The following is a 144179-nucleotide window of genomic DNA, read 5'->3' on the forward strand; positions in this document are numbered from 1 at the left end:
TACAGATTCGCCACTCACGGTGCATTTCCGGTTTCCAACGAGGCGATTTTGGTTGCAGTTCCACCCTCTTTCCACGTGGGGCGCTCAATTTTGGAGACCAGAATGAATGGAGTCCTATGGAGCTATACGCCCTAGCGTGCCCTTATCTCAAGATATAATTTTTTCTCTAGTAATTCGAATGTTGTGTTCGAAAGAGGATGTTTAGAAAATACCCATGGCTGAGTTTTAGATTTTTAGAGCCACTCATTTGCTTAAAAAAAGGATTTTAAGTGTATATGACGTCATACATAGCTTACGACCGGAGATGCCGCTTTACGGCAACAATCCTGCTTGTTGTTGGTCCACAGCCTATCTAGTATTATAGAATCTGCGGTTGGTCTCAAAGGTAGCAGTGTTTTCAAGGAAGAGCTGTAGTAAGAGAGAATCTGTGGTAACATAAGCGGAAAAAGTCCATCTTAATTCTGTTGTCGCTTGGTATGGAGGCAGCCGTCAAGCGGTGCCTCTGGTCGTAATTCATTCTTTCGCCGGTCGACCAGCTGTCATTAGCACAATGCTAGCGCGTTGTGGACAACAAGAAGCCAACCTGTAAGAAATCAAAGGGATATATGTACTCGTTCAGTAGATTTTTGACTTGAAACCCATGTTGAGCTCTCAGAAACTACATTCAAATCTGAGCGCTCTTGAGGAGACTTAGGTGAAACTGACCATTTGTAGCATCTAGCTCTATTGGGCCCCATTCATTCTGGTCTCCACCGACACCCCCAGTGGAATTCTGGTGGAACTGCAGCCAAAAAGCCGGTACAATGGTATGGAAGCAAATCGTGATCAAAATTCAAATTCAAATGCATTATCAGAAATGCTTTTTCATTTTAAGAATGTGGCTGCATTATTTGACTCATAAATAAAATTACTAATCAATCATCCTATTGCATTTCAATTTTCTTCAAGACTGCACATTCTATGCCATAATCAAAAAGAAAACAAAGCGGACATTGCTTTTTCGTTTTCGTGGTCTGCATGCAAAATACTGCCCACAATTCGATAACGAAAAAGCAATCTGAGCGGCGCAGGAGAGTGACGTCACGATTTTGGATTTACGAATGATTTATGATTTCATCGACAATACCCAGACTTGATTGACTGATTGGCTCTCTTCAGCTTTTCTGGAAGAACATGTAGTCCTGTCCTTTTCTGGCTAAAATGAAGAAGCATAATATTAAAATATATAAAAATACATACACACACACACAGGGATAAGTATTTCACCCCACCCTGTTATTGATAATATTTCAATTTATGAATGCTAATAGCCTTATGATGATACACCTACTCTTATTAGGTGAACCTGTAAGCCCAAGATTGAGGGAATAACACCAACTCTCAGTCGGACAATCTGTGGGGTGGGTATGAGACATGAGGTAAATACTTTTGTTAGGATGAAAGAATTACATGTGAATAATACAGGCATAATAAACGTCATTAATAAACCTGTGTAAAATCTGATGGTTAATGTTATAACAGTAATATTTGCATTATTTCAAAAGTTGCATTCTTGTGTTAGTTGTAATCTAAGCCTGTGTTATGGAATATATGATTTATGAAGTCTCCGTTGGCCTAATAGCCATGTGAACAGAGGTGTTATGCAGAGAAGTGCATTCCCATTCACGGAGCGCGTGTAAACCATTTCAGGTGTGGATCATTACATTTATCCAAAAAAAATAATATTGAGCTGACAATGGTGTTTCATTCGTGCATCTTTTTTTCACATCTCTTCATGTAAATTAATAATACGTGTACAATTATGATAATCCGACAATTGTAGAGTTTAGAGTATTCCTATTCCTAATTATTTTTATATTATTGGACATATATTCAAAAGTAAGGGCCGTGACTAATACTTTTGTAGTCAACACGAAAGACGGTTGGATACATTTTCTATTAACAATCTCAACTCATTATAGCCCAGATGAAATGATATAAAAATGAACCTGAAACTATGAAATTTGGTTATTTTAATTTTATATACAAATTTGGACTTGTTGAGATTTGCATCCGTTAATTCAATTAGGTAAACAAATTATGATGTAGTTATATCATATCATTCCATCACAGACTCTCCTTAAAGTACGACCAGCAGGGGGTGCACTTCTCGGCATAACACCGGCTATAAACATATCCTAGTTTAACGTTTGCTGGCTACGATTTCACCGGCAGACACAAATACAGTACAATAATATTCTATTGACAAAATGCAACCAATAATAATGTTGAATCCTACCTGTGAAAGGTAATCCCCCGACTCCTGTTCGCAACGTCTGTCTCAGCCTCATTAATGGCTGCGGCCAGAAAGTCATGGCCGGTCGTGGCCGCGGCCTCGGCGCGCAAGCCCTTGCTGCACTAACCTCTGAATCTGTGACGGCAGAGTATGCAGCCAAGCTCTCTGTGACCCGTTCAACCCGGTCACGGGCATCAGAATCGGATATATTGTTTGACTCCACCTGGGCAGCTAACTGTACAGCAAATATGCACACCGCCCCCTACCGTAGCCTACATGATGGGTAGCACGGTCAGCAGGCGTGACGTCACTCTCCTGCGCCGCTCAGATTGCTTTTTCGTTATCGAATTGTGGGCAGTATTTTGCATGCAGACCACGAAAACGAAAAAGCAATGTCCGCTTTGTTTTCTTTTTGATTATGGCATAGAATGTGCAGTCTTGAAGAAAATTGAAATGCAATAGGATGATTGATTAGTAATTTTATTTATGAGTCAAATAATGCAGCCACATTCTTAAAATGAAAAAGCATTTCTGCAAATGCATTTGAATTTTCAACTTTTACATTTCAAATTGAATTTTGGTATCTATTTGCTGAGGCATATTTTGAAAATTAAATCTCAAATGTCTTTGTCCTTTTCATTTGAATTAAGTGAAAGAATGAGCAGTCTTGAAGAAGAAAATTGAAATGCAAATAGGATGATTGATTAGTAATTTTATTTATGAGTCAAATAATGCAGCCACATTCTTAAAATGAAAAAGCATTTCTGATAATGCATTTGAATTTGAATTTTGATCACGATTTGCTTCCATACAATGGGGCTTAATAGTGAGTGGCAAGGCTGTTAGTTATAATGGCTGTGGCCCAACTCCCATTGGGCCGCAGTTACATAATTGTACCGTTGGTGGCGGTAATGCAACATTACGGATGCTAACCGCCAATAAATTACAAGAAGAAGAAGAAGAAGAAGAAGAAGAAGAAGAACTCCCATTGGGTATGGACAGCCAACCTCATCACTTTGCGTAATTTCCTGTCATCGCTGCGTCTATCCTTGTAGTCAGTCGCAACATTTCGGTAAGTCCAAAATCTCTGAAGATAATAAACTATATATGTCAGAGTTTTTAAGAGCCGTAAATAGATCGTAAATGTAGCCTGCAGTTAACTTATTTAAGATCACAGTTATCCGGAAATTATCCGAAGTGACCGTTATTCAAACGTCCTTGACCGGCGGTGCAGCAAACCGGCTGCTGGTCACTGTTAGCTTGGTTGGACTAAGTTTAGTTTAAATAAAACCGAGTAAATGGCAGCTCAGCAGTCCTCTGCCAGTTCAGTTTGAAGGTAAAGTTGACTGTAAATGGGAGTGTCTGCAGATTGAACCTTAGGTGAGACTGTATCGTTGTAGAGGAGACATTACAGAAATGGTTACGTGATTCCGACGGTGTGCTGATTATATGTACCGTGTCGTTGATCGACCTCCGTCGATAGTTCCCATGTGTGACATTGCTTTTTCTGTTAAACAGAATGTATTCTAGAGAAATGTTGGTATACTTTTCCACAAATTAATGATCATTTTAATATGGTGTTCTTCTTTAAACTGAGTGAGTGCTAAAAAAGATACCCCCCCTCAGCTGATTTCAGTCGCTTTTTACAAACAACATACCAAATCCTAAGTCTCAAAGCTGGGTTTAAACGTCTTCAGATCGAAGCAACTTTTGGAATGATCACCTTTTACGCTATAATCTGGAAAAAAGGCCATATCAGAAAAGATTGACAAAAATGTCATATTTGTTTACTGATAACTGTTTTAAAAATTAAATGTATTTTATGAAACATGGATTTTATACTTTTTCAAACTGTTTTAGACAGAGAAAGTCACATGTGTGATAATAACCATATCAGATTTACACATAAACACCCTGCATTCAGTCTACTCTGACAGTAAATGAGTCTTAAACAGTATATTTTCAGTTCTAATCATTTACAACTGAATCAAAGCTCTCATGTAATCAGATTACACGTGTGTAGGGCTGCAGCCCGTAAGAAAAGCCATTAATTCCTTGTCAAGATAAAAAATGTATGAAACAAAAATGCATATAATAAGCCTGTGTTTATTAGGCAGGAAACAGGAAAAATGTGTGTTGCAGGCACACAACTATTTTTATGTCATTACCTTGACATTTAAGTCTGCATAAAGTTGTTTTAAATTTGTGAACACGAATCCATAAAAGGATTGTGAAGAAACTTATGATTGGCTGACCTCAGGTCAAGTCTTTTTGATTGGTTAGTAGTATCACATTCGCTGCCATTAGCTTTATCACTTACTGAGTTTTCATAGAAACATGATCGTGTCACTAACAAATGGAAATGTGTTGAGGGAAAAAATGTAATTATGTATGAACAAAATGGCTACTCTGTTGATGGGGATCAGTGAATCAAAGCAGGCTGTGGCCCTCCGCCACAAATCAAAATGTTTGCTGCACTTCACTTTGGCTTTTCAAATGGCTTATCGGTGTGTGGTTTCAGATCGGAAGACCCGATGGCTGCAACTGTTCGTTTACTTCTCTCCATGTCAAGGCCAGGTAAGATGTCTTCTTTCACTAACTCAGTTGTGTTTTATTTCTTTGCATGTTGGCTAACTTTACAGTGTGGTAGTCCCAGTCATCACAAAGCTGCTGACAGTTTGCTGAGAGTCTTGTTTTTGTGTTGAGCCTCAGTTGGCCTCTGTACTCTCAGCTTCATCTACCCGACACACGGAGGCCTGCTACCATGGGCGTCAGTTTGATTTCAGAAGTGCTGGGGACAATTACCATAAACCTGAGTAAGGTTTGAAAAGTGCTGGGTACAAGCTAGGCCCATTACTTCCGAATTGAGGTTTCATGATAAATAATAGGCATTGCATTAGATGATGCGTATTGACGCAATATTGTCCCCATATTAAAAGTTAAAATCCATCTGCGCGGTCTTGTTTAGGCCGTCGGAAACATCCTGTTCGGTTATTGCACAGCCCTTGACACACCAACAAATCTCAGACAAACCTCGACCAAGCAAGAGCGCATCAGGAGACGTAGCCTGGCTACAAACAGCCCTCGCCCTGACAAAGTTTTCAAACATTGCCAGGCTATGAAACGACGGGCAAGAGTGAACGAGCAGCAACACCTCTGTGAAATAAGTTTTCATTCATTGTCTATCTCGCCTGATATGCATCATAAACACTGACGAATCTGCACCTGCAACACCAGCGACGTCTTTCATCGCTCGTTACACTGTAACAGACTGCAGACCGCCAGCGCAGTGTGTGGGAGCCAGTGACGGACTGGGGTAAAAAAACGGCCCTGGCATTTTGCAACCACAAGCGGCCCCGTAGACCAGCATTTGCCAAAAGCCGCCCCCCACCACACACACACACACACACACACACTTCACCACATGACACATACTGTAAGCATTTATTTACGCGCAATGTCATAAATAGGCAAAGAAGATAGAATGATGAGGCGATTCGCAGTAGTCATTACTTGCAACACACAGACATATAGAAAAATGGTGACAGCGCACCACATCCAAACTCAAGTTTCAAACTAGAAACAACAGGCACCGGGCATCAAACTTGCCTGCACGCACGCACGCACTTACAGACAGACAGTCAGACACACACACACACACACACAATCGTCCACTTGTTTTTTTATGTCCACTTCGCTCCTGCACCCTGTGTTTATATGCAAAAGTCCCTTCTTTAGATCGCTGTCCACTCGAGAGAGACCCAGCTAATACTTCATGACAAGACAGTTATGGTAGTCCAGCTTCTATGCTAACCAGTCCAGATCTAAATACAAAGCAACATGGAGATACTGTAAAATTGTCAACAAGACAAGCCGTTAAATCGAGAACCCATTACCAAGTCATGAAGATAGGAATAAGAACAACTACAACAGCCCTGCCATAGATTACCAGGCAGTTACCACAAGCTAAACAGGTTTACACATCGTGAAAAGTGTGCCTTGTATTACTCTTTAGGTTAGCCAGACTAGCCACAGACTAGCTTATGACAGTAGGCTACACACTGATTTAGAAAAGTGAGTGACAATACAGACAGACCCTACGTGAAGGAGATGAGATGAAATATAAAAAAAAATAGTGCCACGGCGGACACAATGATTAGTGGAAATCCTTCGGCCCCTACCTTGTCTTGTTTGTAGCGTCTGTGCAACACATCTTGTTAATATCCATATTTGTGTAGTTGCTATCCCATTGTGAACGTATTTCTTGGCGATTGCAGAGACAAATCTGTTCAATTTGTCCCTCTTTTTCTCCGCTCCCCCCTTCTGTCGTTTAATACCTCCTCCTGGTCCTCGATTCATTTTTTTAAAATTGTTGTAAGTAATCCATCCGCGACATCTACCGTCCCCGTTTATCTCTTACTTTTACCAACAAGCTACAGAATGTTGAATCTTCTACGTTCTATTTTTTTTTGGTGGGAGCCGGGTAAATGAAATTCCCACAAGGCAGTGCTTTACTCCAGTTGTCTCAAACACATACAAAATATAGATAGATATACATTTCTTTTATTTTAAAATTTTTTACATCGTACGAAGATATATTCAGATAAAATAAAATAATGTAATGTAAATGAACCATAATAAAACACATCATCAAGGTCGCACCGTCAGTGTGTAATGTATAGCGATTTCAGTGGTTTATATAGCGAAAAGGTGCCATTGAAACGTCAGTAAGAAGGAACTTTTTAGGGTGACAAGGAAGCGTGATGAGCGACCGTGACTGCTCAGTCCGTGCCTGGTGGGAGCGGAGCGGATTCAACATAGTTGCTATTCAGCAATGGGGGCTGATCGCAAGCGCATTCATACAAGGAGAGTGAAAGCAGAGCGGATCAAATAGTCTTTGGTTAGGAGAATGCCATGATATAAAATTATAGTTTTTAGCAAAAGCGGCGTTTGCACTTTCTCTACTTTTTGAAAGTGGTGGGGACAAATCTGCTCATCAGACAAAGTGCCGGGGACGCGTCCCCGGCGGAAATGACGCGCCTGCCTGCTACTGATGTGGGCTGCTCTGGACCTGTCACTTTACACCCGGTGTTAGAATACATTTCCATCTGCATCTTGAGTTGTCCAACTTTCCCTCTGTAGTGTCCCTGATAAATGTAATCAGAATAAATCTTATATATCACTTGAAAAAGGCACAGTGGAATATTACATGGTAAGATCCTGCTGAAATGGTCACGTGCACTATACTACTAAATACCTGGTGGTTCCTGCCACAAGTTAGTCTTAACGTGTATCAGTGGGATTTGATACAGAGCCATGATGAGTCATGTTGCGTGGGTTTGGGAAAGCAGTGGTGATATCCAGTGTGGCTGTGTAATCCCATGTCACTGCTCCTGTAAGACCTACAGGATCTCGGGGTGGAATAAATGTCACTGAATGTTAAAAGAGTTGTAAAGAGCTCGTTCATGTCATGATGGGGAGCAGCCAAAAATGAATAAAGGTGAAGGTTTAGAGACCTCCCTACTGATTTAAAGGTAAAGGGTCTCTGTACTGATTTCATCAGAAGAAATAATAGGAAAACATATTCACAGTTGCAGATATTTGGTACACCACCTGATAGTTTGTGAACATTGAAGTTGGAAATGAGTTTGAACACTTAAAGATTAAATTCTGCTCATGCGACTTCATAACTTCTATTTTGGAAAGAAAACCTTTATTTGTGAATGACTCCAATGTAACATTCACGATCATTTTTCATTTCCATTGTTATTTGTTCATCAACTGGATTTAAGCTGAAATGAAGCAGTATTCTTTCTAATTGATGTCCATAAAAAAAATCCTTTAAGGCAACTTATTGTTGAAGATCAATAGTTTATAAAAATCTAAAATATTCCAAAAACTTTCGGGTTCTTACTGACAAACAAAGCAGAACATCATTGGTTGTTTCTCATAACTTGTTTCCTTTTATCAACAGGCACTCTGGTGGGCAGCCACAGGTCCTTCAGTGTGTCCCTCCAAAGGACTGGATTCAGTGAGTACTGCTGCATGTGACATTCATGGAGCCGTTAGTCTGTTTAAAGCGCCGACTCTCAGTCATTAAAGGGATAGTTCGCCTCTTCTGACATGAAGCTGTGTAACATCCCATATCAGCAGCATCATTTCTGAACATCTTCTTACCCCCTGCTGCGTCCTGTGAGCAGAGTTCCAGCCTCGTTTTGGTCCTGATGAAGGTAGTCCGGCTAGTTGGCTGGGGTTTAAAAAATAAAGCGTTTTTTAAAGTTGTTTAACGCATCTAGATGTAAATACCAGGAAATAAAAGCTGACATTCTGAACTCTTGTCTCATACTCATCTTTTGATCTTAAACCCAAATGTCTTCAGTGAACAACAAAAACAAGGGAATTTGCCTTGCTGTTCCAATACTTTTGGAGGGGACTGTATATACCTGAAACCTGAAGGCAAACAAATCAGTAGCGGTACTTTTCCTGACTCTCACTCCTCCCTCAGTAGTGCTCTTGGTCTTTGGAAAGTCTTGAATCACCCTTTACACCTGGGTGGGATTTTAGAAAACACTGGTTCAGTAAACGCTGTTGTCAGCGCCACCTCCTTCCAGCTGAGCGCCCTTCCTTGGATAAGTCCTTTCTGTCCATTGGTGACCTTTTGAAAACTGGAACAGTCTCTATACTAGCATCAGCCAGTCTCAGATCTCTCATCTGTGTTTTCTCAGAGCGCTGCATCCCAACCTCTGAGCGGCACATGCCAGTGAGGCCACATCTCACCTGTGTTGGCTCCCACTTAGTATTCCAGTTGATTTCAGAATCCTCTGGTGTGTTTTTTTAGTGCCTGACGTTAACCTGCTGTAAAGGAAGTTATCTCTCTGTGCTCCTGTTTTGCTCAGCGGAGCCAATCTGGCATTAGAACAGGGGTCCACAAACCTTCCAGCTTCTGACCCACAAAGTAACATTAGCAGAGACTTGTTGCAAATGTTGTTCACAGCAGTTAACACGAGATCATGATGACCAAACAAACAGCTACAAAATGATCTGATTTCTTTGGGACTCCTGTTTTTGTCTTGTCTAGCCGTTATTGGGAAAAGATGCTCTTTGCAATCCTTTTTTATTTGATTTGATATCTTGAGCTGGTCTCCAGACTCTCACTTTGTAGACTGAGATTCCCCACCCTGCTCACTGGCTCATTCTTTTGACTTTTCTTAAAGTTCCCTTTGAGGCTGGTGTTACAGCTCTTTAGCTTTCAGCTCATTGACTGATGTCCGACATGTTCCTTTAGAATCTGCTCCTAGCACCAAACTGCAGCCATACTGAAAGCATTAGCACCAACGTGCTGCTGCCACATGACAGAGTGACCTCCAGCATCTTTGGGAAGAAAATATCGCTCGTTCTGAAGTACAGAAAAGTCTTATGAACTGAAAAACGTTCCTGCACCCCTGAATCTGAAAGGAGGGATTACCTGTAGGGTGTTCATGTTTTGTATTGACATTGTAAATAATCCTGTTCATGTCCACAGAGTATGTGAATGCCCAGGAGATCCCGACAGACATGAAGTCCATCACAGACCGAGCTGCACAGACTCTGCTGTGGACAGAGCTGTTCAGAGGTCAGAGGAGCTCCTACTTTCTCTAAAGCTAAGGTTAAACACACCAAAGGAGAATCCATCCTTGTTCACAGAGCAGCTAATAAAGTCAAGGTTCAGCTCATTTTGAATTTATGGTCCTTTTTTTTTTAAATGTAGCAAGATCAATCAAATAGGACTGTGGCAGTGGTGCACATTGATTTAACATTTTGGATTACTTTTCAGATGATCTGTGTTTTTTCTTCAGTCAAAGCTTCATGGATAAGATGTTCAGGGAGTTTACTGCATTAACGCTGTGTTTTCTTCTCTTGGTGGGATGATTTCTGTCAGGTCTGGGCATGACAATGAGCTACATGTTCAGGGAGCCTGCCACCATCAACTACCCGTTTGAGAAGGGACCCCTGTCGGCGCGCTTCAGAGGAGAGCATGCTCTGCGCAGGTGAGGGGGGCGGCAGGGGCGGCAGTACATGTCACATCAATGTCTCATCAAGTTCTCCCACGTGGCAAGTTGGGCGAGTTAAAAGCACCGAGTCAGATTAGTTTTTTTGTGAAGAACTGTTACACATTTTCACTACTGAAGAGGACTGAGCAGTTCAGAACGGTGACTTTAGGAAAAAGCGAATGCGTGAAATAAAGCTTGCAGTAAATCCCCTTGCCCTGTGAATGTGTCTTTTTGACATATTTGTAACAGCAAGTTATGCTCCTCCCTGAAACACTGCCTGCTGATAAAGTAGCACAGATCATGCACTCTATTGGAATGCCTGAGGTGAAACTTTCATTCAGATCTGTTCCGAACATTTTCAGAAATGGTGCTATCAAAAAAACTAACTAAACAATAGCAGCTGCATACCCTCCGTGGTGGATGTTTCATCCTACACCAGTTAGACTGAAGCTCAGGCCACACAAACCAAAGAAATGATCCAGAACGAGACGTTTTGGTGGGCTTGGTTGAGTTGGATATAAGTGCGTTTAGTTTGCCTCTTGGTGTTAAATCAGCCCAGCTTTAGCTGTGGGACCCACGGCCTCACATCTGACTGTAGAACACTTTGGTATCCAGAGGAGTTGATGGTGGACTCAGTGCCTGCAAGGTGCCCAGGTCCTGTGGCTGCAGAACAAGCCCAGATCATCAGTTGGTATGAGGTGCTTGTACTGATATGCTGAGTGTAAAGGGAGTCAGAGGGAGTCAGAGGGAGTCAGAGGGAGTCAGAGGGAGTCAGAGGGAGTCAGAGGGAGTCAGAGGGAGTCAGAGGGAGTCAGAGGGAGTCAGAGGGAGTCAGAGGGAGTCAGAGGGAGTCAGAGGGAGTCAGGTAAGAACTCTGTAGGTCAGATCCTAACAAAGTCTCTGTAACTATGTTTTAACAGGTACCCCTCAGGAGAGGAGCGCTGCATCGCGTGCAAACTGTGCGAAGCTATCTGCCCCGCTCAGGTACACACACACACACACACACACACACACACACACACACACACACGGGTGTGATTATCTGGCATGAATGTGAGGAAGACTTGGAGTACAGTTGAGTTCCTGACTATTTAGACGGTGACACAATCTCCATAAATATCTGAGCGTTTCATCATGATGGGGTTGAACAGACATGCTCGAGATCTAATGATGGTGTGGGTGTCCGGTAGTGCTGGGCGGTATACCGGTTCACACCGAATACCGGTTTAAATTTCGTTATGATATGAATTTTTAATATACCGCCATACCGGTGTATTTGATTACACAACGGGGGGAACGCTGCGTCGCGCGACATTGTTTGAGACGGGACCCTTTTCAGTGTTGCGCTTCTAAACACGCATGTTTACTGTCTATGGGTGCGAGGTGGTAATAAGCACTTACGTTACGTGAAGGTGAAGGTTCGATTCCGAAATCGAAGCTGCAGAACTAGTAGAACATGCTGACACAGAAGAACTTGTGCCAAAAAAAGGAGCCGTGTCTGTAGTTTGGAAGTTTTTTGGTTTCAAAAAATCCGACGTCGACCAAACAACCATTTTATGCAATTGTTGTCGGGCTACAGTTGTCGCTGGAGGTGGCAACACGAGCAATTTGCTCCATCACCTTAGCTGTAAGCATGTCTTAGAATATCAAGAATGCATGAAGTTAAGGTCAGCACCCGCCACATCAGCAGGTAACACGGGGAAAGCAAAAGAAAAGTCGAGCCAAATGTCACTTCAAGACGCGTTTGCTAGAGGGACTGCCTACGACGTCATATTGATGCAAAAATATAATTATTGCAAGTTGCACTACTTTTTTGTATTGATTTTCATAAAAGATGTTTGAAATTTGCACAGTAAAAGTTCTGTATTTTGAATGCAAATGTGTTTGCATTCCGATTCCTCACTTCATTAGAATCATGAGTAGCACTTCTTTGTAAACAGCATCATTTTGTGGGGCATTATTCTATGACGGTAAAATAGACCATCCTAAGTTAATCTACTGCAGTAATTCTGTTCTCAATCTGTAGAAAATGCTGTGAACACCTAATTATTTATGAAAAAAAAATACCGTGAAACCGTGATACTGTGAAAAAATACCGTGATATGTATTTTTGGTCATACCGCCCAGCACTAGTGTCCGGCTTAGAAATGAGGTTGTGGTGAAAGTGTGGCATTAACTGGAAGCATTACAGACTTCCTGTTCACACTACCTCAGCACTTTACTGATGAGCTGCCTCATTGCTAGGGGTGGAACGGTACAAAAAACTCACGGTTCGGTATGTACCTCGGTACGGAGCCTACGGTTCGGTACATTTTCGGTACAGTGCCGAAGGAGGCGTGTAGCGAGGTTCGAGCACATGTAATAGATATCTGAATCCTGCCTCTTCTACAGTGGAATATGGGCGCATAGCAGATGCGATGTAAATTCCAATTGCTTCAGTAATTTTTTTTTGCTCTGCATGTATTCGTATCCAGGGGTTGTTGTAATACATTTGGGAGACGTAATTGGTCGGGTCTTTTCATGGTTCTATAGAACACATCTGACGGAGGTGTGTGGTGGTCGGTAGCTACGCCCCATGTCATGCTATCACGGCTGAAATGTTTCATCATACCACACAGACAGAACCGGCGCGTGTTTAATAAGTTAAACTTACACGTTGTCTCCTTTGTCTGCGGCGCGCTGCTCTCCTTTCTTCCTTCATGAAATGAAGAAGTATCGCCTGCGCTTAATCCTGACTCTCTGTGAGCTCTTCCAGCCTCGATATTAGACGCCTGATGTGATCGTCCATGATTAATATCACCATCATGCAGACCATGAACACGGTGGCCTCCCCGCTCTCCATATTAGCTTCTTTGTGGTGCTTTTTCTTCTCTCGGGTTTTGTTTTGTTCCGTTTTGGTGTTGAATGTGGCGCTAAACGGCTAACGGCTAACACGTCACTGACGCAGACGGCTGTGCGCGGCGCATCAGTCCCGACTCATGTGGGAATGCAGACTGAAACAGCTCCGCTGGGGAAGGACAGTTATCAGAACGAAATTCGAGTAAGACAGTTCTGATAACTGCGTTCTTATAACTACTCTGTCCGAAAGCGTATATCTCTACGGACAATCAGAGCTTGCATGTGGCAGTGTTTAAATGGGTCCTGAAGGAAACTCTTGCAAAATAACAGTTCCGCGTTCAGAAAACTTCCGTACCGTGTGTATTCTGCGTGGAAATGCGCGTACCGAACCGTGACCCCCGTACCGTGACGGTTCGGTACGAATACATATACCGTGCCGGCCCTACTCATTGCATATGATGCTTGTTTACTTTTTGAAAACTGAAGGAGATCAAGTCTGGGGTCGATAACAGGGATCAGATTCCCGTTCAGCAGCTGTTCATGAACACAGTAAATATTTGGCTGAAAGGGTCCTCACTGCAATCATGAATTGTGCACTTAGTGAGGCTCAACTTGATGTTACAACCGGGAATCATTTGAACCTGCCAGGATCACTGCAGTTGTGTGAAAGCTGTGGATGGAGAGCATGTTTTCTACATGGTAAAAGGAACCCAGACTAACATGACTTGTGGGGACTATTAGACTGGTACTGTTTGTACAGATGTGAGTCCATAGAGGCTACACACTGCTTTCTTCTAAGCATTCATACACCGATGGACGCATTTGTAGGGTTCAGTCTCTTGCTTAGACATGTAACGAACATGGGTGTGGAACCACCAACCTTCCAATTGGTAGGTGCCTGAGCTCGAGCCGGCCCTTTACAAATCCTGATGGTTTGCTTTGTGATAGCACTATAACAGCACCAGTGCAATCAGTCTGTCTCCATCCTTATCCATGCATTTCTCCAGGCAATCACCATTGAAGCAGAGTCCCGTGGTGATGGCAGCAGGAGGACGACTCGCTATGACATCGACATGACCAAGTGCATCTACTGTGGTTTCTGTCAGGAGGCATGTCCTGTGGACGCAATTGTAGAGGTGTGTATATCACGTGCCTGGCAACTAAGCACTCTCTCAAAAGAAAACATCTGCACGTTTCATTGCAGTGACAACGTTTAACGTATTTTCTTTAGTTCCACACTTTACCATTTACTCATTTCTTTTTACTTTAAAACATACCATGATGGGCAATATCTAAGGTCAACTGTTAACCAGAGTCAAAGTCGTCTGCCATGACACGTGCACCATACACGGGTCAAAAGTTTTGACACACCTGCTTATTCCAAGTGAAAGGGTAGCTTTGCCCAATCTTTCTGATTGGTATTACAATATATGTCTGCTTATATTGTGACATATGCCTTGTCCTTGTATACTCTGAACACCAAACAGCAGAATATACACAGTCTGAGTATTCCGCTGTCACACCTGTTCTGTTTTCCTTCTTTCTTCAGGGTCCTAACTTTGAGTTTTCTACTGAAACCCACGAAGAACTGCTCTACAACAAGGAGAAACTGCTTAACAATGGAGACAAGTGGGAGGCTGAGATAGCTGCCAACATACAAGCTGATTACCTGTATCGATAGACCACTCACACACCCCCCCACACACACACACACTTTTGCTACTAGTCAAGAGTTTGGATACGCCTACTCATTTGAGATGTACGTGTCCAAACTTTGGACTGCTAGCGCACCTACAGCATACCGTTAGCATACACACCTTTGCCTCTGGGACACACAAACATGTCAGGTCTGTACATATTCTAAGAAGACAAGCTCAGCTTGGATGGATGATCTTCAGAGTTGGATTTGGGTTTGTTGGTGTATTTAAAAAGAGAACATGATCAAAACATCTCTGAAGTTGAATTCCCTTTTGATATTAAAAATATACTTTATGTTTGTGACTTTTGCCATTTCATTGTTTAGATTGTAGAATGATTAAAATCTTCACCGTCTGTGTGACAAGTGCAACAGGTTTCCACGGTTTGTGAGAAGTTATTCAGTGAGGTAATGTTGGGATGCATGCCATGTGCCGAGTGTCAATTAAGCATCAATTTAGGCTTCAATAAAACATAATGCTTGTATTTAAGACCCTTTGAAATGGTTTGTGACAATCTTCAGTAACAAACAAATGTTAAATGCAGCTGACACGTCATTATTCTGCTCAGAGTGGCTTAAATTGGAAGGATTTGGACAGTTGTGCGGAGAGCAGGTGGCTGACATCAGCTGAGACTGCAGCTCCCAGCCAGCGGCAGCTGCTTGTGTCACACCTCATATTAAATAGTCCACCAGCATTGAACATCGGTGACTAACGACTTTATTGGACTAATATGGCTGCTGTCAGTCAGTGGGCGAAGCAAGGTGTAATTGTTCAGTAGATTAAACAGGGACTTCTCCAGCAGACACTGCATACAAACTGTCAGTGTTGCACATCTGTGTGCATAAATTAGTGTTGGATTGGACTTTTCTGTTCTTCATGCTGTGTTCATACTCATACAAATATAATAAAATTCTGCAAAACATTTGATATACGGAATGGTAAAGTTTCTCTTTAGATCTTGGAATAAGTAGGAAGGTGTTCTTACAATAATTATCTAAAATTTATTAACTGCTTTGAACTTTTATTCAACCGACACAAATACAAAGAACTGATTTTCATTGTTGTCACTGACAAACTTAATTGTAGTTAGGAAATAGAAACAATCTAGAATTTCTTTTATGCAAAAAAAGTTTTTTTTCTTCCAACTTTTCTGGAAATTCTTTAAAATGTGATATCATTTAACATGTAAAAGAGAACTTTTTTCACTTCTTCTGTGCTGGGAGCCTATATTTTGGTGTCAGAAGTCCCTCAGAAAGAGCACTGACACTTTGCTTTAGATTCCGTAGGTCTGAAAGGGCCTCATCCAGTTACTCAGATGGGCCTTCACACCAGCCGCTCAGAATAGAATGATCCAGTCAGACAGCATCTATCCTGTAGTACATCAGTTAGTAGCCTGTCATCGGTTAGTAGACTGTCATCGGTTAGTAGCCTATCATCGGTTAGTAGCCTATCATCGGTTAGTAGCCTGTCATTGGTTAGTAGCCTGTCATCGGTTAGTAGCCTGTCATCAGTTAGTAGCCTGTCATCAGTTAGTTAGTAGCCTATCATCAGTTAGTAGCCTGTCATCGGTTAGTAGCCTGTCATCAGTTAGTTAGTAGCCTATCATCAGTTAGTAGCCTGTCATCGGTTAGTAGCCTGTCATCGGTTAGTAGCCTATCATCGGTTAGTTGGTAGCCTATATCAGTTAGTTAGTAGCCTGTCATCAGTTAGTTAGTAGCCTGTCATCAGTTAGTAGCCTGTCATCGGTTAGTAGCCTGTCATCGGTTAGTAGCCTATCATCGGTTAGTAGCCTGTCATCAGTTAGTAGCCTGTCATCGGTTAGTAGCCTGTCATCGGTTAGTAGCCTATCATCGGTTAGTAGCCTGTCATCGGTTAGTAGCCTATCATCGGTTAGTTGGTAGCCTATATCAGTTAGTTAGTAGCCTGTCATCAGTTAGTAGCCTGTCATCGGTTAGTAGCCTGTCATCGGTTAGTAGCCTATCATCGGTTAGTTGGTAGCCTATATCAGTTAGTTAGTAGCCTGTCATCAGTTAGTTAGTAGCCTGTCATCAGTTAGTAGCCTGTCATCGGTTAGTAGCCTGTCATCGGTTAGTAGCCTATCATCGGTTAGTAGCCTGTCATCAGTTAGTAGCCTGTCATCAGTTAGTTAGTAGCCTATCATCAGTTAGTAGCCTGTCATCGGTTAGTAGCCTGTCATCAGTTAGTAGCCTGTCATCGGTTAGTAGCCTGTCATCGGTTAGTAGCCTATCATCGGTTAGTTGGTAGCCTATATCAGTTAGTTAGTAGCCTGTCATCAGTTAGTTAGTAGCCTATCATCAGTTAGTAGCCTGTCATCGGTTAGTAGCCTGTCATCAGTTAGTAGCCTATCATCGGTTAGTAGCCTGTCATCGGTTAGTAGCCTATCATCGGTTAGTAGCCTGTCATCGGTTAGTAGCCTATCATCGGTTAGTAGCCTGTCATCGGTTAGTAGCCTGTCATCAGTTAGTTGGTAGCCTATATCAGTTAGTTAGTAGCCTGTCATCAGTTAGTTAGTAGCCTATCATCAGTTAGTAGCCTATCATCAGTTAGTAGCCTGTCATCGGTTAGTAGCCTATCATCGGTTAGTAGCCTGTCATCGGTTAGTAGCCTGTCATCAGTTAGTTGGTAGCCTATATCAGTTAGTTAGTAGCCTGTCATCAGTTAGTTAGTAGCCTATCATCAGTTAGTAGCCTGTCATCGGTTAGTAGCCTGTCATCGGTTAGTAGCCTGTCATCAGTTAGTTGGTAGCCTATATCAGTTAGTTAGTAGCCTGTCATCAGTTAGTTGGTAGCCTATATCAGTTAGTTAGTAGTCTGTCATCAGTTAGTTAGTAGCCTATCATTCAAAATTCAAAAATACTTTATTTATCCCAGAGGGAAATTAAATGTTGATGTAGCTCAATTAAATCAAGGAGTTATTATAGATGCTGATGGCTGTGGGCAGGAATGATTTCCTGTAGCGGTCCGTTTTGCATCCAAACTGAAGAAGCCTTTGACTGAAGAGACTCTGTTTTCTGATAACAGTCTCATGGAGAGGATGTTCAGGGTTGTCCATAATTCTCTTGATTTTATGCAATAATCCTTCTTTGCATTATTGTCTCCAGAGGTTCCACAGTCGTCCCCAGAACAGAACCAGCCTTCCTTATCAGGTTGTTGAGTCTTTTTAGGTCCCTGGTTCTGATGCTGCTGCCCCAACAGATGACGCAAGAGGAAATGACACTCTCAACAACAGACTTGTAGAATATCTGCAACATCTTGTTGCAAACCTTGAAGGACCTTAGCTCCCTCAAGAAGTACAGTCTGCTCTGTCCTTTCTTGTAGATGGCTTCACTGTTGTGTCTCCAGTCCAGTCTGTTGTCCACATGAACACCAAGGTATTTATATTCCTCAACCACCTCCACTTCTTCTCCCATGATGGAAACAGGGTTTGATCTGACCCTGTTTCTCCTGAAATCTACAATCATCTCCTTTGTTTTGTTGACATTCAAGATGAGATGATTGTTCCCACACCATGCCACAAAGCGGTCCACCAGCTCTCTGTACTCAGCTTCTTATCCATCTCTGATACACCCGACCACTGCAGAGTCATCTGAATATTTCTGTAGATGACAGGAGTCTGACTTGTACTGGAAGTCTGAAGTGTACAGAGTGAAAAGGAATGGTGAGAGTACAGTCCCCTGTGGTGCTCCTGTGCTGCTGATCACCTGGTTAGACACACAATTCTTCAGTCTGACAAACTGTGGTCTGTTTGTCAGGTAGTCATTAATCCAGGTGATTGTTGAGGCCTCCACCTGAGTCTTCTGGAGTTACAGACGAAGCAGATCAGGCTGGATTGTGTTAAATGCACTGGAGAAATCAAAGAACATGATCCTCACAGTGCTGCCTGCTTTGTCCAGATGACAGTGGGTTTGTTGAAGCAGTTGTATGATAGCGTCTTCAACTCCAACTCCATGGCGATAAGCAAACTGCAGGGGGTCCTGATATGTGCTGGTTTGCTTACACAGGTGGGTCAACAGGAGTCTCTCCAGGACCTTCATGATGTGGGATGTCAGGGCAACAGGTCTGTAGTCATTGATGTCTGAAGGGTGAGTTTTCTTTGGTACCGGAACCAGACAGGATGTCTTCCACAACAGTGGTACCTTCTCTTGGGTCAAGCTAAGGTTGAAAAGGTGTTGCAGAATCCCACAGAGCTGCTCTGCACAGGCCTTCAGGACTCGGGGGCTGACACCATCTGGACCTGCAGCCTTGTTCTGGTTCAGTCTCTCCAACTGCCTCTTCACCTGACTTCTAGAAACAGAAAAGTGGGAGGGGGAGGCAAAGGGGACAGCAGCATCTCCTGATTGGGTTGAAGACAAACTAGTGGAAGCAGAAGAATCCATGACTGAGGTGGAGGTGGAGATGTTACAGGAAAGCTGTGGGTCAGAGGAGGGTGGGATGTCTCTTTGGCTGGGAACATGAGGGGAGGATGGTGAGCTTGTTCCTGAACTGAACCTGTTGAAGAATGTGTTCAGCTCATTTGCTCTGTCCAGACTTCCATCCATCCGATCCTCCTTTTTTTCTTGTTCAATAGTTCCTTTAGCTCACTGGTGATCCAGGGTTTGTTATTAGGGAAGCATCTCACTGTTCTGGTGGGGATGGTGTTGTCCACACAGAAGTTTATATAGTCAGTCACACACTCAGTCATGGCATTAATGTCCTGTCCATGTGGCTTACAAAGAGAAATCCAATCGGTTGCATCAAAACAACCCTGTAAGGCTTCTTCAGCTTCCTGTGACCACTTTCTAACAGTCCTTTTTGTGACAGGTAGTCTCTGGACAAGGGGTTTATATGCTGAACAGAGAAAAACAAGGTTGTGATCTGATTTACCCAGGGGAGGTCTTGATTTGGAAATGTATGAATCCTTGACATTTGTGTAAAACAAATCCAATGTCTTGTTTTCTCTGGTAGAGCAGCTGACAAACTGTTGAAAAGTTGGCAGTGTAGCAGAGAGTGAGGCATGATTAAAATCACCAGATATTGCCACAAAAGAATTGGGGTGTTGTGTCTGTATCTTAGCAACAACGGAACTGATGACATCACATGCAGTGTCGGCAACAGCTGAGGGTGGAATGTAAACAGCCACCAAAACAACACTGGTGAACTCTCTTGGCAAATAATATGGACGAAAACTTACTGCCAATAGTTCAATGTCAGGACTGCAGAGACGACTCTTCACAGTAACATGTCCTGTGTGACACCATCTGTTGTTGACAAGCACTGCCAATCCACCCCCTTTCCTTTTCCTGCTACTCTTTAAATCTCAATCTGCTCGTACAGTCAGGAAGCCCGGCAGAGAGACGCTGGAGTCGGGGATATGATCCTGCAGCCATGTCTCAGTAAAACACATAATGCTACATTCCCGATATTCTTGTTGAGTCCTTGTCAAGGCTAAAAGTTCATCCAACTTGTTAGCTAACGATCTTACATTGCCCATGATGACGGATGGCAGAGATGGTTTGAACTTCTTCTTTCTTTCTCTCCTCTTTGCTCCTGCTCTGCATCCACGACGCCTCCTTTTCAATTCCAGTGGGATTTCTGGCTTCAGTTGTCGAATTATTTCTGCTTTTCCAATGTTATTCAGCTGCTCCCTGTTGTAAACCACCTTGTTGCTATGGTTATGCATCATAACAAAGTGATCATCAGTTAGTTAGTAGCCTATCATCAGTTAGTTAGTAGCCTATCATCAGTTAGTTAGTAGCCTGCCATCAGTTAGTTAGTAGCCTATCATCAGTTAGTTAGTAGCCTGCCATCAGTTAGTTAGTAGCCTATCATCAGTATTTATTTCCTGCATACCTTCATATACTCCCCAATAACAGTTTGGTAAAATGTTATTATTTAGATCCCTGGAGATCGGCATATCTCCATGTAACAGGAGAGAACAGGGCAGAGACAATACAGCCTCTGAATAAGTCTTTATTTCACCAACACTTTACGACCAATGAATGAATGAAGGTGTACTATTGCACTGTTAGTTCAAAAAGTGGAGCGAGTTTTTATCAAATGGCCGCTCCAGTTCCGCTCCGGTTCCGCTCCGGTTCCGCTCCGGTACCGCGCACACCTCGGGCATGCACAAATCCACCCAGCCTACACTTCAAAAAAATGTTCGCTGTGTTACGCAACGAACCCGCTACACGTGCGCCACGGAGTATGTCCCCGGATGGATGCTCCTTCTTTAACATTAGAGCAGCTGGAGCGGTTTCACCGGAGCAGAGTGGAATGGAGCGGAACTGAGCGGAGCGGGTTGACCGGAGCGGAACTGAGCGGAGCGGTGGAGCTCCAGGGATCTAAATATCTTCCGAAGGACGCCGACTTTCACCAACTGTTATCGGTGAGTAGATGAAGGTATTTTATGGCAGAAATAAGGTCCAGGTTTAAAAACCCCTTTAAAAATTTCCCCTTTAATCATTTGGAGGCTGCAGCATCTGGAGGCTGATTGCATCGTGTTTTCAAAGAAGAAAAAGATGCTGATGCGAGTTCTGAACATAGCTCAGACTACATGTCGAAATCACAGTTCCCATAAAATCAGGACTAGAGTTATTCTTCCATCTAATGTGTTCCTGTGTACATTTCTAACATTTTGATGCTTTGCCTTGTGTTACAAAATGTATTATTGGCTGTAAAAGTGAACACAGGACAAAATTACACTATGTTATTTAATCCACGCAGGGCCGGAGTGGGACTCATTTTCAGCCCTGGAGTTTCATGCCTCAGACCGGCCCACTTTAGATCACAAATTATTATTAAAATCATGTCATTATAACCTTACATTTGATATGGAAAACACATTATGACTTAACCAATTAAGATATTTTCAATGGCAAAATATGCAGGTTTATTTCATATTACTTTAATCCTATTCCCTTTCAGTTGTGGGCTTTGGGTATTTACCATCTTACTTTTAATGATAAAAATATAACGGGTCACTACTATAGAAAGTGGTTATATTGGAACTAATGCTTGTTCACACACGCAGTCCCCTCATCACTCCTGGCTCTGCTTCTGACACTAAATCCCATTTTAAAAATGGTCAGAAGCCCAAATCTCCCTTTTTTACAGAGCCTTCTGATCAGTTCAGGTCAGTTTCATTAATGTTGTGCTGAATCATCGAGCGTCTCATGGCACTTTTCATATAGAGCCAGTCTACACCATACTTTTCATTATATTAATTCTAATAATATTCACTCAATCCTGCCTGCCCACTCTGGACCTGTGGGCTCATGGCTGGTGCTCGGTGCTGCGTCTTCTACAAGACAAAGTTTCCCAGCTATGTGGCGTCGCATCATACTATTATTTAAATGATATAACGTCACGTTATGTGCCACAACGTCACGCATTTCATGGAGTTGATAATTATTTCAGTTGAACAGGTTTGCAGGTAGAGTTCAACATATTACCCGTTTCATCGTCCTCATTCGATGTTACAAACCGTGAGCTCATTTTAGTGAAAAAGTTTCCAATATTTGCATATTTGGCTGCGTCTGTTTCCAGAGCTTTCCTCTTTAATTCTAGACTTCTCCGTGCCACACTTGATCTTTCAAACACCACTGACCGAGTGCACTGGCGTGTTCTGACTGGATGCGTCTGCAAAAACAAAACGAATAAATAAAAAGGAGAGCTGCCAGTGGAGGCGGTGCAGGGACAGTAGCAGCATGTAATCAACCCACTGCAATGACTGAACACCGGCCCAAAAAAAAGAAAAAAAGAGAACACTGGCCCAAAAAAAAGAAGAGAACACCGCCCCCCCCCCCCTCCCAAAAAAAAGAAGAGAACACCGGCCCGAAAAAAAGAAGAGAACAGCTGTGGTAACACCTCTGTGGTAACACCGCTGTGGTAACACCGCTGTGGTAACGAGCTGTGGTAACACCGCTGTGGTAACACCGCTGTGGTAACACCGCTGTGGTAACACCGCTGTGGTAACACCGCTGTGGTAAAACCGCTGTGGTAACGAGCTGTGGTAACACCGCTGTGGTAACACCTCTGTGGTAACACCTCTGTGGTAACACCGCTGTGGTAACACCGCTGTGGAAACACCGCTGTGGTAACACCTCTGTGGTAACACCTCTGTGGTAACACTGCTGTGGTAACGAGCTGTGGTAACACCGCTGTGGTAACACCGCTGTGGTAACGAGCTGTGGTAACACCGCTGTGGTAACACCGCTGTGGTAACACCGCTGTGGTAAAACCGCTGTGGTAACACCGCTGTGGTAACGAGCTGTGGTAACACCGCTGTGGTAACACCGCTGTGGTAACACCGCTGTGGTAACACCGCTGTGGTAACACCGCTGTGGTAAAACCGCTGTGGTAACACCTCTGTGGTAACACCGCTGTGGTAACACCGCTGTGGTAACACCGCTGTGGTAACACCGCTGTGGTAACGAGCTGTGGTAACACCGCTGTGGTAACACCGCTGTGGTAACACCGCTGTGGTAACACCGCTGTGGTAACACCTCTGTGGTAACACCGCTGTGGTAACACCGCTGTGGTAACACCGCTGTGGTAACGAGCTGTGGTAACACCGCTGTGGTAACACCTCTGTGGTAACACCGCTGTGGTAACACCGCTGTGGTAACACCTCTGTGGTAACACCTCTGTGGTAAAACCGCTGTGGTAACACCGCTGTGGTAACACCGCTGTGGTAACACCGCTGTGGTAACGAGCTGTGGTAACACCGCTGTGGTAACACCTCTGTGGTAACACCTCTGTGGTAACACCGCTGTGGTAACACCGCTGTGGTAACACCTCTGTGGTAACACCGCTGTGGTAACACCGCTGTGGTAACACCTCTGTGGTAACACCGCTGTGGTAACACCGCTGTGGTAGCGAGCTGTGGTAACACCTCTGTGGTAACACCTCTGTGGTAACACCGCTGTGGTAACACCGCTGTGGAAACACCGCTGTGGAAACACCGCTGTGGAAACACCGCTGTGGAAACACCGCTGTGGTAACACCTCTGTGGTAACGAGCTGTGGTAACACCGCTGTGGTAACGAGCTGTGGTAACACCTCTGTGGTAACACCGCTGTGGTAACGAGCTGTGGTAACACCTCTGTGGTAACACCGCTGTGGTAACGAGCTGTGGTAACGAGCTGTGGTAACACCTCTGTGGTAACGAGCTGTGGTAACGAGCTGTGGTAACACCGCTGTGGTAACACCGCTGTGGTAACACCGCTGTGGTAAAACCGCTGTGGTAACACCGCTGTGGTAACGAGCTGTGGTAACACCGCTGTGGTAACACCTCTGTGGTAACACCGCTGTGGTAACACCGCTGTGGTAACACCGCTGTGGTAAAACCGCTGTGGTAACATCGCTGTGGTAAAACCGCTGTGGTAACACCGCTGTGGTAACACCGCTGTGGTAACACCGCTGTGGTAACGAGCTGTGGTAACACCGCTGTGGTAACACCTCTGTGGTAACACCGCTGTGGTAACACCGCTGTGGTAACACCTCTGTGGTAACACCTCTGTGGTAACACCTCTGTGGTAACACCTCTGTGGTAACACCTCTGTGGTAACACCGCTGTGGTAACACCTCTGTGGTAACACCGCTGTGGTAACACCGCTGTGGTAACACCGCTGTGGTAACACCTCTGTGGTAACACCGCTGTGGTAACACCGCTGTGGTAACACCGCTGTGGTAACACCTCTTTGGTAACACCGCTGTGGTAACACCGCTGTGGTAACACCTCTGTGGTAACACCTCTGTGGTAACACCGCTGTGGTAACACCGCTGTGGTAACACCGCTGTGGTAACACCTCTTTGGTAACACCGCTGTGGTAACACCGCTGTGGTAACGAGCTGTGGTAACGAGCTGTGGTAACACCGCTGTGGTAACACCGCTGTGGTAACGAGCTGTGGTAACACCGCTGTGGTAACACCGCTGTGGTAAAACCTCTGTGGTAACACCTCTGTGGTAACACCGCTGTGGTAACACCGCTGTGGTAACGAGCTGTGGTAACACCTCTGTGGTAACGAGCTGTGGTAACACCGCTGTGGTAACACCTCTGTGGTAACACCTCTGTGGTAACACCGCTGTGGTAACACCGCTGTGGAAACACCGCTGTGGTAACACCGCTGTGGTAACACCTCTGTGGTAACACCTCTGTGGTAACACTGCTGTGGTAACGAGCTGTGGTAACACCTCTGTGGTAACACCGCTGTGGTAACGAGCTGTGGTAACACCTCTGTGGTAACGAGCTGTGGTAACACCGCTGTGGTAACACCGCTGTGGTAACACCGCTGTGGTAACACCGCTGTGGTAACACCGCTGTGGTAACACCGCTGTGGTAACGAGCTGTGGTAACGAGCTGTGGTAACGAGCTGTGGTAACGAGCTGTGGTAACGAGCTGTGGTAACACCGCTGTGGTAACACCGCTGTGGTAACACCGCTGTGGTAACACCGCTGTGGTAACGAGCTGTGGTAACACCGCTGTGGTAACACCGCTGTGGTAACACCGCTGTGGTAACACCGCTGTGGTAACACCGCTGTGGTAACGAGCTGTGGTAACACCGCTGTGGTAACACCGCTGTGGTAACACCGCTGTGGTAAAACCGCAGTGGTAACACCGCTGTGGTAACACCGCTGTGGTAACGAGCTGTGGTAACACCGCTGTGGTAACACCGCTGTGGTAACACCGCTGTGGTAACGAGCTGTGGTAACACCGCTGTGGTAACACCTCTGTGGTAACACCTCTGTGGTAACACCGCTGTGGAAACACCGCTGTGGTAACACCGCTGTGGTAACACCTCTGTGGTAACACTGCTGTGGTAACAAGCTGTGGTAACACCTCTGTGGTAACACCGCTGTGGTAACGAGCTGTGGTAACGAGCTGTGGTAATGAGCTGTGGTAACACCGCTGTGGTAACACCGCTGTGGTAACACCTCTGTGGTAACACCGCTGTGGTAACACCGCTGTGGTAACACCGCTGTGGTAACGAGCTGTGGTAACGAGCTGTGGTAACACCTCTGTGGTAACACCTCTGTGGTAACACCGCTGTGGTAACGAGCTGTGGTAACGAGCTGTGGTAACGAGCTGTGGTAACACCGCTGTGGTAACACCGCTGTGGTAAAACCGCTGTGGTAACACCTCTGTGGTAACACCGCTGTGGTAACACCGCTGTGGTAACACCTCTGTGGTAACGAGCTGTGGTAACACCGCTGTGGTAACACCGCTGTGGTAACGAGCTGTGGTAACACCGCTGTGGTAACACCGCTGTGGTAACACCGCTGTGGTAACACCTCTGTGGTAACGAGCTGTGGTAACACCGCTGTGGTAACACCGCTGTGGTAACACCGCTGTGGTAACGAGCTGTGGTAACACCGCTGTGGTAACACCGCTGTGGTAACACCTCTGTGGTAACACCGCTGTGGTAACACCGCTGTGGTAACACCGCTGTGGTAACACCTCTTTGGTAACACCGCTGTGGTAACACCGCTGTGGTAACACCGCTGTGGTAACACCGCTGTGGTAACGAGCTGTGGTAACGAGCTGTGGTAACACCGCTGTGGTAACACCGCTGTGGTAACACCGCTGTGGTAACGAGCTGTGGTAACACCGCTGTGGTAACACCGCTGTGGTAACACCTCTGTGGTAACACCGCTGTGGTAACACCGCTGTGGTAACGAGCTGTGGTAACACCTCTGTGGTAACGAGCTGTGGTAACACCGCTGTGGTAACACCTCTGTGGTAACACCGCTGTGGTAACACCGCTGTGGTAACACCGCTGTGGTAACACCGCTGTGGTAACACCGCTGTGGTAACACCTCTGTGGTAACACCTCTGTGGTAACACTGCTGTGGTAACGAGCTGTGGTAACACCTCTGTGGTAACACCGCTGTGGTAACGAGCTGTGGTAACACCTCTGTGGTAACGAGCTGTGGTAACACCGCTGTGGTAACACCGCTGTGGTAACACCGCTGTGGTAACACCGCTGTGGTAACACCGCTGTGGTAACGAGCTGTGGTAACGAGCTGTGGTAACGAGCTGTGGTAACACCGCTGTGGTAACACCGCTGTGGTAACACCGCTGTGGTAACACCGCTGTGGTAACGAGCTGTGGTAACGAGCTGTGGTAACGAGCTGTGGTAACACCGCTGTGGTAACACCGCTGTGGTAACACCGCTGTGGTAACGAGCTGTGGTAACACCGCTGTGGTAACACCGCTGTGGTAAAACCGCAGTGGTAACACCGCTGTGGTAAAACCGCTGTGGTAACACCTCTGTGGTAACACCTCTGTGGTAACACCGCTGTGGTAACACCGCTGTGGTAACGAGCTGTGGTAACACCGCTGTGGTAACACCGCTGTGGTAACGAGCTGTGGTAACACCGCTGTGGTAACACCTCTGTGGTAACACCTCTGTGGTAACACCTCTGTGGTAACACCGCTGTGGAAACACCGCTGTGGTAACACCGCTGTGGTAACACCTCTGTGGTAACACTGCTGTGGTAACAAGCTGTGGTAACACCTCTGTGGTAACACCGCTGTGGTAACGAGCTGTGGTAATGAGCTGTGGTAACACCGCTGTGGTAACACCGCTGTGGTAACACCGCTGTGGTAACACCGCTGTGGTAACACCTCTGTGGTAACACCGCTGTGGTAACACCGCTGTGGTAACGAGCTGTGGTAACGAGCTGTGGTAACACCGCTGTGGTAACACCGCTGTGGTAACACCTCTGTGGTAACACCTCTGTGGTAACACCGCTGTGGAAACACCGCTGTGGTAACACCGCTGTGGTAACACCTCTGTGGTAACACTGCTGTGGTAACAAGCTGTGGTAACACCTCTGTGGTAACACCGCTGTGGTAACGAGCTGTGGTAACGAGCTGTGGTAATGAGCTGTGGTAACACCGCTGTGGTAACACCGCTGTGGTAACACCTCTGTGGTAACACCGCTGTGGTAACACCGCTGTGGTAACACCGCTGTGGTAACGAGCTGTGGTAACGAGCTGTGGTAACACCGCTGTGGTAACACCGCTGTGGTAACGAGCTGTGGTAACGAGCTGTGGTAACACCGCTGTGGTAACACCTCTGTGGTAACACCTCTGTGGTAACACCGCTGTGGTAACGAGCTGTGGTAACGAGCTGTGGTAACGAGCTGTGGTAACACCGCTGTGGTAACACCGCTGTGGTAAAACCGCTGTGGTAACACCTCTGTGGTAACACCGCTGTGGTAACACCGCTGTGGTAACACCTCTGTGGTAACGAGCTGTGGTAACACCGCTGTGGTAACACCACTGTGGTAACGAGCTGTGGTAACACCGCTGTGGTAACACCGCTGTGGTAACACCGCTGTGGTAACACCTCTGTGGTAACGAGCTGTGGTAACACCGCTGTGGTAACACCGCTGTGGTAACGAGCTGTGGTAACACCGCTGTGGTAACACCGCTGTGGTAACACCTCTGTGGTAACACCGCTGTGGTAACACCGCTGTGGTAACACCGCTGTGGTAACACCTCTTTGGTAACACCGCTGTGGTAACACCGCTGTGGTAACACCGCTGTGGTAACACCGCTGTGGTAACGAGCTGTGGTAACGAGCTGTGGTAACACCGCTGTGGTAACACCGCTGTGGTAACACCGCTGTGGTAACGAGCTGTGGTAACACCGCTGTGGTAACACCGCTGTGGTAACACCTCTGTGGTAACACCGCTGTGGTAACACCGCTGTGGTAACGAGCTGTGGTAACACCTCTGTGGTAACGAGCTGTGGTAACACCGCTGTGGTAACACCTCTGTGGTAACACCGCTGTGGTAACACCGCTGTGGTAACACCGCTGTGGTAACACCGCTGTGGTAACACCTCTGTGGTAACACCTCTGTGGTAACACTGCTGTGGTAACGAGCTGTGGTAACACCTCTGTGGTAACACCGCTGTGGTAACGAGCTGTGGTAACACCTCTGTGGTAACGAGCTGTGGTAACACCGCTGTGGTAACACCGCTGTGGTAACACCGCTGTGGTAACACCGCTGTGGTAACGAGCTGTGGTAACGAGCTGTGGTAACGAGCTGTGGTAACACCGCTGTGGTAACACCGCTGTGGTAACACCGCTGTGGTAACACCGCTGTGGTAACGAGCTGTGGTAACGAGCTGTGGTAACGAGCTGTGGTAACACCGCTGTGGTAACACCGCTGTGGTAACACCGCTGTGGTAACGAGCTGTGGTAACACCGCTGTGGTAACACCGCTGTGGTAAAACCGCAGTGGTAACACCGCTGTGGTAAAACCGCTGTGGTAACACCTCTGTGGTAACACCTCTGTGGTAACACCGCTGTGGTAACACCGCTGTGGTAACGAGCTGTGGTAACACCGCTGTGGTAACGAGCTGTGGTAACACCGCTGTGGTAACACCTCTGTGGTAACACCTCTGTGGTAACACCTCTGTGGTAACATCGCTGTGGTAAAACCGCTGTGGTAACACCGCTGTGGTAACATCGCTGTGGTAAAACCGCTGTGGTAACACCGCTGTGGTAACACCGCTGTGGTAACACCGCTGTGGTAACACCGCTGTGGTAACACCGCTGTGGTAACGAGCTGTGGTAACGAGCTGTGGTAACACCGCTGTGGTAACACCGCTGTGGTAACACCGCTGTGGTAACGAGCTGTGGTAACACCGCTGTGGTAACACCGCTGTGGTAACACCTCTGTGGTAACACCGCTGTGGTAACACCGCTGTGGTAACGAGCTGTGGTAACACCTCTGTGGTAACGAGCTGTGGTAACACCGCTGTGGTAACACCTCTGTGGTAACACCGCTGTGGTAACACCGCTGTGGTAACACCGCTGTGGTAACACCGCTGTGGTAACACCTCTGTGGTAACACCTCTGTGGTAACACTGCTGTGGTAACGAGCTGTGGTAACACCTCTGTGGTAACACCGCTGTGGTAACGAGCTGTGGTAACACCTCTGTGGTAACGAGCTGTGGTAACACCGCTGTGGTAACACCGCTGTGGTAACACCGCTGTGGTAACACCGCTGTGGTAACGAGCTGTGGTAACGAGCTGTGGTAACGAGCTGTGGTAACACCGCTGTGGTAACACCGCTGTGGTAACACCGCTGTGGTAACACCGCTGTGGTAACGAGCTGTGGTAACGAGCTGTGGTAACGAGCTGTGGTAACACCGCTGTGGTAACACCGCTGTGGTAACACCGCTGTGGTAACGAGCTGTGGTAACACCGCTGTGGTAACACCGCTGTGGTAAAACCGCAGTGGTAACACCGCTGTGGTAAAACCGCTGTGGTAACACCTCTGTGGTAACACCTCTGTGGTAACACCGCTGTGGTAACACCGCTGTGGTAACGAGCTGTGGTAACACCGCTGTGGTAACGAGCTGTGGTAACACCGCTGTGGTAACACCTCTGTGGTAACACCTCTGTGGTAACACCTCTGTGGTAACACCGCTGTGGAAACACCGCTGTGGTAACACCGCTGTGGTAACACCTCTGTGGTAACACTGCTGTGGTAACAAGCTGTGGTAACACCTCTGTGGTAACACCGCTGTGGTAACGAGCTGTGGTAATGAGCTGTGGTAACACCGCTGTGGTAACACCGCTGTGGTAACACCGCTGTGGTAACACCTCTGTGGTAACACCGCTGTGGTAACACCGCTGTGGTAACGAGCTGTGGTAACGAGCTGTGGTAACACCGCTGTGGTAACACCGCTGTGGTAACGAGCTGTGGTAACACCACTGTGGTAACGAGCTGTGGTAACGAGCTGTGGTAACACCGCTGTGGTAACACCTCTGTGGTAACACCTCTGTGGTAACACCGCTGTGGTAACACCGCTGTGGTAACGAGCTGTGGTAACGAGCTGTGGTAACGAGCTGTGGTAACACCGCTGTGGTAACACCGCTGTGGTAAAACCGCTGTGGTAACACCTCTGTGGTAACACCGCTGTGGTAACACCGCTGTGGTAACGAGCTGTGGTAACACCGCTGTGGTAACACCGCTGTGGTAACACCGCTGTGGTAACACCTCTGTGGTAACGAGCTGTGGTAACACCGCTGTGGTAAAACCGCTGTGGTAACATCGCTGTGGTAAAACCGCTGTGGTAACACCGCTGTGGTAACATCGCTGTGGTAACACCGCTGTGGTAACACCGCTGTGGTAAAACCGCTGTGGTAACACCTCTGTGGTAACACCTCTGTGGTAACACCGCTGTGGTAACACCGCTGTGGTAACGAGCTGTGGTAACACCGCTGTGGTAACACCGCTGTGGTAACGAGCTGTGGTAACACCGCTGTGGAAACACCGCTGTGGTAACACCGCTGTGGTAACACCGCTGTGGTAACACCTCTGTGGTAACACTGCTGTGGTAACAAGCTGTGGTAACACCTCTGTGGTAACACCGCTGTGGTAACGAGCTGTGGTAACGAGCTGTGGTAATGAGCTGTGGTAACACCGCTGTGGTAACACCGCTGTGGTAACACCGCTGTGGTAACACCGCTGTGGTAACACCGCTGTGGTAACGAGCTGTGGTAACGAGCTGTGGTAACGAGCTGTGGTAACACCGCTGTGGTAACACCGCTGTGGTAACACCGCTGTGGTAACGAGCTGTGGTAACACCGCTGTGGTAACGAGCTGTGGTAACGAGCTGTGGTAACACCGCTGTGGTAACACCTCTGTGGTAACACCTCTGTGGTAACACCGCTGTGGTAACACCGCTGTGGTAACGAGCTGTGGTAACGAGCTGTGGTAACGAGCTGTGGTAACACCGCTGTGGTAACACCGCTGTGGTAAAACCGCTGTGGTAACACCTCTGTGGTAACACCGCTGTGGTAACACCGCTGTGGTAACACCGCTGTGGTAACACCGCTGTGGTAACGAGCTGTGGTAACACCGCTGTGGTAACACCGCTGTGGTAACACCTCTGTGGTAACACCGCTGTGGTAACACCGCTGTGGTAACGAGCTGTGGTAACACCTCTGTGGTAACGAGCTGTGGTAACACCGCTGTGGTAACACCTCTGTGGTAACACCGCTGTGGTAACACCGCTGTGGTAACACCGCTGTGGTAACACCGCTGTGGTAACACCTCTGTGGTAACACCTCTGTGGTAACACTGCTGTGGTAACGAGCTGTGGTAACACCGCTGTGGTAACACCGCTGTGGTAACGAGCTGTGGTAACACCTCTGTGGTAACGAGCTGTGGTAACACCGCTGTGGTAACACCGCTGTGGTAACACCGCTGTGGTAACACCGCTGTGGTAACACCGCTGTGGTAACGAGCTGTGGTAACGAGCTGTGGTAACGAGCTGTGGTAACACCGCTGTGGTAACACCGCTGTGGTAACACCGCTGTGGTAACACCGCTGTGGTAACGAGCTGTGGTAACGAGCTGTGGTAACGAGCTGTGGTAACACCGCTGTGGTAACACCGCTGTGGTAACACCGCTGTGGTAACGAGCTGTGGTAACACCGCTGTGGTAACACCGCTGTGGTAAAACCGCAGTGGTAACACCGCTGTGGTAAAACCGCTGTGGTAACACCTCTGTGGTAACACCTCTGTGGTAACACCGCTGTGGTAACACCGCTGTGGTAACGAGCTGTGGTAACACCGCTGTGGTAACACCGCTGTGGTAACGAGCTGTGGTAACACCGCTGTGGTAACACCTCTGTGGTAACACCTCTGTGGTAACACCTCTGTGGTAACACCGCTGTGGAAACACCGCTGTGGTAACACCGCTGTGGTAACACCTCTGTGGTAACACTGCTGTGGTAACAAGCTGTGGTAACACCTCTGTGGTAACACCGCTGTGGTAACGAGCTGTGGTAATGAGCTGTGGTAACACCGCTGTGGTAACACCGCTGTGGTAACACCGCTGTGGTAACACCTCTGTGGTAACACCGCTGTGGTAACACCGCTGTGGTAACACCGCTGTGGTAACACCGCTGTGGTAACGAGCTGTGGTAACGAGCTGTGGTAACGAGCTGTGGTAACACCGCTGTGGTAACACCGCTGTGGTAACGAGCTGTGGTAACACCACTGTGGTAACGAGCTGTGGTAACGAGCTGTGGTAACACCGCTGTGGTAACACCTCTGTGGTAACACCTCTGTGGTAACACCGCTGTGGTAACACCGCTGTGGTAACGAGCTGTGGTAACGAGCTGTGGTAACACCGCTGTGGTAACACCGCTGTGGTAAAACCGCTGTGGTAACACCTCTGTGGTAACACCGCTGTGGTAACACCGCTGTGGTAACGAGCTGTGGTAACACCGCTGTGGTAACACCGCTGTGGTAACACCGCTGTGGTAACACCGCTGTGGTAACACCTCTGTGGTAACGAGCTGTGGTAACACCGCTGTGGTAAAACCGCTGTGGTAACATCGCTGTGGTAAAACCGCTGTGGTAACACCGCTGTGGTAACACCGCTGTGGTAAAACCGCTGTGGTAACACCTCTGTGGTAACACCTCTGTGGTAACACCGCTGTGGTAACACCGCTGTGGTAACGAGCTGTGGTAACACCGCTGTGGTAACACCGCTGTGGTAACGAGCTGTGGTAACACCGCTGTGGAAACACCGCTGTGGTAACACCGCTGTGGTAACACCGCTGTGGTAACACCTCTGTGGTAACACTGCTGTGGTAACAAGCTGTGGTAACACCTCTGTGGTAACACCGCTGTGGTAACGAGCTGTGGTAATGAGCTGTGGTAACACCGCTGTGGTAACACCGCTGTGGTAACACCGCTGTGGTAACACCGCTGTGGTAACGAGCTGTGGTAACGAGCTGTGGTAACGAGCTGTGGTAACACCGCTGTGGTAACACCGCTGTGGTAACACCGCTGTGGTAACGAGCTGTGGTAACACCGCTGTGGTAACGAGCTGTGGTAACGAGCTGTGGTAACACCGCTGTGGTAACACCTCTGTGGTAACACCTCTGTGGTAACACCGCTGTGGTAACACCGCTGTGGTAACGAGCTGTGGTAACGAGCTGTGGTAACGAGCTGTGGTAACACCGCTGTGGTAACACCGCTGTGGTAAAACCGCTGTGGTAACACCTCTGTGGTAACACCGCTGTGGTAACACCGCTGTGGTAACACCGCTGTGGTAACACCGCTGTGGTAACGAGCTGTGGTAACACCGCTGTGGTAACACCGCTGTGGTAACACCGCTGTGGTAACACCTCTGTGGTAACGAGCTGTGGTAACACCGCTGTGGTAAAACCGCTGTGGTAACATCGCTGTGGTAAAACCGCTGTGGTAACACCGCTGTGGTAACACCTCTGTGGTAACACCGCTGTGGTAAAACCTCTGTGGTAACACCGCTGTGGTAACACCGCTGTGGTAACACCGCTGTGGTAACACCGCTGTGGTAACACCGCTGTGGTAACACCTCTGTGGTAACACCTCTGTGGTAACACTGCTGTGGTAACGAGCTGTGGTAACACCTCTGTGGTAACACCGCTGTGGTAACGAGCTGTGGTAACACCTCTGTGGTAACGAGCTGTGGTAACACCGCTGTGGTAACACCGCTGTGGTAACACCGCTGTGGTAACACCGCTGTGGTAACGAGCTGTGGTAACGAGCTGTGGTAACGAGCTGTGGTAACACCGCTGTGGTAACACCGCTGTGGTAACACCGCTGTGGTAACACCGCTGTGGTAACGAGCTGTGGTAACGAGCTGTGGTAACGAGCTGTGGTAACACCGCTGTGGTAACACCGCTGTGGTAACACCGCTGTGGTAACGAGCTGTGGTAACACCGCTGTGGTAACACCGCTGTGGTAAAACCGCAGTGGTAACACCGCTGTGGTAAAACCGCTGTGGTAACACCTCTGTGGTAACACCTCTGTGGTAACACCGCTGTGGTAACACCGCTGTGGTAACGAGCTGTGGTAACACCGCTGTGGTAACGAGCTGTGGTAACACCGCTGTGGTAACACCTCTGTGGTAACACCTCTGTGGTAACACCTCTGTGGTAACACCGCTGTGGAAACACCGCTGTGGTAACACCGCTGTGGTAACACCTCTGTGGTAACACTGCTGTGGTAACAAGCTGTGGTAACACCTCTGTGGTAACACCGCTGTGGTAACGAGCTGTGGTAATGAGCTGTGGTAACACCGCTGTGGTAACACCGCTGTGGTAACACCGCTGTGGTAACACCTCTGTGGTAACACCGCTGTGGTAACACCGCTGTGGTAACGAGCTGTGGTAACGAGCTGTGGTAACACCGCTGTGGTAACACCGCTGTGGTAACGAGCTGTGGTAACACCACTGTGGTAACGAGCTGTGGTAACGAGCTGTGGTAACACCGCTGTGGTAACACCTCTGTGGTAACACCTCTGTGGTAACACCGCTGTGGTAACACCGCTGTGGTAACGAGCTGTGGTAACGAGCTGTGGTAACGAGCTGTGGTAACACCGCTGTGGTAACACCGCTGTGGTAAAACCGCTGTGGTAACACCTCTGTGGTAACACCGCTGTGGTAACACCGCTGTGGTAACGAGCTGTGGTAACACCGCTGTGGTAACACCGCTGTGGTAACACCGCTGTGGTAACACCTCTGTGGTAACGAGCTGTGGTAACACCGCTGTGGTAAAACCGCTGTGGTAACATCGCTGTGGTAAAACCGCTGTGGTAACACCGCTGTGGTAACATCGCTGTGGTAACACCGCTGTGGTAACACCGCTGTGGTAAAACCGCTGTGGTAACACCTCTGTGGTAACACCTCTGTGGTAACACCGCTGTGGTAACACCGCTGTGGTAACGAGCTGTGGTAACACCGCTGTGGTAACACCGCTGTGGTAACGAGCTGTGGTAACACCGCTGTGGAAACACCGCTGTGGTAACACCGCTGTGGTAACACCGCTGTGGTAACACCTCTGTGGTAACACTGCTGTGGTAACAAGCTGTGGTAACACCTCTGTGGTAACACCGCTGTGGTAACGAGCTGTGGTAACGAGCTGTGGTAATGAGCTGTGGTAACACCGCTGTGGTAACACCGCTGTGGTAACACCGCTGTGGTAACACCGCTGTGGTAACACCGCTGTGGTAACGAGCTGTGGTAACGAGCTGTGGTAACGAGCTGTGGTAACACCGCTGTGGTAACACCGCTGTGGTAACACCGCTGTGGTAACGAGCTGTGGTAACACCGCTGTGGTAACGAGCTGTGGTAACGAGCTGTGGTAACACCGCTGTGGTAACACCTCTGTGGTAACACCTCTGTGGTAACACCGCTGTGGTAACACCGCTGTGGTAACGAGCTGTGGTAACGAGCTGTGGTAACGAGCTGTGGTAACACCGCTGTGGTAACACCGCTGTGGTAAAACCGCTGTGGTAACACCTCTGTGGTAACACCGCTGTGGTAACACCGCTGTGGTAACACCGCTGTGGTAACACCGCTGTGGTAACGAGCTGTGGTAACACCGCTGTGGTAACACCGCTGTGGTAACACCTCTGTGGTAACACCGCTGTGGTAACACCGCTGTGGTAACGAGCTGTGGTAACACCTCTGTGGTAACGAGCTGTGGTAACACCGCTGTGGTAACACCTCTGTGGTAACACCGCTGTGGTAACACCGCTGTGGTAACACCGCTGTGGTAACACCGCTGTGGTAACACCTCTGTGGTAACACCTCTGTGGTAACACTGCTGTGGTAACGAGCTGTGGTAACACCGCTGTGGTAACACCGCTGTGGTAACGAGCTGTGGTAACACCTCTGTGGTAACGAGCTGTGGTAACACCGCTGTGGTAACACCGCTGTGGTAACACCGCTGTGGTAACACCGCTGTGGTAACACCGCTGTGGTAACGAGCTGTGGTAACGAGCTGTGGTAACGAGCTGTGGTAACACCGCTGTGGTAACACCGCTGTGGTAACACCGCTGTGGTAACACCGCTGTGGTAACGAGCTGTGGTAACGAGCTGTGGTAACGAGCTGTGGTAACACCGCTGTGGTAACACCGCTGTGGTAACACCGCTGTGGTAACGAGCTGTGGTAACACCGCTGTGGTAACACCGCTGTGGTAAAACCGCAGTGGTAACACCGCTGTGGTAAAACCGCTGTGGTAACACCTCTGTGGTAACACCTCTGTGGTAACACCGCTGTGGTAACACCGCTGTGGTAACGAGCTGTGGTAACACCGCTGTGGTAACACCGCTGTGGTAACGAGCTGTGGTAACACCGCTGTGGTAACACCTCTGTGGTAACACCTCTGTGGTAACACCTCTGTGGTAACACCGCTGTGGAAACACCGCTGTGGTAACACCGCTGTGGTAACACCTCTGTGGTAACACTGCTGTGGTAACAAGCTGTGGTAACACCTCTGTGGTAACACCGCTGTGGTAACGAGCTGTGGTAATGAGCTGTGGTAACACCGCTGTGGTAACACCGCTGTGGTAACACCGCTGTGGTAACACCTCTGTGGTAACACCGCTGTGGTAACACCGCTGTGGTAACACCGCTGTGGTAACACCGCTGTGGTAACGAGCTGTGGTAACGAGCTGTGGTAACGAGCTGTGGTAACACCGCTGTGGTAACGAGCTGTGGTAACACCACTGTGGTAACGAGCTGTGGTAACGAGCTGTGGTAACACCGCTGTGGTAACACCTCTGTGGTAACACCTCTGTGGTAACACCGCTGTGGTAACACCGCTGTGGTAACGAGCTGTGGTAACGAGCTGTGGTAACACCGCTGTGGTAACACCGCTGTGGTAAAACCGCTGTGGTAACACCTCTGTGGTAACACCGCTGTGGTAACACCGCTGTGGTAACGAGCTGTGGTAACACCGCTGTGGTAACACCGCTGTGGTAACACCGCTGTGGTAACACCTCTGTGGTAACGAGCTGTGGTAACACCGCTGTGGTAAAACCGCTGTGGTAACATCGCTGTGGTAAAACCGCTGTGGTAACACCGCTGTGGTAACACCGCTGTGGTAAAACCGCTGTGGTAACACCTCTGTGGTAACACCTCTGTGGTAACACCGCTGTGGTAACACCGCTGTGGTAACGAGCTGTGGTAACACCGCTGTGGTAACACCGCTGTGGTAACGAGCTGTGGTAACACCGCTGTGGAAACACCGCTGTGGTAACACCGCTGTGGTAACACCGCTGTGGTAACACCTCTGTGGTAACACTGCTGTGGTAACAAGCTGTGGTAACACCTCTGTGGTAACACCGCTGTGGTAACGAGCTGTGGTAATGAGCTGTGGTAACACCGCTGTGGTAACACCGCTGTGGTAACACCGCTGTGGTAACACCGCTGTGGTAACGAGCTGTGGTAACGAGCTGTGGTAACACCGCTGTGGTAACACCGCTGTGGTAACACCGCTGTGGTAACGAGCTGTGGTAACACCGCTGTGGTAACGAGCTGTGGTAACGAGCTGTGGTAACACCGCTGTGGTAACACCTCTGTGGTAACACCTCTGTGGTAACACCGCTGTGGTAACACCGCTGTGGTAACGAGCTGTGGTAACGAGCTGTGGTAACGAGCTGTGGTAACACCGCTGTGGTAACACCGCTGTGGTAAAACCGCTGTGGTAACACCTCTGTGGTAACACCGCTGTGGTAACACCGCTGTGGTAACACCGCTGTGGTAACACCGCTGTGGTAACGAGCTGTGGTAACACCGCTGTGGTAACACCGCTGTGGTAACACCGCTGTGGTAACACCGCTGTGGTAACGAGCTGTGGTAACGAGCTGTGGTAACACCGCTGTGGTAAAACCGCTGTGGTAACATCGCTGTGGTAAAACCGCTGTGGTAACACCGCTGTGGTAACACCTCTGTGGTAACACCGCTGTGGTAAAACCTCTGTGGTAACACCGCTGTGGTAACACCGCTGTGGTAACACCGCTGTGGTAAAACCGCAGTGGTAACACCTCTGTGGTAACACCTCTGTGGTAACACCTCTGTGGTAACACCGCTGTGGTAACACCGCTGTGGTAACACCGCTGTGGTAACACCGCTGTGGTAACGAGCTGTGGTAACACCGCTGTGGTAACGAGCTGTGGTAACACCGCTGTGGTAACACCTCTGTGGTAACACCTCTGTGGTAACACCGCTGTGGAAACACCGCTGTGGTAACACCGCTGTGGTAACACCTCTGTGGTAACACTGCTGTGGTAACAAGCTGTGGTAACACCTCTGTGGTAACACCGCTGTGGTAACGAGCTGTGGTAATGAGCTGTGGTAACACCGCTGTGGTAACACCGCTGTGGTAACACCTCTGTGGTAACACCGCTGTGGTAACACCGCTGTGGTAACACCGCTGTGGTAACGAGCTGTGGTAACGAGCTGTGGTAACACCGCTGTGGTAACGAGCTGTGGTAACACCGCTGTGGTAACACCTCTGTGGTAACACCTCTGTGGTAACACCGCTGTGGTAACACCGCTGTGGTAACACCTCTGTGGTAACACCTCTGTGGTAACACCGCTGTGGTAACACCGCTGTGGTAACACCGCTGTGGTAACACCTCTTTGGTAACACCGCTGTGGTAACACCTCTGTGGTAACACCGCTGTGGTAACACCGCTGTGGTAACACCTCTGTGGTAACGAGCTGTGGTAACACCGCTGTGGTAAAACCGCTGTGGTAACATCGCTGTGGTAAAACCGCTGTGGTAACACCGCTGTGGTAACACCGCTGTGGTAACACCGCTGTGGTAACGAGCTGTGGTAACACCGCTGTGGTAACACCGCTGTGGTAACACCGCTGTGGTAACACCGCTGTGGTAACGAGCTGTGGTAACGAGCTGTGGTAACACCGCTGTGGTAAAACCGCTGTGGTAACATCGCTGTGGTAAAACCGCTGTGGTAACACCGCTGTGGTAACACCTCTGTGGTAACACCGCTGTGGTAAAACCTCTGTGGTAACACCGCTGTGGTAACACCGCTGTGGTAACACCGCTGTGGTAAAACCGCAGTGGTAACACCTCTGTGGTAACACCTCTGTGGTAACACCTCTGTGGTAACACCGCTGTGGTAACACCGCTGTGGTAACACCGCTGTGGTAACACCGCTGTGGTAACGAGCTGTGGTAACACCGCTGTGGTAACGAGCTGTGGTAACACCGCTGTGGTAACACCTCTGTGGTAACACCTCTGTGGTAACACCGCTGTGGAAACACCGCTGTGGTAACACCGCTGTGGTAACACCTCTGTGGTAACACTGCTGTGGTAACAAGCTGTGGTAACACCTCTGTGGTAACACCGCTGTGGTAACGAGCTGTGGTAATGAGCTGTGGTAACACCGCTGTGGTAACACCGCTGTGGTAACACCTCTGTGGTAACACCGCTGTGGTAACACCGCTGTGGTAACACCGCTGTGGTAACGAGCTGTGGTAACGAGCTGTGGTAACACCGCTGTGGTAACGAGCTGTGGTAACACCGCTGTGGTAACACCTCTGTGGTAACACCTCTGTGGTAACACCGCTGTGGTAACACCGCTGTGGTAACACCTCTGTGGTAACACCTCTGTGGTAACACCGCTGTGGTAACACCGCTGTGGTAACACCGCTGTGGTAACACCTCTTTGGTAACACCGCTGTGGTAACACCTCTGTGGTAACACCGCTGTGGTAACACCGCTGTGGTAACACCTCTGTGGTAACGAGCTGTGGTAACACCGCTGTGGTAAAACCGCTGTGGTAACATCGCTGTGGTAAAACCGCTGTGGTAACACCGCTGTGGTAACATCGCTGTGGTAAAACCGCTGTGGTAACACCGCTGTGGTAACACCGCTGTGGTAACACCGCTGTGGTAACACCGCTGTGGTAACGAGCTGTGGTAACACCGCTGTGGTAACGAGCTGTGGTAACACCGCTGTGGTAACACCGCTGTGGTAAAACCGCTGTGGTAACACCGCTGTGGTAAAACCGCTGTGGTAACACCTCTGTGGTAACACCGCTGTGGTAACACCGCTGTGGTAACGAGCTGTGGTAACGAGCTGTGGTAACACCGCTGTGGTAAAACCGCTGTGGTAACACCGCTGTGGTAACACCGCTGTGGTAACGAGCTGTGGTAACACCTCTGTGGTAACGAGCTGTGGTAACACCGCTGTGGTAACACCTCTGTGGTAACACCTCTGTGGTAACACCTCTGTGGTAACACCGCTGTGGAAACACCGCTGTGGTAACACCGCTGTGGTAACACCTCTGTGGTAACACTGCTGTGGTAACAAGCTGTGGTAACACCTCTGTGGTAACACCGCTGTGGTAACGAGCTGTGGTAACACCGCTGTGGTAACGAGCTGTGGTAATGAGCTGTGGTAACACCTCTGTGGTAACGAGCTGTGGTAACGAGCGGTGTTACCACAGCGGTGGTAACGAGCTGTGGTAACACCGCTGTGGTAACACCGCTGTGGTAACACCGCTGTGGTAACACCGCTGTGGTAACACCGCTGTGGTAACGAGCTGTGGTAACACCGCTGTGGTAAAACCGCTGTGGTAACACCGCTGTGGTAACACCGCTGTGGTAACACCGCTGTGGTAACACCGCTGTGGTAACATCGCTGTGGTAACACCGCTGTGGTAACACCGCTGTGGTAACACCGCTGTGGTAACACCGCTGTGGTAACGAGCTGTGGTAACACCGCTGTGGTAACACCTCTGTGGTAACACCGCTGTGGTAACACCGCTGTGGTAACACCTCTGTGGTAACACCTCTGTGGTAACACCGCTGTGGTAACACCGCTGTGGCAACACCTCTGTGGTAACACCGCTGTGGTAACACCGCTGTGGTAACGAGCTGTGGTAACGAGCTGTGCTAACGAGCTGTGCTAACGAGCTGTGGTAACACCGCTGTGGTAACGAGCTGTGGTAACGAGCTGTGGTAACACCTCTGTGGTAAAACCGCTGTGGTAACACCACTGTGGTAAAACCGCTGTGGTAACACCGCTGTGGTAAAACCGCTGTGGTAACACCGCTGTGGTAACACCGCTGTGGTAACACCGCTGTGGTAACACCGCTGTGGTAACGAGCTGTGGTAACGAGCTGTGGTAACATCGCTGTGGTAAAACCGCTGTGGTAAAACCGCTGTGGTAACACCGCTGTGGTAACACCGCTGTGGTAACACCGCTGTGGTAACGAGCTGTGGTAACGAGCTGTTGTAACACCTCTGTGGTAACGAGCTGTGGTAACGAGCTGTGGTAACACCGCTGTGGCAACGAGCTGTGGTAACACCGCTGTGGTAACACCGCTGTGGTAACGAGCTGTGGTAACACCGCTGTGGTAACACCGCTGTGGTAACACCTCTGTGGTAACACCGCTGTGGTAACACCGCTGTGGTAACACCGCTGTGGTAACACCTCTGTGGTAACACCGCTGTGGTAACACCTCTGTGGTAACACCGCTGTGGTAACACCTCTGTGGTAACACCGCTGTGGTAACACCGCTGTGGTAACGAGCTGTGGTAACGAGCTGTGGTAACACCGCTGTGGTAACACCGCTGTGGTAACACCGCTGTGGTAACACCGCTGTGGTAACACCGCTGTGGTAACACCTCTGTGGTAACACCGCTGTGGTAACGAGCTGTGGTAACACCGCTGTGGTAACACCGCTGTGGTAACGAGCTGTGGTAACGAGCTCGCAGTGGGAATGGGCTATGTTGTTTTGAGGCATGAATTCAGTTTTGTATTTTGTAGTGAAGAGTGAGAGGTGTCATTGGCACGATATAGGCTACTTACATGTAGTTATCATCTTTTCAAGGTGGACATTTAAATTTCCAAATCATTCTGTTTACTTTGACTGATAAAAGGGCACCAAAATGACTTTGTTACAGATTGTGAGTTAAATCTGTGACCATCCAGAGTTTATTTGATGAAGTTGCTGTTAGAAGTCCTAAATACTTCTCAGTTCTGTTCTTAATTTGTTTCTTTCTTTAAAACTAACTGTGGGCACTCAGTGTTTTCCTTCATTTTTGCACATTGAAATTGAAATGATTGGATCCGTACCATTCCATGTCTTTTTGCCTATTTTCCAATTTTCTGTTGAGTTTCGTGAAATTCAACTTAGTAGTTTTTGCCAATTTTTTGTTTAGAACTGGTTATAGCATATTCCTAAACTTATCTTTAAAATATAGTCGAATAACGAGCTGTTAGTCAGTATCAGCAGTAATTGCTACTTCCCCCCCAAGCAGGCAGAGGAAAGCAGAGTGAAACAGCAGTGCAGATCAAGGAACACACACCGGACAGCACAGCAGAGAGAGGACGTGTAGTGTAGCTCGGGCTAGAGAAGCATCACACTGACAAACAGCTGAATCTCTGTAATACAGGATCCTCCAGGATTCTATCAGTGAAGGGTAAGAATCAGAGTAATACAAAATGTCTGTTTCTGTCTCTTACCGTGTTATGCAGCTGCAGTTGTGGACAGTGTGTGCGTGGAAGGGAGAGGGAAAAAAGAGGGCTAAAGAGAGAACTGGATCAGTTTTCCTTCAGGAATTTTGTTCCATGTCATCCCTTCCCTGGATGTGCTTAACAAAGCCTGGATTGCACCTGTGTCTGTAGTGGAACATTTCCATGAGTTTCTGCAGTTTTGCTGCGGTCGGAGAGAAATGCATGTGTGTGACTTTAACAGCGTCAGCGAGCTGTGTCATTGCATCTTGTCAGCGTAGTCCTCCGCCGCAGTCCCCACCCCCTCCCACACACTCTGCTGCCTTCTGCCGCGGCCTCTCTCCCTGTCCCACTCATATCTCCTACTGCATTATTCTGCTTCAGGAGATCAACAATCTTTATTTCAATGTCATTTTCTATTCCACATTATTTCTCCTATGTATTCTTTTTTACTATGTATTAGTTCTGTATGATCTATTTCTATATTATTGTAGCTTTTGTAACTACATGGATGACAGGATTCACACAGGATGTCATGAATGTAGCTGTGGGGAAAATGGGTGTCCTGTGAAAGTCGTTTGCTAATATTTATTGAATTATTTATCTATTTATTATGTTTGATTGTTTGTTTGATATATTTGGATGAATAAACACTTGTTCCTCTTTAAAACAGCTAATAAATGTTCACTGTATCTATGAATGACCCCCCAGGCAAAACTATTCTTATCCCAATCATTTAGTCAACCGGACATCTTCTGATGTGCAAAACCAAGCACACACTTCACTTGCAAAGCCAGTGTAGCTCTTTTAAACATAAATATTGCCATGTGAAAAATAATTTAGTTAGCCTGTCTAATTTGAAAGGTGTTATGCAGGTGTTATTACACTGTCTCATTATTTATTGAACAAAAACTGAGACCAAACACAGGAACAGTGAGTGAAAAACTAAGTGTGTTGTCTGTCCAAAGGACATTGTTCCAGAAGAGGCTTTCTCCTGCAGCCCTTCCACATAAGCCATACTTGTTCAGTCTGTTTCTGACTGTGCTGTCATGACCTTTAACCTTTAACATGCTAACTGAGGCCTGCAGAGTCTGAGATGTAGCTCTTGGCTTTTTGACCTTGGGCTGACCTTTAACCTTTAACATGCTGACTGAGGTCTGCAGAGTCTGAGATGTAGCTCTTGGCTTTTTGACCTTGGGGTGACCTTTAACCTTTAACATGCTAACTGAAAAGTGGGGCGTGCAACACTATTCGGCCCCCTTGCGTTAATACTTTGTAGCGCCGCCTTTTGCTGCAGTTACAGCTGGAAGTGGCTTGGGATACGTCTCTATCAGTTTTGCACATCAGAGACTGAAATTCTTGCCCATTCTTCTTGCTGTACAGCTGGAGCTCAGTGAGGTTGGATGGAGAGCGTTTGTGAACAGCAGTCTTCAGCTCTTTCCACAGATTCTGGATTGGATTCAGGTCTGGACTTTGACTTGGCCATTCCAACACCTGGATACGTTTATTTGTGAACCATTCCATTGTAGATTTGGCTTTATGTTTTGGATCATTGTCTTGTTGGAAGATAAATCTCTGTCCCAGTCTCAGGTCTCTTGCAGACTCCAACAGGTTTTCTTCCAGAATGGTCCTGTATTTGGCCCCATCCATCTTCCCTGCCCCTGCTGACGAAAAGCAGGCCCAAACCATGATGCTGCCACCACCATGTTTGACAGTGGGGATGGTGTGTTCAGGGTGATGAGCTGTGTTGCTTTTACGCCAAACATATCGTTTTGCATTGAGGCCAAACAGTTGGATTTTGGTTTCATCTGACCAGAGCACCTTCTTCCACATGGTGGTCTCCCAGGTGGCTTGTTGCAAACTTTAAACCAGACTTTTTATGGATATCTTTGAGAAATGGCTTTCTTCTTGCCACTCTTCCATAAAGGCCAGATTTGTGCAGTGTACGGCTGATTGTTGTCCTATGGACATACTCTCCCACCTCAGCTGTAGATCTCTGCAGTTCATCCACAGTGATCATGGGCCTCTGGGCTGCATCTCTGATCAGTCTTCTCCTTGTTCCAGATGAAAGTTTAGAGGGACGGCCGGGTCTTGGTAGATTTGCAGTGGTCTGATACTCCTTCCATTTCAATATGATTGCTTGCACAGTGCTCCTTGGGATGTTTAAAGCTTGGGAAATCTTTTTGTATCCAAATCCGGCTTTAAACTTCTCCACCACAGTATCTGAGACCTGCCTGGTGTGTTCCTTGGTCTTCATGATGCTCTCAGCGCTTTGAACAGAACCCTGAGACTATCACAGAGCAGCTGCATTTATACGGAGACTTGATTACACACAGGTGGATTCTGTTTATCATCATCAGTCATTTGGGACAACACTGGATCATTCAGAGATCCTCACTGAACTTCTGGAGTGAGTTTGCTGCACTGAAAGTAAAGGGGCCGAATAATATTGCACGCCCCCCTTTTCAGTTTTTTATTTGTTAAAAAAGTTTTGACACATCCAATAAATTTCATTCCACTTCACGATTGTGTCCCACTTGTTGTTGATTCTTCACAAAAAAATTAAAATGTCATATCTTTATGTTTGAAGCCTGAAATGTGGCAAAAGCATGAAAAGTTCAAGGGGGCCGAATACTTTCGCAAGGCACTGTATATACAATATACTTATTTGTGTGTTTGTGTTTGTATTTTCCAATAGATTGACTCTCATTCTCAGCGCTACTTCAAACTTTTGTTTCAGTAGTCGACTCCTGGGCTCCCAACAACTCCTGGGTTGCCATGGTAATCTTGGCAATGTCCAAGCCAGGCTCTGGTCCCCCATTGCTCTCAATTGGATAAAACGGATAAAGAAAATGGATGCATGAATGTCATGCTAAGACGATCCCAATGCCATTTTAAACATGCATATTCATCTGCTGCAGATCTTTATTTACTCTTTTATTTTGATACATTAGCTTTGCACACTCTTATAGACCACTCAGACAAGTTCAACACAGTTGGAATTCAGTTATTTAAATTAGCAGGCACTGACTGGACTGGTCTAATTACACACTTACATAAGCTTTCCAGTGGAATTGGAATCACTCCGCTGATAAGTCGAGCCAACAGTTGAGCCTAACTGCTTATATATGCTCTCAAGAAGTGGCTAGAGAGTTTTTTTTAGTATTAATGGAGAGACTAGATGGAAAATCAAATTAATAAGATGCAAAGAAAGACCACTGCTGCACCCCTCTTGGTTATCCGATGTCTCAGTTATGCTGTAGAGGGGCATTTTGTTGTTAATATTTGGGTCCACTAATCCATGTAGAAGTAAGCCAATATGATATTTTTTGAGAATTACCTTTATTTCCTGATGAAGTCTGTTTGTCCTGATGAGAGTGATCTCTTTACAGGATGGCAATACACAAGTTCACAGGGCATTAAGGCTTACTGAATAGATATGAATCCTATTCCAGGAGTGACAATGGTCTCTGCCACCATCATCAAACATCAGTTTTAGTTTGATTTTTTCAAAAAAAGCAGAGGCTGGAGTGTAGTGTTGTAAAACAGTGCATCTTCGTATTTGGCTAATTACTATATGTCTTACTTTGCAAGTGAGTATCGTAGTTAATGTGATGAGTCTTATCAGTTATGTAAGAATTGAAGAAGTAAAATTACAGAATAACTATAAAAGAAAATTAAAAAAACGTATTTTTCTGTACTCACAAAATCAAAGAAAAAGTATAAAGACTACAGAGATAGGTATGAAGATGTGAATAAATGAAGTTCCCCATGTTTACCATGTGAAAAATGATTAAATCTATAACCTATGATATCTATAAGAGCAAAATGGTCAAAATCAACTCAAGTAACACTATCATTACAATTATTATAATATATTATAATTACACCAGCTTGTTATTAGGTTCTTGTAGAATGAAGGTGCCATTATTCTATATTGACCAGTAAAAAACTAGAACAGTTCATTCTCATTGTGTCACTGATGAGCCGCCTAAGAGTTTCCTTCCAGCTTTCTGCTTCTTACTTTAGATCTGTATCTTTCAGGGAAGTTGTAATGTTGCAGTCATTTCTAAAGAGTTTTCATGAAAAGAATTTCAAAAAGCAAACTCGTCTCTGTATAAGGAGTCATCTGCCTTTTGCTTGGACTCATCACAGATGACAGGTTTTTGTCTGGCTGATGCAGAAGCTGCTGCTTTACACATGGAAAACAGTCTGTCATGAGAACCAGTTCAGAGCTCAAAAGATACTTTTTCAAGTGAGACATCCCAGCTTTGAAAACAGTTCTAATGGAAGTTGTGCATTCTAGTTCTAAGTATAGATAAATGTTGTTGAATTTACATGTAGTTTGAGCTAATCCAAGCATTGATCTCTGTTTTAGGCACCATGACTGCTGGATGGAGAACAGTAATTCTGATGCTTTTGCTGCTCTGTTGTTGGCAACCTGCCACAGCCAAAGAAGGAAAATCCACAAAGAAGGGAAAGAAAGGAAAGCAAGTCGTCTGTCCATCGTGAGTACATATGTATTGTTCTATTCATATACACTGATGGTAACTAGCACATACATGCTGTACATTCACAAGGACCACAATGGAAACAAGCTCCCCAAGCTTTTTTGTGTTATCCTTTTGACATGTTGTACAAGGTATTCAAGACATATTTATTGACTTATTTGTATACCTTTTTAATGCTTTGTACAATGTCAATAAACAAAATCAATCAATATGGCATACATAATATAGAATTGTACAGATAGAAGATTGGGATGTAACGATCCAAATTCAGTGCTCAAAGTTAATTGTTTTTTCAAATTAATTGGGAAAGGGTCAGCAAAAACTGGACACGTGTAATGCTGAAAAATAAAAAAACACTGTCGTCGAATAATGTTTTGTTGAATGTACAAATGCACATTATAACTCAAGCACAAAGAAAAAAAGCCTATCTGAGATGGGCTGAGGTGAAATGGTCTTTCTAATCAAAGTTCAACATTTTTTGTGAACATCAAGTACTCTTGTGGAGTAAAATGAGTAGTCAGACTCTTTATTTATTAACAATTTATTAACAGGAACAACATAGAAACATATTACATGGCAACATACACAGAATTCTCAACGACAGCAGCTTGTGAGATCCTCTTATACTTCCTGATATCATTCTGTGCATATGTGGTCAAAACCTAATCTCTGTCCATCTCCACTGTGTCGGAGATTCATCATCTTCTGTCATCACCTTGACAGAGAACATTCTGACCCCAAATAATATGTGCTGTGAGCAGTGGCAAGACCCTGCTGCCTCCTACATATCCCCCCTGAAATCACTTATCAGTGATTTAAAAAGCTAAACTAAATTAAAAAAATTACAGACTCCTTTTTCTGAGGTCGTTATGGCACAGCATGATTTCCAAGCAGCTGCTGATTAACTACGACTGCTGCACCATAGACACCACCTCAACATACTGCTCTACAGTGCAGTATTCCAGCAGCACTCCTACAGACAAGGAAAGATTGAAGCGAGTAATTAAAACAACACAGTGAATCACTAGATTGCTTCTTCCAAAGATGGAGGACATCACGCAGTCCTGCTGAACAGATAATGCCTCAGAGATCCCACCCACCATGGACAGTCACTTTTCTCCACTCTCCCCTCAGGCAGAGTGAGGATTATCCGAGGATAAGCACACACAGACTGAGAAACAGCTCCTTCCCTCAGTGGGCCGCCTTCTCAAATCATAGGTTTTTAGAAAATATGCAAGATATTTTGGACTCCATTTTATAACTAAGATTATTATTATGACTATTTCTTTTTAATTATATTCTTAGAACATTTAGAGATTTTAAAAATACATTCACGAGTATTATATTGTTCTATTTTTATTTTTTTTTAATAATTGGAATGCTGCAGTTATGGAATGTTGCAGAAAACAAACTAACTGAAGCATCTCTGCAGTACACTTGTAAAGCCAGTCCATTAACACCAGGCAGGTGATCAGCTACTGGGATTGCCACCTATCTGCCTTTCCTCTTTCCGAGGCTCCACTGTTCCCAGGCTCCAATGGTCAAAGTGCTGCTCCCCATGTTTCCAAAATCCTGCACAGCCCCCCCAGGTGTCCTGCCCATCATCATATTGCCAACTTTACGTCTGGGTAATTCTCCTGAGGATACATGTATATCTGCTAGTCCTGAAGGCAGAGATGGGACCAAGTCACACATGTGCAAGTCTCAAGTCTTAGCTTTCAAGTCTCAAGTAAGTCCCAAGTCATTTTTTCTTGGGCAAGTCAAGTCAAGTGAAGTCCTGTAACAGGTCAAGTCAAGTCCAAGTCAAGTCACCTTATTATTGCAATTTTACCCGCAGAATCTGATCTTAATAAAGTGAAAAGACAAGATATAAGTAACTTTCAGTAAACATCATTGTCCAATGTGTCCAACCTGTTTAAAAAATATGACAATAATTTGGATTTGCATTGTAATTACTGGTCATCAGTAAAATACATAATGGAATCAAACAAAACAAAAATGACTTCATAAAATAATTTATTGATGGCTTTCAATCTAAACAGCGTCACTTCTGCCTCACTTCTGCCACTAGTTTAGTATTTTATTTGCCTAACAAAAAAAAATAAGGCAAACAAAAATCTTCTGAAAGAAAAAACATACTACAGTATAGAGCATCAGAAACATCTGTATGTTTGATCTGTATCATCTTGAGACACCAGAGCTCTAAACACACAACAAAAAACAGATTATTAGCTTATTGTTCTTAGAAAAATGTCATGTCTGTGGGTTTTTGCCACATTTTTAGTTTCTGTTTAAGTTCTTAGTTTTACCATGTTTTAGTTGTTCATGTCTTAGTTTTGTTAAGTTTTAGCATTAGGTCTTGTTTTTAGTTTTTGCCATGCTATGCCACCTCAGTCTTTCTCCTGCCCTGCCATCAGCTTCACTTCCCTCACCTGTGTTTTCCCCATCAGCTGCACACAATAACCCTCCACAGTATTTAGTTTCCAGATTTCCCCATGCACGGGGTCAGATCCTTGCACATTTATGCCACGTCTTCATGCCGAACCAAGCTAAGTGTTTTCATCTGACCAAACATGGACGCGGCGGACTTCGAGGCGTTCTGGGAGCTGGCCGGTAAACTCTGGAGCTGCTCGGCACGGGACAGCAGCTCTTGGTCAAGGTGTCTAATGAACTTGTAGCATATACGTTAGTAAAATATGTATTGTATTAATAACGTATGGCTGATATGTATACACAGGCTAGTATCAGAAGGTTAGATTCTACTCTAGGAGAGAGGAGACGAGACTGGAGATAGGTTGCAAATAAAAAGGTACCATGTATTGAGACAAGACAAAACAACATTAAACATTTAGAATAATTGCATAAATGAATGAAATGGCCATTCGGGATAGACAATCAGTTCACTAGACAAAACAAGATCCAACGTATAATTGCCAATAAATAATGGTGTAAATGTTCAACAAACATGTGGCTGTGGCGTGAAACCACATGCCAAAAAGTCCAGCCTTTGCACAGCTCTGAATGAGCAAAACTGTTCATACAAGCCCCAAAATCCAAGGGAAGGGTTCGTGAGGGAAGTGTGTGTTTGTGTGTTGGGGCTGTAGAACGGAGTGTAAGGTGTGAAAGGGGACAAGTTTGCTGCAAGAGCCTCCTACCAGCCCATGGAGGTAGGTGCAAGTCTGTTGAGCTCAGAGGCTAGTTCAGGTTTCTTTTAGCTCGCCATCAGGGACCAGGGGGGTGTTCCTAGAAGGTAGCTAAAGTAAGCCAGGCTATAGCCGGTAAGCGTCGCTTGAACTAGCGCCATCTCCCATTTAAGCCTCAAGTCGTTCCTCAAAGATATTTTAGCTGCATCTCGGTGAGGCTAATCCAAGCGAGGCTTACATAGCCTAGCTTAGTGCGAGTGCACGAGCAACGTAAGAAGCCCTGACGAGTGGATGGTGGAAAAACGGAGATCTGTGTGAAAAGGAGAGCGAGACAAACGCTGTTATTTTTTCGGCAGCTGAACAAATAATGCTGATGGAGCTGTATGAGGATTTTAAAAGTGTCATCACCAGAAATGGTAATACAGCTGCGATCAATAAAGCGAAGAAACGGCATGGCAAACAACTGCTGACAGACTAAACGCGTAAGTTATGAAAGTTTCAATTGTTAGACATTTATTTTACTGTCCTCATGTATTTATGCTCTCCTCTTTGTGTTATAATGTGTTTACATAAAGCATGCTGAATTGTCTCTGTATGAGATGTACAGCACACATATACTGGCCCTGCTCAGTTTATTAATAACCCAATAATCGACACGCATCATCATACTTTGTTACTACATTATTGTGAGTGTGTGACCCACATATTAATTTTTCACTGTTACATCTCAACAGGAGCAATCTTAACAGCCAAAAGCGTACCTGGCAGCAAGTGAAGGTAAAGTACAGGAACATATTTCAGAGTGGTAAGTAGCCTTTGAAGAAATGCGTTTGTCCAATAAAGAGAGCACCAAACTAGATATGGAAGAAACTGAAAATAAAAAAGATCAAGCCAGAGATTATGAAACTGGAGAGGGATGTTTGTATAAATTCAGATAAAGGAGAATTTCGTGTTGTGAACTGTATTTAATTCTGTTTTCTCTCCACAGCTTGAGAAACATGTAATAATAATTAAACAATTCAACACAACTTGAACTCAAACTTGTCATTATTGTACGGTTCATGCAAAGTGTTAGAAATGTGTTTATACATTTATATTCACAGTCCAGATAAGTTCAAAGATATCGTGCAGATTTCATGCATAGACACATGAGAACAGAAATGTTTTTAACCTGGATTTAAAAATGTCTCCATTTGGTGAAAGTTTAATCTCCACTGGCAGTTTGTTCCACTTGTTTGCAGCATAACAGCTAAATGCTGCTTCTCCATGTTTAGTCTGGACTCTGGACTGGACCAGCTGACCTGAGTCCTTGGATCTAAGAGCTCTGCTGGCTTTATATTCTCTGAACAGATCACAGACTGTAAACCATCAGCAGGCTTTTAAAATCTATTCTGTGACTGACTGGAAGCCAGAGTAAAGATTTTAAAACTGCTGTGATGTGTTCAGATCTCTTAGTCCGGGTTAAAACTCCAGCAGCAGCGTTCTGGATGAGCTGCAGATGTTTAACGCTCTTTTTGGGGGACTCAACGAAGAAAAGACTTGAGCCTGAAAAGTTGTCCACAAGACAAAATGTATAAAATATGAAGTATACTATTAATTTAAGATGGCTCTGTCAGAAGTCAGCCATGGTGCCTGAGAACTTTAAGCAATGAACCTGTATTTAATTGGATAAAGGTCATTTCTATCCGTGCCCTTGTTGTAGCATGTGCATGTGCATGTGCATGCACTTGTTCCTGGATCAGGACATGGCGTGAGGAGGTACGGCCAGCATGCATAGCCTCTGTACCCAAGCAGGACACCACTGAACTCTCCTGCAGAATAAGAGAAATGTTGGATGGATATACATGTGTTAAGACTTGGCAATTTGATGCAATATGTGCCTTATATGGCTATCTATAATAAAGTATGACGAGCACTTTAAATTCCTTAAGATGACCTCTACACTTGACCTCTCATTAGATTACCAAAATTCTGCCTATGCTACACCTTACTTCAAAAGTACACTCCTTCGGGTCAGTAAAATTCTCACGCCTTGTGCAAACCTCTGTGCCAGTGAGGATGCTCGTAAGATCCTAGAATCATGAACTGATCCCGGCCATTTAGCCTCAATGTTGGAAATGAAATGACCTCCATCACAGATCATCTGTATGCACGGAGGATAGGAGTCAATGATGAGCTTTCACAGGGCATAAATGTAACATTGCTCAGCGTTACTCAAAGGGGTTGATGTGGTATTTTTCAAAATGAGAAATCCAGTTCAGAGTCTATGGACAATTATCCCCAAGTGTACCTGAACATTTAGGATATGGAAAAATGTTCGGTTTACATAGTCAGCCTCCACGGGTCCAGCAGGGGCCTGGACAATGTTTAAATTCAGACTGAAAACAGTTCTATTTAGATGTGCATATGACACCTGAAAGTATTTTATTTGTTAGGTATTGATTAGTTTTAATGAATACCATGTTCTCTCTCATTTAATTTCATGCTCAATACGTGTGTATAGTTGCGTTTCTTTAGTTGCACTGGCACCGTCTGATTGATTTTTCGAGACAGTGAAAGTGGTGATATGATAACCACAGTTTTTGCTTCGTTTTTTAGACAAGACATGAGTTGCGGGAGCGCAGAATTCTTGGTGAATATTTCTTTCCGGAGTCCGTTTCAGCCGGTCGGACATTTTTTGAGTTGCAGCTAAGCTAAGCTTCAACTTTAGCCTGCCCGGGAGCAGGCTAGTTCAGCAGCATAAGTTACCATGGTTACTCAGCGGGCGTTCAAATAAGCCACCTTTATGGAACGGAACTCTCGCTAAATTTAGCCAGAAGTAGCGAAATAAGCCAGGCTTTCCGCTAAGCCAGCTTCTAGGAATACCCCCCTGATCTGTATAATAGAAACAGGACCACTCAATACAAATTGTCTGTCTATATATAAATTACAATAATAAATAACTTGTAATCTATCATAATCAATCCATGTGTACACAAAATAAAGTTAGTCAATATGCAAGTCATAATGTAATAAATAATTTATAAATTACTATTGCACATAAGATTCTGCATCAAATTAAGACATTGACTAAATGCTTAATAAAATAATTTACAGTCAATTAGAAAGTGCATAGTGCTAATACACATTCAATTGAGAATGAGGAGTTGTCGTCATAGTACAGAGCCTATCCGCCATGTTGGCAGAATGCTAGCGAGAAAACGCCATTCTCTCCGTTCGTTTACATTGTACGCGTGTGTTTTTAAATCAGTAAGTTTAAACAGTGCGGAATTGCAAGAACATGCCTGGAAATCACTGCTGTGTGAAGAACTGTTCCAGTAGCTCACACAATACGTTTGGGAAACACAGGAACAACGAAATACATTTTTTTTCGGTTTCCTAAATGGATGCAGCATCAGGGAGAGCAGGCGTCTGACCTGACGAGGAGACGCCGGGTTGCCTGGCTGGCTGGACCTTACTTTCGATTGCACCCCTCCGTCGATGAGAGTGTGTTCTCTGCATTTTCACTCGGGTACGTTATCTAAAAATCTCTTTATGTTGTTGTCTCTTAAAGCTACGAAGTTACTTTATGTTGTTGCAAACCCTGAAGTGCACCTGACGTTGCTGCCTAGCGAGCTAACTAGCGAACTGTTGCCTCTTCGAAAAAGCTCAATTTGCAAACTGTTGCCTCTTCAAAAATTAATGTTAACTACCCCCTAATGTGGCTAATGTGTTAATGTGTACCCCTTCAGCCCTTTTGTCATACCATGAGCAGCGTTACCCTCTCAGTCTGTATCTTTATTTTGCATGTGTTCTGTGATGGGTTTGCCATTGATTGCATAGATTTTTTTCATAAACTATTTATTCTGTTGTAGGTAAGCCATCATATGAGATGTTGGAGAACCACGCTGACTGGACAAATTCAGATTTTTACATTCAACTGTACCTGTGCACATGCTGCTCAAATGTGAGGGTGAAAACCTAATGCCTTTAGATAAGATTGTCACTGTTTGCTGTGCCTTAACGAACATGTGCAAAAGTGTTGTTTGAGTTCATTCCTCATTGTTCATTACCTTTTAATTTGTTTGAAATAAATGCTTGAAACAACTTGATATGGCTTAACAATGTTTATTAACAGAACAGGAAAAAAGAATAAGGGCGCAAGGTGCAGAATGCAATATACCTCCAGGAAAAGTTAACAGTGCAAAAGAACATGTGTGCATTCAGAATAAAAAGTATAAAAATTTCCAGCATGTAAACATTGACAACAAGCAATAATAAAATAATACTGTTACTAGTGCAAAAGAACAAAGAAACACTATTCAGCACAAGAAGAGCAAAACCATGGCGTGTCAGCGGAGGGTCTGTCCACAAGCCCCACACAACTGAAGTGATACCACTGGACTGGGTAAGTGGAGGCTCACAGAGTCTCTGTGAATGCAGGACCTGTAAAATAAATAAAGTGAAATAAACTAAACAGTAAAAAGCATTTATTTCAAGTTACAGTCTACACTTTAGACACATTGATAATAGTTACTCCTCTGCCTCCTTTAGCGATAATGGTACATGTAACAAATGTAGTCTTTTTGTAGTTTTGTAGGCGAGGTTATCTGAATTGGAAGCTCGGCTCTGCACTGTTGAAAATCAACCGATAGCGAGCCAGGCCCCTTTTGCCAGTGTGGAGCCACCTAGCGTAGCTAGCTCAATTAGCCTCCCCCTAGCAGAACCCGAGCAGCCGGGATTACAAGGTGGCTGGGTGACTGTCAGGAAGAGGCATAGCTCTAAAGTCAAGCCCGTTGTTCACCATCGACCTGTCCACGCTTCAAACAGATTTTCCCCACTCAGCGACACACCCGCTGAGGATAAAACCCTGGTAATTGGCAGCTCCATAGTCAGAAACGTGGCATTAGAGGCACCAGCGGCCATAGTCAAATGCATTCCAGGGGCCAGAGCGGGCGACATAGAATCCTATTTAAAACTGCTGGCTAAGGATAAACGTAAATATGGTAAAATAGTTATTCACGTCGGCGTTAATGACACCCGGTTACGCCAATCGGAGGTCACTAAAATTAATGTTGCATCGGTGTGTAATTTTGCCAAAACAATGTGGGACTCCGTAGTTTTCTCTGGACCCCTGCCAAATCTGACCAGCGATGACATGTTTAGCCGCATGTCGTCCTACAATCGCTGGTTGTCTAGATGGTGTCCAGCAAACAACGTGGGCTACATAGATAATTGGCAATCTTTCTGGAGAAAACCTGGTCTGATGAGGAGAGACGGCATCCATCCCACTTTGGAAGGAGCAGCTCTCATTTCTAGAAATATGGATGAATTTATTTGCCACCCTAAAACATGACAACCCAGGGTTCAGACCAGGATGCAGAGTTGTAGTCTTACACACTTCTCTGCAGCTTCCCACCTGCTGCTACCCACCCAATCAATTAACACAAAAGGAGCAAATCCTCTTGTGCAAAAAAAAAAATTAAAACAAAAACTTTAACTGAACAAAAACATCAAACTATTAAATGTGGTTTGCTGAATATCAGATCTCTCCTTTCCAAGTCTCTGTTAGTGAATGAGTTGATTTGTGATCATCATATTGATATATTTTGTCTTACAGAATCCTGGCTGCAGCAGGAGGATCATGTTAGCATTAATGAAGCAACTTCCTCTGACTGTTTAAATGTTCACGTTCCTGGAACCACAGGCAGAGGAGGAGGAGTGGCAGCTATCTTCAGATCAGGGTTACTCATCAGTCCCAGACCCAAGATTAGTTTGAGCTCTTTTGAATCTCTGATTCTCAGTTTTTCCCACGCAAAGTGGAAATCACAGAAACCTCTTGTGTTTGTTGTTGTGTATCGTCCACCTGGCCCTTATTCTGAGTTTTTGTCTGAATTCTCAGAGTTTTTATCCCAGTTAGTGCTGAGTACAGATAAAGTCATTGTTGTGGGTGACTTTAATATTCATGTAGATGTTGGAAATGACAGCCTGAATATGAACTTTAATTCTATATTAGACTCTATTGGATTTTCTCAGAGTGTACACAGACCGACTCACTGCCTTAATCACACCCTTGATCTTGTTCTGACTTATGGCATTGAGAGTGAACAGTTAACAGTGTTCCCTCTTATCTGACCATTTTCTGATAACCTTTGAGTTTACATTACTTGACTATACAGTTTCTGAGAAGAAATTTACATATAGAAGGTGTCTATCAGAGGATGCTGTAACCAGATTTAAAGAATTAATTCCATCATCCTTTTCTTCACTGCCATGTGCAGATATGACAGAGGACGACTACCTAAACTTTACTCCAGCAACACTTGACTCTCTTGTTGACAGCACTATAGTTTCAATGCGTACAGCACTGGACAATGTTGCCCCTCTGAAAAGGAAGGTAATCAGTCAGAAGAGGCTGGCTCCTTGGTATAATTCACAGCTGCGTGCTTTAAAGCAGACTGCAAGAAAGCTGGAGAGACGGTGGCGTTCCTCTAATTTAGAAGAGTCTCAGTTAGTCTGGAAAGATAGTTTAACAATGTATAAGAAAGCCCTTCGTAAAGCTAGAACTGCTTATTATTCATCATTGATAGAAGAGAATAAGAATAATCCCAGGTTTCTTTTCAGCACTGTAGCCAGTCTGACTAAGAGTCCGAGCTCTGCTGAGCCAGGTATTCCTTTAACTCTCAGCAGTGATGATTTCATGAGCTTCTTTATTAATAAAATTGTTTCTATCAGAGAGAAGATTGATGGAGTCCTTCCCACTATTATCAGTGATGTATCATCAAGTACAGCAGCTTTAGAAGTATCTTTAGAACCTGATTTATATTTAGACGGCTTCTGTCCAGTTGATCTCTCTGAACTAACAACAGCAATAGTCTCTTCTAAACCATCAACTTGTGTTTTAGACCCAATCCCAACCAGACTGTTCAAGGAGGTTTTCCCATTAATTGACACTTCCATATTGGATTTGATCAATTTTTCTTTGTTGACAGGATATGTACCTCAGACTTTTAAGGTTGCTGTAATTAAACCTTTACTTAAAAAACCTACTCTTGATCCAGAAGTGTTGGCTCATTATAGACCTATATCCAATCTCCCTTTTATGTCTAAAGTTCTTGAAAAAATAGTTGCAGCTCAGCTTTGTGATCACTTACACAGAAATAATCTGTTTGAAGAGTTTCAGTCAGGATTCAGAGTGCATCATAGCACAGAAACTGCACTGCTGAAAGTTACCAATGATCTCCTCTTAGCTTCTGATAGCGGACTTGTGTCTGTGCTTGTCCTGTTGGATCTCAGTGCTGCATTTGATACGGTCGATCACAGTATCTTATTACAGAGACTTGAACATGTTATTGGGATTAAAGGAACTGCATTAGGCTGGTTTAAGTCATATTTATCTGATAGATTTCAGTTTGTTCTTGTAAATGAAGAATCTTCCTCACACACCAGAGTAAGTCATGGAGTTCCTCAGGGTTCTGTGCTTGGACCGATTCTTTTCACTTTATACATGCTTCCATTAGGTAACATTATTAGACAGCATGGCATAAATTTCCATTGCTATGCTGATGATACTCAGCTGTACTTATCTATAAAACCAGATGAACCCAATAGGTTGGTCAGACTACAAGCATGTCTTAAAGACATAAAGACCTGGATGACTCAGAACTGTCTGCTTCTAAATTCAGACAAAACTGAAGTCGTTATCTTTGGACCTGAGCATTTCAGGGAGAAATTGTCTAGCTATATAGTTACTCTAGATGGTATTTCCTTGGCTTCTAGTTCTACAGTGAGGAACCTTGGAGTTATTTTTGACCAGAACTTATCATTTGACTCGCATATAAAACAGGTTTCTAGGACTGCCTTCTTTCATCTTCGTAATATTGTTAAAATCAGGAACATCTTGTCTCAGAGTGATGCAGAAAAACTAGTCCATGCATTTGTTACTTCAAGATTGGACTACTGTAATTCTTTATTATTGGGCTGTCCCACATATTCTCTGAAAAGCCTCCAGCTGATCCAAAATGCTGCAGCCAGAGTTCTGATGAGAACTAACAGGAGAGATCATATTTCTCCAGTTTTAGCTTCTCTTCATTGGCTCCCTGTTAAATTCAGAATAGAATTTAAGATTCTTCTCCTTACATATAAAACTCTTAATGACCGAGCTCCATCATATCTTAAAGATCTCATTGTAAGATATTTTCCTAACAGAGCACTTCGTTCCCAAACTGCAGGTTTACTTGAGGTTCCCAGAGTTTCTAAAAGTAGAATGGGAGGCAGAGCCTTCAGTTATCAGGCCCCTCTCTTGTGGAATAAGCTGCCAGTAAATGTCCGGGAAGCAGACACCCTTTCCACTTTTAAGACCAGGCTTAAAACTTTCCTTTTTTATAAAGCTTATAGTTAGGTCTGTTGAATCTGATAGTGTGTCTGCTAGTGTGTCTTGTCCTGCCTCCACCTCTGGCACCCTCTATACTTTCATTACCCCCTACCCGAACCAGGGTTTGCATCCCCACCCCGCTGTGACTGGTGTGCAGTTGGTGAGAGTGAGTTGTATGCCTTTGTTTTTGCTGGTATTTTTAGTGATTATAGGACTGTTTAGGTGAATTTGTCTGCTGTATCTACTAGTGTGTCTTGTCCTGCCTCCACCTCTGGCACCTTTTATACTTTCATTACCCCCTACCCGAACCAGGGTTTGAATCCCATTCCCGCTTATCTTACCTCTTTTATTTCTCCCCCTACCCGAACCAGGGTTTGCATCCCCACCCCGCTGTGACTGGTGTGCAGTTGGTGAGAGGCTGAGGTAGCTTGTGGCTGTAAAAAGATGGTTGTTGTGGTGTGAAGAGCAGATCTATATAGGGAGTATAGGGAATTACTCACTGAGTCTGGTCCTTTATTTATTTATTTATTTATTTTTTCGTTAGCACAAGTTTCTTGTGTTTACCTTGAATAGGGATGGCTCAGGTAATCCTGAAACATCCCATAGTTAAGCTGCTATAGGCCTAGACTGCTGGGGGGCCTCATCTGTCACACCTTTCCTCACTTTACTCTCTTTATGTATATGTAACATTATTGTGGTCATTAACTCGTGTTTCCCTGTTCCAACAGATATCCTTTGAATGGTGTTACAGTGCCGCCGCCGCGGCCCCCCCCCCTTTCTGTCTTCTCAAACCCCAGCTGGTCGAGGCGGATGGCCACCCTTCCTGAGTCTGGTTCTGCCAGAGGTTTCTTCCTGTTAAAAGGGAGTCGTTTCTCTCCACAGTCGCCTCAGGCACGCTCAGGCCGGGAGATTGGACCGAAAAACAAAAAGTTTTCAGTGCAATCTGTTGGTTTTCTTAGCTAGGAAATTGTTTTTGAATTGGCTCTATATGAACGAATTGGGATTATTTTATGAATTATGATTATTATTAATTAATTGAATTCCAATTGGCTTGAATTGGACTTACTATCTAAGTGCCTTGAGATGACATTTGTTGTATTTGGCGCTATATAAATAAAAATGAATTGAATTGAATAATGGCTGTAATCTAACCAGGACATGTACACCTGCCATACTGTTTACTGTATTTTGTACTGTATTTATTTATTGATTTCTTTTGTTGTGTATTTTATATAACCCTATTCTTTTAACGTTAGCTCCTCCTCCCCCTTCCCTTTATCGAGCCTCTGCTCTTTCAATTCAATTCAATTCATTTTTATTTATATAGCGCCAAATACAACAAATGTCATCTCAAGGCACTTAGATAGTAAGTCCAATTCAAGCCAATTGGAATTCAATTAATTAATAATAATCATAATTCATAAAATAATCCAATTCGTTCATATAGAGCCAATTCAAAAACAATTTCCTAGCTAAGAAAACCAACAGATTGCACTGAAAACTTTTTGTTTTTCGGTCCAATCTCCCGGCCTGAGCGTGCCTGAGGCGACTGTGGAGAGAAACGACTCCCTTTTAACAGGAAGAAACCTCTGGCAGAACCAGACTCAGGAAGGGTGGCCATCCGCCTCGACCAGCTGGGGTTTGAGAAGACAGAAAGGGGGGGAGGGGGCCGCCGCCGCGGCGGCACTGTAACACCATTCAAAGGATATTTGTTGGAACAGGGAAACACGAGTTAATGACCACAATAATATCACATATACATAAAGAGAGTAAAGTGAGGAAAGGTGTGACAGATGAGGCCCCCCAGCAGGCTGGGCCTATAGCAGCTTAACTATGGGATGTTTCAGGATTACCTGAGCCATCCCTATTCAAGGTAAACACAAGAAACTTGTGCTAACGAAAAAATAAATAAATAAATAAATAAAGGACCAGACTCGGTGAGTAATTCCCTATACTCCCTATATAGATCTGCTCCTCACACCACAACAACCATCTTTTTACAGCCACAAGCTACCTCAGCCTCTCACCAACTGCACACCAGTCACAGCGGGGTGGGGATGCAAACCCTGGTTCGGGTAGGGGGAGAAATAAAAGAGGTAAGATAAGCGGGAATGGGATTCAAACCCTGGTTCGGGTAGGGGGTAATGAAAGTATAGAAGGTGCCAGAGGCGGAGGCAGGACAAGACACACTAGTAGATACAGCAGACAAATTCACCTAAACAGTCCTATATTCACTAAAAATACCAGCAAAAACAAAGCCATACAACTCACTCTCACCAACTGCACACCAGTCACAGCGGGGTGGGGATGCAAACCCTGGTTCAGGTAGGGGGAGAAATAAAAGAGGTAAGATAGGCGGGAATGGGATTCAGACCCTGGTTCGGGTAGGGGGTAATGAAAGTATAGAGGGTGCCAGAGTGCAGGTGCAGGCTGCTATTGAAAATAAGAATTTCTGTTCTTAATTGCTTGCCTGGTTAAATAAAGGTAAATAAATAATAATAAAAAAAATGTTAATGGCTTAAATCTAACCAGGAATGTACGCCTTGCATTCACACATAAGTACCCTAGCCAACCCAGAACTGGTTTGTTCACTTTGCAGCCCCCAACACCCAACACAATAACCTGCTACAGTATGTGTCGTTGGGCTAAAATCAAATGACAACTAAATACCTAAACATAAGCTTTAGCATACATCAAAACATTGGAAACGTTTGTGCACATTGAACATCTCGTTAATCTAGTGTTTACAAAACAAGTCGCAGTTAATTACGTTGTCATTTTGGTCAAGAAGTGTCTAAATGCAATGTAATTACAACACACTAAAATGCATGACAAGAACCTTACCTTTGCCAGTACAGCGCTGTTATCATCACCAGAGCCACCTGGAGGCTTGTAGATGGCCAAGTCCTGCACCCAGCCACAGCAGAAAGTCTCGTACGATTCCAAAGATTTGTGACTTTTAAACTCCTGCATAGTGTAGTAACTTACACCAAAGACAAGATAATTGACTATGTCCATATATGTGCACGGAGGTAACTGGTCCAGGTCTCTGTGCCATTCTGCTGCAGGGAGCTCGTAAGGATCAATATTTTGGATGCTGGACAGTTTCTCCAAATACCGCTGCTTTGTGTTTGTAATAAGCTTGTCCCTGTAAGGTCCCTTTTCTTTCGCCTTATCTCTCTCCATTGCTTTGCTTTCTTTCTTTCTTTTGTATTCGTCTCTGCCCTGCCGAAATGACAAATGCGGGAGGATATCCGTTAAGTTAATGGCGTTGCCCCTGGCAACCAATAGATTCTTCTGCCAACATGGCCGACCGGCCGACCGGAGTCACGTGACTCCTCATTCTCAATACATTTAAAAGTTTGATAGCAGACAGCATCTAAAGTGCTAATGCTTGGAAACAGTCAATATGACACAATGTTAAGGCTAAAAGTGCCACAATGTACCTAGAAATAGTTAAACAGTATTAGATCGATGTATTGTCCGAAACAACATGATCGGGATTAAGTTTAGATCATAATAAGTGCAAGAACAAGTGTAGAAAGTTGGCATAAGTGTTAACAATGCTAACCGGACCCATTAAAACACAGGGAGCGGCTAATACTAAGCTAAGATGCAAACAAATGCAAGCTTACCAATTCCACGCGTTTTGTTAAACCAACACTCCTATTGAGAATGAGGAGTCACGTGACTCCGGTCGGCCGGTCGGCCATGTTGGCAGAAGAATCTATTGGTTGCCAGGGGCAACGCCATTAACTTAACGGATATCTTCCCGTATTTGTCATTTCGGCAGGGCAGAGACTAATACAAAAGAAAGAAAGAAAGCAAAGCAATGCAGAGAGATAAGGCGAAAGAAAAGGGACCTTACAGGGACAAGCTTATTACAAGCGCAAAGCAGCGGTATTTGGAGAAACTGTCCAGCATCCAAAATATTGATCCTTACGAGCTCCCTGCAGCAGGTCAGACACCTGCTCTCCCTGATGCTGCATCCATTTAGGAAACCTAAAATAACGTATTTCGTTGTTCCTATGTTTCCCAAACGTATTGTGTGAGGTACTGGAACAGTTCTTCACACAGCATTGATTTCCAGGCATGTTCTTGCAATTCCGCACTGTTTAAACTTACTGATTTAAAAACACACGCGTACAATGTAAACGAACGGAGAGAACGGCGTTTTCTCGCTAGCATTCTGCCAACATGGCGGATAGGGGCGGGGCTCTGTACTATGACGACAACTCCTCATTCTCAATACAGCACTTTGGGACATGGTAGCTCGGCTCCTACGATTAGGTAATGCATAGTATAAGAGATCAGTGCTCAATAAAGGCGAAGAACAAAGTAAAACAAGTTAATAGCCGTACCTGCAGCAAACAAATCAAGGCTTCTCTCGTATTTCCCGGCACTTCCTGACTGACGGTAATATAGCCAGCTAATTGGCTGGCTACGGTCACGTGACCGGTACGCAGAGCACGGGGGAAAATAAAGATTGTGTAGACAGGATGAATGACTCGGTTGAAAAATATAATTGAGTAAAATGATATATACTACAGATTTTTACCTGTGTTACAAACTCCTGGATTTTTTTTTGAGAAAGCAGGTTTTCGAGACTTGGGCTGTGAACACATTACACATCTGGGATGAGGCGAGGAGTGTACAGCGTGCTGCGGTGCTGGACATTTTTGGCATGGAGCCGGAAAAAGTAGCCGCGCTGTACATTTCCGTCTTTTGCTGTCAATGTTGAAATTATGAAAGCCGAAGACAATTACTCTCGGTCCCCCTCCCGCTGACATGTTGATGCGTATCTGATATGAGAGGGCGGGTCTCTTCAATAAACACATAAGGTACGAGAGTGCATGACTGATTGACAGGGTAGCGATCCAATCATGACGCCGTTCTCAGCCTGCGTTCCTACCGGGTAATCAATATTGTTTTTTAAATTAATTTATTAATTTCATATTCAAACTGAAAACATGAACTGAATAACACTCAAATAATTCAAGTCATCTTGTCTCAAGTCAAGTCAAGTCCCGAGTCTTTAACTTTCAAGTCCGAGTCAAGTCTCAAGTCATCAAAACAGAGACTCGAGTCGACTCGAGTCCAAGTCACAGTGACTCCAGTCCCCATCTCTGCCTGAAGGACATCTTCAAGAGCTGCCATGCCTGTGTTTTCCGCTTCTGCTCTGCCTTTGGAGCTCTCATACCTGCCAGTCCCACCCTCCCTTTGGATCCTTTTGGTTCCTACTGGGAACCCTTGCCTTTCTGCTCTGCCTTTGTTCAATGGGCTGAGCTGTTAGCCTGGGTTCTCCTGTTGCTGGGGTTTCTGACTTTTTTGCCCTTCTCCTGACTTCTGTCACCAACCTGGCTAAGTTTGAACTTTTGGAATGTCAGTTTCTAACCCTTTCTAACCCTAACCCTCATGCAACAACCATTCGTACGCACAGATTTGTTCTTAAAGCAATACAATGTAACTTCTCAAAAAGCCCACTATGGAGCTCCCCCTACAGGCTTGGAGGTAATGTACGGTTACACTGTCGTAAATACGACACCCTTTCGCTTTCACTTTTCACGTTTGTTGACGAACCGGCGAGGAGTCAGAAGGTGCAAGCTATGTCGACCGAGAAGGTAAGAGTAATCAAATGTACCTGGGAGCGTGAGAGGGCTCTATTTGTTTTTGCGGTAGGTGTGCCAGAAAGCAAGTCGAAGTACTTCCGCTCAGCTCCCGGCCGGTCCAGCAAAGTTACATAGCGCAGTTTTTCCAACTCAGACCCCCGAAGGGCATAGGAGACAGGCCAATCGTAATATTAAAACTCATTCTAGCCGCACAATTTTTTTCAAGCTGTTATTTTAAGGTAGAAATGTTACATAGTATTGCTTTAAGTCGTGCGTACGAGTGATCTAAGAGAATTTGCGCATTCACCAATCTTTTCGTATTTTACGTTTTCTTTTGGGTACTAACAGAATTTATGAGTGATCCAGAGCTGTCGTAGGAGTTTCCAAAAATAGTCCGCTGTCATTCCAATCAAGTTTGCTTGACTAATGGATTGTATATTTAATTACTTTGAAGCAATCATAAATAAATATATACATTATACCCCATAATGATGCTGACATTATTCTGTTTGACTTAAATTATGCACTAATTGAAAGTTAATCTGACTCTGTATATAACAAGGTCAATGGGAAGCGTAACCAGCGGCTGTCTTGCTACTTTTGGATGCCTTAAGGCTGATTCATACTCGGCGCAAACGCGCAACTGTTCTGGCTCGAGAACCATTAATGACGTCATCGAAAGCACCAGCCCCTTCACAGTTCCTTCAGCTCATAAGCGCAGTTTGCGCCGAGAATGCGTCACATTTGCAGTTCTCTCCAGACCAGAGAGCGTCACTGTTGAGGAAACAAGCTGAAAAGCATACAAAGAAAGCATACACAATGCCACCTGTGGTGTCACGTCAGCAGAGGCTGGCACATCTGATGCGGAATGAATTTACTCTGGGTGTAGAACTGTATATGTATCTCAGAGCTAAGCGGCTGCGGCAAAAACAGAAGAGATGGTGGATTGTTCGTCCTTTGCAACAAGACGAACTTTGTCAAACGTTGTCCCAGTGTAACTTCATAGACGTGTCGTACAGATGTTTGTAGAGGCGCATCCTCTCGGTCACCGCGGTCTCTGCAGTGTTCATTTTTTCTTTTTCTTGGTCAGCTGTTTCCGGTGGAGCGCGCGCGAAGTCAGAAAAAAAGTTGTGTGCGCGACATTGCGACGCGCAAGGATTTTTTAGCTTGCGAAGGGGGGCGTGGCGGAATTTTGGGACACGTGACCGTTTGCGCCATTTGCGACCAGCTAGTATGAGCGAGGTTGCGCCGAGTATGAATCAGCCTTTAGCGCGTCAGGCTCTTGGAAGAGAGCGTGTGTTCCGAGACCGTGTAGATATCCTTGTGGAGACAGACATATGGCTGACATCGCAATTTAGATTGCCAACAACTGTGCTGCTGCAAATATGCAGCTTGCTAGAGCCACAACTCCAGAGAGAAACATGCGATCAAACCCAATTCCACCCAGCAATGGACTGCACACATATACGCATCAAAGCTGTTGTGGAGCGCACTATTGGTGAGCTGCAGGCCAGGTGGGGGTGTCTCGATACAGCGAGGGGCAAACTGCTCTATAGCCCAGAGAAGGCATGCCAGATTTAGACAATATTGCCATGAACGAGGGTCTCCACCTGAACCAGCCCAGACAGACCAGAAGGTGTGGTGCCAGAAGACCCCCCTCATGGACCGCCCCATCAAAGAGCCATCATGATGAGGCAACAACTGATTGCACGGCTTTAGTTACAGTCATCGAGTCCATTTTTAAGCCATTTTCATATCAAACCGTTTCTTCTTTATTTCGGTGACATTACGGACTACAGGTGACACAGAATTAACAGCACTCGTAATAACTTCCCATTTCTTGGCTTTAGCAGGTCCCGTAATTCCACTGCTGACACTGCTAAAAATGACAGATTTTCCTTTCTGGATCTCTGAAAGCAGAACTTCAGTCTCAGAGCCCCTAAAGTTGTTCTTTTTGTGCCTTGATGCCATTCTCATGACTCAACACTCAACACTTCCTGGCACAGGAGAGAGGAAGCACAGCCTTATATGGTATAATTTAGTGCGTGGAGTATGCAAATCTACTATCCTCATGCACGTGCACTTAAATACGCACGGGTGGCATTCATAATTTACGCAGTTCGTTTACACACTTTTTCCGAAGTTAAGAGCGTTTGTTGAATCTGACGTGGCGTGTTCGTACGAGACCTTCTTACGAAAAAAGTGAGAGAAATTTAGAATAAAAATTTTAAAATGTTATTGCATGAGGCCCATTGTGTGGAGACTGTTTTAGCCAGATAGCATGTTCTAATTTGGCCTAGGTAGAAGGCTGGAACACTGAATACTGAACCCCTACCTCAGTTGTTATCTGAGTGCATGTAAGAAAACTGCAGTGCTTTCAGTGGGACTTAAAGCTGCAGTCGGCAGGTTTTCAAAATTGCGAGTCTAAAGTCGGAAAATTCGAACTGATACAACTTTCAGGTCCCTCCCCCAACCTCTAACAAGCTCCGAATCGCCCCCCAAACCCCTCCCCCTCTGTGGACGAGGTTGTGCACGTGAGTTCACACCAGTGTGAGCGCACACAAGCTGGGGCAGACTCACCCTCAGCAGCGTGTGCACAAGCTGTGATTGACAGGTAGGATTCCTCCACCCTAACTTGATTGGTTAAAAACAGCCGGGAGCGCTCGGTTTTTGCAAGCATGATTACAGGCTTCAGAGGGAGCTACAGATTTCGTTATTTTTTCTAAACAGCCTATTTAATATTCTACTTCCAGAATCCCATGACAGTTCAAGCTAATATGACTAAAAAAAAGTTGCCGACCGCAGCTTTAAATAAGTTGCTTCCACTGCGTTTATTGAAGTAGTTCATCCGCTGACTGCTACACTTCTGATTATATTTACAGGTATGATCATTCAAAGATCATTGAATTACCAGAAAATCTTTATTTTGCCACCTTTCTCTCATTCGTTTTCAAGTCAGCTGCTGTGCTCTAATCCTTTGTGTCTCTCAGTGAAAATAATCAATGCACTACATTTGCAGCATTTTGAGAAATACAACACTTTCAATTTATTTTTATTTTTCCCCACAGTGTTTTAGATTTTGAAATAAATCACTTCATTGAATTAAGTAATACTTTTTCAAAACGTGAGCAATTATTTCACAGCATAAATAATCAACATATTAGTCATTAGAAAGAAAAGAAAAGTCCTTATGAACAGTTTTTGCTGCTGGCAGAAATGACCTCCTGTATCTCCCTGTGTTACAGCGAAGATGAAGCCTCACACTGATCGCACTTCATTGTTTCAACATAATGTCATGAACTGGATGCTCAGGGTTGTTCTTCCTATTGGTCAGCGTGTGCAGCATTCAGCTGCAGAGCAGTCCCCAGCACAGAGCCAGCCTTCTTTATTTCTCTGAGTCTGGCTCTGAGGCTGCTGCCCAGCAGATGCTGCAGAGCAGATTCAGACTCGGAGAAGATGTGAAACATCTTGGTGCAGACGCTGAAGGATCTGAGCTTCCTGAAGAAGTCTGTTCTGTCCCATCTTGAAGGCAGTCTGTGTTGCATTTCCAGTCCAGTGTGCTGTCCAAGTAAACATAGACAACTCAACGGTCTCACAGACTGTGGTTTGTTTGCCAGGTAATCTATTGTGTGTATTAATCATAAACATTGTTTTCTATTATTTTCACAGGCAATTGTCAGCAGAAGATTTGGCTCAAGTTCCACCGAACTCTACATCCAACATTTTGAATCGTCTGATGGTCAGTTATGACCCAAGAATAAGGCCTAACTTTCAAGGTAATGCTGCCGTTTAAAAAGATAACACACAGGATTATTTTGCTCATGTACAAAACTCGGAAAGTTGGAAGGTTTTCAAAAAGCAACAAAAACTCAAATCTGTGTGTTGTCATTTAATTTGAACTTTTATTCAACAAACACAAGTCTAAAGAAATGATTGTCAAATTCTTCTGTATTTACAATAGAAACAAATCTAGAATTTCATGCAACAACACACTTGAAAAACTGTTAGAAAGGCAAAGAAAGGCAGAAAAGTTCCTTGAATCGAACCCTAACTTTTTTTGGAAGGGGCATCCACCAAAGGTCTAGACTTTCCGAGCAAGGATGGATTTTGACTCACCACTTTGTGCCAAACTTCATCAGTTTTGATTGATTTGATTTGAGAGAATCATCAAGTCATTTAAAATAAAAAATGTCTTTGTGGAAATATGCAAAAACTATGATCTTTCAACATGAATAGAACAGAGAGACACAGACCTACAGAAAAACTGCTGACTATGATGTTTTCTCAGGGGAGTGGACAAGGGAAGCCAGGCCTCGTCTATTTTTCTCTGGCTGTCCGTTTTGCTAAAAAAGACTTTATTTAACATTAGAATATTTATTTTTTACTGTTGCTCCCATTTCCCCCATTCGTCACCACAAAATGAGTAAAACAGCACCCTATGCAGTCAACCTGCGGTGAGACACTACATTCCACTCTTTCTAGGCCATAGTCTTCTCAGTCAGGAGGCTTAGGCCACTTGGTATCTCTTAATGGAAAAAAAAAGAATGATCAACCAGTCATATTTAGCTACTTTCATGTCACTATCAAAGTGTGGCCACTTGGACTACCCAAGTGTATTTCACATCCCTACATTGATGTAACATAAAGTCAGAAAATTAAATTAGTAGACTGAGGATTTAATCACAGCAGAAAGGACAAGATGGGGAATTTACTCATATAATTATTATGGAGTTTGTGGGAACAGATGACGTTTGGGTGTCTGACCCCATTATCAAATACTACAGAAATGCATGATGTTGTCCAACTTCATGTGACTTGTACAGTCTGGAAAACAACATGCTCTGTTTGCTCTGTTAACACAAAGAGTACCCTGCTCCATATTGTTAGTCGTCTTTTTCTGGCCAAGCCAACATTAAATCATGAGAGGAAAACATTGGGCCTCATGCAAGAACATTTTCGTATTTTTATTCTAAATTTCTCTCACTTTTTTCGTACGAAGGTCTCGTATGTAAGTCTCGGTGTATGGGAATCTGATGTACCATGGGTGATAAACTGATGAGAGCTTTGATGACCAAGGGGAGCGCACGACTCACAGAGGACTGGGACACACCAGATCTGTCTCCAATCTCCCTCTGAAAGGTTCCAGTGGCCAAAAATCCAAGTGTGGTGAGGGCCTGGACGTGTGGTGGAATTGGGTTTGATCGGCGTGTTTCTCTCTGGAGTTGTGGCTCTAGCAAGCTGCATATTTTCAGCAGCGCAGTCCTTGGCAATCTAAATCGTGATGTCAGCCATTCGTCTGTCTCCACATGGGTATCTACATGCTCTCGGAACACACGCTCTCTTCCAAGAGCCTGACGCGCTAAGGCATCCAAAAGTAGCAAGTCAGCCGCTGGTTACGCTTCCCATTAACCTTGTTATATACAGATTCAAATTAACCTTCAATTAGTGCATAATTTAAGTCAAACAGAATTATGGGGTATAATGTATATATTTATTTATGTTTGCTTCAAAGTAATTAAATATACAATCCATTAGTCAAGCAAACTTGATTGGAATAACAGTTAACTTTAGGAAACTCCTACGACAGGTCTGGATCACTCGTAAATTCTGTTCGTACCTGAAAGAAAACGTAAAATACGAAAAGATTGGTGAATGTGCAAATTCTCTTAAATCACTCGTACGGACGATTTAAGAACAAATCTGTGCGTAGGAACGGTTGCTGCATGAGGCCCAATGTCCTTTTTAGTGCCTCCTTAAGAACAAATAGCACAGACTGTGCAAAGAGGTTGAGGGAAGTGATCTGGATAGGTGCCCAACTCAAGCAAGAGACTCATGCTTAAGTCCAACCTTGGGACTGCTATTTTTTGCTTCCTTTTTTTTTCTGTATCTATTTTACTTCTCATCTTAGCGCTACTTGTTAGTAACGCATGTTAAAAAGTGAAGCTCCCCTGTGGATTCACAACCAACACAGGAAACTCCTTACCAAGCGTTGGCATTTGAAGAGTTTGGAGTTGGTAAGGATTGGCTGGGAACAAGGTGTTAACAATTTTTATTTTACCATGACAAATTCATGAATGGCCTGAATTGTGGACAAAACATTTTATATTCTGTTAGACTGCAGCAAACAAATACAGAGGCTCAATACAAAAGATTTATCCCAAAAGCAGATGCCACCTTAAGTCACAGCAGACATGTTCAGAACATTAGAAATCAAGGTGCATTGGTGTACTTCCTTTAAGTTGTAAGTGTTACTTTAGGAGACCAATAACAATCCTTTAAAAAGATTTTCTTTGTTTTATTTTCCTGAATCTTTGACATATTGCTTTATGTGTGTATCTTTGCTTTAGGTATCCCAGTTGAGTCCAGGGTGAACATCTTCATTAACAGCTTTGGATCCATACAGGAGACAACCATGGTGACACACACAGAATAAGCATACTTTATGCCCTTTTTGTTTTTTCTTTGCTCTGAAATTCTAGCTACTGGTAAATTCTAAGATACAGTATTTGTGCTTTCATAATTTAACTCACCAAACACTTTCATAATTATTAATAGTAGCAATGAACCATGAGAAATTAAACCTGCAATATTTGAAATAGGAGCAGCTGTATGGAGCTCTGAGATGTTCAAAGTAGATAATTAAGACGGAATGACAACTATAACCATGCACAGTAACAGACTCTCCTCTATTGATTTCCAATTGATTGTTTATGAACAGCTTCCATCCGTCTGATCCTCTTTCATCGTAATGCCAGTGATTTTTTTTTTTTCCATCCCGGACCACACTTCTCTCATGCTGTTCTGTTGGAGCTTGCTGTTTTCTGTCCACCTTCTTGCTGTTTTTGAACAGTCCTAAATAACTTCCTATTTTCCTCCCAGAAGGCTTTCTTCTTGTTGTTCAGTAGCTCATTAAGGTCATTGATAATCCAGGGCTTATTATTGGGGAAACACCTCACTGTCTTTGTTGAAATTACATTCTATACATGAACACATAAAAGTTTTATACTATACAATTAGTTGTAGTCTGGATATAATCTCTGTTGATCACAAAGCACATCCATCTGTGGCATCAAAGTACCCATTCAGAATAGTTTTGAGCGTCCTATGACCACCTCTTCCCAGTCTGTTTGGTCACAGGTTGCTGCTGAAGAATGGGTGTGTAGGAAGTGAAGAGATTGTGGTCTGAAGTCAAGGAAAAGCTTTATGCATAAAATAAAATATGGAAATAAAATAATAAAATAGAATAAGTTGGAAGACTGGAAGACTGAAATAAAATAAGTTGGAAATGTTATTTTTTGAATATTTGAAAAATCAGCTGAATATGAACAGCTACCAAAGTGGTACAAATGAAGTCTTTGAGCAGATAACACGGACAGTTCACAGTAATCAAATCACAACTAACAATTCTGTGTCCAGGCCACAGAAATGTTTCTCCAACAGTATTACACCATCTGCTGTTAACCAGCCCCCTCCTTCCTCTTTCTGCTCCATCGAATGTATCCATTTGAATTGAGTCTAAAAGTCAGGTACGGGGTGTTGGAGTCAGAAATGTGGTCCTTTTATTCATTAGCCCTACATCTACTACATCTCCTCCTCTACTTGTCAGGGATTTGATGTCTTGCTTATGGCAACAGTGGGGCTTTGGATAGTACAATCAAGTAAACAATCTCCAATTTGGCATAATTACCCAGCAAAACAAATGTTAACAACAAATGTGTCATACTTATTAGCAGAAATATTTTATGCTGCACAATATCAATACCAGCTTCAAAAACCAGCTTCAACTGCGGTAGAAAAGCATGACGCTTCGGTGGGAGCTGTAAACAAATCCTTTCAAATCTTAACTACTTCAGCATACTTTCAGCTAGAGACACCATTCAAATTTTAAAATGTTCATAAGACATTCAGCTATAACCAAATGTTTCATCTTTTAAAAATATTTGGCCAATTTTGAAATATGACAGTTTAAAAATATGAAAATTAAGTTCTTCAAATCCTTATCTTCAAATCCTTTCAAATCCTTCAAATCCTTTCAAATCGTAACTACTTCAGCATACTTTCAGCTAGAGACACCATTCAAATTTTAAAATGTTCATAAGACATTCAGCTATTACCAAATGTTTCATCTTTTAAAAATATTTGGCCAATTTTGAAATATGACAGTTTAAAAAATATGAAAATTAAGTTCCTTCTTCGATTTTAGAGTGAGACATTCAGCAGTGCGAAATGTTTCAACTTTTCAAACAAATTACTATAACTTTCATACAGTTTAACTGAGAGAAACAAATTATACCTTAAAATGTAGGAAAACTTGTCCTCTTTCAGCCAATGTAACTCCTAAAGAGCTCACATGGACAGATTTTGAACTATGAGCCTTTAAGCTTGAACAAAATCTCAAATTCTGACGAAATCTGCCATTTTTGAGTCCTCAAAATCAGCTTCAAGTGTTTTCAAACTACTTCGATTTAAATATAGTTCACTCCACAGATGTAAAACTACTTTGCTAACTTCCTCTAAGCCTTCTGCTTCTAATGGTGTTAAAATAATTTTTGTAGCTGTTCAACTTTTCTCACAAGACGTGTTAGAAGACAGTCTGCGCCTCAGATTTGTCCCGCGGCTGCAGCAGCTTCGCTCTGTGTCTGTCTGTGTAGTCTTTAAATAGGTTATATGCACTTCCAGTGTAATAGAATGAAATTGCCTAATGGTAACACTAACGGTGCGTTCACACCAGACGCGGTCGGGCGACGCGATTACATACAAAGTCAATGCAAAGACGCGGATTCGAGCCGGCGGCGAGATGAGGCGCGGTGGGGCGGCACGGTGAGGCAGTGCGGTGATGCGGTGGCCGCCGCGCGAGTTCAAAAAATCCAACTTTGGCGAAATATTCGCGCCAGACAGCCTATCAGCGTTGAGATTCTGGACGACAGTGACGTGGAGACAGATGGACAGGCGCTCCGCAGCTGAAATGGAGTCGTGTCTGTGGCATGCAGATGGGACTGCAAATGGAAATTAGCTTCTAAGCTACAATCTGGTGCAGGTCATCTCTTTACTTTGTAATTAATGTACTTTGCACATGGTCCCTGACTGAATAAAATAAAAAAATTAAATCACCGCCTTCTCCAGGAGTTCCGTCTGGATGACGGCCGCCTCCAGCGGCACCCCAGGCCCACCAGGACCCAGCCCGACGACCCGCTTGGGAGGACCGGCGCCCCGATCTCTCGGCAGGACACCAACCACAGGCGCCCCGCAGCTGAAACGGAGCCGCGGCCCAGCTGCGGAGTGCCTGCAGCCGGCGTCCCGCCGAGAGATCGCGGCACCGATTCTCCCGAGCAGGCCACCAAACTGGGTCCCGGCGAGCCCGAAACACCGCTGGAAGCGGCCGCCACTGGAGGATCGGTGCCGTGATCTCTCGGCGGGACGCCGGCTGCAGGTGCTCCGCAGCTGGGCCGCGGCTCCGTTTCAGCTGCGGGGCGCCTGTGGTTGGTGTCCTGCCGAGAGATCGCGGCGCCGGTCCTCCCGAGCGGGTCGTCGGGCTGGGTCCTGGTGGGCCTGGGGTGCCGCTGGAGGCGGCCGTCATCCAGACGGAACTCATGGAGAAGGCGGTGAAATTATCCGAGCTGAATGCACCACCGGATGATGTCACTGACGGCGTGTGCGTTTCAGACGAATCTCGGACTGCCACAGCAGGTAAAAGGACGCGATGGTACTTATATCAGCCATGGATAGCCCCTTGAGCTACTCGTTTTTTACTTGCGCGAAAGAGGCGATTGAGGCGATTGAATTTAATTTACACCTGCGGCAACGATCGCGCGAGTAAGGCGGTGCAAATATTCGCACCGCGTTTGGTGTGAACGCACCGTAACGCCGTTCATAAGACATTCAGCTATTACCAAATGGTTCAGCTTTTAAAAATATTCGGCCAATTTTGAAATATGACAGTTTAAAATATAGCTGCAAGCAGCAATGTGGGGGTCCTAGCAGATGGCACAATTGGGAAGGCTTGGGCTGCTCAGGAATGCATCGTGAGTCCATGCACCAAGTTTGGCATCGATACATCAATGCATCATAGAGATACGGCCAAATATCCCATTTACTCGTTGGCATGGAGTTTGATTGGCTGCCGCGGTTACACGGAAGTGAAATAAAAAAATCCACATAATAACTTATGTGCGGCTTGGTCTGAAGATTCTATGTGCCAAGTTTCGTGGAGATTGGACAATCTTAGTGGCCTGAAATGCGTTTTGAAGGTTTTTGATTAAATTCAAAATGGCGGACAATCCAAGATGGCGCAAATGACGTCATTAAGTGTGTTGACCTCGTCTATATCCAGGGATTCTAGTGATACTTCATTTGTGAAATGTGGACCAAGGGGTCCAAAGATATGAGCAAAAATGCATCTTTGCTACATATAGCGCCACCTATAGGCCGAACGTCACCAAACTTCTTGGGCCTCTTACCTTAGCAGTCTTGAGTCTGTGTTATAAGTGTGACGTCATAATATCAAATGGTTGCCAAGATATGGCCTCACTTCCGGTTTGGGGGCGTCAACCTCGAGTTTGATTGGCTTTTATGGAAAAATGGAAGCCTAATTAAAAATTCCACACGATAACTTTTGTGCGGCTTGGTCTTAAGAGTCTATGTGCCAAGTTTCGTGATAATTGGACAATCTCTGTGACCTGAAATGCTTTTTTAAGCTTTTTGATAAAATTCAAAATGGCGGAAAATCTAAGTATACGCAAATTAACGTCATAGGGTGCATTGGACTCGTCATGATCCAAGGATTCCAAGGATGCCTCATTTGTGAAATTTGGACCATGGAGTCCAAAGTTATTAGGCTTAATAGACTTTGAACTTTGACGTGTTGGTGGCGCTAGAGAGTAAGATCTTGGGGCATGAAAATTCTTGATATTGGCTTTGGCACTTAGCTGATTACGTGTGCCAAATTTCACAACTTTTTACCATAGCGTTCATGGGGCTGCCATAGACTTCAATTGCAGCAGAAACGGATTAATAAATATAGCTGCAAGCAGCGATGTGGGGGTCCTAGCAGAGTGGCACAATAGGGAAGGCTTGGGCCGCTCAGGAAGGCGTCGTGAGTCCATGCACCAAGTTTGGCATCGATACATCAATGCATCGCAGAGATACGGCCAAATGTCCCATTTGCTCGTTGGCATGGAGTTTGATTGGCTGCCGCGGTTACACGGAAGTGAAATAAAAAAATCCACATAATAACTTATGTGCGGCTTGGTCTGAAGATTCTATGTGCCAAGTCTCGTGGAGATTGGACAATCTTAGTGGCCTGAAATGCGTTTTGAAGGTTTTTGATTAAATTCAAAATGGCGGACAATCCAAGATGGCGCAGATGACGTCATGATGTGCATTGACCTAAGCTGCATCCAGGGATTCCATTGGTACCTCATTTGTGATATTTGGACCAAGGGGTCCAAAGATATGAGCAAAAATGCATTTTTGCTACATACAGCGCCACCTATAGGCCGAACGTCACCAAACTTCTTGGGCCTCTTACCTTTCCAGTCTTGAGTCTGTGTTATAAGTTTGACGTCATGATATCAAATGGTTGCCAAGATATGACCTCACTTCCGGTTTGGGGGCGTCAACCTCGAGTTTGATTGGCTTTTATGGAAAAATGGAAGCCTAATTAAAAATTCCACACGATAACTTTTGTGCGGCTTGGTCTTAAGAGTCTATGTGCCAAGTTTCGTGAAAATTGGACAATCTCTGTGACCTGAAATGCTTTTTTAAGCTTTTTGATAAAATTCAAAATGGCGGAAAATCTAAGTATACGCAAATTGACGTCATAGGGTGCGTTGGACTCGTCATGATCCAAGGATTCCAATGATGTCTTGTTTTTGAAATTTGGGCCAAGTATTCAAAAGTTATTAGGCTGAATGCACTTTGAACTTTGACGTGTTGGTGGCGCTAGAGAGCAAGGTCTTGGGCCATGAAAATTCTTGAGTTTGCTTTTGGCACTTGGCTGATTAAGTGTGCCAAATTTCACAACTTTTTACCATAGCGTTCATGGGGCTGCCATAGACTTCAATTGCAGCAGAAAGTAGAGGAATAAATATAGCTGCAAGCAGCGATGTGGGGGTCCTAGCAGGACGCCACAATAGGCAAGGCTTGGGCTGCTCAGGAAGGCGTTGTGAGTTTTTGCACCAAGTTTGGCATTGATACATCAATAAATGGCAAAGATATGGCCTAACGTCTTGTTTGCGGGTGGGCGTGGAGTTTCTGCTGCATTTGGTGCCACCTATAGGCCAGACGTCACCAAACTTATTGTGCCTCTTACTGTAGGGGTCTTGATTCTGTGTTAGAGGTTTCACATCATAACATCAAATGGTTGCCAAGATATGTCCTCACTTCCGCTTCGGCGGAGTCAACCTCAAGTTTGCTTCTGATTTTATGGAAAATCGGAAGCCTAATTAAAAATTCCACATGATAACTTTTGTGCGGCTTGCTCTGAAGATTCTATGTGCCAAGTTTCGTGGAGATTGGACAATCTGCGTGTCCTGAAATGCTTTTTTAAGCTTTTTGATTCAATTCAAAATGGCGGACATTGTAGGCATAAGCCAATGGCGTCATAGGGTGCGTTGGTCTCGACATGAGCCAAGGATTCCAGCAATACCTCATTTGTGAAATTTGGACCAAGTAGTCCAAAGTTATGCATTTGGATGCACTTTGAACTTTGACATGTTGGTGGCGCTAGTGAGTAAGCACTTGGGCCATGAAATTTCTTGACTTTGGCTTTGGCACTTGGCTGATTACGTTTGCCAAATTTTACAACTTTCTCGCATTGCGTTAATTGGCTGCCATAGATAGCGCCACCTATAAGCCAAATGTCCCCCAACCTCTTGTGCCTCTTACAGTAGGGGTCTTAAGTCTGTGTTAGAAGTTTAAAGTCATAACACCAAATGGTTTCGAAGATAAGGCCTCACTTCCGCTTCGGCGGAGTCAACCTCGAGTTTGATTGGCTTTTATGGAAAATCGGAATACTAATTAAGAAATTCCACACAATAACTTTTGTGAGGCTTGGTCTGAAGATTCTATGTGCCAAGTTTCGTGGAGATCGGACAATCTGCGTGGCCTGAAATGCGTTTTTAAGCTTTTTGATTAAATTCAAAATGGTGGACATTGTAGGCATAAGCCAATGGCGTCATAGGGTGCGTTGGTCTCGACATGATCCAAGGATTCCAGCAATACTTCATTTGCTAAATTTAGACCAAGTAGTCCAAAGTTATGCATTTGGATGCACTTTGAACTTTGACGTGTTGGTGGCGCTAGTGAGTAAGCACTTGGGCCATGAAATTTCTTGACTTTGCTTTTGGCACTTGGCTGATTACGTGTGCCAAATTTCACATCTTTCTCGCATTGCGATAATGGGCTGCCATAGATAGCGCCACCTATAGGCCAAACGTCACCAAACTTCTTGTGCCTCTTACAGTAGGGGTCTTGAGTCTGTGTTAGAAGTTTGACGTTATAACATCAAATGGTTTCCAAGATATGTTCTCACTTCCGCTTTGGCGGCGTTAACCTCGAGTTTGATTGGCTTTTATGGAAAATCGGAATACTAATTAAGAAATTCCACACAATAACTTTTGTGAGGCTTGATCTGAAGATTCTATGTGCCAAGTTTCGTGGAGATCAGACAATCTGCGTGGCCTGAAATGCTTTTTTATGCTTTATGATTAAATTCAAAATGGCGGAAATTGTAGACATATGCCAATGACGTCATAGGACGCGTTAGACTAGTCATGATCCAAGGATTCCAATGATGTCTCATTTGTGAAATTTGGACCAATAATTTCAAAGATATGAGCAAAAATGCATTTCTGCTGCATATAGCGCCACCTATAGGCCAGACATCACTAAACTTCTTGGGCCTCTTACAATAGGGCTCTTGAGTATTTGTTCGAAGTTTGACGTCATAACATCAAATGGTTGCCAAGATATGGCCTCACTTCCGCTTTGGCGGAGTCTACCTTGAGTTTGATTGGCTTTTATGCAAATTCAAAAGCCTAATTAAAAATTCCACATGATAACTTTTGTGCGGCTTGGTCTGAAGATTCTATGTGCCAAGTTTCGTGGAGATCGGACAATCTGCGTGGCCTGAAATGCTTTTTTAAGCTTTTTGATTAAATTCAAAATGGCGGACATTGTAAGCATAGGCCAATGACGTCATTGAGTGCGTTGGACTCGTCATGATCCAAGGATTCCAGCAATGCCTCATTTGTGAAATTTGGACCAAGTAGTCCAAAGTTATGCATTTAGATGCACTTTGAACTTTGACGTGTTGGTGGCGCTAGTGAGTAAGCACTTGGGCCATGAAATTTCTTGACTTTGCTTTTGGCACTTGGCTGATTACGTGTGCCAAATTTCACAACTTTCCCGCAATGCGTTAATGGGGCTGCCATAGACTTCAATTGCAGCGGAAAGTAGATCAATAATAATAATAATAATAATAATAAGAAATCCGACTAACACAATGGGGTTCCTGCAGCTTTGCTGCTAGGACCCCCAAATATAGCTGCAAGCAGCGATGTGGGGGTCCTAGCAGAATGGCACAATAGGGAATGCTTGGGCTGCTCAGGAAGGCGTCGTGAGTCCATGCACCAAGTTTGGCATCAATACATCAATGCATCACAGAGATACGGCAAAATGTCCCATTTGCGCGTCGGCATGGAGTTTGATTGGCTGCCGCGGTTACACGGAAGTTAAATAAAAAAATCCACATAATAACTTATGTGCGGCTTGGTCTGAAGATTCTATGTGCCAAGTCCCGTGGAGATTGGACAATCTTAGTGGCCTGAAATGCATTTTGAAGGTTTTTGATTAAATTCAAAATGGCGGCAAATCCATGATGGCGCAGATGACGTCATTAAGTGTGTTGACCTCGTCCTAATCCAGGGATTCTACTGATACCTCATTTGTGACATTTGGACCAAGGGGTCCAAAGATATGAGCAAAAATGCATTTTTGCTACTTATAGCGCCATCTATAGGCCGAACGTCACCAAACTTCTTGGGCCTCTTACCTTAGCAGTCTTGAGTCTGTGTCATAAGTTTGACGTCATGATATCAAATGGTTGCCAAGATATGACCTCACTTCCGGTTTGGGGGCGTCAACCTCGAGTTTGATTGGCTTTTATGAAAAAATGGAAGCCTAATTAAAAATTCCACACGATAACTTTTGAGCGGCTTGGTCTTAAGAGGCTATGTGCCAAGTTTCGTGAAGATTTGACAATCTGTGTGACCTGAAATGCTTTTTTAAGCTTTTTGATAAAGTTCAAAATGGCGGAAAATCTAAGTATACGCAAATTGACGTCATAGGGTGCGTTGGACTCGTCATGATCCAAGGATTCCAATGATGTCTTGTTTGTAAAATTTGGGCCAAGTATTCAAAAGTTATTAGGCTGAATGCACTTTGAACTTTGGCGTGTTGGTGGCGCTAGAGAGTAAGCTTTTGGGCCATGAAAATTCTTGAGTTTTATTTTGGAGCTTGGCTAATTAAGTGTGCCAAATTTCACAACTTTTTACCATAGCGTTCATGGGGCTGCCATAGACTTCAATTGCAGCAGAAAGTAGAGGAATAATAATAATAGGAAAAGCTACTAACTCAATGGGTTCCTGCAGCTTCGCTGCTAGGACCCCCAATAATAATAAATATAGCTGCAAGCAGCAATGTGGGGGTCCTAGCAGAATGGCCCAATAGGCAAGGCTTGGGCTGCTCAGGAAGGCGTCTTGAGTCCATGCAACAAGTTTGGCATCGATACATCAATGCATCGCAGAGATACGGCCAAATGTCCCGTTTACGCATCGGCGTAGAGTTTGATTGGCTGTCGCGGTTACACGGAAGTGAAGTAAAAAAATCCACATGATAACTTATGTGCGGCTTGGTCTGAAGATTGTATTTGCCAAGTTCCGTCGAGATTGGACAATCTCAGTGGCCTGAAATGCTTTTTGAAGGTTTTCGATTAAATTCAAAATGGCGGACAATCCAAGATGGCGCTCATGACGTCATGACGTGCATTGACCTCGGCTGCATCCAGGGATTCCATTGGTACCTCATTTGTGACATTTGGACCAAGGGGCCCAAAGTTATGAGCAAAAATGCATTTTGGCTACATATAGCGCCACCTATAGGCCGAACGTCACCAAACTTCTTGGGCCTCTTACCATCTTGGTCGTAAGTCTGTGTTATAAGTTTGACATCATAACATCAAATGGTTACCAAGATATGGCCTCACTTCCGGTTTGGGGGCGTCAACGTCGAATTTGATTGGCTTTTATGGAAAAATGGAAGCCTAATTAAAAATTCCCTTGGATAACTTTTGTGCGGCTTGGTCTTAAGAGTCTATGTGCCAAGTTTCGTGTAAATTGGACAATCTCTGTGACCTGAAATGCTTTTTTAAGCTTTTTGATAAAATTCAAAATGGCGGAAAATCTAGGCATACGCAAATTGACGTCGTAGGGTGCGTTGGACTCGTCATGATCCAAGGATTCCAACGATGCCTCATTTGTGAAATTTGGACCAAGTAGTCCAAAGTTATTAGGCTTAATGCACTTTGAACTTTGACGTGTTGGTGGCGCTAGAGAGTAAGCTCTTGGGGCATGAAAATTCTTGACTTTGGTTTTGGCACTTGGCTGATTAGGTGTGCCAAATTTCACAACTTTTTACCATAGCGTTCATGGGGCTGCCATAGACTTCAATTGCAGCGGAAACGGATTAATAATAATAATAATAATAATAATAATAGGAAAAGCTACTAACTCAATGGGTTCCTGCAGCTTCGCTGCTAGGACCCCCAATAATAATAATAGGAAAAGCTACTAACTCAATGGGTTCCTGCAGCTTCGCTGCTAGGACCCCCAAATATAGCTGCAAGCAGCGATGTGGGGGTCCTAGCAGTATGGCACAATAGGCAAGGCTTGGGCTGCTCAGGAAGGCGTCTTGAGTCCATGCAACAAGTTTGGCATCGATACATCAATGCATCGCAGAGATACGGCCAAATGTCCAGTTTACGCATTGGCGTAGAGTTTGATTGGCTGTCGCGGTTAAACGGAAGTGAAATAAAAAAATCCACATGATAACTTATGTGCGGCTTGGTCTGAAGATTCTATTTGCCAAGTTCCGTCGAGATTGGACAATCTCAGTGGCCTGAAATGCTTTTTGAAGGTTTTCGATTAAATTCAAAATGGCGGACAATCCAAGATGGCGCTCATGACGTCATGACGTGCATTGACCTCGGCTGCATACAGGGATTCCATTGGTACCTCATTTGTGACATTTGGACCAAATGGTCCAAAGATATGGGCAAAAATGCATTTTGGCTACATATAGCGCCACCTATAGGCCAAACATCACCAAACTTCCTCGGCCTCTTACCATCTTGGTCTTGAGTCTGTGTTATAAGTTTGACGTCATAATATCAAATGGTTGCCAAGATATGGCCTCACTTCCGGTTTGGGGGCGTCAACCTCGAGTTTGATTGGGTTTTATGGAAAATCGGAAGCCTAATTAAAAATTCCACACGATAACTTTTGTGCGGCTTGGTCTGAAGAGTCTATATGCCAAGTTTCGTGACGATTTGACAATTTGTGTGATCTGAAATGCTTTTTTAAGCTTTTTGATAAAATTCAAAATGGCGGAAAATCTAAGTATACGCAAATTGACGTCATAGGGTGCGTTGGACTCGTCATGATCCAAGGATTCCAACGATGCCTTATTTGTGAAATTTGGACAAAGTAGTCCAAAGTTATTAGGCTGAATGCACTTTGAACTTTGGCATGTTGGTGGCGCTAGAGAGTAAGCTCTTGGGGCATGAAAATTCTTGACTTTGGCTTTGGCACTTGGCTGATTACGTGTGCCAAATTTCACAACTTTCTCGCATAGCGTTCATGGGGCTGCCATAGACTTCAATTGCAGCAGAAACGGATCAATAATAAATATAGCTGCAAGCAGCGATGTGGGGGTCCTAGCAGAATGGCACAATAGGGAAGGCTTGGGCTGCTCAGGAAGGCGTCGTGAGTCCATGCACCAAGTTTGGCATCGATACATCAATGCATCGCAGAGATACGGCCAAATGTCCCATTTGCGCGTCGGCATGGAGTTTGATTGGCTGCCGCGGTTACACGGAAGTTAATTAAAAATATCCACATAATAACTTATGTGCGGCTTGGTCTGAAGATTCTATGTGCCAAGTCTCGTGGAGATTGGACAATCTTAGTGGCCTGAAATGCATTTTGAAGGTTTTTGATTAAATTCAAAATGGCGGACAATCCAAGATGGTGCAAATGATGTCATTAAGTGTGTTGACCTCGTCCTTATCCAGGGATTCTACTGGTACCTCATTTGTGAAATGTGGACCAAGGGGTCCAAAGATATGAGCAAAAATGCATTTTTGCTACATATAGCGACACCTATAGGCCGAACGTCACCAAACTTCTTGGGCCTCTTACCTTAGCAGTCTTGAGTCTGTGTTATAAGTTTGACGTCATGATATCAAATGGTTGCCAAGATATGACCTCACTTCCAGTTTGGGGGCGTCAACCTCAAGTTTGATTGGCTTTTATGGAAAAATGGAAGCCTAATTAAAAATTCCACACAATAACTTTTGTGCGGCTTGGTCTTAAGAGTCTATGTACCAAGTTTCGTGAAAATTGGACAATCTCTGTGACCTGAAATGCTTTTTTAAGCTTTTTGATAAAATTCAAAATGGCGGAAAATCTAGGCATACGCAAATTGACGTCATAGGGTGCGTTGGACTCGTCATGATCCAAGGATTCCAAGGATGCCTCATTTGTGAAATTTGGACAAAGTAGTCAAAAGTTATTAGGCTGAATGCACTTTGAACTTTGGCGTGTTGGTGGCGCTAGAGAGTAAGGTCTAGGGCCATGAAAATTCTTGAGTTTGCTTTTGGCACTTGGCTGATTAAGTGTGCCAAATTTCACAACTTTTTACCATAGCGTTCATGGGGCTGCCATAGACTTCAATTGCAGAAGAAAGTAGAAGAATAATAGGAAAAGCTACTAACACAATGGGTTCCTGCAGCTTCGCTGCTAGGACCCCCAATAATAAGAAAAGCTACTAACACAATGGGTTCCTGCAGCTTCGCTGCTAGGACCCCCAATAATAGGAAAAGCTACTAACTCAATGGGTTCCTGCAGCTTCGCTGCTAGGACCCCCAAAAATATGAAAATTAAGTTCCTTCTTCGATTTTAGAGTGAGACATTCAGCAGTGCTGATAAGTTTCAACTTTTCAAACAAATTACTATAACTTTCATACAGTTTAACTGAGAGAAACAAATTATACCTTAAAATGTAGGAAAACTTGTCCTCTTTCAGCCAATGTAACTCCTAAAGAGCTCACATGGACAGATTTTGAACTATGAGCCTTTAAGCTTGAACAAAATCTCAAATTCTGACGAAATCTGACTTTTTGAGTCCTCAAAAATCAGCTTCAAGTGTTTTCAAACTGCTTCGATTTAAATATAGTTCACTCCACAGATGTAAAACTACTTTGCTAGCTTCCTCTAAGCCTTCTGCTTCTAATGGTGTTAAAATATTTTTTCTAGCTGGTCAACTTTTGTCACAGGATGTCATAGTATGGAGACTTGCGCTTCAGCTTTCGCCCAGCGCAGGACCTCTGTGTGTGTGTCATCTCTCCATATATGTTGTGTGTGTTCAAACTGCTTCGATTTAAATATAGTTCACTCCACAGATGTAAAACTACTTTGCTAAGTTCCTCTAAGCCTTCTGCTTCTAATGGTGTTAAAATAATTTTTCTAGCTGCTCAACTTTTCTCACAAGACGTATTTGAAGTCAGTGTTCAGTGTCATTTCGCTCCCGCGATCGCCTGTGTCTTTATATTGGTTGTATGCACTTCTGGGTTAACAGGATAGGCTGGCCTGATGGTAACAATATGGCCCTTTTGTGTGGGCTGGAGGTGTTCGATCCCCAGCTGTCACATACTTTTTTTTTTTTTAACAATTTCAGCCATTTCAACTGTTTATAGCTTGAAATCATTACACTTTCGTCTTTTGAATGTCATTTCAACTTCAAACTCCTGTTTCTTCTCAGCCTTTTTTAACTTCCATAGCTCCTTCAGCTGTTAGCTTCTTCAGCTCCTTTAGCTTCAGCTTTAGCTTCTTTAGCTGTTTTAGCTTTTTTTTAGCTTCTTAAGATTTTTTAGCATGGTTGTTCAGCTCTTGCATTCTCACAGCTGTTTCGCAGGAACAGCTCTTTCTAGTTTGGTTTTAAGTTTCACCTATTAACCTTATCTAAGCTCGACAAAGCACTTAACAATGTGTTCCTCATTCATACATTCACTCAAATTCTAATTCTGGGCTTCTCATTCTATACAAACATTTGCACTCGAAATATGCAGTTATGTTTTTTTTTAATCACATATACAATCACACAGTGGCCATATTGGTGGGCAAAGTGGGGTTCAATCTCTTCCCAAATGACATGTTGACATGTAGACGGGCTGGTGATCAAACAGCAGACCTTCCAACTGTGAATTTATTTTAAAACATACATTTTGCTGTAGCTGAAAATCTCAGATCCCAGAATTTGACCGACACATCTAAATTATCCAGTGATAATGAGTCCCAGCCAAAGCCACAGTTTTTCAGGTCGTAATGAATGTCGACATCCTTGAATAAGCAGTTTAGAAAAATAACCAACTTCCAATACTGACAAGAACTCAACATCACTACTCTGGAACATGGTCATGCTTTTGTATTGACTGCTCACATGTGCTGCATGGTTGTTGTTGGTGTGAACTACAGCAACATTATTTTGGTGTTCTCATTTTCACGAGTGTTTTTCTTTGTATGATGCTAGGAGATGCGCTGTCAGCTTAGTTTCTTTTTGGTTTTGTGTTTCTGTCTGAGTATATTTGTGTTTCATTGTTGTTTCTTCTGTTTTTTATGTTCATAAAGGTCAACATTGTGAAAGGGTAAAAATTGCAGTACACAAAAGAATATATTTGGTACTTTAATTAATGTGATTATTTCAAAACGCTATATTTATCTTCTTAAAATCTGAACAGTTCAGAGCTCTAAATATATATAGGTAGAATTTGCACAAGTATTGAAAGATTATTTTGAATAATTGATACATTTTCTCTTTCAACAGGACTACCGAGTGAATATATTTCTTCGTCAGAGATGGAATGACCCCCGTCTACGACTTCCTACTGACTATAAAAGTGACTCACTAACCATTGACCCTAACATGTTCCAGTGTTTGTGGAAACCAGATCTTTTCTTTGCCAATGAGAAAAGCGCGAACTTTCATGATGTCACACAGGACAACATTCTTCTTTTCATTTTCAGGAATGGAGATGTCTTAATCAGCATGAGGTATGTACAAGGCACAAGGAAAGGGCATTGTAAGTGATTTTAGAGGTTGACTAATCAAGTCAGTTAAAGTTGATTGGTTGTGATGTCATTGTGACATCATCAACAAACTAAAATTAATCACCAAAGCCACCGTAAGCCTTTCTTCCTTTTCCTTGAAGATCTTGTGACCGAAATGCAGGAGAGCTGTTGTCATTGAACAAAACAGTCAATAACAGGCACATATCTATTGCAATAAATTGTATTGCATTTTGCAGTTGCTGCACTATATTACACCTTTAAACATCTTTTTGAAACTTCATCCTCCACCATGGAAAATGGACTCATGTCTGTAACAATCATGTTTAAACTGCTGAAGTGCAAAACACAATGGCAAAAGAGAAAACACAACGGCAAAAAAGAAAAAACAACGGCAAACACAGCAGCAAATAAAAAAACACAACAGCAAAAGAAAAAAAAACAACGGCTAAAGAGAAAAAACAACAGCAAATCAAAAAGCACAACAGCAAAAGAGAAATCATAATGGCAAATCAAAACACAATGGAAAAAGAGAAAACACTACAGCAAAGATGGAGAGAAGAGGTTTAATATACACCCTAACACAGTCAATATCTCACAAAGAAAAATAAACAAAGACAAAAAATCTAAATATCCATCAAGTGAGATTTCATTAGAAGTGGGATTTTTTTTCTTTCCATAATAGAATTAAAACTACAATGTGCCAAATAAATCAATAAAATACGGATATTAAAAACATGTATGGGGGACTTGAAAAAGTTGACTAGGAAACATTAATTTTGTCTCATGTATCCTTTATATTAATATATTTCAATCCTCTTTAAAGAGACTCTCCAGCTACCATATTTAACTTAAGATATTGATTAAAATGTTCCAAAAATATCTTAATTCTGTTTTTGACTAAAACTTTCAGAATGATCCTGCTTTGCTTGTTTGAATCTATTTTATACTGCTCTCTTGCATTTTAATTTAGCTTGTAAGATGAAGAAGAGCTGCACTTTAAATGTTGTTGTGTAGTTTTCAGCTTCGAATGATGATCAAACGGTTTTCTTTGATGGACGGAACTTTACTTCCCAAATGCACGGTATTACAAAGAAGTATATAAACTAAGGCAGGTTTGCGACTTGCAACTTCATCTCATGGAATCCGTCATGAGGCTAACGTAAAGCATTACTTCCTGTTTTTCAAAATAAAAGTATCTTCAGTCATCACATTCAAACTAATATAATTTTACCATCAGGAAGTAAAATATTCTCCAATATTCCCTGTAAATAATGCAAATACTTTCTCTTAATTCTTTTTAAACTAAACAATATAAATCATGTCAATTTACTATTAGATTCAAATAATAATTCACAACATTCTCCCGCCTAATGAACAATTGTTCATTACTATTCAGTCCATCACTTAATTAACCTCCAAAGGATACAACAACTGAACAGGTCTTCTTAACACACTGCCCGTAGAAGTACGAACAGTACAGGAACGAATGAGTCCATCTCTCCCTGGAAAAAGTTCTGTTATTCTGCCTATTTTCCAGGTCTGCCGGGGTGCATTGTCTTCTCCGATCAGGATGACATCTCCCACCTTCAGCACAGTGGGTGTAGGTGTCTCACACTTGTGAGCTGATTTCAAGTCCATCAAGTAGTCTTTTCGCCAGCTGTTCCAAAGGCTGGTCAAGAGTCTTTGCCGGTACCTCCATCTCCTTCCCATGGCCTCTCTGCTCACATTTGTAACCTGAGATGGTGGAAGCATTGCCTTTGGTGGTAGAGAAGTAAGTCTTTTCCCAACCAGGAAATGAGCGGGTGTGAGTGGCTTGGGCTCTGAAACATCCTCATGTACATAAGAGAGGGGCCTGGAGTTTAATACAGCCTCTACCTCTGCAAGCATGGTTGTAAGCTCCTCAAAACTTAATGAAGCCTTCCCTAGGACCTTCTTTAGGCATATTTTAACAGATCTCACAAGTCTCTCCCAAAAGCCACCCCACCATGCAGCTCTCTCAGCAATGAATTTCCAGGTGATCTCCTTATCTGTGAAAAACTCTGTGAGCTCTGATCCTCTGAATGACTTCCACAGTTCTTTGAGATCTTGGTCTGCTCTTTTGAATGTTTTGGCATTGTCTGAGTAAATAACTTTACACAGCCCTCGTCTTGCAATAAATCTCCTTAAAGCTAAAAGAAAGTTTTCAGTAGTCTGGTCTGTGACTAACTCCAAATGCACTGCCCTAGTGACAGCACAAGTGAAGAGTGCAATGTATGCCTTCTTAGGCTGTCCACTAGACTTTACATACAGTGGACCTGCAAAATCTATCCCAACAACTTCGAAAGGTGGGGATTCAGTGACTCTGTCTCTGGGTAATGGAGCTGTTATTTGCTGAGCTGGTTTCACCTTTAACCTCCTACAGATGTAACAATGTGACACCACCCGCTTCACGAGCTGTCTCCCCTTTAAAACCCAGTATCCTTCCCTCATTTGAACTAGAGTATCTCTTACCCCAGAATGCATCACTCTCTCATGGCATTGCTGAACTAGTAGCTCAGAGTATCTGTGATTCGTTGGTAGCACATATGGGTGTTGTTCTCTGTAACTAAAATCAGACTGCTGTAACCTGCCTCCTACACTGACAAGGCCATTTTCATCCAAGAACGGTTTCAAGTCTCTGATTTTAGAATCTCTCTTTATGTCTTGACCTGATGTCAGCTGACAAATTTCTTGGCTGAAGCTCTGCTCTTGTGTCATCTTCACCCAGTACACTTCTGCGGCAGTGAGCTCCTCAGAAGTTAGGTCTCCCTGCGTTTTCAGACTGGAGCGGACATTAGTTATGAACCTTTTCACCCATGCAGTTATTCTTAACACTGTCTTTAACCTGCTGTACCTTTGTAAGTCTAACAGTGGTTTAACTTGTTCAGTGCTAGCGAGCTGTACTGCTATCTGGAACTTAGATCTGAGCTCAGTGCTCACCTCATCTGCAACACAGTCCTCATCAATGTTCTCTGCCTCACCAGTTGATGATAGTGAAGGAGGGCCGCTCCACCACAGCTGACTTTGGATGAGGTTCTCGACGCCCTGTCCTCTGGTGGGTAAATCGGCTGGATTGGTTTTACCCTGGCAGTGAGACCACTGTTCTGGATTGGTGAGACCTTGTATCTCAGTCACTCGGTTTGACACAAATGGCTTCCATTTTTGTGCTGCACTGCGTATCCAATGGAAAACGATCATCGAATCTGTTCTCATGTTCAACTGATTTTTCTCCATGTTCAGAGGCTTGAGAAGATGATTTCCTAACCTTGCTCCAATCAGTGCACCCATAAGCTCTAAGCGTGGTAAAGTCAATTTCTTTAGTGGGGCTACCTTTGCCTTGGATGCCACAAAGCTTGTCACAATCTCCCCTTCCTTGTTCGGTCCTTGTAGATAGGCAACTGCACCGTATGCCTTCTCACTGGCGTCGCAGAAAACGTGCAGTTTCAGTGTCTGTGAGTTTAGCTGAATGTCAATGTGGTACCATCTCGGAATGGCTAAAAGGTGTAGCTTCGGCAGCTCCGCACACCACTGATTCCATTTTTCAGCCAAATCTGTGGGCAACTGTTCATCCCAACTGATTCCCCTCTCCCACAGTTCTTGAAACAGGCACTTTACCCGTATGGTGAATGGAGAAAGGAAACCAATAGGGTCAAAGATACGAGCTGATGTCTGTAGCACACTTCTCTTTGTGTTCTCTTTGCCCTTTAAAATGTTCAACAGTCCCTTTTAAATCAAACACAAACTCATCTTTCTCTGATCTCCATACTAACCCCAACACTTTCAGCACATTTCCACAGGTGTCTGTTTCTGTCGCGTGCTCCACTCCACTCTCTGCCCACTTGGCTCTCAGATGTGGTGAGTTGGTTACCCATTTGCACAGGTTCATGCCGGCATGAGACAGGATCTCCTTTGCTGTTGAGGAAACTGAAAGTGCTTCATTCACATTACTTGAGCTGTAGATCAGATCATCCACGTAGAGAGACTCTCTCAGTGCCTCCACTGCCCTGGGCTGCTCGCTGTCATACTGCTTGATGTGGTTTCTTATGGTGGCAGCTAACAGGAATGGGCTGGGCGACACTCCGAAAACTACTCTACTCATCCTCATAATGCGCAGCTCACCTTCAGCGTCTTTGGTCAGAGGTCCATGTAGCCACAGGAACCTAACAGCATCTTTGTCCTTCTCTGCTAGAGAAATCTGCAAGAAAGCCTTGGTAATGTCTGCAGTAAAGGCTATCTCATGTAGTCTGAATTTGATTAGCACATCTAACAGGTTTGGATTAAGGTTTGGGCCAGTCAGTAAACAGTCATTTAGGGAGGGGCAACCTTCCTCATGTGATGATGCATCAAATACTATTCTCAGTTTAGTTGTTACCTTATCTTCTCGAAGAACAGCATGATGTGGCATGTAGTATCTCACAGCCTCTGGTTGCTCTGCCGCTGACACATCCTCAGGTACATCCTCACAGATGCCTTGCTGCAGATAATCCTGTATGACATCATTGTACCTTGAGTACAGGGTTGCATCCATTTTGAGTCTCCTCTTGAGTCCTTCGAACCGTCCTTTAGCCACTCTGAAGTTGTCTGGGAGTGTCGGTTTGTCAGGTCGCCATGGTAACTCAACTTGGTAGCGATCATCTTTGTGTATCACAGTCTGTTCAAAGTTCTGTAGAGCGTCAGTTTCCACTGCACTCTGGGCCTTCTCATTGACAATGCCCAGTGACTCCACCTCCCAAAAGGCATGTAGCTGTTTTGAGATCTGGGTGTCCTCTTCTAGGCTGATGTGCATACAAGTAGCGTCAGTTACACTGGATGTTGAAACTGGCCCCTGCAGAGCCCACCCGAAGCTGCTTTCTACGGCTACTAGTGATTCTGTTATCCTCTGGACCTTGCCTGACACCACTTGCCAGTAATAGTCTGCCCCTATGAGCATCATCAGTTCTGGGTCATCAGGGCCATCCAGTGGAAAATCAGCAAGCTGCAGACCTTTTCTCCTTAGCTCCTCTTGGATGGGTTCGCTGGGGACCTTTATCACTGCCGTGCACACTTGAGGGGTTTCCACAGCTTCAATCTCAATCCTTTGCTGTGTGTTCCACACATTTTCCAGAGACACCTTCACAATGTTACGCTGTGCCTTTGCAGGAGCAGTAGATCCAAAAGTGTGTAGATGCAGCATTTCTTGTCTTACCACTGGTAATCTTAAGGCTTTCACCACACCTTCATGAATGAAGCTTCTCTGGCTGCCTCCATCTAACAGACAGCGTACGATTTTTCTCCCTGCTGGGCCCTCTGTCCATGCTTTCACTGTCTGGAGCAACACTGTGTTCTGTGCATTTGCTTTCTGTTTCGCTGTGCTGGACACAGAGGACACAACAGCCTCTGTGCTGCCACTGTCCAGATCTGCCTTGGCTTCACCTTGCTCACAAACTGACTGGTGATGTCTGCGACCACACAAAGGGCATGAAACACCTTTAACTTTGCAGAATTTTGCTATGTGTTTTGGGCCAAGGCACACGTAGCATCGTCCAAGCCTTCTTAATTTTTCTTTGCGAGTAGGCACATTCTCAGTACAATGTTCTGGTTTATGGTTAGCACTGTCACAATATATGCAGGTCTGTGGTGCATTACTTGCTGTGTGCAGAGCAGTAGCTGAGGGCACGTTCCATTTTTTAGCTTTGTTTTCATAAACTGGTGCTGTCCTACTGAATGGTTTATTACTTGGTGGAATGTCCTTTTGAGTGTTACCTGGTCTGGTAAGCTGAAGTGCTCTCTCTCTGCTTTGGACCTCCCTTTGCAGGAACTGGATGAGCTCTGGCACCTTCCATTCGTCATCGGGGTCTGAATTGCGCGTGTAGACTAGTGCTATGTCTTCCGGCAGGAGCTGGAGCAGTACTGGACATAGCAGGCAGCCATATGTGTCACTGTGAACTCCCATGGACTCCAGACTGCGAATCTGTATTTCACATTCGTCGTACAGGTGCCTGAGTGCTGCAACATCTGATGACCTTTTCACAGGGGTCAAGCTCAGTAGTTTGGACATGTGTGCACTAATTACAATGTCTTTCCTTCCAAAACGATTGTGGAGCAATTCTACTGCAGCGTCATAATTGCTATCATTCAAAGTAAGTCCTGCTACAGCTCTTGATGCTGCTCCAGTCAAATAGGATCTCAGATAAGTGAATTTCTCCCTCTTACAAAGTGCATCATTCTCATGAATAGCCGTTTCATACTGAGACCAGAATTCTTGCCACTGGCTAATTTCTCCACTGTATTTCTCTATCACCAGCTTCGGTAGTTTAACAGTCTGTCTACTCACTGGTCTCACGGAGTTCGTGCTTGCATCGCTCACCCGCACACTCACGTTATCACGTGCAGTCTGAATGAGCCTCGTGGCACGAGCCTTCAGCGTGGTAATGCGGTCCTGGTAGTCCTGAGTACTAGCAATCTCCGTCTCAAGATCGTCTATCGACATTTCATCTTCAATGCCTTTGTTTAAGTCCATTAAACTATCTTCCTTGGTCGACAATACTGACAGCATTTCACGAAGTGTATCACAGTTGGGCACTTCATTGCTCACTTCCTCATCAATGCGATTCAACAACTTCGTTGTAGATGTGCGTACCGTCTTTCTCTTCTTCTTTATGCGTTCAAAACGCTCGGCCATCTGTGCTGTCAATGTAGCTAGCGTTAGCTTCCAACTTCGACACAGTCAATTCAATCTTCAATTCCCGGGTTTCGGCACCAAAATGTTGTGTAGTTTTCAGCTTCGAATGATGATCAAACGGTTTTCTTTGATGGACGGAACTTTACTTCCCAAATGCACGGTATTACAAAGAAGTATATAAACTAAGGCAGGTTTGCGACTTGCAACTTCATCTCATGGAATCCGTCATGAGGCTAACGTAAAGCATTACTTCCTGTTTTTCAAAATAAAAGTATCTTCAGTCATCACATTCAAACTAATATAATTTTACCATCAGGAAGTAAAATATTCTCCAATATTCCCTGTAAATAATGCAAATACTTTCTCTTAATTCTTTTTAAACTAAACAATATAAATCATGTCAATTTACTATTAGATTCAAATAATAATTCACAACAAATGTAGATATAAAATGATGAAGGCATTCTAATGTTACATTAGCGTTAGCGTTAAAGGGATAGTTCGGGATATTTGACATGAATCTGTATGGCATCACCATAACCAGTGTCGTGCATTCAAACTGACTTACCCCCGACAGTGTCCTGTGAGCCGAGTTCTTGTCCAGTGTTGGTCAAGGCGAAAGTAGTCCGGCTTGTTTGCTGGGGTCAAGAAATTAGCGCGTTTTTCTTCCCAAAACAGTACGTGTGCTAAAGAGTGATTTATTTCATCACAAAAACCAAAGCCGGCAAAAGTCACTCCTCGTTATCACTTGGGCCCTATACTGTCTCTCATTGTGTATCAGTGCGCACGTCATTCTGACCGCGAGCTGTGCGCACGAGTCGATTCACTTTGTTTACTGCTCGGGAAGATGTCTGACTACGAGAGCGACGAGGAACATATTGACTTCCGTTCAGAGCCAAGGGGGTATCTTTATGAACCCGTTTATACTGAGGAGGAAGTTCGCCAAATGGACTTAGATCGGGCAGACAGAGAGAGGGTGGACAGAGAAGTGATGGAAACAGAAGCTGGAGCCACTGCTGGAGCTGCGATACCCAGGGTGGCCGACAAATCCTGGTGCACTTGTTTGAAGTGCGAAGTAATGCAGACAGAGGTGGAATGTTACTGCTGCCACGAGTGGGATTTAGTTATGCCCCAGATACAAAACCTTTCCATAGATGAGGATGTCGGCGGCCACGGGACAGCTGCTGCCTGCATCACAAATAACGGTGACTTCCCTGCACTCCTGAATGCAGGCGTCTTGAGAACTTTTTTCCATGTTCCCAAGATCAACTGGAAGAGGCGTCCCAGACCAGCTGGACCCGATGGCCAGTTGTCTGCAGAGTAAGTGTTGAGCACTGCCAAAGAACAGAAAGACTCGTGCGCACAGCTCGCGGTCAGAATGACGTGCGCACTGATACACAACGAGAGACAGTATAGGGCCCAAGTGATAACGAGGAGTGACTTTTGCCGGCTTCGGTTTTTGTGATGAAATAAATCACTCTTTAGCACACGTACTGTTTTGGGAAGAAAAACGCGCTAATTTCTTGACCCCAGCAAACAAGCCGGACTACTTTCGCCTTGACCAACACTGGACAAGAACTCGGCTCACAGGACACTGTCGGGGGTAAGTCAGTTTGAATGCACGACACTGGTTATGGTGATGCCATACAGATTCATGTCAAATATCCCGAACTATCCCTTTAACCTCAGCCTGCAACACACCGCAGAGAAAAAGAGCACTGGCAGGCAGCCAAATGAACACAATGAGCATAGCTGACTGTCATCTACCTTGTTTAAACCTTAAGGGCCCAGGATAGTTGCTGCGATGGCTCGCACGAGCGGTGTTGATGACATCACGGTGGGGTGTCGTGCCGGCCATTTATAGGCGCGAGTCGATGCGCCAGTAGTTGCAATCTTCTCCGTCACAGAGGTGTCGCTGACCGCTAACTACTCTAGAACGAGGAAACAATGTCCCCGTCAAGAGCAGGAAGAGTAGCACTGTTCATTCTGCATCGTGTGCGTTGGACTCTGTTGTCCATGCTTGGCTGCAAACTGCGGCTGTAAACATTAGAATTCTCCTCCTGCCCCAAACAAAAATGAGTAGACTCTTAAATAAAGTTTGTTGTTTTATTACCACATGAAAAAATATATAAAAACAACATATAAAAAAAAGTAGAACAACAACAAAAACATACGAAGTATACAGTAGATAAAGCAAATGTGCAGGAGAAACCAAAAAAAACCCCTCAGGGCTTGTCAGGGGTCCTCCAACGATAAACATTCTCCATAAATTTAATTTACAGTAATGTGAAGAACAACATAAAGCAAATAGGAAAGAGACAGAGAGAAAAAAGGGTGATATGAAGAAAATATGTGGGTTATGCATTACTCAACTGGACCAATAGAAAGTGAATTATTTGTTTCTTAAATGATTTGATGCTTGTACAATTTCTAAGGTTTTAACGGAAATGAATTCCAAAAGTGCGGAATGACTTTAGCCCATTTAAACTGAGCAGGAAATATACCGCTTTGAAGGGAGAGATTACAGACATTAAAGAAGGAGAGGTTTGATGATCTATGGAAGGCTTGAATTCATCATGACCTGGTGCAGATCATTTCATTTTGTTTACAACATCAGGGCAAAATGAAAAAGAAGAAGGGGGCATGTGTGCACCATTCCCCCTCATCCCTTCATGTCACATATTTTTCTTCTAGCTTCTAGTGAACACGGTAAATATCTTAACCTGCTTAAAGTCAGTATGTTATCACTGTAGCTATGAGAAGTGTCACTTATTAGCATCTTATCAGCAGCAATGCAGAGCCTCTCAGACATCTATAACAGTATGAGGGGTCTATCTCACAGAAGCAACACAAAGTCTGTGTGACCTACATAGGCAATTAAGCAGATTATTCATTTAACCAACTGGCTTAGAACATTCAGGGAAATGGAAGCAAAGTGAGCAATAGAGGCAGAGGAAAAAATACACATTATACACAGATGGGAAATCAAGAAAGAGGCATGTATGGACAGACAGTGAGGGGAGGGGAGGCAGAAGCAGAGCTCCTCTAATTAGACTGTACTGCTGTGTAAATCTCAGGTTGTTCAACAGTTATCTCATGAATGAGAATAACACAGTTATGGTGTATTTTCAAGACATCATGCAAGAACCTGCAACTCCTGACCTTAGTTATAGTATCGACGATATACACAGGTCTTGTTCCCATAGAGACCAAACTGTAGCAGTGTTAAGAGTAAAGAACAAACTGAGCTCATTTCACAGGGGATTTATCTATTGTCACGCCATGAGACTCACGTTTTTAGTTTCATGTTTTAGTTGCGTTTTTGTATTCAGTTTAGGTCCAGGTTTTGATTTTCAGTCCATGTTTAGTTTTTTAGCCATGCCTCAGTTTCCCTGCACTCTGTTTATTAGCTCACTCACTTCACCTGTGTTTTTTCCCTCAGCTGCACTCACTCCCCAATCACTCTCACTCCCTATTTAGTTTCCAGTCTCCCCTCTCAGTTTGCCAGATCTTTGTTGCCATTCATGCCTTTCTTGTTTACTCACCCATGCTACCAGTTTCGCCCATGATAAGTATTTATATATTCTATGCCATGCCTAGTGTTTTTGTTTGTTCTTTTTTCCTCAGCTAGGTTTTTTGATTCCGGCTCAGCCGCGCTTTTAGTTTGAACCTTGTTTTTTGCTTTAAATAAACCCAGTTTTGCTTTTGAAATCCGCATCCGTGTCCTCCCTCCTCATCCACACCTGACATCTATCAATAGAATACCTTCCAACAATAAAAGGGCAACACATGATGTCAGTAAAATAAACTCACAGGGATGTAGACATGGATTTGATCCTTACTACTGAAGGTAGTGATGTCGCAGCAACACATTGGTTTTTCATTCTTTGGCTTCTTCATTTATGTGCACTAATAGGCATTGATGCATGTACATATTGAATATGAAATGACATATTTTCCCTTTGTAGCAGATAATGTAAAACTACATGAAACCTAGCATTACATTTGTTGTACACTGCAGTCCAAAATGAAATGAATTACAGTAGATTCACTGTAAAATACTGACTGACTCTTCTTCTAGTATTTTTACCATTATATGACAGTAATTCTGAAATTCTTCCGCGTGCTTGATGCTGTTTGTGCATGTTTGTGTGTTTTTGTGTAGGCTGTCAGTGACGCTGTCTTGTCCCTTGGATCTGCAACTTTTCCCGATGGACACACAGAAGTGTAAGATGCAACTGGAGAGCTGTAAGTACATACTGCTCATAGATGAGGGGCACCACTGTTGCCTTCTTGTCCAAGATCTTTTCAACTTCCTCTTTCAACACACATATTGGATGTTTTCTGAGACTTAGATTAATTGTAAAAAATAGAATTAAACTGGTGAATGACAGCTTTTATTTTACATCATGGGTAGACCTTATGAATATTATTGTCATTTCAGTTTCTTTTGTAGACTGATTGGTTGATTCCTGCCTTGGATATTCAGTTTAGTTCAATTCAATAATGCTTTATTAATCCTGAAGGGAACTCATATTGCAGCTGTATAAATTGTTATTAAAGATATGCTATTGCTGTTGATAGAGAGCAAAATAAAACCAAATTCAGCTGACAAGCATGTCGAAAGTTAAAGTGGTATCATGGTAAAAATGATCAGAGATCACCACGAATGGATTGGGATGTTGTTTGTATAGTTTGGAGACAACCAAGCTGATGATGTCACACACAGCGTCAGCAGGTTTGGAGCAGAGCGAGAGGACAATGAGCTATTTGATGAACAGTCAGAGATAGATGACAGGCTGTGCAGTTTGAATTGTTCACGTTGTTGTTAACATTGATTCTCTGGTATAATTTCACATAACACACAGTCACACTCTTCCACTCCCACAGCATGTTTTATAATAAGAATGATGACAGTTTAAAAAAAGAAAAAACCCAAAGTTGGCAACTGTGAAATGTTGTCGGACTGTCTCCTACAAATTGTCACAAAATGCAACATTTTGAAGCGCTAAGAACAGTTGAAAGTATGAAAACTGTCGTTTTGTTCAGCTGCGTCTGAGGAGAGGGGCTTCACCGGGGCAGTCTTCAGCAGTGCTGTAGGAGAAGCTGACTGTCAGCAAAGGCAGAAAAAATAGCTAAATGTAGTATACTGATTGCAAATGAATATCTAATTAGTGTCGTACCATTGATGTTAGCAGCAGCTTATTGATATTTTTGTCCACCCCATTCTGTAGTTTGTCGACCACCACAATAACTGGTTGGTTAGCCATAACTTGTTTATCTGGATCTGGAAGTCCCACAGGATCTTAGCTCCATCCTTCTCCACCACCTTTGGTCATATCTCCTGCTTTGACTTTGGGACTTGGCAAAGATGTTCCTGTACACAGTCACACCACCTGGTTATGGTGTTCTACGTATGCCTACCCGTCTGCACCGTGTATCCTGCTACTGTGTGCTGGACTGTCTCAGACTGAGTCCAGTGTGACAGACCCCAGCCTCAGTAGCTCCTGTGTAGCCATGATTGGTGCTTCTATGTCCTCTGTCTTTCAGAACAGCCTTTTCGAGCTACTGAAAGGATATCAGCCACTTCTTCAGTCTGCTGATTGGACATATCGTGTTGAGGCTTGTCCTTGCAGAATATTTTTCTCTTCACTGAGGGAGAGACAGATTTTTTTTTTCAAACACAACTTTATTTGCCACTCCTTCTCTTTGTGTTTGTTTTCTAAAAAAAACCTCCTTGTTCAATACATAAAATATATACATCACTTATAAACATACGCATCACTTATAAACACACGCATGACTTATAAACACACGCATCACTTATAAACACACGCATGACTTATAAACACACGCATCACTTATAAACACACGCATGACTTATAAACACACGCATCACTTATAAACACACGCATGACTTATAAACACACGCATCACTTATAAACACACGCATGACTTATAAACACACGCATCACTTATAAACACACGCATCACTTATAAACACACGCATGACTTATAAACACACGCATCACTTATAAACACACGCATCACTTATAAACATACGCATCACTTATAAACACACGCATCACTTATAAACATACGCATCACTTATAAACATACGCATCACTTATAAACATACGCATCACTTATAAACATACGCATCACTTATAAACATAAACATCACTTATAAATATACACATACACAAGAAAACATAAAGCTACACAAACACATCATAACCTCAGCACATCACCAAACAACAGGTCATTATCTCCCACCTGACACAGCACAGCCTGGGAACACCACATGTTCCCAAATGAGTCTGAGTCCAGCCTGATCCTGGACCTGGAGAGGCCTGAGGGCAGTGGTCCAGGTGAGGACCCGCACAGTCCTTTAGGTCAGAGCTGAGCTGGATGAGGGGGAAGGAGTCCTGTGCGTTAGGTGTGGTTTCCCCTCAGGGGAAGGTGTCCAACATCAGGAGCTCAGGACCACTCAGCCTCTTCCTCCAGTTATCTAGTAGCTGTTGAACCACTCTGTTGGACCTCAAACCCACCTTGGAAGCCAGACCAGTGGAGTCCTGCAGTCGGGGCCCAGCTGGCTCAACCACCTGGCCCAGAGTGGTGACCCCTGCAGCCTGGAACAGAGAGGACAGAGAGGGGCCCGCCCAGGCCGGACAGGCCAGGATTGTCCCGTGGAGGACCGGCTCCTGGAGCAACCAGTGCAGAGAGTCTGCCTGCTTCTGTCTCTCCTTTTTTACCAAGTTCCAGACACTGAAAACATTTTTATAAAAACTAGGAAGAGATGAGCTGTTGAGCTGAGTGCTGTCCATTAAAAATCCAAACCCAGGCCTTTAAAACGCTTCAGGCGAGGAGAGATAATAACCTGGGCGAGCAGAGAGGCTGGAGGGTCCATGCTGCCCACCTGAGCCACAGGGAGGAGGAGACCAGCTTATTATCAGGACTCTGCCTCTGTAGCACATTTAGGGAGCAGCCACCTCCTCTTATTGAGCCAGCCTTTTACTGTTTCAAGGACGTTGTCTCAGTTCCTCCATGTCGTGGTCTCATCCCCCAGGAAGACCCCCAGGTACTTCAGCCCCCCCCCCTTCTTCCAGGTGAGCTCAGCAGACAGGGGGAGCTGGCCCCCCAACCTCTCCCCCACCATCACAGCCTCGCTTTTTCCCCAGTTGGCCAAAACAAAAAAACACAAAGAAGAGTAAAGTAGAGTAAGACAGACGGACGGCCGGACGGACAGATAGATAAATGGATGGATGGATGGATAGATGTAGGAGCTTGCATGCTTATTAATAATTGTAAAGAAGCATATGAGGGCTTTTATATATATTCATATATCAACTGAGGAATGTCTCCAAACTCAGGAAAATGGTGTCACGGGATGATTTGGAGCTGATTATACATGCATTTGTGTCTTCGCGTTTGGACTATTGTAATATTCTGTTTTCTTGTCTGAACAAGAAGGAGCTGTCTCGCCTGCAGTTGGTGCAAAACTCTGCTGCGAGAATTCTGACCCGCTCAAATAGGAGGACTCACATAACTCCTGTTCTTAAAGCTCTTCATTGGCTACCAGTTTCCTCTAGGATAAATTTTAAAATTTTGGTTTTAACTTTCCGAGCATTGCATGGTCAGGCTCCACCCTACATCAAAGATCTGATCCAGTCTTACACCCCAGCTAGGGTTCTGAGGTCTGTGGATCAGAATCTTCTGATGGTGCCACGCACGCGTTTCCGGACCAGAGGAGACCGATCCTTCCAGGCTGTTGCTCCCAGGCTTTGGAACGATCTTCCGCTCTCTCTGCGCTCGATGGAGTCTGTTGACGCCTTCAAAAAGGCAACTTAAGACCTTTGTATTTGTTCAGGTTTCTTCTTAATTTTCTTAATTGTCTTAATTGTCTTAATCTTCTTAATTGTCTTGGGCTGCTATGATTGCCACTGAGTTGCTTTGGCCTTTTTAAACTTATACTTTTATGTACTTCTTAACTGTGTTTTTCTACTGTACCTGTAAAGCGCTTTGTGACCCTGGTCTGCGAAAGGCGCTGTACAAATAAATTACTTACTTACTTATATATATTCATATTAGGGTTTATTGATATGAATAAAATGATCAATAAAAAAAAATCTACAATTACAGGGTACCACCTAATGATGATATGTGTTCATTTGGGGCAGACAAGACATTTACAGAGCAAATGGTCTGGTCCCTGACCTTTACATCCATAATGACATAATTACCAAAGTCAACAAATCACAAATCAATGACTGTAAAAAAAAATGATGCAATGTACAGGACATGGGTGTCCAAAGGTTCAGTTCATAGAGCAAATAAACTGGAGTCAAGTTGACACAACTCTAATACAAGGTAGCAATCAGTGTGTGGGACTTTTCATCAGGATTTGGTTTCTCCGCCTCAAGTCAGAGATTGTGATATTGCTCCATCTACAATTCAGAAGCAAAATTGTTCCTCCATCAGGAGCAGTAACACATCATATTATCTGTCTTCCTTCAACAGGTAGATTCCGATTTACAAACAGTCAAACGCAGGAGTAAGAATGGGTGAGGATTGACCCAGTAGTTTTTCTTACTTGTATGACGTCATGGTCGTATCATGGTCGTCTCTCTAAGCCCCTGAGTGAGTTTCTGCCAATGAAGGGTCAAGGTTATAGTTAAATACATCATATCAAGGTGTGAATATCAGGGCAAACACGCACACAGCTACAGGCTACAGTTTGGACATTACAAACAAGTTCATGAGAAGTGGACCACATTAAGTCATTGTCATAGTGTAGAAATTATGAAGAAAAAGAAAAAGACCTGTTTTAATAACACTATTGTTGCAGAAAATTTGGACTGACAATGTATTTTTTTAATTTTTTTTAGTTGGCTATACCACCAGTGATCTTGTGTTCATGTGGCAGTCAGACCCAGTGCAAATGGATGAGATTGCTCTCCCACAGTTTGACATCAAACAAGAGGACATCAGATATGGAAACTGCACAAAGTACTACCAAGGCACAGGTTAGTCTTCACCATTTTACATGATGCTTAACCTTACAAATATTTTATATTACACCATCACCATCACTAACGTTTGGGTGTATTTTAGCCCATATAATATACCCCCGAAAATATTTTAAAACACAACAATGTAAATAATAAAAACGTAAACATCATTGGATGTTGTGTAATGGGCCTATATTGTATTCCAAATTGCTGAAGTGAAATTAAAAGAAAGAATAATGTTTAGATAACAAATTATAAGAAATAAAGCACCGAAAAGTGTATCTATACATAAATAGTCTGCGCTTATAACTCCTTTTAACCTTAGGTTCTACAAAGCACATTACAATGTGTTTCATATTCACACATTAACGCAAACATTCATATTTTCATGCGTTCTACATATGCAGTGTCTCTTTCTGTGCAATTACACACTGATGAGCATATTGAAGGTAACGTATGCAGGGTCAAATTCGGGATTCAGTGTCTTGACCAGGAACGCTTCGGCACAAGGAGGTGCTGAGGATCAAATCCCAGACTGGAAGGTGACCACTCTAAGCCGTGAGCCACAGCTCAGGGGGTATTCACCCCCTTTGCTTTGAAGCCCTATATTTACTTTTTTATATATTTATCTATACTTTCACTTACCTTTAGGAGTGACAAAATGAATTCAGTTAAATTGCATGAAGTCTGATTTTCACATGATCTCAGAATATTTACTCTCATTGTGACAAACCCCAGAGTCTACAACACTGCCAAGCAAGTAGCATAATGAAGACCAGAGATACCCAAAAAGGTCAGGGAAAAACCTCCGCAGAAGTTCAGATTAGTGTTGGGCTATGAAACACTGAGAGAAATTCTGAATGTTTCTCAGTTCACCATTAAGCTCATGATCAGAGAATTGCAGAGAGTATTAAAAGAGTATCAAAATGTGTTTCTGAACAGGATTACCAACCATGCCTTTAAGTCAAGTCAAATTCATTTGTATAGCACATTTCATGTGCAAAACAATTCAATAAAATAAAATAAAAGCTTTGCAGCAGGGAGTGTAAGAAGCATTAAAAATACATAAAAGAATATAAAGAGAAACAAATAAAATAATTTAACTGAATTTAAAAACAAGCAACAGTCCAGATAAGTTCAAAGATATCGTGCAGATTTCATGCATAGACACATGAGAACAGAAATGTCCAGCAGGGCTGGAGACGGGAGCACTCCGCAGTCCCGGACGTCCAGTAAAGCAGCCCGGCAGTAGGTTGGCTGGCAGGCGATGGACGATCTGCCGGCTAAGCACCAGTTAACCCGGCTGGATAGAATTAGCCACACGAGTAGTACCAGTGTCCTCTTCCTCCCGATCACTCCACATTCATGCTGCATGCGGTCCCAAGCACACCTCACAGTCGGCAGATATTTTGCACAGTCCATTTTTTGATAAACAATGAACAGACAATGATCGATAAATAAAAGACGTAAAGAACCAACAAACAAATGAAATTGCAGCAAAAGCCCTCCTCCGTGTCCCCCGCAGAGCAGCGCCATCACAATTCCTTAGAATTTGATTTAAATGTGCTCGCTTCACAGTAATATGACAAGCTATACTATAAATTAAGTTGGTTTATGGTGTTTCAGCGTCAGGGGTACCTGCCCCTTTAATGTGTCTATCAGGTCTTGACTTGCAGGATGGAACACAACATTGTACCATATAACATGATATATCAAAATGATAAATGAAATCTCAAAACAAAAAATAAGGCAAAGGTGTAGAATCGCATAGACCTATGAAACTGTTAGGGATAAACTGTTGTCCAGAGAATTTTGTGATGTGTCATAACTGTCTCCTTATGTCTCTGTCTTTAGGATACTACACATGTGTCGAGGTGATTTTTACATTACGTCGGCAGGTTGGTTTCTATTTGATGGGAGTTTATGCTCCAACTCTATTGATTGTTGTTCTGTCCTGGTTATCGTTCTGGATCAACCCCGATGCCTCAGCTGCAAGGGTGCCACTGGGTTAGTACCAATACATATTGTTGAATTTATTTACACTCAAGTATACAGTGTTCAAGTGTTTACAGATTTTAGATTACAGTATATGATGCAATACACAGGTACCAGAATCCCCGTTTTGTTGGTGTTTGCACAGCTACACAGCTGCTCCTTTATTCCAGAATAGGGTTTATAAAAAAATCAACATCCCCCTCAGAATCTTTCACCTGAAAACAATTACAATTCTTAACACCTCTCTACAGTGCTGACCTTCTGATTTGATCTGCTCTATGAGACCTGTCTCGCAAGAAAAGCATCTGTAGTGTCCGGATATTTGAAAGTTCCATGGCTTGCTTTTCCACAATTTCTGGTTTATCTGCTATGTGAAAAAGAAGTATTATCACCTTAAACATCACCCAAAGCTCTAAAAAAACAAAACAAGCAGGTATAAGGATGTTTCAGTATTTTTATTTAGAAGGAACTTGTTTTATGCAGTCATTTCAGACTATTTTTCTACACCCTTTTCACACATGTGAGTAAAAGAAAGGGTTTCCTTTTATGGTCAAATTCCCTAGGCAGTACACCCCAGTTAAAGCATGCACATTATCCCCTGAGACTGAATTAACTTTGAAAGTTTTTGCACCGCAAGGAACATTGAATCACCACCACCACCACAGGACTTGAATTTCTTGATATCGTCAAGAAATTGTGCTTTTGAGGGCAAGTTTTTCCTGGCCTGCTACACAGTCATTAATCCATTTTGATTTGATCGCTGCACTTCACGGACAACAGTTTTATGTTCAAGCCCATTCACCCATCCAGATATTTAAATCCAGGTGGTCCCATCACTTCCATGGCCACAGGTGTATAAATCCAAGCACCTCAGCATGCAGACTGCTTCTACAAACATCTGTGAAAGAATGTTTCGCTCTCAGGAGCTCAGTGAATTCCAGCATGGTACCATGATAGGATGCCATCTGTGCAACAAGTCCAGTGGTGAAATTTCCTCTCTGCTAAATATTCCACAGTCAGCTGTCAGTGGTGTTATAACACAGTGGAAGTGATTGGGAACGACAGCAGCTCAGCCAGGAAGTGGTCGGCCACATAAAATGACAGAGCGGGTCAGAGGATGCAGAGGCTCATAGTGCTCAGAGGTCGCCAACTTTCTGCAGAGTCAGTCGCTACAGACCTCCAACCTTCATGTGGCCTTCAGATTAGCTCAGGAACAGTGTGTAGAGAGCTTCATGGAATGGGTTTCCATGGCAACTGCATCCAAGCCATACATCACCAAGTGCAATGCAAAGCGTCGGATGCAGCGGTGTAAAGCACGCCGAATGGCCACTGTGAAAAACAAATGAAAAAAAGAAAAGTCTGCTCATGACTCAGGGCTTTCATGCATTTCCAAAAGTGGACCTTCTCACAGTTGACCTACTGATGGAAATATTCGGCAGGGTGGAGACATGGCTCTCATCCATAAGGTCACTGTGGGCGTTCAGAATGGCCAAACCTGTTTCTCCTGCTTCATGGAGCTGCGCAGGCTAAAGCATAGATCTATGCATCCATTATGATAAAGAGAGACACATTTAGTTTCAGTTCACATGCTTTCTCTTTTTAAAGAGTAATGCAGTGGGTAGGGAGGCTGACGGGGTGGGAGGGGGTGTGGCGCACCCCCCGCACCTCTAGTTTCCGACATCTATGGGTAGGAGTTTGCTCATTCAACATAAAATTTAAATTAGGATTATACGCATCTCTCTTGACACCGCTAAGGCACACCTGGTCCTGGCATAATGGCACAAAAAAGTCATTACATAGCTTTCACTCCAGGCTGAAAACTACTTTCTATACACAGCACCTCATCAGAGCAAACTGCATGAACCAGTTCTTAAACACTTTGTGTGTATATCAAGTCTTGTGTAGTATTTTATTGTAGGTTAACCTTTACACACATTAGACACAGAGACTTTTTTTTTTTTTATACAATTTTATTTTTTACTTTGTCATGATATGTGTCCAGTCTGAACAAAGCCCAGTGCATTACAATAAACTCCAACACAGACTGGAGAACAAAAACAAACAAGTTTCTTCCTTTCTCCACATCACAACATTTTTCCCTCCACCCGTTCCTCCCCACACACTCACACGTGTGCCCCCCCACCCCACCCCACCCATCCACACCCAGTCACCCCACATATCCATACCTCCATGCATAATCCCCCCCCAATCCCCACCACATACACACCAATACCACACACACCCATACCACAGACACAGACACCCCCCCCCCCACACACACACACACCCACACAAACACACACAAACACACATTCAGGGTTTCCACTCAGACGCTCCCAGACACCGCCTTACTACTTGCCACTGAAATGACAATGCTTCATATAAGCAATTCCACACTTTTTTGAACTGTTGCTTTTTGTTATTTTCTTCATATATGGTTCCTTCAATACTTAAATAATGTTTCAACACACGCTTCCATTCATAAAGTGAAGCTGCTACAGGGTTCTTCCAATGTTTTAAAATAAGTTTTTTATAAATCAGGGAACAAAAACATATCTGCCAACCTAATGGGTATCTTACCTGTTCTGTATTGTGAAGGATGCATAACTGAGGTGTGAGATTAATTGTAGCTCTGCACACCGTATTAATCAATTTTTCTATCTCCATCCAAACCTGGTTAATTGCTGGACATTCCCAAAAGGCATGTATTAATGTATCTTCCTCTGTAAGGCATTTTATACAAAGAGCAGAAGAAGAGGGATCAAATTTGTGCACCTTAGATCTCGTATAGTATATTCTTGTCATTAGTTTGTATTGAATGAGGCGTAGATTTTCATTAGTAGTGATACTATGTGTTACTTGTAAACACTCCTTCCATTTTACCTTTGAATCAGTGATCCCAAGGTCATTATTCCAGTTCCAGACACAGAGACTTGTTTGACACATTTTTATAGGTGTAGTTGTCACAAATCTCTCTTAGGTGGAATTTATTACCCAGCTGTTTTTGTCCATGTCTACCCTTCTCTACTTCTCTAGGTATTTTATCTGTACTGTCTCTGTCCAGTGAAAGTATGCTCTTGGCTTCAGAGCTACCAAAGGTCTCATATGTAAAGGCCATTGACATCTGGCTCATTGCCTGTCTGCTCTTTGGGTTTTCATCCCTGGTGGAATATGCTGTGGTTCAGGTCAGTAATTACACACAGACACAAACACTGTGCATACAACCTATGTATTAAAAGGAAAAAGCAGCAGTGAAAAAAACTCACCTTTTTCAAGCATAAAACCATGTTTTTTTTTAACAATATATTTATTGTTTTTAACAAATAAAATATACAGGAACAGTATTATTATAAACATCCCTCCTTCCCCAACCCTAAACAGTAAACACATTCAAGGAAAGAAAGAAAAACAAAAAACAAACAAAACAGTAGAAATGAAAATGAAATAAAAACACAAAATCAACAGTGGTTCTGTTTATCTATAAGAGGCATGCCAGCCTCCACAAAAGCCGCCAATCAAATTCACTCATTAACTTCAGTCTGATCACTTTCCAGGAACTGCATAAAAGTGTCCCATATCTCTGTGAACTTATTCAGTTTCCCTTTGGCAACATAAGTTCATTTCTCCAGTGTCAAACATGAATCCGTTTCCCATAACCACATTCCAGGTGTAGGGCTGTCCATACTTTTCCACCTCAATGCAATCACTCTCCTAGTCTGAAGTAAGGATAGATCAATCATGGGTGCAGTTTTGTGGCCCGGTGTAAAGTGGTCAGGATAAATATATAATAAACAGAGTTTTGCCTCAAGTTGAACCACCATATTAGCCATACGTGAAATCATATAGGTTACATCTTTCCAAAATGACTGGATTTTTTGGCATTCCCACATGCAGTGCAGCAGAGTACCAACATTATCACTACATTTAGTACAGCTGTCAGGAATGTTGGGGTTGTAGCGATGTAGTTTTACAGGTGTCACATATGTTCTGAATAGCCACTTGTATTGTATGAGTTTTAGTGCTGTGTTTATAGTCTTCGTTTGTGCCTTTAAACAAGCATTTCCCCACTCATTTTCTGTAATGTTTACTTCTAAGTCATCTCTCCATGCATTGAGTCTACAGTGGGAGTTGTCCTTCGATTTGGATCGTAACATACCATACAATACTGACAGCTGACCATCCTTATTACTAACAATAAACTCCTCTATAGCTGACATGGAAGGTCTATCCAGGGAATGAGTCTGTGATTTTATGAAGCTCCTTAACTGCAAGTATTTAAAGAAGTGATTTCTAGGTATACCATATTTACAGACCAGTTGATCAAAGGTCATTAGATTCCCGTCTATGTATAGGTCAATTATTTTACATAAACTTCTGTTAGCCCATTGTTTAAATCCACCATCTGCTCTACCAGGTACAAAGTTATCATTACCCCATATTGGGGAGAACTGAGAGTTTGGGTGCATCCCCTGTATAGGCATGAACCCCATGCCTATACAGAGAGGGTATTCTTAACAAATGGGGTTTTTGTTGGCTTCTTAAGTTTTTTAACACGAGTAGAATACAAATATGACTGAAGAGGTAGACCTGATATTGTAGTACGTTCAATAGTTAGCCATGCTGGAGGATCAGAAACAGAGAAATAAAACATTGCTGTACGCAGCTGTGCTGCCAAGTAATACCATTGTAGATTAAGGACTTGAAGTCCACCGCCATCTTGGGGAAGATACAATAGGGAGAGCCGTAGTCTTGGAAGCCTGTTGCTCCATATAAAATTTGAGAACAGCTTTCTGAGTTTACAACAAAAGGATTGTGAAAGTGGGAGTGGAATAGATTGAAATAAATGAAGAAATTTGGGAAAAATTGACATTTTAAGAACATTAATGCGGCCTAACATGGAGATGGGCATAGGCATCCATCTATTCAGAGATTCAGTAACGGACTTTACTAAAGGATTATAATTAGAAGTAACAATATTTTATATTTCTGGAACAATATTGACCCCCATGTATGTATAACCCTTTTGAGAAGCTGAGAAGGACGTGATAATCTGTGGGTTTTTTCTCTCATTTCTATTAAAAAACAAAATGGTGGATTTGGAGTTGTTAACCTTATATCCAGAGATTTTCCCAAAATATTCTATTAGACCAACTAGTGTTGGTATGGATGATGCCAGATTGGACAAATAAATAATAATATCATCTGCAAAGAGTGAAATCATATGCTCTGTTTCTTCTATTTTAACCCCTAGGATTCTTGGATGTTGCTGGATGGCCAGGGCTAGTGGCTCAATAGCAAACAAAAATAAGAGAGGGGACAGGGGGCAGCCTTGTCATTTGCCTGTGTGTAATCTTAATGTTTGGGATATCTTGTTGACACTATCTCAGCTGTTGGATTTGTATATAGGAGCTTCAACCATTTAAGATAACTGTCGCCCAATCCAAATGTTGCCAGGACCTCCATCAGGTATTTCCATTCAATCCTGTCGAAGGGCTTTTCGGCATCCAGCGACAGGATTGCGGTATCTTTAGCATCACACTTTTCATATAATATATTTAATACTCTGCGTATATTATGAAATGTTTGGCGTCTTAGAATAAAACCATTCTGGTCATTCGGGATCAGGGATGAAACATACTTCTCTAGCCTCCTTGCTAAGGCTTTACAGAGTATTTTTGTGTCGCGACACATTAGGGATAGAGGATGATAAAATCCCCTTTCTGTAGGTGGTTTGCCAGGCTTAGGGACCAGGGTGATTAGTGCAGTTCGTAGGGATGGGAGTAGGATTCCTGACTCATATGCTTCCTCAAACATTTCTAGCAGAGGGGGGAGCAATTTATCTGGGAACAATTTATAGATTTCTATAGGGATCCCATCCGGACCTGGGGTCTTTCCACTTTTCATATTCCGCACAGCTGACATTTCATCGACCGTTAAACGTTTGTCCAGTTTAGTCTTATTCTTTCTATTCAGCGTTTCCGCTGAATAGTCTGGATAGAATCGGACACTGTAGTTTTCAAACTGCACTTCTCCCAGTCTTCGGGCTGCTCGCATAACTTTTTCTTTTTCTCTATAGTTGAGAAATTTCATAATCACCACTCTTGGTTTTGAATACTGGCCAGCGATAAGTCGTCCTATCCTGTGCGCTCTCTCGGTAAATGGTAAATGGACTGTACTTGTATAGCGCTTTTCTAGTCTAGCTGACCACTCAAAGCGCTTCTAACTACATGCCACATTCACCCATTCACACACACTCATACAGCACGTCTATGCCTATACACACACTACGTGCTTTCTAATCATTCACACACACATTCATACACCGATGGATTTATCGGTAGGCAACGTGGGGTTCAGTGTCTTGCCCAAGGACACTTCGACATGTAGCCCGGGGAAGCCGAAGTCGAACCACCGACCTTCCGATTGGTGGGCGACTGCTCTTCCTTCTGAGCTACAGCCGCCAGTCGGTGACGGGAAAGGTATCCATGCCAAGAGCTTTTGGTAGCCATCCTTCTAAAAAAGCACACGTCTTGACCCTCAGCTCTTTCAGGGAGGCCGATGACTGTTAAATTGTTGCTACGTCCTCTATTTTCCTGCTCTTCGACTCTCGTTTCCAATGTGGTACATTTCTCTGTCAGCTTTTTAATAGTGCTGTGCATAGCGTGTTAATCATCCTCAGCCTTCCCAATTCTGTCTTTGGTTTCTGTTACCCTCTTAGCTTGGCTTTGTAGCCCACTCTTGAGACCACTTTTTCCTGCCAGTACATCATCGAATTTTTCTGAGAAGTCCTTTTTCATCGAGCGTATGGCGCTGAGGACTTCAGTGCCGGCCCCATCAACTGCTGCAGCGTCCATCTTGTCCTCTTTGCTAGTAGCAGATGGGCTAGCAGTAGCTTGCAGAGTAGAAGCTGGTGTTTTCGATGTTGCTGAGCTCAGCTGAGCCGTTTTCTGAGATTTCCCAACCATGGTGTTGTCTGGTGTTCTATCATTTCAGGAGCCTCATCAAAGCGCGTCTCACCAGCACAACGCCATAACCTTAAAACCATGATTTATCTACAAAATAGATTAAATATGGCCTGATGGTGTAGTTCAAATGGTTTTATATTATTATTACAATTATTATTTGATGTGTAAAGAACAATGAATTTATTAAAGTAAATGTACAAGTAGAAATACAAAGACTATAAGTCATGTACCTGAATAAGAGTAAGACAACAAGAAACACGTCTACATTAACTAACTGCTGAAATCCACATCTGTTCTCTTGATCTTTCATTATTGCTCCGTAGGTGATGCTGAATAGTCCCAAACGAATTGAGGAGGAGAAAGCCAAAATGATCACCAAGGAAAAAGCTTTGCAAGAAAAAGAAGGAAAGAAGCCTTCAAGTAAATCCAACAACACAGTCAATGGGACAGGTGGAACACCGATACACGTCAACACTCTGCAGGTGAACACAACTTTCCAGCAGCATTTGTGAACATATTTATTTCTCTTAAAGCAGCATGAAAAGGTTTTTATGGTGGAAAAAAAGGTATTTTTCAAAGAAATTTGTTACTTTCAAATTAATGTATTTTGGAAATTAGGCCATCTTTTAACAGATTAGCCATTCACATCATGTGTCCAAAGTTCTGCATTTTTTTTTTTAAATCATTGTAGGTTGATATGGGAGTTAGAGAGGCACTGTGTCCCGGGAGGATTGATGCTGTTTAGCTGTTCAAAAAAAGTTTAAAAGAAAAAAAAGAAAACTCCTTATTTTTTACTTGCAGCTGATGGTATTTTTCCTTTTGTCAAGAACAAAATTATGCTTATAAAACTGTTATGGCTTCATGTTTCATTAGGAATGCAACACTGTCATGACAATGACAATAATAAGTAGGCAGAGTATGCCCTATAATACCACACTCAGCCGCGGCTATTCACAGACGACAGGGGAAGCCGGGCAGCCTCTCCCATTCTCTGGCGAAATTGCTACATCTTCAATGTTAAATTGACGATAAAACAGTTATTGACAAAACACAAGATATGCCCAATACTGCATTTACTTTCATAACTACAACATGTTGTCCTGTAGCTTAATGAAGTGATTTGTTCTGAAATCGCCGCCGTTCACTGAGGAAATCATGTTATGAAGCCCCCACTAACAGCCAGGCTTCCGAGCCGAGGGCTGCCCGGCTTCAGGAGGGGGCGGGAGAGTCAAGTTTTTTTCTACAATTCTAGGTCATCATTGGCTAAATCGACAAAAACTTATCACTTCCGAGGCAGCCCGGCGTCTCTCAAATCAAATCAAATTTATTTATATAGCACATTTCATGTACAAACAATTCAAAGTGCTTTACATAAAATAAAAGCATTGCAGCAGGGAGTGGAAGAAGCGTTAAAAATACATAAAAGAATATAAAGAGAAACAAATAAAATAATTCAAATGAATATAAAAACAGGCAACAGTCTAGATAAGTTAAAAGATATTTCATGCATAGACATATGAGAAAAGAAATGTTTTTAACCTGGATTTAAAAATGTCTCCATTTGGTGAAAGTTTAATCTCCACTGGCAGTTTGTTCCACTTGTTTGCAGCATAACAGCTAAATGCTGCTTCTCCATGTTTAGTCTGGACTCTGGACTGGACCAGCTGACCTGAGTCCTTGGATCTAAGAGCTCTGCTGGGTTTATATTCTCTGAACATATCACAGATGTATTTTGGGCCTAAACCGTTCTGGGATTTGTAAACCATCAGCAGGCTTTTAAAATCTATTCTGTGACTGACTGGAAGCCAGAGTAAAGATTTTAAAGCTGCTGTGATGTGTTCAGATCTCTTAGTCCGGGTTAAAACTCCAGCAGCAGCGTTCTGGATGAGCTGCAGATGTTTAATGCTCTTTTTGGGAAGTCCAGTTAAAAGAGCGTTACAGTAATGGAGTCTACTGGAGATGAATGCATGGATGAGTTTCTCCTGGTCTTTCTGGGAGAGGAAACCTTTAATTCTGTTGACGTTTCTGAGATGGTAAAAAGCTGCCTTGGTGACAGCTTTGATGTGGCTGCTGAAAGTCAGATCTGAGTCTATCAACACTCCGAGGTTACCAACTTGGTCAGTGATTGTAAGGTCCCGAGTCTCAAGATATTTACCAACGCTGACCCTCTTCTCTTTGCTACCAAACAGAATGATCTCAGTTTTGTCTTAATTTAATTGTAGAAAATTCTCTGGGGGTAGATTAGACGTGGGCGTGTCAATATGAGGGGCTGTGTCGTGATGATTGGAGTTAGTGTTTGTCCATCATGAGAGATGTTGTGGCAGCCGAACTTTTAAGCGGGGAGAAGCACGCTGGAACTTCAGTCCCAAAGCGGATACGAAAGAGACTGGTTGTCTGTGAAAGTGGTGTAATACTTTTAGTTGTTTCTTTCCAGAATTCATGCAGCCCATTCACAAATGTTACCTTTTTTAAGAATACTTACCACCACCATCAAACTCTAAGTATTCATTATGACAGGGAAAAATGCTCCACAGATTCTGATCCAGCCATTTACAGGTCTTAGATTCCATCATACTTGATTTTGGCCTTGCTGTGTGAATTTTCAAAGTCTATACCTTCTTTCTGTGTATTTGCTGGGCATACTTGTCATACTACACACAGCTATGTTATAACTAATTCTTTTTAACTTTGCTATCTTCTGCTTTGGGATGGCACGAGCCACTACAACCCTGAACGCGTAATATGGGCTTCCCCTGTTTTAAAAGTCAGCAGCCGCCACTGACCACACTGTATCTTTCAGACTGGTTAGAAGATAACCTGGAAACATGATTTCACATTTTTCTCTTTCCTTTTACAGGTGGTGGAAAATCGCTGTAAGAAAGTTTGCACCTCCAAGTCGGACCTTCGCTCCAATGACTTCAGCATTGTGGGATCTTTGCCCAGAGACTTTGAACTTTCCAACTTTGACTGTTATGGTAAACCAGTTGAAGTTACAGGAGCCCTCAAGTCCCAGAACAAAGCCAACAAGAAACCCCCGCCACCCAAACCTGTCATACCTGCTGCTGCTAAACGCGTTGATCTTTATGCAAGAGCCCTCTTCCCCTTCTCCTTCCTCTTCTTCAATGTTGTTTACTGGTCAGTCTATCTGTGAGACAGGGAGAGAGAAAGCAGGATGAAAATAAAGTGGTTTGTATCCTAATATGCTGACTATACTGAACTGACAAATGACATGTCAAATTCCAAAATTGAACTCTGTACTGGTCTTCCCAACATTTCAGAGCCATGTGTGGAAAGCTGCAATAACTGCCGTGGTCCATGGGAGTAACTGTAAAATATCACAACCAAAAAACCGATGTTTGCTTAGCTCCCCTTTCTGCCCGTGCATTAGGTAGGGACTGCATGTGTGTTTGTGTGTTAAAGGGCATTGTGCTTTCAGTAAATTAAACCCGCCTGGGAGTACATCAATACCTCTACCCTTTTACTGGTAGCACCCTATAAAATATATAGAACTATAAAAATGGCTAATATTATCTACTATATAACAAATTAAGAGCCATAAGAACATGCAAAGAAGAAATAAATAAATGAACAATACAAAAAAATACATTTGTCTTTAATTATTTTATGTTGTTGCATCACTCTTATTTGGAATGTAAAAATATTATTGGATATTATTGATCCCCTATCGGTTCAGTGGTTGTAAAAAACAGGAATTTGATGGTTTTTTTGTTTTGTTTTTCTTTCAGACCTGTAAATGTGATTTGGCTATAATTTCCCTCTTCATCCTTACTAGTTAGGAAATGCAATGCGACTAAACTGCCATGTGTGCAACCTCTTGCTATCAGTGTTCAGGGCCTTTAAGACATTTACTTTCCATCAATGTGACATTGACTGAATATGTCTGTGTCATGTCTGAATTACCACCCCTCTGCACACAGTGGTTGATTCAGTTTGCAGCTGTTCAAGAAATGAGACAGATGTCTTATTAAATGAATAAATGACAGTGCTTTCCTCCTCTGTTTTATCAAACTAGTTGTTTTTTCTGTGTTTGAACCAAATGAAACAGAGTAGATTGTTTGAAAGGGTTTGAGCTGCAGTTTCTCCTCTTTCACCCACCAGCCTTTTTTAATACAATCCTGTGTGTTTGTTAGATTGGTATGAATGTTAATGGCAAAACAAGCTGTTGTTATTAAGGACTTGCAGTTTGTGGTGGTGCGGCTTCTATGAAAAACAGCAGGGATGGTGGAGACGATGTCCATAGTGAAGTAAAACATCACCTTTTTCTGCAGTTGATAACAACTACCTCCTGTGGAGGTTTTCTGGGCACATCCAACTGGGAGGAGGACCAGGGGCAGACCCAGGACCCACTGGAGAGATTATATGTCCTTTCTAGCCTGGGGACGCTTCGGGATCCCCCAGGAGGAGCTGGAGAGTGCCGCTGGGAAGAGGTATGTCTGGATTTCTCTTCTGGATCTGTTGCCTCTGTGACCCAACCTTGGATAAGCGGATGAGAATGGATGGATGGATGGATGGAGATAATAAATAAGTGGCCTAACACAGACACACACACACTTTCCTGTCTGACCAGCAAGATGCGGACCAAAGGGGGTCTATGCCACAATTCAACAGGAGGTAGTTACCTAACTCAAATTTTCACCTCAGATTCCTCAAAAGAACACGGTATGAAAAACAGTTTTTAACCAGCACAGTGAGGACCTTCTCATGGGGGTCCAACTGAGTACCATTCTAATGATCTAAAATTTTTTTTATAGTAAGACAAGTAATACAAGAAATGGACAGTTTGAAGTATCTTCTCACAGTAGCTTAAAGCAATACTATGTAACATTTCTACCTTAAAATAACAGCTTGAAAAAAATTGTGCGGCTAGAATGAGTTTTAATATTACGATTGGCCTGTCTCCTGTGCCCTTCGGGGGTCTGAGTTGGAAAAACTGCGGTATGTAACTTTGCAGGACCGGCCCGGGAGCTGAGCGGAAGTACTTCGACTTGCTTTCTGGCACACATACCGCAAAAACAAATAGACCCCTCTCACGCTCCCAGGTACATTTGATTACTCTTACCTTCTCGGTCGACATAGCTTGCACCTTCTGACTCCTCGCCGGTTCGTCAACAAACGTGAAACGTGAAAGCGAAAGGGTGTCGTATTTACGACAGTGTAACCATACATTACCTCCAAGCCTGTAGGGGGAGCTCCATAATGGGCTTTTTGAGAAGTTACATTGTATCGCTTTAATTGATGGTTATCAAAATATTTATGATATGTTCATCAAATGACGGTGAAAAAGGTATCGTGGGGTTAATGCAAAATTGTCTACACAAGTTTAAAAATACCTGAGGCAATACTTACCATTATAAAACTTCCCACAGAAGAGGAAAATAATTCAAATAAAAATTGTCAGAAGTGCCATTTCCAGAGCCCTGAACATTTTTTATTCAGCACACTCGTCAGGCAAATAGCTATATTATGTCGATTGGCAACGTTATGTGGAAAAAAATCAACGAGTTAGGGAATGTTTGTCCATACAGCTTACCGGAGAAGTGGGTAAACGACCACCCTCGGTGGTTAGGGGTGACATACCCAGACATTTATTCCTACCTCATTGAATCAGCAGATAATGCAGGACTATGGCAACGATCACTTTCTCTGTTCTTAATATACGTCGTTTTAGTTGGCTATGTGAAACAAAACAAACAGCCAAGGCTTTGTCCACCTATTCAATTCAATTCAATTCATTTTTATTTATATAGCGCCAAATACAACAAATGTCATCTCAAGGCACTTAGATAGTAAGTCCAATTCAAGCCAATTGGAATTCAATTAATTAATAATAATCATAATTCATAAAATAATCCAATTCGTTCATATAGAGCCAATTCAAAAACAATTTCCTAGCTAAGGAAACCAACAGATTGCACTGAAAACTTTTTGTTTTTCGGTCCAATCTCCCGGCCTGAGCGTGCCTGAGGCGACTGTGGAGAGAAACGACTCCCTTTTAACAGGAAGAAACCTCTGGCAGAACCAGACTCAGGAAGGGTGGCCATCCGCCTCGACCAGCTGGGGTTTGAGAAGACAGAAAAAGGGGGGGGGGGCAGGGGGCCACCGCGACGGCGGCACTGTAACACCATTCAAAGGATATCTGTTGGAACAGGGAAACACGAGTTAATGACCACAATAATATCACATATACATAAAGAGAGTAAAGTGAGGAAAGGTGTGTCAGATGAGGCCCCCCAGCAGTCTAGGCCTATAGCAGCTTAACTATGGGATGTTTCAGGATCACATGAGCCATCCCTAGGTAAACACAAGAAACTTGTGCTAACGAAAAAATAAATAATAAAATAAAGTAAAGGACCAGACTCAGTGAGTAATTCCCTATACTCCCTATATAGATCTGCTCCTCACACCACAACAACCATCTTTTTACAGCCACAAGCTACCTCAGCCTCTCACCAACTGCACACCAGTCACAGCGGGGTGGGGATGCAAACCCTGGTTCGGGTAGGGGGAGAAATAAAAGAGGTAAGATAAGCGGGAATGGGATTCAAACCCTGGTTCGGGTAGGGGGTAATGAAAGTATAGAGGGTGCCAGAGGTGGAGGCAGAACAAGACACACTAGCAGACACACTATCAGATTCAACAGACCTAACTATAAGCTTTATAAAAAAGGAAAGTTTTAAGCCTGGTCTTAAAAGTGGAAAGGGTGTCTGCTTCCCGGACATTTACTGGCAGCTTATTCCACAATAGAGGGGCCTGATAACTGAAGGCTCTGCCTCCCATTCTACTTTTAGAAACTCTGGGAACCTCAAGTAAACCTGCAGTTTGGGAACGAAGTGCTCTGTTAGGAAAATATCTTACAATGAGATCTTTAAGATATGATGGAGCTCGGTCATTAAGAGTTTTATATGTAAGGAGAAGAATCTTAAATTCTATTCTGAATTTAACAGGGAGCCAATGAAGAGAAGCTAAAACTGGAGAAATATGATCTCTCCTGTTAGTTCTCATCAGAACTCTGGCTGCAGCATTTTGGATCAACTGAAGGCTTTTCAGAGAATATGTAGGACAGCCCAATAATAAAGAATTACAGTAGTCCAATCTTGAAGTAACAAATGCATGAATTAGTTTTTCTGCATCACTCTGAGACAAGATGTTCCTGATTTTAACAATATTACGAAGGTGAAAGAAGGCAGTCCTAGAAACCTGTTTTATATGCGAGTCAAATGATAAGTTCTGGTCAAAAATAACTCCAAGGTTCCTCACTGTAGAACTAGAAGCCAAGGAAATACCATCTAGAGTAACTATATAGCTAGACAATTTCTCCCTGAAACGCTCAGGTCCAAAGATAACGACTTCAGTTTTGTCTGAATTTAGAAGCAGACAGTTCTGAGTCATCCAGGTCTTTATGTCTTTAAGACATGCTTGTAGTCTGACCAACCTATTGGTTTCATCTGGTTTTATAGATAAGTACAGCTGAGTATCATCAGCATAGCAATGGAAATTTATGCCATGCTGTCTAATAATGTTACCTAATGGAAGCATGTATAAAGTAAAAAGAATCGGTCCAAGCACAGAACCCTGGGGAACTCCATGACTTACTCTGGTGTGTGAGGAAGATTCTTCATTTACAAGAACAAACTGAAATCTATCAGATAAATATGATTTAAACCAGCCTAATGCAGTTCCTTTAATCCCAATAACATGTTCAAGTCTGTGTAATAAGATACTGTGATCGACCGTATCAAATGCAGCACTGAGATCCAACAGGACAAGCACAGACACAAGTCCGCTATCAGAGGCTAAGAGGAGATCATTGGTAACTTTCAGCAGTGCAGTTTCTGTGCTATGATGCACTCTGAATCCTGACTGAAACTCTTCAAACAGATTATTTCTGTGTAAATGATCACAAAGCTGAGCTGCAACTATTTTTTCAAGAACTTTAGACATAAAAGGGAGATTGGATATAGGTCTATAATGAGCCAACACTTCTGAATCAAGAGTAGGTTTTTTAAGTAAAGGTTTAATTACAGCAACCTTAAAAGTCTGAGGTACATATCCTGTCAACAAAGACAGATTGATCAAATCCAATATGGAAGTGTCAATTAATGGGAAAACCTCCTTGAACAGTCTGGTTGGGATTGGGTCTAAAACACAAGTTGATGGTTTAGAAGAGACTATTGCTGTTGTTAGTTCAGAGAGATCAACTGGGCAGAAGCCGTCTAAATACAAATCAGGTTCTAAAGATACTTCTAAAGCTGCTGTACTTGATGATACATCACTGATAATAGTGGGAAGGACTCCATCAATCTTCTCTCTGATAGAAACAATTTTATTAATAAAGAAGCTCATGAAATCATCACTGCTGAGAGTTAAAGGAATAACTGGCTCAGCAGAGCTCGGACTCTTAGTCAGACTGGCTACAGTGCTGAAAAGAAACCTGGGATTGTTCTTATTCTCTTCTATCAATGATGAATAATAAGCAGTTCTAGCTTTACGAAGGGCTTTCTTATACATTGTTAAACAATCTTTCCAGACTAACAGAGACTCTTCTAAATTAGAGGAACGCCACTGTCTCTCCAGCTTTCTTGCAGTCTGCTTTAAAGCACGCAGCTGTGAATTATACCAAGGAGCCAACCTCTTCTGACTGATTACCTTCCTTTTCAGAGGGGCAACATTGTCCAGTGCTGTACGCATTGAAACTATAGTGCTGTCAACAAGAGAGTCAAGTGCTGCTGGAGTAAAGTTTATGTAGTCGTCCTCTGTCATATCTGCACATGGCAGTGAAGAAAAGGATGATGGAATTAATTCTTTAAATCTGGTTACAGCATCCTCTGATAAACACCTTCTATACGTAAATTTCTTCTCAGAAACTGTATAGTCAAGTAATGTAAACTCAAAGGTTATCAGAAAATGGTCAGATAAGACAGGGTTATGAGGGAACACTGTTAACTGTTCACTCTCAATGCCATAAGTCAGCACAAGATCAAGGGAGTGATTAAGGCAGTGAGTCGGTCCGTGAACACTCTGAGAAAATCCAATAGAGTCTAATATGGAATTAAAGTTCATATTCAGGCAGTCATTTTCAACATCTACATGAATATTAAAGTCACCCACTACAATGACTTTATCTGTACTCAGCACTAACTGGGATAAAAACTCTGAGAATTCAGACAGAAACTCAGAATAAGGGCCAGGTGGACGATACACAACAACAAACACAAGAGGTTTCTGGGATTTCCACTTTGCGTGGGAAAAACTGAGAATCAGAGATTCAAAAGAGCTCAAACTAATCTTGGGTCTGGGACTGATGAGTAACCCTGATCTGAAGATAGCTGCCACTCCTCCTCCTCTGCCTGTGGTTCGAGGAACGTGAACATTTAAACAGTCAGAGGGAGTTGCTTCATTAATGCTAACATGATGCTAACATGATGCTAACATGATCCTCCTGCTGCAGCCAGGTTTCTGTAAGACAAAATATATCAATATGATGATCACAAATCAACTCATTCACTTACAGAGACTTCGAAAGGAGAGATCTGATATTCAGCAGACCACATTTAATAGTTTGATGTTTTTGTTCAGTTAAAGTTTTTGTTTTAATAATTTCTTTTTGCACAAGAGGATTTGCTCCTTTTGTGTTAATCGATTGGTTGGGTAGCAGCAGGTGGGAAGCTGCAGAGAAGTGTGTAAGACTACAACTCTGCATCCTGGTCTGAACCCTGGGTTGTCATGTTTTAGGGTGGCAAATAAATTCATCCATATTTCTAGAAATGAGAGCTGCTCCTTCCAAAGTGGGATGGATGCCGTCTCTCCTCATCAGACCAGGTTTTCTCCAGAAAGATTGCCAATTATCTATGTAGCCCACGTTGTTTGCTGGACACCATCTAGACAACCAGCGATTGTAGGACGACATGCGGCTAAACATGTCATCGCTGGTCAGATTTGGCAGGGGTCCAGAGAAAACTACGGAGTCCCACATTGTTTTGGCAAAATCACACACCGATGCAACATTAATTTTAGTGACCTCCGATTGGCGTAACCGGGTGTCATTAACGCCGACGTGAATAACTATTTTACCATATTTACGTTTATCCTTAGCCAGCAGTTTTAAATAGGATTCTATGTCGCCCGCTCTGGCCCCTGGAATGCATTTGACTATGGTCGCTGGTGTCTCTAATGCCACGTTTCTGACTATAGAGCTGCCAATTACCAGGGTTTTGTCCTCAGCGGATGTGTCGCTGAGTGGGGAAAATCTGTTAGAAGCGTGGACAGGTCGATGGTGAACAACGGGCTTGACTTTAGAGCTATGCCTCTTCTTGACAGTCACCCAGCCACGATGTAATCCCGGCTGCTCGGGTTCTGCTAGGGGGAGGCTAATGGAGCTAGCTACGCTAGGTGGCTCCACACTGGCAAAAGGGGCCTGGCTCGCTATCGGTTGATTTTCAACAGTGCAGAGCCGAGCTTCCAATTCAGATAACCTCGCCTCCAAAACTACAAAAAGACTACATTTGTTACATGTACCATTATCGCTAAAGGAGGCAGAGGAGTAACTAAACATCTGACACACGGAGCAGGTGAAAGCAGGAGAAGGAGGAAGAGAACCGGTAGCCATGCTAAGCTAGAGAGCCAGACACACCGCTAAAAAGTGAGAATAAAGATTAAAGATCTGTAGGAGTGTGTTAGAACAGAACGGTAAGCTATAGAGTTTAACTATGCAAAATTGTGTAAGTTATAGATCGAAATAAAGTGATTATCAGTACTCCAAGCGGAGCAAGAAATTCCACAGTGCACAAGCAAGGTAACAGGAAGTGATGCAACACGTCTTACCGCAAAGCGTCAATCCGTTGACAACGTTACCAAGCCAACAGGAGAAAATCAGCTTAGAGAGCAGGGACATCTGCATGCAAGTCAAAACTTATTGCTGTTTCTAAGACCATTTTACCTATGGTAAAATGAGGGTGAAAATTTACTGTCTTTCTCTCTCTCTCTCACACATACTCACTGCCATCTTTTTGACATCATTCTATCAATAAATATGTAAATATTACTAAATATAATCGTATGTTGGTCTCTTTCAAGTTGTTCGATGAACAATATACCACACAGCAACCCTTCGGTATTGTGGTTTTTTGTATTGGCGCCACTATTAACACTGAGGTCCTCTCCTTTGTTTTTACCGAAATGGGGTGCGTGGCCTTTTACGTAACGTAAGGTTGCGGTCTTCTATGGCTGCCCTGTTCTAATACTGCTTATGAGGGCAGAGCCAAGATGGCTGCCCTGTTCTAATACTGCTTATGAGGGCAGAGCCAAGATGGCTGCCCTGTTCTAATACTGCTTATGAGGGCAGAGCCAAGATGGATGCCGTATTATAATACTGCTTATGAGGGCAGAGCCAAGATGGATGCCGTATTCTAATACTGCTTATGAGGGCAGAGCCAAGATGGATGCCGTATTATAATACTGCTTATGAGGGCAGAGCCAAGATGGATGCCGTATTATAATACTGCTTATGAGGGCAGAGCCAAGATGGATGCCGTATTATAATACTGCTTATGAGGGCAGAGCCAAGATGGATGCCATATTATAATACTGCTTATGAGGGCAGAGCCAAGATGGATGCCCTATTCTAATACTGCTTATGAGGGCCAAGCCAAGATGGATGCCATATTATAATACTGCTTATGAGGGCCAAGCCAAGATGGATGCCGTATTATAATACTGCTTATGAGGGCAGAGCCAAGATGGCTGGCCTATTATAATACTGCTTATGAGGGCAGAGCCAAGATGGATGCTATATTCTAATACTGCTTATGAGGGCAGAGCCAAGATGGATGCCTTATTCTAATACTGCTTATGAGGGCAGAGCCAAGATGGATGCCGTATTATAATACTGCTTATCAAATCAAATTTATTTGTATAGCACATTTCATGTACAAACAGTTCAAAGTGCTTTACATAAAATAAAAGCATTTCAGCAGGGAGTGCAAGAAGCATTAAAAATACACAAAAGAATATAAAGAGAAACAAATAAAATCATTTAAATGAATTTAAAAACAGGCAACAGTCTAGATAAGTTAAAAGATATTTCATGCATAGACACATGAGAAAAGAAATGTCTTTAATGAAATGGAAATGGCTTATGAGGGCAGAGCCAAGATGGATGCTGTATTCTAACAGCTTTGTGCCAGTCTGTGTTATGTGTGCTGCTAATACAATATGACAGGGCAGCCTCTGTCTCTCAGTGGGCAGTAGCTCCAATGGAAACAGCACAGTCTCTTTCCATCAGAAATACAGGGGACTCCACAGAAACCACCCACAGTCTTCAGGAGACCTTTCTGCTATTAACAGGTTCATTATGTCTTTACACTGTGACTTAAAAATCTATTAAAACAGCTGTTTGTTCTAAGGAAACCACTCAGAGCCTTCAGATTAATGACAGCAGGCTCAAAGTTCTCTAACATCCACAATGTATTTTAAACATGGATGAATTCTACCTGAAAATTCAGGTATTTTTGTCTTCTTTCCATCTTTGTGCTGGACCTTATGGTTTTCTCTCAAATCCCCTCAGATTCATACAGTGCCATCACACACTGTCATCACAATCATTATGAAACAGCTCTCCTTTTCTCCTTCAAACTGACACTGAGGGGTGTGTTCAAACTGCCAGAAAACCTGTATTTTAAACAGGACCTTGATAGAAATGACAAAACTGTCTTCAGCAGAACTTTCTGCCATTAATTCTTTCTTTACACTGTGACTTAAAAATCTATAGAAACAGCTGTTTGTTCTAAGGGGGCACAACCTGTCCTCCTCTGTCTCTCTCTGGCTTAAACAGACCTGTGTGCGTTCCCTTCCTCATCATTTGTGTTTTTCAGGGGAACTCTGTAAAATCGTGGCTGAATTGGTCCAGAATCCCCCACATCAATATCATGAGCCAACAGGTGAGTGCAGGATCGTGTATCCCCAAAGGTAATAATTGTTCATCACTGAAGACAACTCCTTTTGTTGGGATGAAGGTAAATGTTAGCCTAGCAAGCCAGACCCGTACAGCAAAAAGCTGTACAGGGTCTGTCACCAACTAGCACCGGCCGCTTCGGATCTCCTCCGGGTCGCCTTTGCCAAGTTGTGCAGCTCTAAGTCCAAGTTTTTCGGCCTCCTGTAGCTGGTCATCCATTAGTGCCAAAAGGGGTGACACCACAACCACCAGCGGGTTGTGGAGACCCATGCGTCATCCCACCAACGGAGCAAGCTGGTAAATTAAACTTTTACCATACCCGGTGGGCAAAACTCCGAAAACGTCCTTTTTAAAAAAAAAAAAACTTAAGTGCAGTTATATGTTCGTCTCGCAAAGAAAAAAAAAAGCAAAATCGAAAGACTGTTCGCTGGGCGCAGCCATTGTTTACCTCTCTCTGGAACTACACACTGAAACGTCGCACCTCTGTCGTCACTAGGTAGCCCGGCCTCCGACCCCGCTCCTCACGATTTAATTGGCTCGATTAAGTTTTGATTTGCAGCCTCGCAAAACGACCACAAGTGACTAGACTAGCCCCGGAGCAAATTCATTTTGCGGCCGCTAGGGGCGTCTAGATTTCTAGGCTAGGTAAATGTGGCTGAACAATAGATCCAAATTACTCAAAGAGTGAATTTTTGAGTCAACCGCAAACAATAGCAGCCTCCACAGGGGGTGCCCAAAACTGGGCTTCCACTGAAAGTGCGGCTCTAATCACTTCGATCGGACCCAATTCAGTGGCCACAGATACAACATGTGAGTAGTACGGCTTCAAGAAGTTCACGCACCACAGCTGAGTCGACTTTCTGTGTTCAGGAGTTGCACAAAATTTGCAAAATTTGAAATGAAGATCCAGCCACAGGAAGGAGAGCCATCAACAGATCACCAGGGCTAAACTCACAGCGAAGTAAAGTTTTTTCATAATTGATTGTCAAAGTCAAAGTCAAATTTATTTGTATAGCACCGATTCTCTTTGTAAACAGGAGGGACAACGATACAATTAAAAGAAAAAGAATAAAAGAATGATATTATATCCAAGACTTGTGGAAAGAAGTAGAATGTCTGCACTCTTCAGAAGCAGGAAGTAAAGCTTCCTAATTCTTTTCTTTTGCTAGATCACCCACTGTCTAAAGGCATTGCCTGAACCAATTACCATAATGCAACAAATTCACAGGGAGATCAGCCTGTTTTAAATCAGCCCGTTAAAGTGCCAGCGGGCCACAAACAACTAGCCCAAGCACAAGATTGTTACGACTGAATGCCATCCTTTATCGTTCTATGTTCCTGGCAGATGACAGAAACCATTGCAAACCCTACTCCCAGTCTCGGCCCAATTCCATACAGTAAGCGTGCAAAAGAGACTTTAGCGTCTGGTGAAATCTATTTAGAGCTTCCTGACTTTGCGGATGGTATGCAGATGCACGATGATGTTTAATGCGCAACTGTTTCAGAACCTGTGCAAACATTCATGAAAAAAAGAACTGAGGGAATGTCAAAAATAGAAATAAGCGCCTTCACTATAGACTTTGGGGTTATACTGCACAATAGATAAGCTGCAGGATATCTTGTGCTCTGACACATCATACTTAACAGGTACACGCTGCCAGCTTTGAGCGAGGAAGAGGCCTCACACAATCTATGATTAAATGCTTGAAAGGTTTATCCACCACTGGAACTAGAAATAAAGGAGCTGATTTGATCTTCTGGTTTGGTTTTCCCTTAAACGGGAAGTTTTTTTAAACCTGGACCTTATTTCTGGCATAAAATACGTTCATCTTCTCACCGATAACAGTTTGGTGAAAGTCGGCGTCCTTCGGAAGATATTTAGATCACTGGAGATCTGCATATATCCATATAACAGAGAGAACAGGGCAGAGACACTACAGCCTCTGAATAAGGCATTATCTGTCTTTATTTCACCAATACTTTAAGAGGAATGAATGAATGAACGCGTACTATTGCACTGTTAGCTCAGAGCTGCTGTGTTGTTGTTATTGGGGGCTTTCTACATACGTCTAGTGGGATGACCTCATCGACGTGCGCAGCCTCATTACAGCCTGCCAGATCATTACCCAAATCTGAAGACACTCCCTCCCGCAGGCAGAGCAGCATTGACTTCCAGACACACATCCCAGCACACAAACTTTGAGTCAAGCCACAGTTTATGGATAGGTACAGGTAACATATCCATACCCCTCGTCCACATAGTGTCCCCAGTATTTGAGTCTGAAATGAATAGCAAAACAGATTCCAAATGAATGTTTGGATCTTGTATCACAAAATATTTTGATGAGCACAGGCTTTTCATGGCTACACAGCAACACAAACCCCTCTGTGACAAAAGGCTTACAATCCTCACAGCTGTCATTTTCCTCTGTATCACAATCAGACTGAAAACTTGACACACTACAGCAGAACATCACAGAAGCACTTTTGAATCCAAGTTGTTTTCAGTATGTTTGGCCAGTGTCCCAAACCTTGAGATATAATGACAAGGGCATGACGGATCAAATGTGGTGTGTGTGCTTTTAACCTCAACTGACACCAATGGGCTCTTCTCATAGTAATGCACAGCAGAATTTCCTTTATCAAAGTGGGGGAACGCATCTCCATTATTTGTGTGCGTAAGACATAATCATCAGCTAAAGCGGCTGCCTCCAGAACATCAGTAACCTTATGCCCATTTGATATATGTAGCGATGCGCTCCAGAAGATAATTTTTAGATTGTTCCAGAACAGATGTTTAACATGAGTCACACCTGCCATTAAAAAGACACAACTAGTCCCAAGCAAACTCAACAATAGTTTGCTTGTCCCCACATCTCCATGATCAGAAACGCTGCCGGCACGCTTCAGGGACCAACTTGTACGCTTTTAAGACAGTGTTTTTCATTTGTACAGAACTTGTACTGTCTTTTGCACTCAACGCTGAATATGTGGCCTGGGCTTTGCCATTTAGTACACGCTGGAGCAGTAAACAGCCATCTTCATTCTTCCATCCTTTTAATTTAGCCACCCTTTGGTTTCGTATAGCACAAGTTTCTTGTGTTTACCTTGAATCCAAATCTAGCCTAGCTAGTGACTGTTGTGAATAGGGCAGCTGACAACAAGGGAAAGACCATGTGACAGATTGGAAAGACAGCTGACAGGAGGCAAAGACCCCAAAGGTGCTGCCATGGGCTAGCAATCCATGGTAGCGGTAGTAAGGCCTAGCAGCTTTGTTACAACCAGCATAAGCTACAAACAAATTAAAGAGAATACCCCTAGAGTCAGCGAGAGCGGGGGCGGAAGATGACTCACAGGCAGACTACATGGCAACTGACACTGGAACGAACATGACTAAGAGGTGGATACGTGACTCAGTGAAGGATAGGGGCACGGACCTATTCTCTAGGGCTAGAACTGACCAGAATAGTTCTCAGAGGAAAGAGAGCGTAGTTGGACATAATAAACGTGGTAGGCTGGAGGGAAGTAACCTCCAGGTTTGTCCTTGTGGCTGGCAGAAAGTAACGTCAGTTAGAGGCCTTAAAATGCATCAGGGAAGAAACAGATGTGTGGTAAAGGAAGGGCAGTGTGGCCGCATCGATCAGTACTTTTTAAGAAGTCAATCGAGTAAGTCGGATGAAGTCCAGCGGCAGGTAGAAAACCACAGTCTGAAGGTTATCAATAACACAGCTACGGAGGTGGAGGAGGAGGTTCTAAGAAGGGATGCAGCTGATACTGAGGTGAACAGGCCGGTTAGAGAGAGAAATATGGAGCAGACAGCTAGAGTTAAGTGGCCTAGGGCAAATAGTAATAGTTCAGTGCCACATAGCCTTATTTGCAAAGCATTTGAGTATATTAGAGTGCCTGTAATAGCTGTTAACTTAGTAAGAGCATATTAGACTGTGCCTAAGTACAGCAGGTTTCACAACAGGTTAGCAGAGGCTAGAAATGGGCATTATGGCAGGGTGTACGATTTCTCCATTAGCATTTACAATGGCCATGGAGATAATTATTAGAGCTTCCAAGTGGGTTGTAGGTGGTGAGAGACGTCAGGATGGCATGCGCCTTACACCAATTAGAGCATACATGGATGATATGATGTTAGTGACTACAACAGTGCCATGTATGAAGAGAATACTTGAGAGACTTAATAAAAATCTAAAGTGGGCTGGTATGAAAATCAAACCTACTAAGTCTAGAAGTATCTCAATAAGTAGAGGGAAATTAAGTGATAGAAAGTTTGTAATAGATGAAGAAAGCATTCCAATAATTAGGGAAAACGCAGTAAAGAGTTTAGGCAGGTGGTACCAGGCAGACATGAATGATGGAGAGCGGGCAGTGCAGTTAGGGAAAGATGTTGCTGAGGGACTGGATAGAATAGATAAATCGGAGCTTCCAGGAAAGTTGAAGCTGTGGTGTCTGCAGTTTGGATTGTTTCCTAGGTTGATGTGGCCACTGTCTGTGTATGAGATTCCATTATCTGTTGCAGTAAAAATGGAAAGATTAGTTAGTTTTTATATTAGGAAGTGGCTAGGTGTTCCTAGATGCTTATGTACTGTGGCACTGTATGGGAAGGGCATACTCCAGCTCCCAGTATCTAGTCTAGTAGAGGAGTTTAAATGTACTAAAGTTAGGACAGAGCTCCTGTTAGCTGGGAGTAAAGATGTGGTAGTTAGTAAGGTGGTTCCAAACCCAACCAAGGGGAGGAAATGGAATCCAAGAATGGCAGCTCAGGAGGCAGAAGCAACTCTTAGACATACAGAGATTGTAGGTAATGTGCAAATAGGCCGGGGAGGCTCAGGGCTTGGGTCAGGCAAACCGGTGTGGAGTAGAGCAGGTCCCAAGGAGAAGAGAAAACTAGTTGTTGAGCAGGTTCGTAGACAGGAGGAAATGTTAAGGGGCACAAAGGCAGTGGCTCAGGCTAAGCAGGGAGGGTGGTTGAATTGGGAAGGTGTAGAGAAGAAAAAGCTTAGTTGGAACGAACTGTGGAGTATGGAGGAAAGGAGTATTAGATTTTTGATAGGGGCAACATATGATGTATTGCCAACTCCCCAGAACCTAAAACTCTGGGTAAATGGAGACCCGTTATGCTCGTTATGTTCAGGTACTGCAACTCTAAGGCATATTTTCTCAGGTTGTAAGGTTAGTCTGTCACAAGGCCGGTATACATGGCGACATGACCAAGTATTAAGAAGCTTAGCTGCAGGTATTGAAGATAAACGAAGGCAGGTAAACTTAGGAGGGTCTAAGGTGAAGAGAGTTGCAATTCAGTTTGTTCAAGAGGGGGAGAAAGTTAATAAGATGATAAGGAGGCACGGCAGCTTGGAGGATGCTTGTGATTGGGAGATGCAGGTAGATTTAGGAAATAAGCTTGTTGTTCCCCAGGAGATATAGCCTGACTACGTCATACTCACGATTCTAGTCAGAATGTGAGTCTGATACCGCTCAATAGAGTTTTGAGTATGGGGCGTGTTTCAACCGAACCAGGAGAAAAAATGCCTCTTCGCTCAATTGGATAGACCTACAACCAATAAGAGCAACGTAGTATGTGACGTAGATTTAGCGACACACACTTGTGGTAGGAAGGACGGCAAAAACATCTTTTCTATCGATAAAAGCCTTTATCGCGTTCCTCTGTTCGTCTTTCAAAATGAATGCAATGTGGAGATCCTGTAGAACAGACTCGATGGCAGAATCTACACACCCTAGCTCTCCAGCGGCAGCCATGTTTGTTTCAAACGAAGTCAAACCAAGCGCTCTTTAGTGACGTAGTCGATAATGTCCCTGTTGATCATCTGTCCATCATCGTATAAAGCCCGTCCTGGCAATCTGATTGGGTCGACCGATTCTTGGTCGGGCATAATGATTTCCCAACTGAGCAGAGCCAGACCGAACTTCCCGACCAAAAGTTTTATGGGCGGGGCTAAGTTCGGCTGGCACCCAGGCTACAGGAGATAGCCTCTAGGAGTAGAATGAGAGTCTATTTCATAGAGCTGACTGTTCCTTGGGAGGAATTGGTAGCAGAAGAATATGAAAGGAAAAAGCTTAGATATGTGGAGTTGGGGGCAGAAGCAGAGCAGCGAGGATGGAAGGTTAGAATCTGTCCAGTGGAAGCAGGATGTAGAGGATTTGTTGCAAAGTCTGTTGTCTCATTGTTGAGGGAGCTGGGTGTAAGTGGACAGAGTGTGAGGAAAATAGTGAAGGAAGTATCAGATGAGGCAGTAAAGTCCAGTCAGTGGATTTGGATTAGAAGGAGCAATAGCAGCTGGGGGCCCAGCAGGGGGAGCACTTAGGGTAAACAGACTTTTGGAAAAAGCAAAGAAGAAGTTCAAGATATTTAAGTGGAGGGTGTTGCCCATGTGATCCTTTTGAAACCAGGCGGCCATTTTGGGTGAGTTGGCTTTGAGTGAGTTGTATGGCTTTGTTTTTGCTGGCATTTTTAGTGATTATAGGATTGTTTTGGTGAGTTTGTCTGCTGAATCTGCTAGTGTGTCTTGTCCTGCCTCCACCTCTGACACCCTCTATATTTTCATTACCCCCTACCCGAACCAGGGTTTGCATCCCCACCCCGCTGTGACTGGTGTGCAGTTGGTGAGAGGCTGAGGTAGCTTGTGGCTGTGGAAAAAAAAAAGATGGTTGTTGTGGTGTGAGGAGCAGTGTTAGCTGGCATTAGGCGTGTGACTCTGGGACGCCAGTGGTCATTGTCTAGCCTCCTGGAGGTGTTGTGGGCCCAACTAGACGAAACACTGATGAAAGCAGGTTCCCACCTGATGACCCCAATGATATGTTGGTCAGCACTGCTCACTGATCTATACAGGGAGTATAGGAAATGATTCACTGAGTCTGGTCCATTTATTTATTTATTTTTCTTTAGCACAAGTTTCTTGTGTTTACCTTGAATCAATTGGTTGGGCGGGTGTCCCATGTACAGAGGCTATAGTTCCTTAACGCAGCTAGTCCAGGTTCAAGTCCTGGCCTGGGGCCCTTAGCTGCATGTCTTCTCCCACTCTCTCTGCCCACTTTCTTGTCCACCCATTGTCAAAAAGCCCCCCCTCAAAAAAAAATTACCACCCTCTCAAATGAAAATATATCAAGATCTCATTAAATGAAGGCATTAAACACAACCCACTGTTAATGTCAAATTTTCTCTGATTCAAATGTCCCTGCAAATACACTCTGTTCTCTTACTGAAACATTTTTAACAAATATACCTTTTTTAGCCAAAGCAAATCTATTTCAACATTTTGTCTAATCTTTTCTTTTTCAGTCTATCTCCTTGTTTCAACATTTCTAAAGTAATTAGTTTTTTTTTTTTACTCTCTAACTGCAACACAAGCAGTTCCTTTTGCTGCTCAAAAGTAAGCCCAATTGACCTCCCTAAAAACCTTAACAGGGGCTAGATACCAGTTCTCACTGGACTCCTCAGCCAGAATTCCTTTAATGACCAAACCTGTTTCCAAAACAGCTTTAATATCAGCCTTATGTTTATGACCATCATCCACCTCATAATAATCAGCTACTTTTAACCGTTATTCCTTAGATTTTTTATTTAACAAACTCTACAATGGAATGCTTACAAAATCTAAAACTGAGGTTATAACACAGTTCCAGTGGAACCATAAGAATATTCAGCACACTGACACAATGGGCCAAAGAAAATGTTCATAGTATTAAGTATTAACCACCCAAACGCAAACATAGGGCAAAAATGAGCCCTAAGAGTTTTCCCACTATCTGCCATGGGTCTATGCACCCAGAGAGTTCCCATACACAGTCATCATCTTTGTTTCCACCGAGGGCGGCACCTACAACAGCATGTGACATCATTCATGATGCCGTTGCTAGGATACAGACCCATCATCCTGAAGCATTCATTGTAATCACAGGGGATTTCAACCACGTCTCTCTATCCTCCTGCCTGACTGGCTTTGTACAGTATGTGGACTGTCCAACACGTGGAGAAAGGACATTAGATCTGTTCTATGCTAACGTGAAGGAGGCTTACAGGACAGTGTCTCTTCCACCACTGGGTAGATCTGATCACAGCATGGTCTATTCAATTCAATTAATTTTTATTTATATAGCGCCAAATACAACAAATGTCATCTCAAGGCACTTAAATAATAAAGTCCAATTCAAGCCAATTGGAATTCAATTAATTGTAATCATAATTATTTATAAAATAATCCAATTCATTCATATAGAGCCAATTCAAAAACAATTTCCTAGCTAAGGAAACCAACAGATTGCACTGAAACTTGTCTTCAGTCCAATCTCCCGTCCTGAGCGTGCCTGAGGCGACTGTTGAGAGAAACGACTCCCTTTGAACAGGAAGAAACCTCTGGCAGAACCAGAACCAGGAAGGGTGGCCATCCGCCTCCACCAGCTGGGGTTTGAGGACAGAAAAGAGGGGACAACAAACTGAAGTGTCCTCTTATAAGCACTTGCATCGTGACGCCAAAGGTGATTTCAATTGTTTACAAACGGTTTTATTCCATTGTTCCAAAACTCAAGATTCTTCCAGTTTCAAAGTCCATCACTAAATCATAAATGTTTCCATTTTCCAAGTTTCCATAAACAAAAAAAAAACGTCCAGAAAACAACATAAATAAATATGCTACATTGAAAATCATTTGCCTGCTGGCGTCTTTGTTCCTTTCCAAAAGCCTAATGCTCAATGCTCACTGAGAGCTCTCTTTGTTCCAAAGCTGTGGCCTGATTATTCACCTGTAGGCCGTAAGGTGAACCTCGAAAACTCCTTCAGAACACCAGGCTTGTTCCGTGCTCTCCGAACCAAACACGCTTCAGCTCATAAAAAGATTTGAGTTATGTTGAGGTTTAAAAAAAAGTTTCGCCGCTCAGAACACAGTACTTTTTTAGTTCGCAACGTTTAAAGGAATAACTAGTGCCTGGCAAGGCGTATGTACATATTCGGCAGGCGTAATAACAATTTGGCTCGCGAGAGGTGCCACGGTTGAGACGTCATCAGAATGGACGAATCGGATAGCTGGTATGTCAGCTGAGCTGGTAAACAAAAACAGCACCGCAGCAGCAGCGCGATCATCCAGCAGTACCGAAGAAGACGAAATTTCGACCGAAAGATTTGTTACATGCACATATCTTCTGTTAAGCATGAGGAAACACAGAATTTCACCTGCACAAGGTGGAATGGCAGGAATCAGAAGGAACAAATAAAGAAGCACTTGCTGAGTTCTTATACGATGCGTGGCCACATGCTGATCTTACAGCAGTGGGAAGAAACCTCAGCTTGTACATAGCACATCAACACCAATGTCACCGTGACTGTACTGGAAGGTGTGTAGTCTGTTCGTGCTGTGGAAGACCTGCAGTGTGACCACGAAGAATATGACACAAGGGTGTTTTTGCATGCACAACATGCTGCACAGGAACATAAGACTGTCATTATTAAGAGCCCTGACACTGATGTAGCAGTCATTGCTGTGAGTCTGCAGAAAGAATTGCCATGCAGCTTGTACTTTTTCACAGGGAAGGGCAACAGAACACGCATAATGGACATTACCAAGGTGTCATCAGCCCTCGGAGCCAGTGTGTGTTCAGCCTTGATTGGGATCCATACATTCACTGGGTGTGACACCACAAGGCAAAAAGAAGACATTTGCTGTGGCATGCGAGAAAGATGTCTACCTGAAGGCTTTCAGAAATCTGGGGACTGAATTTAACTTGGACCACTCTACATTTGCATTACTTTGCAAATATGTATGCCATTTGTACGATCAGCCAGCCGCAGAAAACATCAATGAGGCTAGGTACAAAGCTTTCTGTATGGCATCATCAGCCTTGCCAGAATTATCTATCTCCCCAACAAGTGATGCCCTCCACCAGCACTGCAAAAGGGCAAATTATCAGGCTAAAATAATAAGGTCATGTGTAAAGCAAAAGATTGTACTCATTTGAATCGGTGGTGGAGAGGAGGACACTGAACAAACTATTATCCATCATGGATAACCCCACCCATCCTCTCCACCAGCTGCTGGTTGGACAGCGGAGCTCCTTTTCCAACAGGCTCATCCAGCTCCGCTGTCACAAGGACCGTTTCAGGAAATCCTTCCTACCAGCAGCCATCACCATCTACAACACCTCCCCTCTGGCTGGAAGAGAACTTCAACCTCAATAGGCTTGAAGTCTCTCCTAAAAAACAATAACAAAAAACAAAAAATACTGTAGATTTGTACATAGCAAATGTTTATTCACTATTTTTATTTATTTTATATTATTTTATTTTATTTCATATTTATTTTATTCTCTTCTATTTGCTTGTTTTTCACTACTTTAATTGTTTTCATATACTGTATGCTGCTGCAACAAAACAATTTCCCTAATTGGGATTAATAAAGTATTAATAAAGTAGACTTGTGCAGGTGTTCCAGCTGTTCAAACACCACAAAGGAAACAGAGGATAAAGAAGATGACAGCTGCCCTGACACTGACAGTGAGGAATAGTGTATGTGTGTGCGTGCGTTTTTTTTTTGTTTTTTTTACCTTTATTCTATTCCATTTGTATCATTCCTTTTACTATGGTTATGTATATAAGTTTATGCCGGTTGATGTGTATGCCCTACTTGTTTTGATTTTGTTATGTGTTGTATAGTTATTAGTGAATAAATCAGTAAATGAATACCTGAATGGTAAATGGCTAAATTGGCTCAATTCAGAAATACATGAATGAGCATTATCGTTGATAATTATTATTTTATGTTCACTTTAAAATGATATTTTGCGAGATTCCTTTCTGTAGGTTAGTTTTGACAGCATCAGACAGGTTGTCATTTTTCCAGTTTGTTGTCGTAAATCGGCAACGTGATTGGTCCAGCGCGGTCACGTGGTGTCTTGTGACGTCAAAATCGTCATTCAGCCCTGCGGAAAATATCTTCAGAAAACGTCTCGGTTTAAAAAAAGTACAGGATTCTGTGACGCGAAACTTTTTTTATATGTGCAAAATAAGTTGGTCATTTTTATCAGCTAACGGGCATGTAGTTCGGAGAGCACGGAGCGAGCCTGAACGAAAACGGGGTTCACCTTACGGCCTACTGGGCCAAATAAGCCAGGTGAATCACCAGCCAGGTTAAACAAATTCCAACATGCAGGTACAAATGTCCGCCAGCAGGTGTCACAATTCCAAAAACCAAATGACAACAAACCACATGTCAAACCAAAAACAAATACCAAATCAAATACCAAGAATGGCTCCTACACATCACCCCCCTTATTGCTACTGGCTAAGGACAGGTACAATAACAAACCAAATAAACTAAGGAGCCATATATACACAAGTCAATTCAATAATCATAATTCACATCAATCATAATTCACATCATCATTCACAAATAAAGGCATGAGAAGGTGTACCTTTTTTTTTTTTTTCCAAAATCATTTCAGTGTTCAGTCCATAGAGTCCGTTTGCCATTGCAGGCATTGCTCACTCAAGAGTCCATAAAGTGGTGTATGTTGTGCATAGTGTCTGTGTATGGATACGACGCTCATGTGTGCACGGATAGATCTTCGGATGTCCATGGTCCATGTGTGCGCATGTGAAGACTGGAACCATCAGTGTATGTGAGATTCACACAAAACAGTAATTCAAAGTACCTGTTCATATATCACAGTGTCACTCATTCATTCATACGTCATTCTCCAACAACAAACAGACCTTTGTAATTGGTCTCTCTAAGACACTTGTCTTAGTTTTCAGTGTTACACTACGTACCACCCCCTTTGAATCCTTCTTTGTGTCAATAACCCTCCCCAACATCCAAGATGCCCTAGGGGCTGTAGGGTCGGCAATTAACACAACATCCCCACACATATAATTGCGTTTTATTCTTAACCATTTTTGTCTTGCTTGTAAGGTTGGAAGATACTCCCTAACCCATCGCTTCCAGAATGTGTCAGCCGAGTATTGTACTTGTTTCCATCTGCGTCTACTGTATGTGTCTGATTTCTGAAACAACCCAGGTGATAATGTGGGCTGACCTTTAAGAAGTAAAAGGTGGTTGGGTGTTAAGGGTTCAAGGTCATCAGAACTATCTGAGATGGTGGTAAGTGGGCGACTATTAATGATTGCCTCTACTTCGCAAAGGAACGTATGAAGGGACTCGTCATCCAGTGTTTGGGCTTTGGTTAAGGCCAGGAGTGTTAGTTTCACTTGTTTTATTAACCTTTCCCAGACTCCTCCATAATGTGAGGCGGCAGGTGGGTTGTAGACCCATTCAATGCCCTTCTGCTGTAGACCATCGTGTAGTTTGTGGCTTTTGTTCCATTCTTTTATGGCGTTTCGAAGCTCACGGTCGGCGGAAATCAAATTTGTTCCGTTGTCTGATCTTATCTGCAGAACCTGACCTCTTCTGCTGACAAACCTACGAATTGCGTGTATGCACGAGTCAGTGTCAAGGGAATTTGCTATTTCTAAGTGCACTGCTCTAGTTGTGAGGCATGTGAATATAACGCCATACCTTTTAACTTCGCTTCGTCCCCTTTTTACCATTATTGGGCCAAAGTAATCAGCTCCTACATAGGTGAAAGGTGGTAAGTCAGGTGTCACTCTCTCTTTTGCTCTCTGCTGTCTTCTACAGAACACGCACTCAGATCGGATTTTTCTGGCCAGAGCATTTGCTGCTGGTATCCAGTACTGCTGTCTTAATCTGGCCAGCATGTGATTCCGTCCACAGTGTCCTAGTTGTTCATGAATGTTTCTTAGTATCACTTTGGACACATGGTGGTCCTTTGGGAGGATGACTGGATGTTTCTGACGTTCCGGCATGGCCATTCTGCTCAGCCTTCCTCCTGTAAGCAGCAGTCCATTTTGCAGTATAGGATCGAGCATGCGAATGTGGCTCTTTCGGCTTAGGTATGCATTTTTCCTTTGCAGGGCTTCCATTTCCTCAGGAAACGCTTCCAGTTGGGTGTACTGGATGATTGCATTTTCTGCTCTTTTAAGGTCATTCAAGGTCACAGGTTGTGTGATCATGCATTTTTTCACTGTCTTTCTTTCCAAACAGGTCTCCCCTTTCAGGTGTGGGACTAATCCCGGTAAGTATTTCCTTTCTTTTCTGACTTAGACTCAACAGTAGGTCTTTTAGCTTCAGTAGCCATGCGACCGCTCTCTTAAGTTTGTTCCAATTTGAGTGGTGATGAATGAAATCGTGGGTTGGATTCTGGTTGGTTGTGGTTGCCATGACTACAACATCTCTCTTCACCTCAACATCACCATCGTTACATGTCTGTGTGTCAATATCAGACTTTGGCCATTCAGAATTTTGTTTCCTAAGAAAGTGTGGGCCACTAAGCCATGTGGTGGACTGGGTAAGTGCAATGGCTTTACAACCACGAGATGCACAGTCTGCTGGGTTGAGTTTTGTCTCTCTGTGTCTCCACTGTTTGACTTCGGTCATTTCTGTTATCGTGTGCACCCTATTGGCCACAAATGTTTTGTACCTTTTGTTGTCATTTCTTATGTATTTTAGCACTGCTGTGCTGTCGGTCCAGAACACTGAACTCTCCAGTGTGAGCTGCAACTCTGTTCTAATTAGCTTGTCTACTCTAACTGCGAGCATTGCTGCAGTAAGCTCCAGTCTTGGTATGGTCATTTGCTTCAGGGGTGCTACACGTGACTTCCCCATGACAAAGGAGACGTGTACTTCCTGGTTTGCATTCTCAAGACGGAGGTAGGAGACACAACCATATCCACTTTCTGAGGCATCACTAAAGAGGTGTAATTGTGCAGAGGTTACCTGACCGAAGTGCGCAGGCTTCATGCACCAGGTGACTGCAAGCTCTCCAATGTGTCTCAGTCCAGTCAGCCACTCCTGCCACATCTGCACATGGTGCGCTGGTAGGTCTTTATCCCAGGCATGGTTTTGTTTGCACAGGTCCTGCAGGATGTTTTTAGCTGTAAGGACGAATGGGCAGATGAAGCCAAGAGGATCATATACAGATGCTATTACAGAATGTATACCTCGTCTTGTGCATGGCTGATTCTTTAGGCTCACAGAAAAGGTCAGTTCATCCTTTTCCACATGCCACTGAATTCCAAGACTTCTCTCCACAGGCAATTCACTTTTTTCCAGGTCAAGATCTTTCACTTGTTGTGCTCTTGTCTGCCTGTGGAATGGACATAAGAACATTTCAGTTATTGCATATCCATTTGTGCAAGCTGAAGCCTCCCATTGCACATGCAGTTTCTAGCTCCTTGCACAAGGACATTGCATCATTCTCGGTTGCCACTAATTTTAAGCAGTCGTCAACATAAAAATTGGACTTGATCGTTTCCATTGCTTCCACAGAGAAGAGATCTTTGAAGTCCTCTGCTGTCTGTCTGAGTGCGAAACTGGCACAGCTTGGTGAAGATGTTGCACCAAATATGTGCACGGTCATTCTGTACTGTCTGAGTGGCTGATTTGTGTCACCATTTGGCCACCATAGAAAGCGCAAGAGGTTGACATGTTTCTCAGCTACCCTCACCTGGTGGAACATGCTTGCTATGTCCGCCATTAATGCAACAGGCTCTTGGCGGAAACGCAGGAGAACACCCACCAGGTTGCTAGTGAGGTTTGGGCCTTGAATCAGTGCACTATTCAAAGATGTTCCTTGAAAGGATGCTGAGCAGTCGAAAACTACACGCAGAGTGCCCTTTTTGGGATGATGTACAGCGTGGTGTGGAAGAAACCAGACTGTTCCGCTTTCCTTGTTCAGCTCATCATCTGGCACCATTTCTGCATAGCCACTTTCAATCACTCCCTGTAGGAAGGCTGTGTATTCAGAGTGATGCTCTGCATTTTTCTCTCATTTTCTTTTCAGGGAAAGAACGCGTTTCTGTGCCTGCTGGTAATTTTTTGGCATGTTTACATTCTCCTCCTTCAAGGGTAAAGGTAAGTAGTAATGGCCATTTTTCCATTCTTTTGATTTTTCCATAACCGACATGAATTGTTTGTCTGCTATTGACATTTCGGTTGTCTCCTCAGATTCTTTCTCTGGGAAATCGTGATGGTATTGGTTTACCAACAACTCTTTCAAGTTGGCCACTGAAATGCGATTTACTACCGCTGCACATGCACGGCTGCCTTTGAGGTCACATGTGCTTTCTTGCATGAGTCCATTGAGGACCCAGCCTAGGGGGGTCTTAACAGCATACGGCCCACTACCTCTACTGTTAATGACTTTCCAGGGTTCCATGAGTTTGGCAGCATTTGTTCCAATTAACAATTCTATTTCAGCATCCAGTTGTGGCAGTTTGACTTCTTGTAAGTATGACCATTTCTGTACTGACTCCTGTTTGGGTATGTGCTGTTTTGACACTGGCAATTTTGGTTGTGTGTAAACGTCTGGGAGCTTGTGAAACTTGTGCTCCTCCATACTGCTGACCTCTAGGCCGGTGACTACACTACTGCTGACAGGCTTCTCCTGTCCCATGGTTCGCAGTAGAATTGTGCAGTTTTTTCCACAGGTGTTTAACTTTCTTTTCAGGGAATCAGTGCAGAACGTGGAGGAGCTACCGGGATCTAAAAAGGCGTAAGTATGTACAAATAGTTCTGAATTGACAACTTTAACCTTTACGGGGACTATGGCTAAGGTGCATTGTGACTCACTGTCCTGCAAGTGGTCTTTTCCCACAGACACCAGTGCACTTGTTGCAGGTAAGGCATGATCCGCTTGTCCGTCATCCTTTGGCTTTCCTGTGTGGATATGCAGAACAGTTGGGTGAGATAGCGAACATTTTTCACAAGTCATTCTATTGGAGCACGTCTTACTCATGTGTCCTTTCTCCAAGCATCCAAAGCACATTCCATTTGTTTTTAAGAATTGAATTCTTTCATTGTTTTGTTTTCTTGCAAACAGCTGGCAGTTTTCAAATGTATGATTATTTCCACAGAATAAACATGGCTTGTTGAATGCACTCTTGTTTGTTTTTTGCTTATGTCCAGGTAGGTCATTGTTGTTGGCAGGTACATGATCGACGGTGGTTGCAAAGCTGGATCTGGCATTGGATTTGCTGGTCACAGTTTGTTTTGTTCTAGGGGCCCTTTTAGCATCCACTGTGCTACTTATGTCTCCAAAAACCGGGTCTAGCATTGCCCTGCACTGCTTGTCAACAAAGTCCACTAGGTCTTTAAATGTCACTTGTTGGTCTTTGTCATGTAAGGCACTCACATGCCCACGCCATTTGTCTCTCATTCTGTAGGGGGGTTTAGACACTAATTGTCTGAGGTTGGTGGAGTTCTCCAATTCCTTTAGGCCATCTATGTCCTGCATGGTATGGTAGCAGCTGTTTAAAAACAGAGCATAAGACCTCAGCCCATTGCCATCTTCAGGTTTTATGTCTGGCCAATTTAATGCTTTGGACATGAAAGCAGATGTTATCTTGTGGAGGTTTCCAAACTGTTTTTCCAGTTGCCTTTTTGCTTCTTTGAAGCCTACATTTGGGTCCATGTGCAAGAAACTGCTTACAAGATCTCTTGGTTGGCCCTTGGTATATTGCTGTAGGTAGTAAAGACAGTCTGCCAAGCTAGTTGCATGCCTTTCTACACACTGTTCGAATGCCTTAATGAACGTTCTAAATTCAAGTGCATCGCCATCAAAAATTGGGACATTCCTATCTGACAACAAAGACAGTGTTTGTTGTTTAACAAGTAATTCAGTTATTTCCGTCTGCCTTTTCAAAACATCAGCAATTTGTTTGTTGCCATCAGCAGCAGGAACAGACCTTTGTACAGGAGTTGTTTGACTTTGGGGAGTTATTGGTGTCTGAGCTGGTGGTTTCACTGGCCTCTGCGCTGTTGTGGGAATTTTATATTCGGTCGGTGTATCGTATGGATAGGTGCCAATCAGTGAGCGTCTTTCCTCCGACTCACGCAATGCCTTTGCCTTTGCTTGTGCGCAGCCAGCTCAGTTTCCATTTCAAGTTTTTCTTTGCGCGCCTTTAACCTGACCTCCTCAATGTCCAGTTGTAACTTTTCATTTAACGCTTTACTTTTTGCTTTCAATGCTGCTGTGATAACGTGTAACTATAAATCACAATGTCCGTCCAAGGCTTGTCCTTTTTGGTGTCTTTATTGTACACACTAACACAACTGTACAACATGTTCTCTGACTGCTGTCTGTCTGATTCTGCACCTGTCAGTTGTTATAAGTTCTGGTCTATAAGTATATCTATAGGTGACACAGGTAGGTTATCCCTCTGGTGGCGTGGGGGTAGTACTGCATATAATATTCAGGATACCACATCCCTCCCCCTCCCCTCTTTTTTTAGTCATATTAGCTTGAACTGTCATGGGATTCTGGAAGTAGAATATTAAATAGGCTGTTTAGGAAAAATAACGAAATCTGTAGCTCCCTCTGAAGCCTGTAATCGTGCTTGCAAAAACCGAGCGCTCCCGGCTGTTTTTAACCAATCAAGTTAGGGTGGAGGAATCCTACCTGTCAATCACAGCTTGTGCACACGCTGCTGAGCGTGAGTCTGCCCCAGCTTGTGTGCGCTCACACTGGTGTGAACTCACGTGCACAACCTCGTCCACAGAGGGGGAGGGGTTTGGGGGGCGATTCGGAGCTTGTTAGAGGTTGGGGGAGGGACCTGAAAGTTGTGTCAGTTCGAATTTTCCGACTTTAGACTCGTAATTTTGAAAACTTGCCGACTGCAGCTTTAAGTTTAAAGTATTCCAGTGAAATTAACTTTAACAGTCACCTTCAGTATTAACCTTACTTTGACTATACAGTGAAATTATATACTGAATCTCAATAACAACCTAAGATTTCTTACAATAACTAAACTATGTTACTGTACTTCTCTTACAGGTTAAAAGGTCAAATGCCAACAAACAACTGAAATAACTATGGCAAGGCTTGTTTACAAATGTTTTTTCTTTTCTTTTTTTTTTTTTTTACATTTCTTTTTTTTTTTTTCTTCTTTTTTTTTCTAGCTAGGAAGGTTGGGTAGACTGCCAAACCTTCCAGTGCATATCCCAGAGCGTATTCTGACTTTTTCTTGAGGGATGTCACTTCTACCTAACAAAGTCTCTCAGATATGCAGCAGTCTGTCTGGTGCGTACAGATCTGCGTAGCACAGGTGTCTGTTCAGCTCCTGTCTCTGGCAAATGTTCAGCTGGAGGATGAACCTGGGCTGGCTCAGCAGGCTGCTCAGTCACTTCCCCTCCTACGGCTGTGGGAACGACCGAGTCTGCAGGCACGACCTCCACTGCTTGCTCTGGCAACTGCAGGCTGTCAGGCTCTCCTCTCACCTCAGGACTGGACATGTCGTTCGATGATGCGTGACACTTGCGAATCTGGTCGACGTGACGTCTCATCACACGTCCATCTCCTGTCTGTACCGTGTAGGATACGGGTCCAGTGTTCTCCTCTACTACTGCTGGTATCCACTTCGGTCCATGGCTGTAGTTACGAACGTATACGTCATCTCCAGATGCAAAACTTCTCCACTTACTGTGTGTGTCGTGATGTTCTTTTTGTTTGAGTTGTTTCTTACGAATCTTTGACTTCACATCAGGCAGCAGAAGATCCAGTGTGGAACGCAGTCGTCTGGACATGAGCATTTCAGCGGGTGACAAGCCAGTAGTACTTTGTGGTGTAATTCTGTAGTTGAACAGAAATCTGGCTATTTTTGTTTCCAGTGTGTCTCCTTTTGTTTTCTTAATTCCTTGTTTGAATGTCTGCACAGCTCTTTCCGCGAGCCCGTTGGATGATGGGTGGAAAGGTGCGGATGTTTTGTGCTGTATTCCATTCTGTTTCAGGAATGTTTCGAACTCTTGACTGGTAAAGCATGTTCCGTTGTCAGATACTATGGTCTGGGGTAGACCATGTATACTAAAACATTCTCAACTTTTCAATAGTCACCTGACTTGTTGAACTGTTTGTTGGGTATACATCAATCCATTTGGAATGTGCATCGACGATGATCAGGAACATCTTTCCAAGGTAAGGACCGGCATAATCGATATGCAGTCTGCTCCAGGGCGTTTCAGGCCACTCCCATGGATGAAGCGGCGCCCCTGCAGGACACTTCCTGTTTTCTTGGCAGGTGTGGCAGGACTGAACTTCCTTCTCGATATCGGAATCCATTCCTGGCCACCACACAAATGAGCGTGCTAAGCCTTTCATTCTGGATATGCCTGGGTGTGTGGCATGCAGCTGTTTCAGTATCACACTCCTTCCTTTCTTCGGAACTACCACTCTCGACCCCCAGAGTACACATCCATCTCTCACACTTAGTTCCAGCTTTCTCTTACTGTACGGTTTGAAAGCTGTATCCACCTCCTTTGGCCATCCTTTCAGGCACCAGAGTAACACTTTCGACAGTGTCTCATCTTTGGCTGTCCACTGCTTCACCTGAGCTGTGGTGATTGGTGGATCGTCCATCACATCCAGCATAAGGACTTGGTCGGCGTCGTCCTCTTCCTCCGTCTGTGGCAGAGGCAACCTACTCAGTGCGTCTGCGTTTGCATGTTCTTTTCCAGGTTTGTAAATGATTTTGTATTCGTATGCTCGTAGCAGGATTGGCCATCGCTGCACTCTCGGTGAACCCATCTGAGGAACCGGCTTCTTCTCATGGAAAAGCGATATCAGCGGTTTGTGGTCAGTGCTGATTGTAAACCTTCGTCCATAGATGTACTTGTGGAATCTCTTTATTCCGAAGATGATGGCTAAGCTCTCTTTATCCAGTTGTGAGTATCGCTTCTCGGCTGGTGTCAGCGTGCGTGACATAAAACCTAATGGTTTCTCACTGCCATCTTCCATGACATGGGACAATACGGCACCTACTCCGTATGGTGAGGCGTCGCATGCCAGTACCAATTCTTTGTCTGCTGAGTAGTGACTCAGGACTTTGGCTGATTTCATCATCTGTTTGGACAATCGAAAAGCATCTTCCTGCTCTTTGTTCCAGGTCCACTGGGACTCTTTTCTCAGCAACTGATGGAGCGGAGCTAAGCGTCTGGCCAGGTTAGGGAGAAACTTGTTATAGTAATTCAGTAAACCAAGGTAAGCTTTCAATTCGGTCACTGTGGTTGGCTGTGGAGCCTCTTCAATGGCTGTCACCTTGCTTTGCACTGGGTGCAGGCCTTCCGCATTGATAATGTGACCTAAGTACTCCACCTCGTTTCTCAGGAATGCACACTTGCGTCTGTGAAGTCGCAGGCCGGCTTCCTTCAGTCTCCTCAGTACCTCGTCCAGCGTTTTTAGATGCTCAGCTTCATCTTCCCCTGTCAATAATATGTCATCTAAATACACAGCTACTCTAGGCAGGCCCTGTAGCAAGCTTTCCATGGTTCTCTGGAAAATTGCTGGAGCAGATGACACTCCGAAGGGAAGCC

General features: G+C 43.8%; 2 protein-coding genes across 2 annotated transcripts; both read left to right on the top strand.

Annotated features, from left to right (window-relative positions):
- The first annotated feature begins 3247 nt into the window (after window positions 1–3247).
- On the top strand, window positions 3248–15767 carry LOC142379107 (NADH dehydrogenase [ubiquinone] iron-sulfur protein 8, mitochondrial-like). Its single transcript, XM_075464231.1, has 8 exons — window positions 3248–3347; window positions 4797–4852; window positions 8250–8306; window positions 9798–9887; window positions 10194–10302; window positions 11226–11289; window positions 14151–14279; window positions 14693–15767. Exons 2-8 carry the CDS (start codon window positions 4810–4812, stop codon window positions 14822–14824), a joined length of 624 nt encoding a protein of 207 aa, XP_075320346.1. The 5' UTR covers window positions 3248–3347; window positions 4797–4809; the 3' UTR covers window positions 14825–15767.
- Window positions 15768–42402: 26635 nt separating this feature from the next.
- Window positions 42403–114827, top strand: LOC142379108 (glycine receptor subunit beta-like). The gene is made up of 11 exons (XM_075464232.1): window positions 42403–43112; window positions 47522–47651; window positions 68429–68535; window positions 71107–71174; window positions 85919–86145; window positions 97008–97090; window positions 101731–101868; window positions 103708–103860; window positions 106885–107033; window positions 111137–111295; window positions 113671–114827. Exons 2-11 carry the CDS (start codon window positions 47527–47529, stop codon window positions 113962–113964), a joined length of 1503 nt encoding a protein of 500 aa, XP_075320347.1. The 5' UTR covers window positions 42403–43112; window positions 47522–47526; the 3' UTR covers window positions 113965–114827.
- Window positions 114828–144179: the final 29352 nt, after the last annotated feature.

This window comes from Odontesthes bonariensis, chromosome 4 (assembly GCF_027942865.1).
Source record: "Odontesthes bonariensis isolate fOdoBon6 chromosome 4, fOdoBon6.hap1, whole genome shotgun sequence".
NCBI lineage: Eukaryota > Metazoa > Chordata > Actinopteri > Atheriniformes > Atherinopsidae > Odontesthes > Odontesthes bonariensis.

Coding starts and splice junctions, on each gene's coding strand:
- LOC142379107 (XM_075464231.1), top strand. CDS start 4,810: ATGGCTGCAACTGTTCGTTTACTTCTCTCCATGTCAAGGCCAG. Junction 9,888..10,193: donor GTGGACAGAGCTGTTCAGAG/GTCAGAGGAGCT, acceptor GATTTCTGTCAG/GTCTGGGCATGACAATGAGC. Junction 14,280..14,692: donor CTGTGGACGCAATTGTAGAG/GTGTGTATATCA, acceptor TTCTTTCTTCAG/GGTCCTAACTTTGAGTTTTC.
- LOC142379108 (XM_075464232.1), top strand. CDS start 47,527: ATGACTGCTGGATGGAGAACAGTAATTCTGATGCTTTTGCTGCTCTGT. Junction 47,652..68,428: donor AAGCAAGTCGTCTGTCCATC/GTGAGTACATAT, acceptor TTATTTTCACAG/GCAATTGTCAGCAGAAGATT. Junction 107,034..111,136: donor TGGAATATGCTGTGGTTCAG/GTCAGTAATTAC, acceptor ATTGCTCCGTAG/GTGATGCTGAATAGTCCCAA.